Below are 140,988 nucleotides of genomic sequence, written 5' to 3' on the forward strand. Positions count from 1 at the left end.
CTAAGGGGAGGGACTCCGGCCGCATGGCAGACCGGCAGCTCTGAGAAGACCACACAAAGGGGGTCTCCGGCGGGAACCCCATTTACTGTCTGCTCAGATCTGGCTGCGGGCATTCCAGAAGCTTCTCTGCTCCCCTCCACAGAGTGTGGGCATTTGAGAAGCTTCTCTGGGCTGTGGGCATGCTTCGCCCCTCCTCTGCTAACGACCCTGCCCACCGACTCTGGGTCTCCACAAAGAGCCATTCGCTGCCCCATTGAAGGCCCCAGTTCTGAGAGGGGGATGGGCAGCTACCAGTGCAACTGCCACACCAGTTCTCAGGGCGTGGGGGGGAAAGCGCAACTGCCAACACAGCTAGTTAAATAACCAAATTATATCTTTGATTTCAATCAAATTCTTTTGTTGGGGTTTATAGCCAATGGGCAACCATCTTTTTCTAGACTTCTATAACTACATTTTATATGATCTAACTAATTAGTTTATGGAACATTGTCTACTGTCAAGTCTAATTGGTTGGCTTTGATATCAATTTAGTTTTGATTTGATCAATCATTATAATCCCTTTTACTTGAGTTATTATTGGTACCTGAGCTTAGGTAATAACTTTTCCTGATTTTATTTTTTGATGAAGTCTTTTAATTAAATATATTAAAATGCACTGACTCACGTGTGTCTGAATAAGCAGTGTGAGGGCAGAACCATTAAGGATCTGAATGGAATCAGGCCAATACATTTCTAAGATTGAATAGTTCCCTTTAACTACTCTCTATTCCTTGCCAGCTTTTGTTATATTTTAGTTCAGCTTCTTTCAAGGCTCTCTGCAAAATACACATACCACTCTGAGGGCAGCAGCCACTACTGAAATGTTTACGTGAGTGTATATGTTTATAACCAGACCTCTTCTCAACTAGCTCTCTATCAGCCCTAAACAGTAGAAAGTGTTTTAAATTTTCCTCGGGGTGACTTAGGTTTTGTACCACTGAAAATGGACCCACATTGGAGTGTTTTTATTAGCAAGTCTTTACTAAACGTTTTTGGGCAGTCTGCCCACAATCTCCCTTTTCTGGGCGAGTCAGAGCGTCTGCCTGTAGCGTCATCACGTGAAGCATGGGAAGATATGTGGATCTGCATGTAAACACGTCCTGAAGCACAGAAAAGTCACTACCACTTGTGGCATAACTCCCACAAGCAGTACTCCTGTCTTGTATTTCCCAAGCTACTCTGCCTCCCCTCCCCTTTCCTCCTCAAGTGAACTTGTACAGTCAGACCCCTCCTGCCCAAACATGGTTTGATTTCTCAGCAAAAATTGTGTACTTGTTTCTTCTCCCGTGGTTTCCTCATTTGGAGAAAGACCACCCACCCTCTCCATGAGTGGGGACAGCCCGCTCCTCACGTCTCCTGAGAAGTGTTGCTGTGCTGTAGAAATGCTGCTGGATCACATCCACATAGCTTAAGATCAGTGCTACTGTTGGAAATGCTAGAAGAAGGCCTTCTGTGTAGCCAAATGACTCTGAAGCACTTTCTCTTGAAAATTATTTTTGGAGAGCTCTTTGAATTTACCCAGGAAAATAACACCAGCCAGGGAGAGAGGGAGGTCATTTCAGCTGGATGGTGCAGTCATTCATTAGATCATTATCTGTGTTATTGCCTTCTCTGTCCTTCCCACCCCAAACTGCCTACTGCATATAGGCTGGGCTGACATTGTTCATGCTCCATCATTTCAAAGAACAAGTTAATGTCAATCGGTGGAAGGCAATCGTGCTAGTAGCAAGCTTAAACACCTCAGTATTCCCTTCTGAGCAGGAACAAATAGTTCAGGCTTCAGGATCATTCTCTCACTTTCCCAGGGATATTTGCATGCTGCTACCCATCAGCAAGAGGTAACCATGCATGTTGTTTTTTCAAGGAGCACCTCTTTCTAGTTTAAATGAAACTGGGAAGATGAACTAATTTAATATGTGCTATAGAGCTATTACCATCTAATGATACTTCCGTGACTTCATGGTTCTCATTTTTTTCCATGTGTGGAGCTCTCTGATTTTTCACCCATAAGGTAAGTGAAATTAGGCTCAGTTTTAGCTGTATTTGAATAAGTAAGTTCTTGAATACCTCTAATTTTAACAATTATGCAGATTTGCAATACTGCATTCCTGACCTCAAATCATCCTACCTCTATATGATCTGTTAATAATTTCTAATATCTCTCAACAATGTTTTGTCCAGAAGCCCCTAAAACTAATCTTTTGGTATTTCTCAAACCTCAGACTGATATCAGATTGACCTTAAAGGTGACTGTTACCAGAAGAACCTGTCATTCTCAGCTAAAATCTGATGTGATGTCAGCCCATGAAGATTAAAGTTTCCTCCCATTCGGTGTAGCCTAAGAGAACTTACAGAATGTCCTTACATGTTGTATGAAGCACTATGCTTTAAAATAATAAAAAAATGTAATGAAATTGCTTCCTGTCTTAAAATTGACAAACCCCCTCCATCTAAGCAAGTAATCCATGTCACTGTGCCAAAGGTTTATCACATTCAGTGTCAGCATTTTCACTCTTTTGGGATGCAATCTCTTAAGCTGCTCATGTAAGATGCTAGTAGAATTTCATCTGTCATATATCCATGGTGTCTTGGCCTCTGGAAGTTGTTCGTTCCATCTGATGTCCTGCCTTGCTGATTGTGAAGCCAGAACACAAAAAAAGAGGACAACATGACAGCCTGCCTCCCGTCAGCCACTGACAGCTCTATACTGTGTCACGTTGTTTGCTTTACTGCAGTTTGGAATGTAGAGTAATTTAACCCAGAGTGAAAACAAGAGGTTCAGCTCTATTCCAAATTGATCAACAGCCTTGTAGGGAACAAATACTGAATTGCACTATTCAGTTTATCTCCTGCATGCATGACTGTGTTATAGTCCAAATTGCTAGTTTCGCTATTATTATCTCTCAAGTCTGATGCTGATCTTAGTTCTAACAATGAAAAATGTCTTTCAGATGAGGAGCCCATATGCCGTATTGCCAGCTATAACAGTTGTAAAACAAACAGTGCTCAAAGGCACGACTGGGCAGTGGAACTCCATCACCTGCAGCTGAATTTGTTAGAACAGTCCCTGGAATGGTATTGGCTTAAGCCAATTAATATCTTCCTGAGAAATTTCTAGGCACAGTTTAGGAGTTAGCATGGACCCCAAATTATTCCCAGTAGATAGTTCTCATTTAGCTGTCCTATTTTGGGACTGAGAGACTTTCACAGTATGGGAACAGCCTCTCCAGTTGACCTTAGTGCCAGAGGCATGTTTAAGTTACTTGTCTAGATATTTGGTTATACACCAGTATCTGGACTGATGCTGAATTCAGAAATCAAAGTTTTATCTGAATTTCTTCTGTTCTTGTTCTAATGAAACAGTCTGTCCTGGTGACTGAAAGTGAAGGAACTACATGCTGCTTTTGGAATGGGGTTTATCAGAGCTAGAATCTTCCTTTCAAAAATTCCCTTTGAACATCATTTTTACTGTGTATCAAATAGAATTCTGTGTTAGATTAAAGCTGGTATGTCACAGATCTATCTTAGAAAGAAAATTTCATGTTTTCATGAATATATCAAATGTCAGAATCTTTCCTTGTCCATGAAAAGTAGGTATAAAATAGTTTCAAAAGATCACAGAGAAATCAACATGTTATTTGCTTGTCATAGATGCTTGAGTTCACTGAGCAGAGTGCTTCTACAGTTATTTCTTATGAGGTTTCACTTTTTTTTTTCATGCAAACAGTCTGAAAAGCAAACTCATGAGCAAAATCAGAAATGTGCTTTTGCTGACATCATAGAAAAAAGCTCCAGAGTGTAACAATGCTATAGTAAGTGTAACTAGCGATCAGTGCTGGAAATAAAGTAACAATAGAAGGGTAGCATCAATGAGGATTTCAGAATTTGCACATGTCGTTACTATGGAGCACATCTCTGTCCATCCAGCTGCCCATCTGCTGAAGGAGATGTGTTGTTATTGGGTGTCTTCTCCTGTCTCTGAAAAGGTTACAATATGTAAGCACAGTTACTGTGGTCAGCAATGAACGTGGCTTGTCACAGAGGATGCTGGTGGGTCACTCTGAGACTCTTCTGTCTCTCTTGTGCCTAGCTATGATACTGTTTGGGGTAGGGGACAGCATGCAAGGGAAATGCAGGTCAGGGTCCCCTGGAAATACAGTGAGGATATAATGATATATTGAAGGACAGCAAATGAGGCAAAAGCATAGGCTGAATAAAAGCCAAGGAATTCTGACTGACTTTTTTTGAGCTTTGACTTTTATGGGGAAACTTCTGAGCACCTGTGATAGTAAAATGCATATATGTACACACGTGATATAGCATAAGAAGGCAATTTCCAATGATTTATTTTAGCAACAGTAAAATTAATAATATCAGCTTTTCTTAAGAAATATCAAGTTATCAAATAATGCTAACTAGAGTGAAAATGTTAAAGGTTTGCAAAGAAGTCTGTTCCCCCCTCAAAAACAACATATAAAAAATACAGTGCCATATAAATTGCAATAGTGGTCTGTAGCAGGTGTAAATGAAACTGCCTCTTGAGAAAGAGGCCTCTTTTCTCATAAGGCTGGCTTCACATGAATTTTCTGTCGAAGTATTATAGTTTTCTTCTTTAATATATTTCTCCTGCTCAGGTCCTGATGGTATTTCCCTGACATCTGCAGAGCACAGGAAGCACTAGGTATATATAGTATGTATGTGTATTTATGTGTGCTTTGATGCGTACAGCTGCTGTAGGCCAATGGCAGCTGACTATCTTAGTCAATATCTTGTCTTCAAGTATCACAGTTATTTCTTTTTTTTTTTTTTCTTTTTTTTAATGTTGGATTTCTGAGAGAGAGAGTGATGCTAGAAAATCCAATAACTCAGTAATTACCAGGCCCTGCTGACAAGAGATTTAAGTAAGATTCCTGCTCATTTCAAGCTACTATTCTGAGCGCTAAGCTACTGGCTATTCCAGGTCTTTGGAAATTTTCTGATAAATGAAAATTTTTCTGCTGGAAATAACACTGAACTTCTGAAAAACTGGCTCTATTGCTGAGCCTATTCACTATTTATAATTACCAGTGTATATGAAAATATAACCTTTCTGAACCTCAGTTTGCTCTCCAACACTGATTTGCTTACTTTCATCTAAAATCAAACCCAAATTTACTTTGGAAGAAAGGTTAATGCAAAAGACTTTTTTAGCACAAAGTGTAATTGCAAATTTTGCTTCCAAAAAGTTTGTGTGGTGATTTTTTTGTTTGTTTGTTTTGTTTTTTTGAGGTATAGAAAAGGGTTGTAAACCTAATTGACTGAGACTTCAGTTTAGAAAACAAATTAGGAATAAGTGGGAGCCTATAAACAAGGGAGAAACGACTGATCAATACAGTAAGCTAGGTTTTAGAGGTCACAAAGTCCAAAAATGTGAGAGTAGCCATAAATCAAGTGAAGGAGGCCCTTGAGAAGGAAATTAAAACCTCTCCTCTCCATATAATATTATTGAATATTTTCATTAATATTTATTCTATCCTTTTTACAGCTAGCTTGGTAATTAACAGCTTATTTGCAAATATTGGTAACAAAAATCATAAAGACAATATAGAATCACAGAATGGTTTGAGTCAGAAGGGACCTTAAAGATCATCTAGTACAACCCCCATGCCATGGGCAGGGACATCTCTCACTAGACCAGATTGTGCAAAACCCCATCCAACTTGGCCTTGAACACTTCCAGCGATCAGGCATCCACAACCTCTCTGGACAACCTGTTCCAGTGTCTCACCACCCATCTAAGTCTCCTTCTTTTAGTTTAAAACTATTATCCCTCATCATATCACTACAATCCCTATTAAGAAGTCCCTTGCCGTCTTTCTTGTAGGCCCCCTTTAAGTACTGGAAGGCTGCTATAAGCTCTCTCCATAGCCTTCTCTTCTCCAGGCTGAACAATCCCAATCTCAGCCTTTCCTCATAGGAGAGGTGTTCTATCCCTCTGATCGTTTTTGTGGCCTCCTCTGGCCCCTCTCCAACCAGTCCGTGTCTTTCCTGTACTGAGGGCTCCAGAGCTGGACACAGCACTCCAGGTGGGGTCTCACCAGAGCGGAATAGAGGGGCAGAATCACCTCCCTTAACCTGCTGGCCACCCTTCTTTTGATGCAGCCTGGGATCCAGTTGGCTTTCTGGGCTGTGAGCACACATTGCATGTCCAGTTTTTCATCCACCAGTAACCCCAAGTCCTTCTCCACAGGGCTGCTCTCAATCCATTCATCACCCAACTGTCTGACCTTATTTGAAGCTGATTTGTTTTTTCTAGTTGTGGGAAAGTTAGACTAAGTGTTTAATTGTTTTTTAACTGTATTTGGAGAAGCGTGCCCTTTCAAAACAGATGTATTTTCAGCTATGACATAATTATTTGGTAAAGATTATTTTGAAATTAATATCTCTTCCTTTTGCATGCAGTAAGGCTTTTATTTATGTCATAAATCTTAATCCTAAAACATTTCATAGCTGTGTTTACAGTTAGTCACCACAATTTCAAAATGTTCTATGCATATTGAGGTCTAGTTATTCAGGTGTTCCAGAGACATAGTATCTTGTATAATATCGTCATGCAAAGTATCTTAAAGAGTAAGCTTCATTCTTTCACAGTTCGATATTATCAAGTTTTATCTGTTTTATTGTAAGTGCTGTAACAAAGTCCCTTATCTGGATTAGTAGATTATGGATTAATTGATCAGAATACTGATCAATGTGTTATTACTTTTTAAAGCAGTAGTCATTTTCAGTGCTATCAGTTGAGTCAGAGAAATCATCAAGTGTCTTGCAAAGTCAGCTGTAATAGTTCGTTTTTCCTTTCAAAAATACAAACCAACTCACAGATTATGTAGAAAGATGATATTGTGATATTTCTCCAGACTGATCAAAATAATTTCTTTTGCTTTACAAATTCCATTATATGTTCTTCCTTAAGTCAGAGGAATAAATTGCATTAGTTATAGCATGTCTTAAATATACCCAGTCAGAATTATGGGGTTTGCAGGCAAGAGCAGAACAGTATTGTAAATCAATTCTTCTCTTTGTCTTGAACTTCTTTCCCAGTCCCTAATTCCCCAAGTTCAATAAAGAGACACAAGACCAAAAGAATTCCTACAGGTTATGAATTTGAGCCCCATGAGTCTGAATATTTGGAAGGCTCGGGTAAAATCTGTCAAATTACGTGTCCTGGCTTCTAGTTGTAGTGCGTTTCAGATGGGTGGTTATATTCCTGTTTTCAGGGCAAGTTGTTTTGTCTTTATCTCTTCTCTGAACTATATTTATTCTGTATCAGGTGTATGGACTCTGTGGAAACTATAATTCCACTTCTGCTAAGTTTTGCACCATAAATCAGATATTTTCCTTAGTTCTCCTTGCACTGGTCTAGTGTACTGGACCTCTTATTTCTTTAGCTTCTTGTTCCTGCAGAGGAACTCAAAGCAAATAGAGACATCCTTACCTCTGCTGGCTACTCCTAGCTCTCACGGCGTGCCCATGTAAATCTGTCATATGCATACATTTACATGTGACAGCACAGTATCAGGTGTCATGCAATGCTGTCTATCTGTAGGTAAAATCAAAATAAATGTTTTATTTTTGTAAACATGCATGAACCATATTCTTTGATATATTTATCATCTTCCGGGAGTGTACTGTATCAGCAATGACTCTTACATTCTAATTGCGTTTAAACATAAATAAGTTTTGTCGTAACTAAAAATATATGGTTGATTATTTTCAGGAAGTGGTATGGGCAAGAGAAAGACTAGCAGAGGACAGCTATTTAGAAGAATGACAATGTGTGCTAAATGCATGTCTTCTGAAAGAGACAATCTAAGCTTAGATCTCATTTTCCCCATTTGAGAAGCATGAAAAGGTAAACACATGAGGTTCCAGCAAGTGTTTTCCTTAGGGCTTACAATGAAACAATAATAGACCTTCCTCAGGCTTATCATAAAAACAAAGAAAAAGAAAATGCCCAAACCATCCTAATGATTGAGATGAAGTGGAGCCACACATTTGGTGCAAACTACATTGTCATATCACCTCATGCTTGCCACAGGTTTAAGGAATACATACAGGTGAATGGTATACTGACTGATATGCTTTGACTGGGTAAGTTGCAAGAATTTGTTATATGTTTTGGTTTCCACGTTTTGCTGGTGATGTTACAAGTTCTATTGATAGAGACCATTTGTGCTTGTTTCAACATCATGTTTTAGTATGAGTTTTAACTAAATTGACATAAATTGCAAATATTAATTTGGTGCACTGTAGCCCAAAAGTACATTAATTTAATCTTTCTTTTCATGTTGCAGAGACAAAGTATTAGAATGGCATAAAATATGGCCCAGTTCTACTACAAAAGAAGTGTCAATGCTCCCTACAGAGATCGTATCCCTCTTCGTATTGTACGGGCAGAATCCGAACTGTCTCATTCAGAGAAAGCCTACCTGAATGCTGTGGAGAAAGGAGATTACGCCAGTGTAAAGAAAGCTTTGGAGGAAGCAGAAATTTATTTCAAGATCAATATTAATTGCATTGATCCCCTGGGAAGAACTGCACTCCTTATTGCAATTGAAAATGAGAACCTTGAGCTCATTGAGCTGCTCTTAAGTTTTAATGTATATGTGGGAGATGCTCTGTTGCATGCCATACGAAAAGAGGTGGTTGGTGCCGTGGAGCTGCTGTTAAACCACAAGAAGCCCAGTGGGGAGAAACAGGTATGTGCAGGATTTTCTCTAGGTTTCTAATCTGCTCTAATGAAAAGAGAAGAATTGTACAAAGGTAGTAAGCAAAAAGAAAGACAAAACCAACCAGAAAATCAATGATGTTGGTACTGTATGCATTGTAGTCATTTGTGTTTAGACATCACAGAATCATAGAATGGTTTGGATCAGAAGGGACCTTTAAAGATCATCTACTATAACCTCTTGCCATGGGCAAGGACATCTTTTACTACACCAGGTTGCACAAAGCCCCATCCAACCTGATCTTTAACAGTTCCAGAGATGGGGGATCCACAACTTCGTTGGACAACCTATTGCAGTGTCTGAACATCCTCAGCATAAGAAACGTCCTCCTTCTGTTCAATCTAAACCTATCCTCTTCCAGTTTAAAAAAGTTGCCCCTTCTCCTGTCACTACAAACCTTGGTAAAAAGTCTCTTTCCATCTTTCATCTCCATCTTTCCATAAGCCCCCTCTTTATGAGAGGCCACCATAAGGTGTCCCCAGAGGCTTCTCTTTCTCAGGTTGAACAACCCCAGCTCTCTCAACCTTTCTTCACAGGAGAGGTGTTCCATCCCTCTGATCATTTTTGTGGCTGCTCTAATAGGTCCATGACTTTCTTGTACTGAGGGGTCCAGAACTGGATGCAGTACTCCAGGTGGGGTCTCCTGAGAGCTGTGTGGAGAGGGAGCACCACCTTCTTCAGCCTTCTGGCCACGCTTCTTGTGCAGCCTAGGATGCAGTTGGCTTTGTGGGCTGTGAGCGCACATTTCTGGCTTATGTCTAAGTTTTCATTCACCAGTATCTTCAAGTCCTTCTCAGCAGAGCTGCACTCAACCCCTTTATCCCCCCAGTCTGTATTAAAATTGTGGATTGCCCCAACCCAGGTACAGGGCCTTTCACTTGGTCTTGTTGAACTTCATGAGGTTCACATGGTGCCCACTTCTAAAACTTGTCAAGGTCATCTCTGTCATTCAATCAAATCTGCCCAGGCCCACAAGGTTTATCAATTTAATGTAGTTAAGTCACAGGAGATCTAGTTGCCAATAAAAAAAGGGTTAAAACTTCCCGCATCCTTCTTATCCCCAGCCTGAATAACAAGGTTTTCCACTTAGAGCTGAGTGAATTTTTAACTGCCTTCTATATAAAGCCAGAATTGGTATCACATTTAAATGACAATGCACAAAACCCCCTTATTGGAAGACTGTGCAGTAAGAAAAGTTAAACTTTTTTGAGTCAGAGCTTTGTGTCCATTAAAAACTCACTCAGGAAAATCTAAAAGTTGATAAAACAGGTTTTGCTTGTGAGACTACTGACATGGTAACATTGTTCCTGCAGATATTAGTGGGAAACTTTCAATGATTGAAAGATACAAATCATTTCAAAGATAATAGCAGTGTTAAGATGTGGTCCATTTGAATTAATTATGAAACTCCCTTTGAAGTCAATGAAATTTTTAATCCCTCCATGTAGAGGTCACCATCTCCCAACTCACCAGAGCACCACTGGGGGACGTGCCCAATTGATCAGAACATCAGCCCTGTCTCCAATAGTCATCCGTCCTATCAGTACAGCTAAAAAGCTACAAACTCTTCTCCCTTTCTCCTGGTCTTCTCTCAGTGGAAAAAATCATTATATACAGTCTCAGTCATGATAAATGTCATACCTACTGTGCTTCCCCTTGAACTGCCTTGAGACATGCCTAGGAGGTAGCTGGCCTCTTGCATATCCTTCTCATTTTAAGAAACTGATGGAGACAAGATAACATGGCCCATAAATTCTGATATTCCTAGGACTCTTCCAGGAAGAAAAACCTTAAAAATAGTTATAATATTGTATTATATTATAGGTACTGTATTAATGTATTATGTATTTCAATGAATAGTATGTTGAAATTATTACCATTCTTTCACAGATAATGCATACAATATACTTTAATTACAGTATAATGTACTTCTATGGATAGAATTACAGATAATAGGTGAAGACTATAATTTTTGCTGATAAAATAACATGAATTCTATGCTTTTTTGTTATGGAAAGATAGAAATATATTAGGTCTTTGTACAGATGTGTGTTTCTGCCTTCTCTTTTATACAGTAAAAGCAGAGCTCCTTTCCAATAACAACAGTTTTATGTCAGAGAAAGGGAAGAAAAGTAGATTCGCTTTATGTTTGGCTCATTTCATTATTTCTCAACTGATAGTGCAGATGAGAATACAATGTATGGGAATTTTTCAACACAGTGTACCAGGATGCAGAAGGCTCAGTGCACAGCCCTGTGCCAAGCCAGTTTAAACCCCCATCTCTCCATTCTCCAGCCTCTATAGTGGAAGTTGCTACTTGCAGAGCGGAGTTCATCTCACTTGATGGTAGCCATCCAAAGCTGTGTCTCATCTCTGATCTAGCTGCCTGGGCTCCCCTTACCAATGGAGAAAAATGGAGATCCCTGGAGACCACCTCATGTTGTCTTTCTCAATTACTTAAGACAGTGTAAACCACTTTTTGGACTAGCTAAAGAGAAAGTCTACAAGTTTAGCTTACACCAGGTACCTAAATTTCATGCTGTTCTTTAGACTTCCAGGACTACTTTTTGGTGTGCGCCACAGCTACTGTAATGGAAATGCTTGAATACAAATGTTTAGATGAGCTTTGTGCTATAGCAGACAAAAGATAAGTTTACATTTGTGCGCATACTACAATGTTAAATTAGCCACAAACAGCTTTGCTCCAACGTAGAGGTTAGCTGTCTAGGCTGGAGATTAAGCACATTGTTTCAGTGCCAAACTCTGCTGCTGGTATGAAGAGTGCTGTTTCTCCTCCTCTTCTGTGTTTTCCCTGGTTGCACTTGCTAAGGGTCTTCCCATAACTGTAAAGCATGAAGAATAATAATGAATCATTTGAACAGAGACATCTTCTTTTGTGTCTATATGAGGCTAGACTTGCCCATTGCAAATGCAAATATTGCTTGCAAGCCAATGCTTGCAAAAAATGGCCTTTAAACAAATAGTTTGTTTACACACGTGTGCTGATATTTACTGTGGGAAGGGACCCCAATAACTATTAAGCTTCTCTCGATAATTATTTATGTTAGTTCTACAATGAAGCAGATACAACAGTGCATATTTAATATAATCCAAAGTACCTGCTTGCTAAAAAGTTGTTACAATAGGCTAAAGATATAAAATCTGGGTGCTACTATACAGTAGAATTTATATTTTCAGTGTTTAGACAGAAAGATAAGCTTTTCCCTTATGAAACTCTATTTCAAATTACAACTTGACCTTTTTTGGTTACTTTGACTTGTAAATATTTGCCATATTGTTTAGATGATGGTTCAGATTCTATGCTTTTAATAACATATCTTTGCCTGTTCAGTTTTCCTTCTTTGTGTAAAGCTGGTCATGTATGGTAAAATCCTGGCTCCTTGAAGTTAGTGGGAGTTTTTCCATTGAATCAGTGAGGTCAAGATTTTACCTTTTTGCTGGTTTTCTTTTTTTTTTTCCCCCCTGTGATGAAAAATTCTACAGAGGAGACAGATAATAAGGAATAAGAAAAATACATCTGCTAAATACTGCCAAGCTCAAGAAACAGTTTAGATTCCCAAATATTTCATTAGTGATGAAAGTTATGAACATTCCAATGCAGAAAAATAACCCTGATATGACTCATGATTTACAAGTAAATGAATTAGCTCTAACTATTTTTTCATATTAATTAGGTGATATACTATGTTTGATGCATAGGTAATTTCAGCTTCACCTCATACAATAATATGTTTGTAAAATGAAAGAATTTTTAAGCATAGAATTTCCTACATAATTCAAGAGCTCATTGACAGTGTCACAAAGCCAGAAAAAATATCCACTTGTATCAACAGAAAGCTACAATTCTTCAGGAGAGCTGAAACATATCTTTTGAAAGAACTGATTTTTCTTCAAAATTTATTTCTTTAAGCATTTAAAAGTTTAAAAAGAAAACAGGAAAAATGTAAAAAGATGTTAATTCTGACCAAGAATCAATGCATTTAGCCAAAATAATACATTTTTGCATTTTTTAAAAAGTTTTCCAACCAATATCTTCAAAATTACCAGATGCCACCAAATCTTATTCTTTAAGACTTCCTCGAAACAAAACAAAAACCAAACCAAACAACAACCAACCAACCAAACAAACAAACAAAAAATCAAGCCAAACCACACAAAACCAGCAGCAATTGGATCTTGTTAAAGTGATCTCTAAACTCTGTAGTCTACTGACCATTCAGCTTTTGGGCTTTACCTCATATCCATATGTGATACGCTTTGCATTTCAAAGACCATATGTGTTACAGTGGGTTTAAGCTGATGAATACATCTGGTGCCACCTGGTGACTACAGATGAGGCATGTATGTTTAACAGCTTTGAATTGTTTTTGACTCCGTTATTCAGTTTGTGAGTGAGGTTTTTGTGGTATACACTAATACAACTCTGGAAAAAAGTTATTTTGTCACTTGCATTATCTTTTATACACTTTTTTAGTGGTACCAGATGCTAGAACACATGTAAAAGAGAATACTACAAATTAAGGTGAATGGGTTGAGGAAACTTGTCCAAGTACTTTTAAATTACCAGTTCTTCAAAGCCATATGTCCTGAATTATCTCCCAAGTCACTTGTTGCTTACCCTCTGGATAGCTGAATGCCAAATTAAGAGAGAAAAAAAGCTATTCCTTAAAATTTAGTATCTGCAGAAAAGGTTTTTAGCTTGTTAAATTGCATGCAGCTTGCATGGATGGGTTGAGAGTTAGGTAGTATAAAAAAAAAAGTATAGAATGCCTTTATCTAAATCATAGCGTGCTCTACTGCTTGAGAAACTCAGGCGTTGATTGCTAGCTGAGTGGTTGACTGCCTTGATATGCATGTATATTCAGGGAAGACTGAAGCAGAGGTGTAGCTGTCTTCTAAGGATGATACAAAGCATGTAAGTGAAGCTGAAGTCTCAGTTATTAAACCTGAATCTGTGTAGCATTGTATTAGCTGACAGTCTAGATTTAGGGGATGGGAACCTGACTGCAATGTGTACAGGCATTGCCTAATTAGCAAAAACATGTGATAGTGCTTTTATGCCACCCTGTTCACTATTAGATGTCAATCTTTTGATACTGTGGGTATTTTTGTAGGTGGACACCCTAGGGACAGCTTTCTGCATATGTCTGGAAAAAATACCATGCTAATGCCAGACTGGCATTTGCAAGCATAAGGTAATTGATAGAGGAGAGAGAACTTGAGGACAGGGAGGGAAGTGATCACAGTGATATGTCCCTGGTTCACTTCTTCTGTGGTGTGCAAGTCAACTAATCTGAAAACACTGTTGGGCACAGAGCGAGGGTCCTGGTAAGAAGGTGGAAGCTGACAGACTCCAGCCACTGCAGCTTTTCTCCAGCCAGTTTGGAACCAAAAAGTTAGTAGTCATCAAGGCAGTTTGGGAATTACATGTCCTATATAGCAGATTACTTGATCTGTGTGTGCTTTGGATGCACAGATCAAATATAACCCTTGCATTGTCTTCCCCAGAGGTGCCGGTGTCCTCAGTGAGACTCCTATCTGTGCCGCCTGTCCGCTGTCCAGATGGGTTTCTCTATTAAAAGAAAGACCTTTCTGCCTGTAGTGCATCAGTTCCTTGTACATCACCTCTGCATTTCCAGGCTGTCCTGGCAGGGCACGTGACATCTAAATTTTTCTCATCTTTCGTTTGGCCAACATTAGTGGAACAGTCAATGCGTAAGAGTCAGTGCATACTTTCTGATGCCCTGGTTTAGGAAACCTTTGTAAGAATTGCATCGATTAACTCCACCTCTGCAAGAATGCTGTGAAATGTGTTTTCATTTCCTGAAGGGGAGACAGAAGATCTTTGGAATCAGCTTGACTCCTCTCTGTTTTTCTGTGCTACCATACCACATGCAGAGAAAGAGAGAAATTGTTGGCACAGGGCTGGAATTTAGAAGCTGAAAAGAAGCCATCCCTACCTTGTGTACCTTTCACAGCTTGTTTGCTCTCCTGGGACAGCCAGTAAGGTCACATCTTGAACTACTTTTTGAAAAATCTCCGTCTTCTACTTGTGCTAAGAAATGTAATACATGTTTAATTTCTCCATCTCATACTCCCAACCTCTGTTTCTGCTGCTTGCTCACACCCACAGACTCAGTCACGGTCCCTGCCAATCAAAGTCAAATCTGTAAGCCAGGTCTTAGCTTCTTCAATGTGGACAACAGACGTTGTTGGCCTCTTAAAATACAAGTCCATGGCACAAACAGTTTTATTTTATTGTTTTTCATGTATTTTTCTGGCAGTGTCTCAAAGGCCCAAGAAAGGATAAATATTAGGGGAAAAGAAAAAAATAAAGTATTCAGTATAACAGACAAAACCCAAACCTCTGAAACCTAAAAGGTACAGACAGACATTTCTGCAGGACTTAAAGACATGTAGTATATTCCTTGGTGAAGTCTGGCTTGTGGTTAGGAAGTGCTGGAAGATACTGATAAGTGAATTAGCATCTCAGCACCTTCATGAGTTTTTACTGCCTTTTCAAAGCTAGAAGTTAGTTAAGATGGGGTTGGTCTAGACGGTCTTTAAAGGTCCCTTCCAACCCAAACCATTCTATGATGCTTTGATGCTAAGATGGAGATGATCACAGGAGGGATTGCCGATGCCACCTGGTGACAGTGGACCTAGAAATGTCCACCCATCCCAAAGTAAGATATATTAACTTCGCAGAATACTCTTCCACCATGTCAATTCTCCCCATAATTTGTGTGCTTTTACAAACCTGGTTAGCTACCATTTGGGTTGCACTCAGAGCTATGGATTCAAGTTTTGGATTTTACTACCAGGTTCTGAGACTCCGTCATGAAGAGCATAAGGACGGTTGCTATTTTCTCCTCAGAGAGATGGTAAGCAACCTTCCTTTGTCAATATTTAAGGGCCTCTTTAGTAGCCTCTCTGGTCATGGTAGGCTTTACAGTTGTGATATTCCTGAGCAGATGGGTAAGAGGAATGGTATGTTTTAGCCTTTATCTCTGAGGCAAAGGATAAAAATGAAAGAGATCAAAAGCTTCATGTAGGGGGTAAGGACAGAAAGCTGTGATTATATGGTTTCATGTTATAAGGAAAATGGTATCTGGAAGAGATGGCTGAGGTGAGAAGTGGTATGTAAGAAGATGGCAGCTGTGATACTTTACACACCAGATGTGAATCCAGGAATCTAACCCAGCCAAACATATCATAAAGCTGCTGTGTGCCAGATGCACAATGCTTGCCATGGACGTGCCAGCTATGTGTGAACAAGAAGATCCAAGACATTTTGGGTCCCAGGTCATATGATGGCAGCATCTTCTCCCAGGGAGGCACTAGTCCATCGTACCATATCTGAGTGTTAAAAGAAGTAGCAGAAAGCTACAGAGAGGTCTGACCAGCTGCCCGATCTGGATGATGAGCAGACCAGCACCTCAGAGCTTGCTCTAGCATTTATGTGCACACAGTGTGTCAGCAGCCACTGTGAAGTCTTGGACAGGAAGAGTTATCCAGGTGGATCAGTAGGAAAGCTTGCTATCTTGGGACTTTTTGGGATGTGGGGAGAGAAGGGACATTATTTTGCTGTGACAAGCTGAAGTTTTATAAATCTTGAATCATTTAGCTGATTGATAATTATTTGGAGTGGAGAAAGGCATAAAAGGAGGTGTTGACAAGTTGTCTTTCACTTAAATCTACAGCATGCAGTTCTGATCAGAACAAACAATGATTGGTCTTATGCCAAAGTGTGTCTCAACATCTGAGTTTTTTAGCAGTGTTGCCATGTAGTTTTAGAGAGAATGAAAGGATGTAGGAGAAGAGCTAGGAGGAGGGAACAGTCCTGTGTGAGGATGTGTCAGGGATATTGTACAGTATAGTTTCTAGGCCACTGGGGCAGGCTGCTATGTGGATGTTCAGGCACTCACCTAAACTATCTGGGAAGGGACACAGGCAACAAGACTAGACAGCTGTGCAGGCAAAGTGCCTTCAGTCTGGCAGCATTCTCAGAAACAGATAAAAAATCTAAAGATGACAAGTCAGGAAACAGCACAAAAGCAGCATAGAGCCTAAAAAAAAAAAATCATTTTCCATTCCTGAGATGATGGCAGCCTAGTTTCTGCACTTTTGACAGAGCTCCTATCTCCTAGGAAATTCCCCACATGTGGCCTTATCATCCTTTCATGTCTCTTAGTATCTTTGTACTTCTTGAAATTGCCCTTTGAGAAGTCCCAGGGTCCTGAGACAAAACCAGTGCTCTTCTCTGGAGCTGCAGTCACAGCTCAACTTCAGTCTCAGTTAGGCTCCTCTTAGTTATGTGCAGAGCATTCAGTCAGCTTCGGTCCATTATCTTTCTTCCAAACTTCGTGGAATACCATCTTCCCGGCCCTGCATTGTCCCACAATCCAACAGTGTTCATGGGGAAGTTGCTATGTCAGGGTCGTACCTCATCCTGATAACAGTGTGGATCATCATGGAGAAGACTAGGGAATGTGTATGGGTTGTAGGCCCAGCACACCTACAATGGACCTAAACTACAAAGATATTGAACCTGTTGTTTTAAGATGTTATTTTGAATTTTCACCTAGTTACTGAACTGGGACTTACACTGGTGAAGCAGAGGCAGAAAGAAAGAGAAAGATTTTATGAGCACTGCGTGAAGCCTTGTACTTTTTCTTATCTGAAAATCTTTCTCCAGTAACTTTGGAAAATAGCAGTCACAACCATTTATGTAATTCTCATTGACTGTTGAGATTAAAGCATCATTTTTGTTTTGAAAATCTCTCCCACAGAAGTTCATGAACTAAGTGTCTTTTTTGAATGCTTTCATTAATGACGGTCTAGCTAATAATGAGTATGGAGGAGGCAATGCAAAGCTATTTTGTTGGGCTTGACGTATACAGTCTTGAAGTGAAATGTGAGGGCACTAAATTGGTTCTTCCCACTCCTAGCTGCCTGAGTGGGTAGCTGAGTAATTTTTTTCCCAGTAGCATATCATTAATTAGAATTTTCTGACAGGTTTTAAAATATTGGTAGACAGGGATGAATGGGACAGGCTGTGTAGGGGATATTTCCATTTATTGATGAAATAGATATAGTAGCCTATCCACGTGTTGAGTCTCTCATATAATCATATGGGCACATGAAAACAACAGATAGCTCTTAAGCTGAGGTGTACCATAAAGGTGGAGATGACCAGTTGCATATGAGGTAGAGATATAGATTTACAAAAGTATTGTTCTTTGATGTTTTAGAGAGATGCTGGCTGTTTCCAAGTTCAAAAAACACTGCATGTAAGTGCCATGTCTTGGCAATAAACCTGAATTATCTGTGTTTATATGCATCAAAGATAGGGTGGGTGGCTGTGTAGAAAAACCTGTGACAATTACTAAAGACTCCAGAAGCTGATATGCTGGTGCCATCAAATAGAGCTGCTAGCGATTCCAATATTGAGGTAGGCAGTGTGTTCTACAATATGCACCCATCACCTTGTAACAAATGCTAAATCATAGTATTCCAAAGTTGAAGCAGTAGCAAAAGAAGCATGCCAAAACATGGCAAAACATGATAGTTTCTTGACCTGTACAAAATGATGAGCCATTTTTTATTGGCAACATAAAAAAAAAAATCTGACTAGCAGGATCCTTACACACAGATTCCTGGCAGGTAGTGTTGTTGATGATGACTTACACTGGCTGTGAATCTAATCCTCTGTTTTTGCAGTTTGCAGAAGTTCAAAAAAATATTGAAGATGACAAATACAGATTTAGTTCAAAGCCAATTGGTGGACCTAAACTAACCTATTCTACCTAAACTTTAAGTGTTACAGATTCAAAAAGATTAAGTGCTTTTTGGTCATTATTTGCTAGCTTTTTCACGCTTCTTGTTTTCAGCTCATGCTAGAAATGAAAACATTTTTCTACCATGAAGAGATGAGTGTGGATTAGCAATAAACATTTTAAAATCCAAAATAAATTAAAAATTTAGAAAAATCTAAAATAATTCAAACTCTTTAGAAGGTTAATGCAAAAATGTGGAAAAGTCAGATTTCTCCTTAAGAAGTCACATTTTCAGTGCTGCTCTTTTCCCTCCTTTTTGTATTTGTTGAGCCCCACTTTACAGCACTCACCCAAGTTTACAATCAGAACTGGGACAGCATACAAATTAAAAAAAAAAAAAAAAAAAGTCCAAAATATCTGCCTTCTACAATTAGTGGTCCCATATTGTCATCTGCATATGTCTCCATGCCTGGAATCCTTTCTGCCAAACCTACCTGCCTTCACTTCCTGACCACTTAACTACTGGAAAGATAATTTCAACTAAAGATGTTAACAGCCTTTCAGTGCTTGAAAACAGGTTAAGAATCAGCTTGGAGCCCGGTAGTATAAATTTGTTAAAAAGACTGGCAGGTTTAACAAATAGAAGCTTTTATAATTGAGGCAGTCTTGTCTTCTGAAGTCTAGAAATCCCCATAGCCAATTATCTTTACATTTGGCTATGCAATTTAATTTCTGAAGTTAACAAATACATAAACATTAAAGGAGCAATATAAACAAACCAGTATCTTCTCTGCCTAGAACAGCTTCTCAGGGGACAATTAATGGCTTTGCCCTTGATAAAACAGATTGAGAAGATCTGCATTATATATAAATATATGTATACAGATATATTTATGTAAGGGGTGGGAGTCAGCTTCAGGCATTTGCATCGGGAACTGAATGCAATGTAGCAGTAGAGGCGGGGTTCTGTGCAGAGATGTCTTCTGCATCACAGAAGCCTTCCTGTCCTCCACCTGTGCTCAAAAAGAGTGAGACCCTCCAGTAGGTCTTGTGTCATATCTGTGTAGATCTCTCTGATTCTGGAGGGTATCTTAAATGGTACTATATGCCTATGTCTAGGTACCTGAATGTGTACTCCTTTAGTGTTCACAGTTAAGCCAGATAGCTGAGCTCCCAGTAAGGTCAGTGAAGAGCTGTTACAGATGGTCTTCTGTCCAACTACAAGTGTACCATAAGCTAAGAAAAATAGTTGTCTGGACTCTACTGACTACGTCACCTGGGAGCCCAGCTTGGAGGCTCACATGAAGTAGCAAAGTGAAATGTGAGGCATCCTAGTGGATCTATGAGATATGTGGGCCTGGAAGTTATGACGCAGGATCTGTGCAAGACCTGTGCCTGTGTGGAGTGGTGACTGGAGGTCACACAGGACACCTGGAAGTTTCTGAAATGGTACTAGACACCTACATGGGGGCAACTGAGATGAGCCCTAGTTTTGCACTGGGTGTAAACAGGAGTTTAAAAAACCTAGTTCACATATAGACCGTATAATTAGGTGTGTAAATCTAGAGATAAATCCCATCCTGTAGGTTCATCCACAATATATTCTCTCTGACAGCGTCCGATGCAGACACCCGGGAAAGATTTTAGTAACAGGACCACCAGAGCCTTATAGTTGAACAAAACTTTCAAAAGAAAAACACTTCTTGATGGACACAATCTTCCAGGCAATCCAATGCTGCAAAGTGATCCACTGAAAAATATTTTCAAAGAGCCATTCTAGAGTTCTTCCTTGTCAGTGAGCCACTGTGCTGCAATGCAGTTACATGGACCTTGCCTGTGGAGATACCTCTTAAATAAGTTGTATGCAAGGAAGAGTAGAATTTGAAAGACTTTTTCAAAGTGAACATTAGTCTTTGAGAGTCAAACATGCAATCATACCTATTAATCTTTAAAATGAATGGCTTTAAAAACCTTCAGCCATGGGAAAACCCTATGAAAATTTAAAAACCAGAAACATGCCACTGTCAAGAAGCTTGCTCATGCTTGGGCCTTAACAGTCCACCATCAACTTTGCTCTTGTCAAATGGCATCCCTTGTCAAATTGTTCTGTGAGCAGTGAAATTTATGAAAACTGATTTCTACACAGCTATGTGCATCATTATTGAATTTCCTCTGTTTTTAATGTTACGAATGTTCATCAAAGCTGATGAACTCGTACTATCCTCTGTATGAGTTCTCTGGTATCTAGTAATATTGCTGAGCTCACATGCCAGAATTTTCTTCTAGATTTCATTAGCTCGTCTCTTTTAGGAAACTTGAAGGAATTTAGTATCTCTATTATTCCTTCCTGTTAACATTCAGCTGCAACAAGCCCAACAAATTCAAAAGTCACAATGGTGTGACTGACAGAGTCCATTAAGGTGATTACAGAGGGTTACTCTTCTTAGAAGACTACCAATTTAGCCTGTCAATTTACCAACTCTTTTCTGGATGGAAGATACACGTCATATATTGTACTGACAGAAGTGTTTTAATTGTCCTATATGCCAGTGCCAAGATCCATTTCTTCCACATCTTCACCCCAGACTGGCAGGAGGCAAAATTATTTCCCCTTTCAATTCAGTTACTAAAACATTCCTGAGGGTTGGTAATAAAATATTATCTCAGTTTACAGGCTTGTCACAATGTATGAGGCTTTCTGGCAGAAAAAAAAGAAACCTGAAATATCCTCTATCAAAGCCTTATATTTCATGTTGTCTGCTGCCCAGATGCAGCTGGATATTTGCAGGAAAAACAAAAAAGTCCGCTACCATTTTATTTGCTACCAACTAGCTTTGTGACATTAACTGTAAGTACAAACAAGGTGGCTGACAAGATGAAATTTCTCTTCCCTGCTCATTTACACCTCTGCTTGTTAAGCCTCTCTTACTACCATGCTTGAGTAAAAATATGCTTACATAAGCTGAGCAAAATAAAATTTCCTTATCCTAAGGCACACTAGGAATACCTCTTTACCCATTCATTACTAGGATGCACCATCTGTATAAGATGTGTACAGATCAAGATCTGCAATCAATCAGTAAGCTCAGGTGGAGTACAACACTAAGATCAGGCTAACCTGAAACAAGAACAACTCACAGTATTAAAGGATTTGAACCAATCCATTCTTCTTGGCACCAGTTATAAAAACTTCTTTCTAGCGATCTACCCAAAACTACCTCTAACTGTTTTGCTCCTGGTCTTTCACTGCATAGGACAGGTTATAATAATGCATGTCTCTCCCATTTCTTCATTGGTCTCTCTGTAATGGGAATTCAAAAGGAAAATTTTTATTTCTAGCAATCTTCTATTCTTTACCACTACATTTTCCCAAAACCTCATAAGCAGTAGGATTGTTCTATTGATTCTTACATGCAGGAAGGAACTTAAAAGTGTCTGTTGTTTAGAAATTGAACACAGCTGAGATCATTAAGCTGTAATAATATTCAGTTGTCAATTCTTTGCCTCTCAAAGGAAGTTCCATTTTTCACTGTGAGTATAGTTGAATGAGCCTTGGTCTCCTCTATCTACTTTAGTCCTTGTTCTCATCTGTGAAAGCCGAAAAACTTATAGTGTGGTTCAAAAACTAGACCTGCTGCTAAATAACAAATCACTGAATAACATACCAGGAATAGCGTACTAATGAAACAGCTTACTATGACATTTCTCTGCATCCTCTGCAGATTTATTTGGTTTCTATGTCCCTACCATGCTCTTTTGTATTCCTTTCTCATAATAGTTTGAAAACATATTAAGCATTTTTCTTTAAGTGTTTTGCAAATTTGCCAGATTCCCACTTTTTTTTTTGAGAGTACAATCCTTTTAATTTTCTGAGAAACAAAATTTACTTCTCAGCCGTGAAGATATCTCAAATTACTTTACAATTCTAAATAATCACAATCATCTGTAAATATGTTTAGCTAATTCCCACCCTTCCCTCTGAGATGCTTGTATCTCTTAAACAGTTTGTTGATACGTAGAGAGGCCACCAATCTGTTATTGTTCTTTCTGCAAAAGCTTCTTTTCAGAAACTATCTTTCTCATTCATTAGCCATTGGGATGCCTTTTCTTGTTTCTAGATCCATGAAGCTGAGGGAAAAACAAAGGATCCAGCTCAGATTCTAAGAACTCTTTTTCTAACATTTCTCTCAAGACCTTACTGGAGAAGCAAGCCAATTTCCTCCTGCCTCCCCAGCTAAATATTGGAGCCATTTTGGAAGAAGTCAAAAAAAAGGGAAACACAAAAGCTTTTCCACATTTTTCTAATGAGGTCACAGTCATGGGTTCTCAGGAAATGGAATGTCAGATATAAACACCACGAAAATGATTTTGCCTTTATGGACCATTCTGTGTTTGAGAAAAGTATCTAAGCATCCATTTAAAAACATTCAGCTGGGAAGGACATCACTAGGTCTACTTTCAATATTCAGGAAGTTTCAATATTGGTTTCGCTCATCATGCAAACTATGAGAGAGGCATATATGAGCGTTATTATGATGCAACAGAAATAATTTGAGTTCTCCTTTAATCATTTTCATAATAAGGTCTTTTTTTTCTTTCTTAGCTCTCATTTTTTTTACAAACCATTTTTATTGTCTTCTTTCACTGTCCCTGAGTGAAAACAACACTGTTTACTTGTCATTTTTCATTGTGAGCACTCAAGCAATGCCCAGAATTCTTACTTGAAATACTCTGCCTACTTCCAAAAAGATATATGGTGAGAAAACAGGTATGAGTTTCAGAGCTGGAAAGAAATTCAAAATATCCTGACAGTCTTTTATTGAGTATCTACTTTTAGGTCATTTCCCACCCTTTCTTCAACTGTTGACATTGTCTGAAGGAAGGGCATATCCATCCACTAATAATGCTCACAGGAAAATATTAATTAAAAATGGCCACTTTTGTGTACAGCCTGTATTTTGGATCAGGCCCCAGAGATATAGGGAGGAGGTGGAAAAAAAAAAAAGGTTTTGAAGCCTTTTGTCATCAGTCACACCCAACAAATGCATGTCCCAAATCTATCAAATCAAATACATTTTCCTCTGATTCTATCTGGAAACTATTATCAACTCATTTTACAGCATTTCCTTTCCATTCTCTGTTCTCCTTTTTCAAATAAAAGAACTCTATACTTTTCACACCAGGGAGGATCCTAAAGAAAATAATCAAAAATTCTGCTTGTAAGCACCTAGAAGAAAACATAGACATGAATAGCAGCCTACCAGGATTTGTCAAGAACAAATCTTGTCATACCAATATAATTTTTATTCATGACCAGATAGCAAGCTCTGTATGTTGGGGAAAAGCAGTACATATCATATTGGTTGAGTTTTGTAAGATTTCAGAAACTGTCACTCAAAATAGTCTAAGAAAACCACACTCAGAGTAGTTGCCAACAGTACTCAGTGAAACAAGACAAATGAATGCAACAGAGGGATGAAATGAGCAATTCTGCAGGGGTCTATCCCAATCAGTATAATCATTCATGACATTTAAGATGAAATGGAGGGCGTATTAAATCTGTAGACAGCACAAAGCTGGAGGGATCACAAGGCTGTTGCAGGACACAATTAGAAATCAGGATTGTTTTGGAAAACGGGAGAAATCATTTGTGTAAAAAATAAAACAGTTCAGTAAGAAAAAGTTTAAGGCTTTAAGTAGAGCAGAAATAATCAACCAACTATATATTGAAATTGAAAATTATTAAGATAACAGTTCTGCAAGGGGGGTTAAAACAAGACTAACAGGAAAAGCCTGAACAATATTATATTACTGGGCAAAAGTCAATATCATATTAAGCCACATCAGAATGAGCACAGATGATAAGATATATGTGAATTTGTCCTCTATTATACTCAGAAGTGGTAAGGAATGCGCAGAAAGAAATAAGGTTCAGAAAATTAGGAAATATTACCGATAACAAAAGTCTGAAGCAATAAGCGTTTAAAAGAGAAAACTGAAGCTATACAAAAGAAATCATGTATTCTCTGTATCCATGTTTTATAGAACAATACATTGCAGGCTTAAACTTCACAAAAGTAAAACAAATTAAATATCGGGAACATTGTCTGGAAATGGTGCAACATCCATCCACCACTGCAGAGCTTCAAGAACAGATTGGTTAAATCTCTGTGGGGACTGATCTAGGTGAAGTTACTGTACTTTGGGTTCAAGAGGGGCAAACAAGTCCTTCTGACAAGTTTCTTCCTGCTGTCTCGTGCATATATTGCTGAATTATTTTAACACTCTTTGGCTCAAATGTTGTGCAGATGTGTTAAGTATATACTGTTACTTGTATCATGCAGTTATGCAAGTCATCCTCATTGTTTAGAAAAGTGATGTTGGTTTCAGTGAATTACTAAATGCTGTTGTAATTCTTTTTCTTAATATGTAACATTAATGCCATGTGTGCAATGCGGCTGACACAGAGACTGGAAGTCATCAGTCCATGCTGTGAATATTGTGACACACAAATTGATTCAGCTGTAACAGGATGAGCATGAAAAAGCATTGGAAAACCATAGGCTCACATCTTATGTTAAGTGTAAAGCATTAAAAAAAGACAAAACCGCTGAGGTTTTGAAAACTCAGCTTGTATTTGGAAATGAGAGAGAATAAAAATAACTCAAACTTTAAAATTTAACTTCGCAAAATTCTATAAACACAAAAAGGCAAGCACTGAAACTTCCTTAAATGTGGCAGGGATTTTGTATTAGCTATGGCAACATCCCTATTCCTAGTCATGTCACAGCCAAGCTGAAAGTAAATTTTCAGTAAAATAAATGGACATGATATTACATAAAACACTGTTCTAACTGGGGGAAGTTATCCTTTGCTAACAATAATGCAGTAGCATGATATAAGGACATTTAGGCCTGATCCTTTGAAATATTTATGACACATGGTATACACTGAGGAGGGCTGCCAAGGAGGCAAAAAATTACAGCTCCCTGCCCTAGAAACATGCGACAGACAAGAAGCAAGCTCAAAAAAGCGTATTCAACTGGGAAAAGAAGCAGAAAGAGTTGGTCTGCCTAGGCAACCTACAGTTAAGTGGCAAAACTGGTAACAAAAGCCATGTCTGAGGTCCATATAAGTTGTCCAGCTGTTAATGTCCCAAGTCAGATTTATGTGTTTTCTTCCCCTCAAGGAATTCTCCACTTTTTTCATTCATAACTTAATTTGGAATCTGACAAATGATATTTCCAACTAAAAGCCGGAGCCCAAAGAAACCTTCCCACCACAAAATCTCAACTTGTGGTTATGATTTCGTTTTGGCTAGTCAGTTCTTTCATTTTGATGTGAACCACATCCTATACTTTAGCACAAGAGGGAGGTTTTATGGCCTATTTGTCTAACATTTAGAATTTTAAATTGACTTCTTAATATATTTTATATGAGAACCAATATTTTAATTTTTAAGCATGCTTCATTTAAGAGTCAATATTTTATTTAAGACCCAAAAAGATAAACATCACTTAACCTCAAATATGTACTGACCCATTTTTATCATCTCTGTTGCTTGTGGTTAAACTCCAGAGAAAAGAAATCTGGAATATGAGCATTAAACACCTTGACAGGATTAAGCTGAACTGTGGGTGTGAAAATGTTAAAGGGCAAAATTTGTAATGAAATCTTATCTGATGGACTTAGCCAGCATTTCAGATGTTTGCTTACTATTCAGAGTGTTCATTCTTAAAAAGTTAGAGTATTTCTTAAAAATCTCATTACACGTTCATTCATTCACATTTAGTCATTAGACTGTTGTCAGTTAGCTTGCAGTGCCCTAAAGGGTGAGGTTTTGTGGATACATCTGTTTCCTACAAAAAAAAGTAGATGTGGAGGCAGAATATTATAAAAGGAAAGAAAATGCTTCAGTAGCACGTAAGAGTATGGTACTTACCTTTAGGAAATGTAATGAGTCCAAGGGCAATAACAAGTTGAACCCTTTGCAGGGAGGCCAGGGAAAGCTGCATATGGAAAGTAGAAAATGACAATATATGAGGTGGGTGTTGCATGGCTGGTATCACACACACTGCTCTGAAATGATGCTGTCCCTGAGTTCAGCTTAACAACTTGCATCCACTTGCCTGCCTTAAATACTCAATAACCAAACAACATGCCAGCTGTGCAACCTGGGACAGGGTAAAGGACTTTTGTCCAAATCTGGGGCCATCATTGCAGGTCTGCAGTTTGTGTCGTCTTGGGAGGCTAGTTTCAGCACAGCTTTCAGGATAGTCTGTACAGATCCCTTCAGTGGTGTGACAACTGGATTCAAGTTATCTTGAAGTTATATCTTCAAGGTATTCAAGTTATCTGGTAGTTTATCAGTGACTTCGTGCATGTGAAAGGAGTTGGGACGGGAGGATTTTTTTTAATCCTTCCTGATGGAACTGCTTCCATCATCATACTGAGGATGTATTTCAGCTGATATCATAATATGAAACCAAAGAAGAGAAAACTCAACAAACCAGAATATAAATCAGAAAACTGTATATACGTAGTGATAACTTGTATGTCATGAGCTGTACTGAAATGTAGAGTTCAGCATTTTCAAGGTGTTTGGCTGCTATAGAGCAATAGTACTGAAGCAACTGACGAGCTTGATGACACACTTTTATAATATTAATTTCCTCATGTAATGTGTTACTGCATGAGATTACACATGTATTCATCTTGTTATCCATCATATATCCTTTTTTTAATTTACTTTTAGTTTTTCCTCCAATCAGGCTGTCACGATTGACATGACTCAGAGATTTATTCACATAACTACTTGAAGCCATTGCAGGATTTGGTCTCCTTTACAAGCAAAAGGCAAAATAATTTTAAATAAATAAATAAAGACAAAAACTGTGCAAGCTTTCCGTTTGCCCAAGGAAATAGGTTGCTTTACATTGATTCTGAGCTCTCACACTTAAAAAGTATGTAAATGGGCACTGCAGTTTTCAGTCTCTCTGTTAAGACATTGCAGCACTGAGAGCCATTATGAGAAATCTAGATGCAGAAATGGATGCACATGGGGTTTCCGTTCCTCCTTTTCCAAACTGACTGTTTTCTTTTCTGCTTCCTGGATATCTAAGAGATCATCGGCAATTGGTCTCTCTACTTTGATGTCATAGGGACACAAAATGTCTCAGACCTAACTGTCATTAATTTAGCCTAGATTTCTCTTTCTGTCATAGCAAAGGGGCTTCTCTTCAAACAGAACATACAGGGAACTTATATTGAAGAGGGCTGATCCAATTGGTATCTGGAAAAAAATATTAGATATCTAAATTGGACTGACTCGTTCCCACTCACAGTAAGTGCAGGGGAAATGACTGCAACAGAAAATCTTATGTCCTTGAGCACTGAAGTGTACAGACTTCAAGCTATGTTTCCCTCTTTTCTGTTTTCTTTTTGGCTACTCATCCTCATACAGATATGCATACAAGTATACAAAATCACCAAACCCCTTTGCTCAGCCCTATAAATAGTGTTGAAGTAGAAAAAATTCAAGAAAGTGTAAGAAGGCAAAAATCATTTGACTTTTATAAGTTTAAGCAGCCTCACAGCTGACATATTGACTCAGAAGTGTATAACGTATTTACACCACTGCTAAGCTTTGGGAAGTCACAGTCAGTGACTGTAAGACTAGTAGCTTCCCATCCTCCCGGGATTTAAGGAAGATTCATGTGTTTTCTGTGAGTGTTCTATCAAAGATGTAGATTGTGTGGCTAGTATCAGTGTGTGCTGGTTATTTATTTTGGCTCCTTTAAAGAGAATTATTTTTTCAGTAGTTCAAAAGTAAAATTCATCATAAGTCTGGTGATTTCAGAGCAAGCTCTCTGGGTCAGCATTTAAATACTGAAATATTCTGAGTGCCATGAGAGCACTCAGAACTTCAGAAGATAAGTACTTCATTATGCTGCAGATGAGGGAATAATTTGACCTTATCGCTTTGGCATTCTGTATATCTTTGGTTTAAATGAGTAGGAAATCTTAAAATAGGAGGTAAAGGGTCAGGAGTTAAATTCATGAGGTAATTAAAGTTGCAGTCTTAGGGTTTGCCATTTAAGTTTAAATGTTTCCATGAGTTAAGGCTGAAACGATTTAATGCACACTTCTATATTCGAGTAAATTCTGATAGTATGAATTCCAAAACGTTGGCATTAGCTTTGTAGCTGAGTTACCTTAAGATGAATGGTTTTGATACACTATCAGAAAAACAGCTTTTGAGGTAATGGACCCCATGTACAAGTCAATCAGTGTAATGTCATGTTGTTTGAAGCTGTGTCTCTTAATTTTTCAGATAAGATTGTGGTTAAGATAGTCTTCAGTTCTGGCAGGGCTTGAAGCAAATATTAGTTTAGTACTGTCAGAAATTACAAAGATAATGGCATGCTAAATGACAAAGGAATACTCTGAGCAGTCAGTGAGTTTGGAGTTTTAGCTTTGTATCCTTTGTATCCTGAGTTTTCTGCCCTTCCAGCTCTCTGCCCCCTGGTACCCTGACCCTGGGGGTGAGGGGAGGTGAGGAGACTCTCACTAGTTGTGGCAGGCACTGTCAGAGAATGACACATTCCTCCATGTAAAACTTTTTCAGACCTATGATAGCCCAAAAGCTCACTTCTACTAATGCAAAGTTTGAGTCTCTACTGCCATTTTCTTCTCATTCTAACCTCAAAAGCATTAACCACAGTTGCAGTTTAGAGAGCAGGAAAAGTGTGTGTGTGCATGTGTGCTTTTTTTCTATATAATATGTAAGTAAAAGAGAAGATAAATCTAAGACTACAATAACCGGTGAGGTTCAGAGTTGGAAATGGGTCTCATTTTCCCCAGTGATATTACAGACATGTGAGAAAACAGGTACAGATTTCAAGTCCCAGTCCACACTGGACAGGAATAGCGGACCAAATATGGGCTTCCCCAGGAGGGCTCTGGACAGTGTTCAGCCTAGAGGTGAGGGATGACCAGAGGTGCCCTGGAGGCTTTCAGCATTGGGAGAGACCTGAGAGAGAGCACTGTGGACATAGCCGGAGAGTCCTCTGAGGAAATGTATGCCCAGTTGTTTTTTCTTGTCCTGACCACAGCTGAGACTGGGCACAGCCCACAGACCTTTTGCTTGTTCCTGCACCTGAGTGTCCACCACAGCCATATGTAACTTCAGTATATTCTCAGATGGGTTCCTTACCTCTTGAGTAATTTTAAAACCACGTCTCTGTATGCCTGCACACACTACATGAAGGCATTACTTTTTGTTTGTACCTCAGAATAAAGAAGAGAAAAGCAGAAGAGAACTTGCTCAGGAGCTGCTCAGCTCACAACCCCTGGCCGTAGGCATCTCCTGTAAGCCTGTGGGGAGGACTGTGAGGACGGCTGCTCCCTCTGCGTGGGGTGGTGAGGGTGGGTGGGCTGACTCAGGCATCCCACAGCCCCGCTCTGGCAGGGACTCTGTGCCAGCCTTACCCAGTGCCAAGCCAAGCGTCCATGTTTGAGTGCGTGGGAAGGGAGAGAAGGGATTTCCGCCTGTTGACTCCACATTCCTTCTCAGAATCCAGCACAGATTCTCGAGGTCAGAAATACGCTACGGCCAGGCAGGGATCGTTTCCCTAGGGATGTGTGATTACAATACCGAATGCTGGATCTCCAGTCTTGACTTTCCACCCTATTTTACATGAATAAGTGGCCACCTCCCAAAGTAATTCTCTTATGCAGCTAATTAGTGCTTCAGGCCCCTGTTTTACAGCCCACACACATAGCAGCTCTTATACATGGACACAGTCCAATTGAACAAACATGATTTGTTTTACATGCAGAACAGTTAAAAAATGTACAAAATACACAGTGTCTTCATTAGAAAGAGGGAAAAAAAATCCATGATCTAGGGATTTTATTTATGGCTTTAGATTCACTTTTCACTTAATGTCATTCTAGTTTTCTTTTCCACTGATTCTGTGCATTTAATTTTTTGCTCCACTTCTTTCCCTCCCAAGGCTCTAAATATAGCTCATTTCAACTTGTTCTTACACTGTTCTCACATGCTTTACCTGTTAGCTATTAGCTTCTCTTCTGAGCTATTTGTGTTTTTTCCACCTCGCACTGAGGTCACTCTGCTGTCGTAAGACTTCTATCAAACATCTTTTCCTCCCTCCAGTGGCCATCTATTTCTCTAACCTTCAGATAACTTGTAGTCAAATGTTTTCCCTTTTTCTTCCTCCTAAAGGACCATCACTCAAAACACACCACTGATGTGGATTGACTTCCTACTTGGTTATTGAGCTACAGACCAAAAGCAGTCTATAAGTGATGCTGCCACTGCCATTTTTTTTAATTGGCGTTGGTTAATTACACTTACATGGCTCCATCGTACTAGTCTAATGAGCTGTCTTGATCTGAAAAATGCTGTAGAGTCTGGTATTGTAAAGTAAAGAAACAATCTTAAAATGAAAGATCTTACAGTCTTCTGGTAAAATATAGAAACACATCAGGAGACTGAAAGTACAGACATGCACATCAGAAGAGGCTTTACAAATCCTCTTCTAGCGTTTCCTCTCGTGATGCCTGTGCTACCAGCTCTCCTATATTCCTCTAAAGAGAGTATGCTTGTTTGCACATGTGAATGTAGAACTGAGCCTTAAGACATTAAGCTCTTTGCAGCAGGTATCTTTGTTACTCTACACAGTCATATTTCCAGCTTTCTCTTTAAGAAAAAATATTTTCTTTCTCACTTGCTTGCCCAGTTTATCTTATAACTCTAACTTGTCCTATTCACTGCTTCCTTCAGAGAATCAGTTATGTCCCCGTGATTGTGTCTTCCCTGCAAACCTGAGATTAACCAGTGAGAGATGAAGCATTTCTGTCTTGCTCACAGCTGGCACTTCAAGGGACCCGACAGGAGTCTTTATGTCTGACTCTTCCTTGTTTATCTAATCATTTGCTCTAATGAATCGTTTGCCCATGGGCTGTTTATATACAAACAGGTTTTATGAAAAATCACACCCTTTTTATAGCATTGTATTTAGTTGAAAGAGGCTATCTTAGCTAATTGAGTTGTTAGGTTTAAAGTGTTTCCTTCAAGTCTGGCCAGAAGCAAAGATCCATGAGTAAGTGTACTACCTGGTAAAATAACACCCTCTTTATAGCAATTTATTAACTGGAGAGAGGTCATCTTGGCTAATTTAATTGTTGTGTTTAACGTGTTTCCTTCAAGTCTGGCCAGAAGCAAAGATCCATCAGTGAGTGTACTGCCTGGTTAACTATTCATAGCTTAATTTTCTGTAGCTCTTGTTCAATGAAGAGGCCTGTAAGGGTTTTTGCTTTTTTTTTTCTTTTGTTCCCAGGTGCCACCGGTGCTTCTGGACAAGCAGTTTTCAGAATTCACGCCGGATATCACACCCATTATTCTGGCTGCCCACACCAACAATTATGAAATCATAAAGCTCCTTGTGCAGAAAGGCGTCTCCGTGCCCAGGCCACATGAGGTCCGCTGTAACTGCGTGGAGTGTGTCTCCAGTTCGGATGTGGACAGCCTCCGCCACTCTCGATCCAGACTCAATATCTACAAGGCTCTGGCAAGCCCATCATTGATTGCTTTGTCCAGTGAGGATCCTTTCCTTACTGCTTTTCAGCTGAGCTGGGAGCTGCAGGAGCTGAGTAAAGTTGAAAATGAATTTAAGTCGGAGTATGAGGAACTGTCACGGCAATGCAAGCAATTTGCAAAAGATCTCCTGGATCAGACACGGAGTTCCAGGGAATTGGAAATTATTCTTAATTACAGAGATGATAATAGCTTGATAGAAGAACAAAGTGGTAATGATCTTGCAAGATTGAAACTGGCAATTAAGTACCGTCAAAAAGAGGTGAGTGTGCTGGAGAATATTTAAGCATATTTAGTAGTAGTAATGTGGTAGATAATAGCCTGAAACACATTCTTTTAACTGAGACAAATTGCTGCATGTCTTTTTTTGTTCTACAGAGTCTCCTCTTTTTTAAAATTTTTAATTAGGTGAATTTGGATAGCTGTTGTAGTTTGGTAGTATCAGAATTTAAAATGTTCTGTTATAGCACAGATCCAAAGAAACTTTTTTCCTTTTACACCTGAATAGATGTAGTCTCCAGTAGTTGTGTGCTGAGGAGCTCTTCAATAATAGGATGAGAAATATATACAGCATACTTCAAATGAGCTTTAATTACTTCTGACAGAGAAAGGCCACTATATATTTAAACACCTATAAAATACTACAGGTATCTCTATAGAGTGGCTTCTTCGAAAAATAGCTATTATAAATAGATAATGAAACATAAGATCAATTACAATGCATGACTCTCTGAAAATTTGACATTCAGATTCTTTTTCTTAAAGAATCCAAAATGGAGATACCTAGGCATTCATTTCCATGGTAGTTAAAAATTAATGAGTTTGCTTCACTGATACAAATGTTAAATTGTAATCAGAGGATATCTACATTTCTTTAAAAAATACTAGAGTTTGTATGCGCATGCAAAAGCAGAAGAATTGAGATGGAAAAATTAGTTAGGAAGACAGTTCCCCTGATATTTCCAAAATTTCACTTGATCCCTCCTCATCATCATGTCAGAATGTGTTTTATCATCTCGTTTGGAACCTTTGCATCCAAAATCAGCTGAACTGTGTGTATAGGCAAGACAAATGCTATATATAATTAAATGTTACTTGTTCATCTAAGATATAGCAAACTCTTAAGAAACCTCTGTGTTCTATTGAACTAGTCTATCTATCATTGCTAAACCTCTGTTCTGTGAAATATAATAGTAAATGCATTAATGTATTAAGTATGTGAGAAATGCTTGAAGGAACAATAACCAAACATGTAATGATTCTGTTGTCCATTTGAAATACAATTTAGTAATGCTAAGAAGTTATCATGAAGGTAGGGACCTACTGAAGTACTGCTGGAAAAAAAAAATCTCAATTGGTCTCTGAATTCATAAGTCTTCTAATAAGCAATTTTTCCTTCAGGAAAAATGTTGCATAATTTTATATTTGATAGTATAATGTTTTAGACAACATGTTATCTGCCGTCATCAATTATTTTCAGGTGGTACTGTTCCAGACTTTTCTTAACAACTACTTTTTCTCTTTCTTGAAATGTCAATCCTGTCCTGCAGTCATTGAAGAAATTCTAGCTTGGACTTCTGCTTTCCAAAGGATTAATGCATTGAAATAAAATTCTAACCTTTAAAAACAAAACCTAAATTCAAAGCCTTAATTTTCTTAATTTGAAACAGAGACAGTGACAGACATCTGTAGGGTGAAATGGTTTTTATAGTTGCATCATATTCGGATGCCTAATTAACCTGCAGTAATACAGCTGATTACACTTCATTGATTGTTCATAATAGCAAATGTTAAAGCAATACTGATTTAATGCAACAATTCAAAATCAGTGGATCTTTTATATTTTAAATATATTTTTCATTTCTGAAAATATTTCCCACTATCCCTATCATTTGAGTCTCCCTGAAATAAAATCAAGTTTTATCAGATTCTTTTGCTGCATTGACTCCACGCCTCAAGACTACCTCCGATAAAAAAGAAAGAAGGGTAATTGTGGTAGGCAATTCCCTTCTGAGAGGGACGGAGGGCCCGATATGCAGAGCTGACCCTCAGCATCGGGAAGTTTGTAGCCTACCTGGAGCTCGGATCAGGGACATCGCCAGGGCCCTCCCCAAACTGGTGCGCCCAACGGACTATTACCCCCTACTGATCTTCCAGACAGATGGGGAGGAAGCGGCATCCCGTAGTCTGAGGGGAATGAAGAAAGACTTCAAGGCCTTGGGACGAATGGTGAAAGAGTCTGGGGCTCAAGTTATCTTCTCTTCCCTCTTTCCATTTTTGGGTGATGATGTGGGATGGAATAGAAAAATTAAGTCCGTAAATGATTGGCTTCGGGACTGGTGCTACAGGCAGGGCTTTGGGTTCTTTGATAATGGCTGGTTTTATAAGACACCAGTCCGGACAGTGATATGTGGGAAAGGTTTATCCCACAGGGGTAAAAGGATGCTGGGACAGGAATTAGCAGGGCTCATTTGCAGGGCTTTAAACCAGATTCGAAGGGGGATGGGGTTGTAGCTGGGCTTGCATCAGTGGGGCAGCATGCTGGAATACATAAAGACCGGGAAGCCCCCCATACCCCTAGGGTGAAATCGGTGTACTCGGCTCGCTCCCTGAAGTGCCTGTACACCAATGCGCGCAGCATGGGGAATAAGCAGGAGTTAGAAACCTGCATTCAGTCAGGAGATTATGATCTGGTGGCAATTACAGAGACATGGTGGGACAGCTCACATGACTGGAATGTGGTCATGGATGGCTATGTCCTTTTCAGGAAAGACAGGCCGGCCAAGCGTGGTGGTGGAGTTGCTCTTTATGTGAGAGAGCAACTACAATGTACAGAGTACTGTCCAGGCACGGATGAGGAGCGAGTTGAGAGTCTGTGGGTGAGAATTAAGGGGCAGGCTGGCAGGGGTGACACTGTTGTGGGAGTCTATTACAGGCCACCAGATCAGAGTGAGGATGTTGATGAGGCCGTCTATGGGCAGCTGAGCGTGGCCTCACAGTCACAGGCTCTGGTTGTTATGGGGGATTTTAACTACCCTGATGTTTGCTGGAAGGACTACTCAGCCAGCCAGCCTCAGTCTAGGAGGTTCCTCCAGTGCATTGACGATAACTTTCTGATGCAAATGGTGGAGGAGCCGACTAGGAGAGGTGCGCTGCTGGTTCTCGTCCTCGCTAACAAGGAGGGTCTGGTTGAAGCAGTAAAGGTGGGGGGCTGCCTTGGTTGCAGTGACCATGAGATGGTGGAGTTCAGAATCTCCTGTGGTGGGAGCAGAATACCAAGCAGAATTGCAACCCTGCACTTCAGCAGGGCCAACTTTAGCCTGTTCAAACAATTGCTGGAGGAAATCCCGTGGGCAAGGCTGCTTGAAGGTAAAGGGGCCCAAGATAGTTGGTTAGCATTCAGGGACTGCTTCTACCAAGCTCAAGATCAGAGCATCCCGACGCGCAGGAAGTCAAGGAAGGGAGCCAGGAGACCTGCGTGGTTAAACAGGGAACTGCTGGGCAAACTCAAGTGGAAGAGGAGAGTTTACAAATCATGGAAGGAGGGGCTGGCCACTTGGGAAGAATATAAGGCTGTTGTCAGAGGATGTAGGGAGGCAAGTAGGAAAGCTAAGGCCTCCTTAGAGTTAAACCTGGCGAGAGGGGTCAAGGACAACAGGAAGAGCTTCTTCAAATACATGGCAGATAAAACTAACACCAGAGCCAATGTAGGCCCACTGATGAATGGGGTGGGTGCCCTGGTGACAGAAGATACAGAGAAGGCAGAATTACTGAATGCCTTCTTTGTCTCTGTCTACTCTGCCGGAGGCTGTCCTGAGGAGCCCCGTACCCTTGAGGCCCCAGAGGAAGGCAGGGCAATGGAGGAGTTTGCCTTAGTTGATGAGGACTGGGTTAGGGACCAGTTAAGCAATCTGGACATCCATAAATCCATGGGTCCAGATGGGATGCACCCGAGGGTGCTGAGGGAGCTGGCTGAAGTCATTGCTGGACCGCTCTCCATCATCTTTGCCAAGTCTTGGAAAACGGGAGAAGTGCCTGAGGACTGGAGGAAAGCAAATGTCACTCCGGTCTTCAAAAAGGGCAAGAAGGAGGACCCGGGCAACTATAGACCGGTCAGCCTCACCTCCATCCCTGGGAAAGTGATGGAACACCTTATCCTTGGTGCCATCTTAAGACATATCAAGGATAAGAGGGTCATCAGGGACAGTCAACATGGCTTCACCAAGGGGAAGTCGTGTTTGACCAACCTCATAGCCTTTTATAAAGACATAACAAGGTGGATTGACGATGGCAGAGCAGTGGATGTGGTCTACCTTGACTTCAGCAAAGCATTTGACACCGTCTTCCACAGCATCCTCACGGCAAAACTGAGGAAGTGTGGACTGGATGATCGGGTAGTGGGGTGGACTGCAAACTGGCTGAAGGAGAGAAGCCAGAGAGTCGTGGTCAATGGGGCAGAGTCTGGTTGGAGGCCTGTATCTAGTGGAGTGCCTCAAGGGTCAGTTCTGGGACCAATACTATTCAATATATTCATTAATGACTTGGATGAGGGAACTGAGTGTACTATCAGCAAGTTTGCTGATGACACCAAGCTGGGAGGAGTGGCTGACACGCCAGAGGGCTGTGCTGCCATCCAGCGAGATCTGGACAGGCTAGAGAGCTGGGCAGGGAAAAATTTAATGAAATGTAACAAGGGAAAATGTAGAGTCTTGCATCTGGGCAGGAACAAGCCCAGGTTCCAGTACAGGTTGGGGAATGACCTATTAGAGAGCAGTGTAGGGGAAAGGGACCTGGGGGTCCTGGTGGACAGCAGGATGACCATGAGCCAGCACTGTGCCCTTGTGGCCAAGAAGGCCAATGGCATCCTGGGGTGTATTAGAAGGGGGGTGGTTAGTAGGTCGAGAGAGGTTCTCCTTCCCCTCTACTCTGCCCTGGTGAGACCTCATCTGGAATATTGTGTCCAGTTCTGGGCCCCTCAGTTCAAGAAGGACAGGGAACTGCTGGAGAGAGTCCAGCGCAGGGCCACAAAGATGACGAAGGAAGTGGAGCATCTCCCTTATGAGGAAAGGCTGAGGGAGCTGGGTCTCTTTAGCTTGGAGAAGAGGAGACTGAGGGGTGACCTCATTAATGTTTATAAATATATAAAGGGTGGGTGTCACGAGGATGGAGCCAGGCTCTTCTCGGTGACAACCAACAATAAGACAAGGGGTAATGGGTTCAAGCTGGAACACAAGAGGTTCCACTTAAATTTGAGAAGAAACTTCTTCTCAGTGAGGGTGACGGAACACTGGAACAGGCTGCCCAGGGAGGTTGTGGATTCTCCTTCTCTGGAGACATTCAAAACCCGCCTGGACGCCTTCCTGTGTAGCCTCACCTAGGTGTTCCTGCCCTGGCAGGGGGATTGGACTAGATGATCTTTCGAGGTCCCTTCCAATCCCTAACATTCTGTGATTCTGTGATTCTGTGATTGCTAAATGTGTTCCATACTAGATGTTGGAGCAAATAATACCCCCCATAGCTGATCAGTCATTTTATTTCTAGTGATTACAAAAGTATTCTGGTAGGTAGAACTCCAAGATTAAGGAACTTACCTCAGGCATAAAAAAAAAAAAAATCCTTGGATGCTGGCTATTGCGGTGCATATAGATCTTAATGAAAATATATCAGATGGGTCTTTCTATTTCTTGTGTTAAGGGTATTACAGGAGACATTGAATCCAGCAGCCTCCAGGGTCTGGGGATTCTTTCAGCCTGTGGTCTCCATCCCAGGCACAAACATACTGACTGGCCTTGCTTACACAAGACCAACCCCTTGCCTGCCTTTTCTCTGTTTTGCCATGCTTGTTCCTCCCTGATCCTTTTCCACCATTTACCCTTCCCCTTATCATCCTAGAATAAATTTTACATAATCCCACATGACTCTTCAGGTATCCCATGATAACCTTGGATTTACATTCGTTTTACATTCAGGGTTTTTGGGGTGTTTTGGGGGGCTTTTTTACATGCAGTTGCAGCTGGTCCTTTAATAGCCCATTTGTCAGAAGCTGAAGAGTCTTGGTCATTGTCATTGCCTCTATTATATCCTGGTTTCTGTGTTGAATTTGTCACTTTCCTTGTTGTTTTCTATTTCTGTTATACTGATTAACGCTTAACCACATAACTAAATGAACAAATAATTCAATAAACCAGGTGCTCTCACATTCCATATACCCTTATACTGTAACTATCCAGGATAATCTCAATGGCAAGTAGAAAAGGCAACTCATAAATCTTATTTTTAAAATGGTAGGAAAAGATTCTATTCGTGTTCTTTTGGATTTAACCTGTATAAAATACTAATTTGAGGTGATGCATCTGCTTCCTCTGCCCTATCTGTCTCAACCACCAAGAGTCAGTTCTCCACCAAAGACTTTTCTATTATGACAGGAGCAAACATAGATTTGTGGTTTTTTGATGCAGTTAGTTCTAGTTTTTGTCTTTCTCTTAACTTGCCTGCTGTCCCTCAAAATATTAATAATTAATATTATTAATATTAATAATTAGCTTTATTAATATTAACATTAATAACAAAGAACACAACCCCAAACCCCACAACAAAACAGCAAAACAGGTAAGATATATTGTCTTTCCTTCCTCTCTTACCACCCATCCCTCACATCTCAACTTTTATTCATGCTATTACCAAAGGACATTGTAATGCTATAATGGGGCTGAAGTCAGAGCTCCATCAATAAGCAATCTGATCTGGTTGTTCAGAACATCCAGTCTAAGTCCAGAAATTGCAGCTAAAAGTAACAACATAATGAAGAAGGAGGACAAGTAAAATAAGAATGTGTATCATTTTCCATTGCTTTTATAATTAATTGCTCAGGAGTTAAAGATTACTCTTTTTTTTTCTTTCAAGTTGAAAATAACACAAAAAATTATTAACAATAATTCCTCTTGGCATTAATGAGCAAGTGAGCGTGAAACACATTAGAATTAAACCTTGTAAAGGACTGGAATAGGCTTTGGATAATATAACTTGGTTTAAACTCAAAGACACAAGATTGGGTAGGAACAGTGGATTGAGGGTACTTGTAGGAGAAGCCAACAAGTGGATGAAGAGGAATTTTCATTACATAAAGAAAGGAAAATTGACAAACATGAGAAAATATAATTATTAAACTGGGAGTTGTTGTGGAGCTTCAAAATGACATAGTGTTTGATCAAATGCAGCTCTAGAAATATCTTGTAACGAACAGAGAAAGGCTCTTAAAAGTGAAGTGATTAAGCAGGGCTTGGTGTAGTGGTTTGCAAGCCCCAGGTACCACCTCTGTATTGTCATCTGTGGAAATGAAGAAAGCACATTCATTCTCAGAGCTCTCTGCATTGTTCATGGTCACCAGATTGTCCCTGAAGTGGACCTTCTCCACAAGCCCGAAAGTTTATGTCAATTGGATTTGAGGTTCTCCACAGTGAAAGGTGTTTATTTTCTGCATTTCCATTCCTTTTGCCCTTGCCATAATACTGTGATGCTTATTCATGTACTGTCAAAAGGCATCCCAGTGGCATCAATTCTCAGTCCATGGAGTCACATCAGAGGGAACCTGCTATGTATTACCAAGGAAGAAACTTCCCTGATAAAACCATCTGTATTCTTTCATAACTAATGAGACTGAAAGAGATTTATAGTTTCAAGTTGACACTGCAGAACAATATCTGGCTAGACTGCGAATAATATCTGTTCTGAGTTAGGTGGCAGAACCAGACAGTTTCTGCCAGCAGGTATGTTTTGTGTGCTTACCCACAATTTGTTTTTTTAGCATAGCACATGTGACAGAATACCCAAGGTACCATTTTTTTCTGTTCATTTTGCACCACTGATGTTGTTTGATTATAAGCAGAGATGTTGCTGATGCTTACAGTACGTGTTTCTGACACCTCTTGTTGCCTGGGCTACAACTAGCAGCAGACAAGAGAGATTCCCTGAAGTCATGCAACCAGTTTGCACTGGACACAAACATTTCATTTTCTAATGATCTACTGCGTTATATTATCTCAACTAAGGGAGAGTTTGGATTTTATGAAGGCTGTCACAATTTCATTGTGCTAGATTCTAAGCATGCAATGAGCAATGAGAAATAGTTTCCTATTTTCCTGAACCAAATAAAAATGCTATCTGATTCAACTGCAGTTTCATTCAAGGATGTAGAAGGGAAATCCCTGATTCTCTGTGATTCACAAGCAGAAGTTATACCTGTACTAATTATAATACATCATTCTGAGCTTAAGTAATTTGAAAAACCCTGATGCAACAATGCAATTAAGTAACAGAGAATAGTAGCAATCTGTAATAATTAGTAGGCAGTCATCTTTGCCACTAACTGCAAAATGCATGTTCTGTCTCACATATATTGAGAGATTTTAAATAGAGAAATCACAGCAAAACCTCAGTGTGTCTCACACTTCAGTTAGCTTTGTTTTAGCTTTGGTTCCGTTTAGGTCTTATACATATATCTGCACATATGTGATAGAGTGCTTACTGATTTTTCCCATATATGTGAAATAAAGAAGGGAGGAGGGAGATTAATAGACTGAATAAATATCTTCTGGTTTCATATTAAGTTTAATTAGTGCAATTTAAGTAGTTATACTAGTAATTTATATGTCTCATCTTGCTGCATACTAACTGGCCCATGTCATTTGAGCTACAGTTGTATAAGCTCAAACATAGTAGCATGGTGAGGTTATAATTATTGGCAGTATTGTTTCATTTTGCTTTGTTATTAGACATTCTGATATCAACACAGAGGAAATATGAATTTTGAAGTATATAGCTCTTAACCTTTTCACTTTCAAATGAAAAAAGACTATCTGTTTTGTTTTGGTTTTCTTTTCCATTCCTAGTTTACTCTGGTCATCTTTCACTTCCTCTATAAGTACAAGATCATTAGAAAATGTGCCATACTTGATATTAGCAGGATGTAAAGTAGGTTAAATTCTGCAAATTTCACTTTGACAATCTCGAAACATTTTAATAAGCTTTTTTCTGCCTTCGTCTTTAAAATCTAAAGTAAATACATAGTTATAGCATCCATACATGATTAAGTATCATGTTGAGGTGTAGATAAAGACACAAGAACTAAATTTGTTAAAAGATGCATTTAAGAAGTACATTTTTCCTGATCCTGAATTAACTTTTTTAAAGGTTTGATTTAAAACATAGAACCATTTCTCCATTTTCATTTTTCTTTACATTTCTATACAGCTGAATAATCAATGTTTACCAAAATTTCAGCTGCTTAACTACTAAAACTCTCCCAAATTCCTCTAGTTGGTTTTCTAACAGTTCCCACTTCCCAGGCTGATTTTCTGAGTTGTTAGAACCTGCAGAGCCTCAACTGGCAAAGACGCAGAGAAAGAGTGAAAGAGGGAGTAGGTTTTAACATCTAGGTTTAACAGGAGTACATGCTTTATTAATAAGATTTTCAGGGAAATCAGCTTTGGAATAGTTTCCTCACTTATTTGCAGGTAGACAGGAAGCGAGACAGGACTCCCTCACATAGGAAACACATTGTGGGTCAACTGTTTTCAACTTAAACCTGTGTGTTTCCATAAAACACCCAGCAAAGATTACTGATGTGAGCAATATCACTAAATAATGTATTGGTTAATTAATCATTAAATACAATAATATGATATTCACGTTTCATAGATCAATTCTTTTCTAGGAAATTGGTGCTGCAGGATAAAAAAGTTGTCACTGATAGTAAAAGCCATCTGTTTGCTCTTGCTCAAAAGAGGACTTTTAAAAACGAAATAATCAGTTCTTCAGTAGTTTTCTATGCAAAATACAGCCTCAGTGAAATGGAAATGTTTCACAATTATGTCACAAATTCAGTGAAATTTTAAATGAAAACGTTTCAAATCTGTCGTTTCATGTTGATGTCTAAACACTTCATTTCAGTAAAGCGTTTTGTTTGAGTGCAGTTTCTTTTTACTTCACTTGGACTTTGACATTTTTAACAATGTGATGCTTACACCTAATATCCATATCATAGTATTATACAAAGTAGTAAAAATACGATAGAAAGCAAAAATTATTCCTTATCAAAACTGACTATCTCAATAATGCCTAAAGAAAATAATTCTGAAGTACTGAAATGAAAAGTTTCCGTTTTCTTAGTAACGCGCTTTAACATTTAAACTGCCATTCTATTGGGAACATTGGCTTTTTATTCAAGTATCAGATATAAAATATGTCAGGAAATGCTGGAAATTTCTGTAGAGCTCCTCTAGCAGCAATACAGTTTAGGAGTCTAAGTCAAGTTTTGTGACTGTCTCAGAGAGTAGAATTTTCCTTTGGAAACACATATTGATTTTGAGTAATTTTAGTAGCTGTTGTAATTAATGTCTTATTAAAATACTTTCGGACACAAAGGCCTGATTTATTGTCTCTTCAAGCAGGAATGGCTTTGGAAACACAACATCTAAGAATTATCCTATGTCTCAAAAAACCCACACACCTGAAAGATAAACAGAAACACAGCACTCGTGTTAGCAGGTCACTGTGTGGGGGGGTACTTGTCAAAAGACTGGGAAGGTGCAGTCAGAAATCTCCGTGTAAAAAATAACAAAACCCCACAAAAAAGAGACTCTGAAAATATTTGGACATTTTTAACACCAATGGAGGATGTGTTTAGTCTATGAATCCCATAACTGAGAGGAGTGATGTATGCACATTTGGGTCCATGTCTCCAAAAGACCCACTTCTGCAAACTCTCAGCCATAGTATTCAAAAAGTTTAATAAACATTTTTCCAAGCAAGAGCCAGGTACTCTTAAAACAGGTCATATGTTTGCTTTGTAAATCATGTAAAAGTCTCTGTGTTTATAGATAAAGACTCCACAGATTGTTAAATAGCATAAATTATGTGTCTTATCTGCTACACATACTTAAAGTCTTAGTGTAATTGGTTATCTATTGCCTCAGAAATGAATGAAGTGCAGGTGTCCCTGTGGAAGCTGTACTTATTGCTGCTAGAAAAAAATGTTCTTTAATCACAGGGTTGAAGCGCATCTGCTTAATACAACATTAAATTGTGTCTACATTTTTAATAACGTGGTGAAGTAATCCTCCTAAAGTATGTGAGCAAGTTCCTTATACAGTCAAAAGACAGAGGTATGCACAGAAGGAGATCGTGTCTGCTCAAGATAAGACATCTAAGTTCACTCCAGAGACATCTCTCTCTGTTCCCTTGGCTGAGTAAGGAAACAGGGCACTTCAATTAGAAGAATCACTTCAGTAGGCATTGAAAATGTAGATGCAAGTTAGACAACTTATTGCATCAACTGCAATTTCTACCCTGTGGTAACAGAGATTTCAGATTCTGAAGACTCAGAGCCCACGGTAAGGGAAAATGAATCTCAGGACCAACTTTTAATGATGTCTCAGAAGGCATCAATAACCTTTGAATGCTATATGCTGCACACAAGATGCAAACCTCTCATCACAGTTCTAGTTAAACTATTCATGAACTGACACCAACGTCTTTTTATTTTGAGTGCTTGCTAGAAGTAATTAATTCAAAGAGGAGGAGACTTGCTGTTAATGAAGTACAGTGGAAATCTCTCATTTCAGTTCCTTTTCTGCATCTTCCTTAAAATAAATGTTGCTGGGCTGTCTGCCTCAAGAAGGGAAAACCAGTAGTGCACAACCTTTCTGTTAGGATGTGACTGATGGCAATACAAGTTGGCTTTTGGTTTGAAGGAGTCACTACTAATGCACCTACAAGCTTTCCTACAATCTTGGGGTAGATTTAGCACTGTAAGTTTTTCTACTTGCACTAACAAAACATCCACTTAACAAATGAAATTTTAGAGAAAAAAAATCTTTAATGAGGCGAATAAAGAAGGTAGTGCACAGGATGTAATTTTGACTGTAGACGTATAAGAATTTTACAGCACTCTTTCCTCTCTCCATATACTTGCTGAGAATCTGGCTGTTCTTCCTCCCACCCCTGCAGGAGCACCTAATCCAGAGCTCAGGTTGGTTAGTTTCACTGAGTGATAAGCCCTAGACTGAGCTGTGGTGGGATTTGCATCTGCTGGTTGCCTCCACTCCTTCCATGGCCTCCATCAGCCATTCCTGAACTGCCCCTATCCCCTCCCTTGTGCAGCTCCTCCTTCCTGCTCCCCACACCTTCTGTTCTGGCTGCACCAGCAGCAGTGCTTCACTCCACTCCTCACTGCAAGTCATTTTGGCAAAGTCCAAGAGCATCAAAATATTTGCATTATGTCAATTCTAGTAATTGCCCTTGTGGCATGAAGAGCTCATACAGACCTCTAACTTATAGAGGAGTATTTAACTCCTTTCTATTTTTTCTGTTTCTTAGCTTCCACAACACTCTTAAGCAGACCCTCTTCTCTCATATCTATAGAATCGCAGAATCAGAATCATAGAATGGTTGGAATAGACCTTAAAGATCATCTAGTTCCAACCCCTTTGCCGTCGGCAGGGATACCTTCCATTAGACCAGGTTGTGCAAAGCCCCATCCAGCCTGGCCTTGAACACTTCCAGAGATGATGCGTCCACAGCTTCTCTGGGCAACCTGTTCCATTTTCTTGTATCTTATCTAAATCTGCCATCGTTCAGTTTAAAGAAAGCCATTACCCCTTGTCCTATCACTACATGCCCCTGTAAAAAGTCCCTTTCCAGCTTTCTTGCAGCCCCCCTTAAGGTACCGGGAGGCTGCTATAAGGTCTCCCCAGAGCCTTCTCCAGGCTGAACAACCCCAACTCTCTCAGCTTGTCTTCATAGGAGAGATGTTCCAGCATTCTGATAGTCTTTGTGGCCTCCTCTGGACTTGCTCCAACAAGTTCATGTCCTTTATGTTATGGGACCTAGAGCTGGCTGCAGTATTCCAGGTGGGGTGTCACCAGAGTGGATTCCCTTGTGATACGTTTAAACATACTTTATCCTTTTTATTGGCACACTCCAGGAATCTCAAGATCCATATTTATTTCTCCATCAGCCTTTGTCTCTGTTGCCCTATCCACAAGGCTGATATTACTGCAAGTTTTCCAAGACCCCATCCACTGCCACTGCTTTTGCCTCTCAAAAAGGGAGACTACAGACCCACAGCAGCAGGAGGTAGAAGGAGCTTGAGGCTTAGAGACAATATTTCCCTAGGCTGAACACCAGGAAAACAGTGTCTCAGACCCATGCAGTCTCATGCATTACTGTTGAATCTTGTTTTCCCTAATCTAAGGACTCTGTCTTGGGAGACAGAGCAGATGAATCAGGACTCATAGCACCAAAAACCATTGTAAAGAAACACAGGTCATTAAAGGAAACTTCTCTTGTTTTCCAGGTTCATTTAGGGAAGAAACAATATGGCTAAGTAGACAGGACAGTGACTTTTACTCCTTTCTTTGATACCAACTTGCTCAGTGCTTTTGGAAAGATGATTGCAAGTTAGAATCAAAAATAAAGTATAGGTATCTGCAACTTCTGTCTAACTTAGTAAGTATGTAAACTCCCTAATCATTTAAAGATTTAGTGGAATAACCACTTGGGTCGCTATCTCTGCCTGCTGGCTATTCATCCAGTCACTGAAATCCACATATGTTGAGTTTCCCTGTGCCTTATTCACGCCTCAGCTACAAAAGAATCCCCCAAGGGGTACATGAACTCCTTCCTCTGTCTGAAGGGGTGTTCCCTGAGAATGCCATAACCATGGAGAGTGCCCCAAATTACCCTGCTTTGGGATTGTATCAGTCCTTTCTGATGAAGTTGAGAAGTATACTTCAGGTCAGCTTGCAACGTGGACTCTGGAGCGCAGCTAACCCACGGTCTATACATACCTTCAACATCAGTTTCCATGTCAGTCCCACTGGGTGGATCTTTGGCCTCTTGTCTTTCCACAAGAACCCAGTGCTTTTATCTATATGCAGCAGTGCACCTTCAACCACTTATCACCCTCTATTATGTATTGGGATTATAGGACCTTCAGGATACATTTTGCCATGTTGTTTATGGCTTTTTTGCATTGTGCCCAGAATAATCAAGCCTTAGTTACAGACAGGGCCACTTTGTGCTATTGTAGCACCTTGAGAGCAGTAATTACGTTATAAGGCTGATTTCAGATTCTAATGATGAAGGGTAGAGTAAATATAGAGGGAATCACTTCCTTTTTTTTTCCTTCATTTCTTAAGGCTTTCATTTTACTTCTTTTGTGGATAATGCACTCATGACACTGACAAAATAAATAATCTAATGGTTCCTTTTTGCTTAATGAATGAAACTAATCCAATCTACTTCAGCAGAAAGAGAGTATGGATAGAGAAACCTATGTTACTCATTAGCTCAGCTTTTGCTTTTGTATTACTTGATAAAACTCCTGCTTAGACCTGCTACAGAACTGCTATATTTCTTATGCTTGACTGAAATTTTAAGGGCTTTTTAAAGTTTGTATCTGCCTAAGAGAATGTCTTATTGGGTCAGGAAAGGATACTTTTATTTGCCCTGTGAATACAGTATCATACATTTCTTCACCTTAAAATAAAATCTTAACTTTCTTTTAAAACATGGCAACAAAATAAAGATAATATCTTTTGAGTGCAAAAGTCCAGAAGAAATTGCTGTTGTTACTTACAGCTTCGGTTGTCTAGAAAACAGCATATCAATATCTGCTAAGTACTGTTGTAGGGACAGAAGGAAGGACTGAAGGGGGCGGGGGGCAAAGTAATGCTGAGTTTTTACTGAAAAATTGTGAAAAGATTCCTAGTTTTTTTGCTTAAATAAATCAGTTTTATTTAATTAATATCACCAGTGAATATAGAATATCACGAGTCTTTCTTCTATGTTGCTTGACTTTCCTTGTAATTTCACTTATGTTTATATGGTGCCAGATTTACAGGACCTGACCCAACTTAAAAGCAGTGCAAAGGCATTCTGGACTAGAATAAACAGAGGAGATAACTGAAAGCATGTTTTTTTTCTTGATGCTGTTTTACTTTTTACATTAAATTTGGTCTCACAGTAATGGAAGTAGACCATTTAGCCAACTATGTGTGCTGCAAGTTGTGCTTTGAAGATACACTCAGGTACTAATCTACTTATCTGATATATAACTGCTTTCAGTTTTCTCTTTTCGTGCTTAGACAAATGCTTATTGAGCCTGGGACAAAGAACTGAGATTGCAGACTCATTCTGGCTTGTACATTCCACACTAGAAAGCAGCTGAGGGATTTGAATGATCAGCAGTTTTCCTTTATACAACATGTAGACAGGCTGGAGAGGGTCCAGAGAAGGACCACAAAGATGATCAAAGGACTGGGAAGCTGCCATATGAGGAAAGGCTGAGACAAGAGGGCTTGTTCAGTCTTGAGAAAAGAAGGCTTAGGGGAGACCACATCACCATGTTCCAGTATTTAAAGGGTGGCTACAAAGCAGATGGAGACTCTCTTTTTACAGGGAGTCACATAGAAAAGACAGGAGGTAATGGGTACTAGTTACTCCTAGGGAGATTCTGACTGAACACGACAGAATTTTTTCACAATGAGAACAATGAGCTATTGGAATAATCTCCCCAGGGAAGTGGTGGACTTCCCAACATAGGACACTCTTAAGATTTAGCTGGTCTACTTGTCTAGACCGTGCTTTTGCCAAGAAAGGTTGGACCAGGTGATCCTTGTGGTCCTTTCCAAAATGGTATTCTATGACTCCATGATTTCCTGTGTCATATATCTCAGTCTTGCGCAGATGTCTTGGATATACTTAGGCATATCAAATGGTATGTGAAATGTAGGAATTTAAACCTTTTTAAGGTCTACTTGTAGTTTATAAGGGAGCTACATGTGTAAGCTCCTGTTATGCTCACTAATTTACAGTCAATGGGTCCTAGAATATGTTTCAGCTGAACAGGTACCGGGGATCAACTTAGTTTCCTAGGAACAAGAGTCTAGCATTATTTGAGATAACCAAAACTACCTGAGATGAATAAACAGAGCTGGTAGATATGGCACAATACCTACAAGGGATATGTGCCCTTCCAGACCAGGAACCAGAGGCCAGAATATTTCAGGATGTCTGAAACAGCACTAGATGTTTGTATGTAGGTAACGGAATTGTATCACCAGATGTAACAGAAATTTCTTCCTGGGATACATTAACTGTATTAACTAGATAGTCATTGATGACAGAAACTGAACTAACGCACGCTACTCACATATGCCTGAATTTAGGTGTTTCAACCTCAAACTGGATCCCTAGTCCATGGTAGTCACTCATGGAGTAGAATAGACACTTCCAGAATATTATTTTGTTCATCTAATCTAAAATGAGATTATTTGCCCTTTGGAGCTATCTTTGGCTGGTGAAGAGAGGTCCTGATGACTGTCTTAGACCACAATTTCTATAGCTAAAGTCATAATGGAATTTGTTTCAACTTGGCTGTCCAGTTTTGCAATATTCAGAGTTTCTATGGAATGCTGTCATGTTCTAGTGATAGCATAGGAAAGAAAATGCCTTCTGGCATCACTATTTTATACTGTCACTTGCTCCTCAATACCATCCACAACAACAACTGGCAATGGTTCTTAGAGAATAATAGTCATGCAGCTGTGTGATTTGGTAAGGACTGTTTCTTTTCTTTACTATCCGGTGACTTGCCACTATTCTTGACCAGCTCCATACAACTACATGTCCATTCTGGTGGGGTGAATTTCCCTGTCCTCTGCATATCTGATTGAATAGCATCTTGACAGTGCTAACTACTTAAATTGATGTGTTTCTTTGCCTCCTCTCTGTTCTTCCCTGACACAATGAATCCACTAATATTTCCACTCAGGTTTTAGTTTCATTTTTGGCTTAAATTCTGTAATGTCTGTGGAATCTTCAAATAGGGTGTTTTATTATTTTTTTATTATTGTTTTTCAGCTTTAATTCAGGTCCTGCCATTGTAATTTGATATTTTCTGTTCCATTATTGTACTCATATCAGATACTCCTCTAATGAAAGATGTAAAGTTTTAGCAAGGCAAAAGGCTAAAGGAATTGGTGTTGTGATACTTCACAAAAATAAGACATTTTGAGGAAAGATTTTAAGAAAGTGAAAACACTTTTGCTAGGCAGAGAATAGGCTCAGTTGCTGGTGAACACTTGCAAACAAGCAAGGACTTGATAAGGAAGAATTTTACAGAATGTTTTGAGAAACAAGGGAAAAACAAAGGTGAATGCATATGTATAAAACATAAAAAAAATCCAGAGCTGAACATCCTCTGGCATGTTCTTTATTATATCAAATCCTTGCTTTTATGTTTTGACTGCATTTCATTCCTGAATAACGATGTGAAAATGTGAGGTCCTGAACATTTGTGGGAAAGACCAATGCATGTCTTCAGCAAGTAGAAATTGCTAAAGATCTACAAAGCACAACATCCCTACACTCTATTGTCCAAATACACGATCTATCTCATTAATTTTTAGGTGGATGAAGAGGTAAAGGAAGTGTTTTACTCTGCCTGTTGTGCAGAAAAGATAATGATATTTAATTATCAGGGTAATGTAGTCATTTAAATTAGAGGTTTAAATTAGAGGTTCTAAATAGCTAACCTTAAGGGCTTCATTAGCAGCTCTGTTACGGTTCACAAAAAGACATGACTCAGTTATGCAGCATTTGACATAAAGACAAACTGAAACTGTAACAGAAGGTAAAAAAGGTTTGACACACTATTAATAAAATTAGTTCAAGGCTTAGATTTTTTTCTCTGCCCTCTTAACAGCATGCAGAAAGAAAGTAGAAGTAGCCATTCCTGTGGTCTGCTTGTGCTATCAATCCCTGACTCATTCCACATAACCTCAGGTATTTAACTGAGGTACCTATGTCAGCAGCCTAGCCTTGAGTGCCTTCATAATCTGTGGAAAGAGACAAACATCTCCAGACAGCAGCTCAGGCCATCTAAGAACAAAATCATTTTTTTCGCTACTTATCTTGCTTAAACTTATTGCAGAGGAGACATGGGATAACTAGATGTGTTGTACAGGCTAAAAAGAAGGCAGAATACTTGAAGAAGAGCATGTAATTTCTGGAGTTAGATAATAGTGGGAATAAGATAATTTTCAAAGTCTTGGTGTTCTGTTGTTCTGAGAACTGGAAAAGCCCCTTAAGCTGACAGAGATGAAGCTGTTCACGGGAATCCCTTTGGCAGTCTAAGATGCAGCTGCCCCACCATGGGATCTAAGGGTCTGCTTTAGCAGGTAAGTTCAGAGAGAAACCAAGTTTACCACAGGGACATTTTATGGATTCGTTGTGTCAGGAGAGAACATAGAGGAGGCAAAGAAACACAGCAACTTCAGCAGTTAGCCCTGTCAAGATGCTATTCAATCAGATATGCAGAGGACACTGAATAAATATTTCATTTCACTGCCTGTAGCCCTATTCTCAATACAAATGCATTAGTCAAGTCACATTAAAGGTGAGTGGCATAATCACACTTGAATGAAGAGAGGTCATTTTCATTCCAGTAAGTTAAAGTTAGGTCTTCCTAACCTGGCTGTGAAAATTTGCTCTTTGCTCTGTCCTAAACCTTGGCAAAAGTAGTCAGGAAGTAGGACCACTTTTAGTTTTCAGTGACCGATCTTTCCAGGAATAATCATTGCAAATTCCTGTGTGCAGATGATGAATAAACAGGACCTTTTCAATACTTAAGTCTATATTGGTTTGAAGTTGGCTGGCTTTTCAGTTGCAGCTTTTTCAGTTAGAGTAAACGCACCTGACCACAGAAACACCACTTGGACACTAACTAGATCTGTGGTGCAAGAGGTGTCATTTACCTTAAATTTAGAAAGGCTTTCAATGTTATTTCTCACTATATTGTTGTATCCAAGTTAGAACATTACAGTTGAGATGGAAGAACAAGATGGGTCAAAACTGTTTAGCTGATTGTATTCGGAGGGCTGTGGTTAATAGGTCACACTTACAGGTAAAAGCTGCAGTGCTGCAAGGATCTGTACTGGCCTGGATTTATCAGTGGCCTGGAGGAGATGAAGGAGTCCACTCTTTAAAAAGTTTGGAGAAGACACTAAGTTAGAGGGACCAGCTGATATGCCCAAGGCAGGGATGCCATCTAGAGAGACAAAGACAGGCTGGAGGAAGAGGATGACAGGAACCTAGTGAAATTCAACAACGACAAATGCAAAGTCTTGAACCTGGGAAGAAAGAAGCTCCTGCAGTGACACAGGCTGGGGACTGACTGCCTGGCAGCAATGCCGAAAAGGAGCTGGAGGTGTGAGCACCTCCAGCTCAACAAGGGCCAGCAGCAAAGATGGCTAACAATAACTTGGGCTGTATTAACAGGAACAAAGCTGAGGTAAGTGATTGTCACCCTCTAATCAGCACTCATTCAACCACATCCAGATACTGCATCCAGCTTTGGGTCCTTCAGTGCAAAGGATGCATAGATAAACTGGAGATGGTGTGGGGCTGGAGCACTTGCCCTCTGAGGAGGACCTGAGGGAGCAGGGCAGATTCAGACTGCAGCAGAGATGACTTCAGGAGGAACCATCATCACCCCCTCAGTGACTACAGGGAAGTCATTGAGGATGTGGAGCCAGAGTCTTCACATGGTGCACAGTAGAGTGACAATAAACAATGTGCATCAGTTGCAAGAATAAAAGTTTGGAGTGGATATAAAGAAAAAAAAAAGCTTTCCCCATCTGGACAATCAGGCAGTGGAACAGGTTTCCTAGACATGTTGTGCTGTCTCCATCCTTGGAGATTTTCAAGACTTAAGTGGATAAAGCCCTGAGCAGCCCAGTCTGGTCTTAGAGGTGACCCTGGTTTGAGCAAGTGATTGGACAAGAGACCTTCTGAGGTCACTTCCAGCCTGAATTATCCTATGATCTGATGACAGGAACTGAGGAGCCATATTCACTGTGTGCTTGGAAGTGTCTGTGAAGCTGTCAAGTGTACAGAGGATGACAGATACTTGCCTCTCTCCTGTGGTATTAAGAAATCTGACTATGTTAGTCTTTCTTATACATGTTTGCTGGTATATGCCGTGGCATTTAATCTGAAAGCATAACTAGTGCAACGTTTTTGTATTTTCTTAATTCTTAAACCTTTTTAAGGGTATAGAAAGAATATTGCTGTTGTTATTAATATCATAGAAATACTCCAGGGATATTTAACTTTACATATAGTTCAATGAGTTTGAAATAACCAAGAAGCATGAATTTTCAAATTATTAATGAAAGAAAGGGCTAGATCAGTAAAAGATAATTTATTAAGTCAGAAGATAAAATAGGAAAGTATTCAATTTATTTTTTCCCTATAATAAAACACAAATACTTAGTAATAGAAGTAAATATAATAACAACAACAAATTAAACCAATGGGCTATTAGCAATTGTGTATTATTCTTCCTTTACCAACTTGTCAACATATATGATATTGCTACCTCAAAACATTTAGGTGACAACTAATATTTTGTAATTTTCAAAAGGAAAATTAAATCAAAGAATTTCTCCGCTTTCTACTTTCCTTCCTTCGCAAATGCAATTAATGTAAATTGACCATAGTCGTAACACTGCCAATATAAATATTCTTCCAATACAAACATAAATATTATTATCTCAGCCTTGGGTCCTTTTGCTTCTATCTTCCCTCAATTTCCATGGAAAAGCTGGATTTTGGGACAAGTCCAGCAAAGTTAGTATTTTAGAAAAAGAAAAATGTTTCCCCAAAGCATTAGTGAGATATATCTGCCATCAAGTCTTCTTTTCTAAATGGGAGGTGAGTTTTTGCCTTTGTGAGGTTAGAGAATTAAGGATTTGCTGTGTCAGATCTCTTGTTGGGGTTTCTAAAATTCCCCACAAAAACCCCCCTGATGTTACATTATCTTTGAAGTTCTGAAATGAAACACTAAAGGAGCTCACAGTTAAAACTTACGGGTTCTGCCACTGTTTCCTCACGCAGTTACAATGTAATTTAGTTGACATTATAGTTCAGTTACCAAGTATAGATTATTTTGGCTGCCATTCTCTCTGCCTTTCACTGAGGTGTTTGGATGCTGAAGAAATCACAGTTGTGGTGGTGGAGGCTGGAGTCGGGACCACTACAGCCTCTGTCGGGGTTGGACCCGACTGGCACTGAGTGGGCAGCTGTAGTAATAGAGAGGAATGGGAGTCTCGACACCATTTCCTCAGCAAGGGTGTATTTCAGGAGTGAATTTGAGAGGAGCATTTGGTAAAGAAGAGGTCTTACTTCCCTGATTACAGTATTTGATGGTATTAGCATGAGACCTTTACAGCTGCAGGCTGGATATTGTGGAGAAAAACATACTCAACATGACTCTAGCTCAGGAGGCGTCACCCAGCCTGCCTGTGGGTCAAGGCAGAAGTCCTTAGCTGGCCAATTTTGTTAAAGGCTGTATGTTATGCATAAGTGCAGGGTATGCAAAAGGTACATGTGCAATTTAAATTTAAATTGCACATCACATAGGAACCTCTGCTTCTGTAGGTTTGCTTGAGTTTTTTTCTCTGTATTCACTTATCTTTGATGATACAATAAGTTTCTTTAATTATAACAAATGTCTGATTCTTGAATAAATTTCAGTTTAGGGAATCATGATTTTATGTATATGATCAAGATACATCTGCTTAATACCACAGAAGAGTGCAAAGGAAGCAGAAGAAAATATTCCTTCAGAGTATCAGTAAGCTATCTTTCACAAGGATTAAAGAGCAGCTTTTTCTTAGAAATGTACCCTTTCTGACTTGCTGGAGCAGAAGCTAGGGCATGCATGTCATGCAGGCAGCGACAACAGCCCATGGAGTATATCTCTCTGTCAGTGAACAAATTGTTTGTGATTTGTCAAGGAAGAATGTAGCCTCGAAGCTTCAGGGACTGAAACAGCCTTTGCTTGTATCATTCCACATATGCCTCTTCCACCTCTAGCTTTTTGCAAATGGTCATTTCCCTACACATTTTAAAATGAAATATATTCCTTGACCTGGAAGTATAAGCCAATGTGTTCTATGTCATCTGCATAAGAAATAACTATGGAAGTTGAGCAAACAAATACATCTCCTGAGTTATCCACTTTCTAGGAGCATGCAAGGAATTTTAGAAGCACCAGTTTAACATAGAAATGTATGACATAAATTGGTAAAATATTGTGCAAGGTCTTTGATACATTGTCTGCACTGATAAATGAAAGCAAACCATAGCCTGACCCTAGGGTTTAGAGATACTAAGGGATTTTTATGCACACAGGCTACAGCAAGTTGCAGATTTGTCTTGTGTAGAGGTGTCAGGAAACGTGAGAAATGGAACCAAGAAAGAACAAATAGGTAGTGGGGGTGACTGGGGCCCAGTGCTCAAATTCTGCCACTGTTTGATTTCTTCAGTGTAGGTGTAGCCTGAACATCCCTGAAGGTGATGCATATGTAAAACTAAAGTAAAACAGGCTCTTTATTTGTTCCTTCATTGCTCTGGTTCTTCACCATGAAAGAAACTGGCAGTGTTCACACATCTCTGTGTACAAGAACAGTGAGAATAGCTCCAGTTTTTCATTTGAGATATCAAACTCTAATGTTTTGCCACAAATGGCAGAGCTTTGTAAGGGGAAAGAACTACCCAAGGACTGTCATTATTTCTTCAGGCTGACAGATGCTGAGTACACAGAATTCCATTAACAGCTATTGTAGGTATCTTCCCATTATGGGAAAGAACAGTATTTCTTAGGTCTGTTCTTCAACCACAAACTATTCTGAAGTATAAAGGAGCTTTTGGAGAGCAGGGGTTTTGAACAAACAATTATACTCCCCGCAGTTCTTTCCAAGGTTCATATTCTGTGTTTAAACCACAGAAGCTGCCCATGGTGATTATCAGCCGGCCATTCAAGAGCAGTGCCTCTGAACTCGTTTAAGGCAAAAACTGGGAAGAAAAGTGAATTGTACATATAATGAAAAAATTGAAAAACATCATCTCTGAAGGCCTGGAGGAAGGCTCATAAAGGCCACACTTGTCTGTTATAATTGATGCATCTGCTACAGAGTCACATGCATTTCTTCTGCAAATGTTCTCAGAATAATGGTCAATGAGCATCACTGCCAAAGATCTATCATTTGAGCTTAGTCTTTATGCAGGAACTAGGTGATTAATCTGATTTCTCAGCCTTTAACATTCCCAGATAAACACACAGGCAAGTTAAACAAAGATGAAAAACACTCAAGTATTTGAAGAGAAAGAAAAGCAGATTGAGTTACTATATACATTCTGTTCCTAAGTATTAATGAAAGTGCAAGCCAGACCTCCCTACAACATGTTAATAGAGAACTTTCAAGAGAAAAATATGCAGTTTATTGCTTTATTTAGTCTGAATGCATTTGTAATCAGTCTGTGTTTTTATTTTTCCCTTATCCCTCTAATTCTGCGTTCAGTCAGCCTTCAAACGAGTGTTATGCTTTCCAAAAAACTGGATTCACACTGATTTTGGGGAACTTTGGCATCTTCAATTCCACACAAGCTCTGCATAATAAACAGCCAGTTCTAAAGAAAGTGGAAAACCTTGGAGATCAACATGAGTCCGTTGTTGGTTCTTTTATCACTTGGCTGGAACAGCATAAGCTTGGAGTCAAGAACAGTTGAGCTCATATCCATTTTTCACATCAGGATGCAGGATGGCACCTCGTAAAACTGAGCTAACAGAATAAAACCTAAATTTGCATGGTGCTAATGGAAGGGGATTACCATTGTTTTTAGAGAAAAAAATCAAATAACATGACAAAATATCACTGCTCCGGGAAGGTTTCTTTTCACAGAAATAGGCAAAGAGCCTGAAGATGGAGAAAAGAAGGAAGAAAAAAAAATGTAGTCATGTTTCTTCCAAACAGCTCAATACTCTGCTCAAATCCGAAAGGACATTCAAAAGGGAAAGATGAAGCTAAGAAGGCCTCACTACCTTGTTTCTTGTTTTGGCCTCTGCAACAAACTGCACAAAGGAGGAACAGGGTGGTCTCCAGTGATGCCAGCAGAAATTCTCAGACGAGCAAGCAATGCCCAGAGGAAGAATCTAGCTTTTATAGTCCCTTTCCTACCCATCCCTCACTCAGAGCTTTTCCTAGATAATTTTTCTCCAATTAAACTCACACTGCGTTCTGTGCTTCAGTTGCTTTAAACATATTTTCAACTCCCTCATGAATTTTGAAAGACCGCTCTATTAATTTGTAACTTTTCCTTCTGACAAAATGGTAGCTACAAAAAGTAGACAAAATGGTACAATGAGCTGGATGTGAGGGAAATTAATGATTCTGTCATATGGTGGCATTGTGACTAACTAAAATCCCAACCTCTTCTGGCTGACCAGTTAATGCTTAGAAGCCTTACCAATACGGGACACAAAACCAGCCTGGATGTAAAAAACATTCTACTGATAATTGCTGACTGCTTCAGAGGTGTGGAGTTGGTTTTGGTTTGGTTTTTTGTTTGTTTGTTTGTTTCTTTTTACAGCCCCTGGGGCTGACAACAGGCTATTCTTTATACAAGCGGCTATTTGTTTCCAAATCAGTTTGAGTCAATAGCATGATTTACAGGAACTGTATGCCATGAGCAGTGCATGTTATCACTACCTGTCTTAATATATGAAGCAGTTTAGAGTATTGTATTGATTTTGGCCACCTAAAAGCAACACAAACATTTGAGATTATAAATACAATGTGTTTATAGTCTTGATTTATTCAGGGTTAGAATGAATACTGGGAGATTGATCAACCACTATTTCTGTTCTGTTATCAGTTTATTTTGTAGAAACTATTGGTGCAGACAGCAAACTTGGTGTCAGAGGTATCTGAAGACTGCACTGGGAATAATAGGATTGAACTGACAGAGACCTAAGCAAATATTTTGGCTATTATGTCTTTTGCCCCACATGATGAACAGATTATCACAGCACAAATGTTTGAAACAATTGAAATGGTTTTATGTATTGTTTGGCAACAATATGGTTCAATGATATGAGAAAGACTCTGCCTCTTTTCAAGGGAAATAACCAATGGTGAAAAGGATCTTAGTAATACCTTGTATTGCTAGAAAAGTAATTAAAAGCTAAATAAATAAATTCAAACCTGTAAACACAAGTAATATGATTCTTACTAAGGATTTTATTGCCCCAGAAAACCCTGCTTGGCTTAATGCAGTCAGTATGTTGGATCATAAAAAATACTTGGTTGAAAGATCTCTCTCAAAATCATCTCATCTGACCTCCTGCTCAGAACTCGAACTTTAACTTTGAAGTTAAATGAGGTTCCTAAGGAACTTGCCCAGACAAGTTTTGAATATTTACAAGGATGGAGATTCTGCATCTTACTTGGAGTCTTGTAGGGAAGAATATTTTCCTGACGTCAAACCAGAATTTCCCTTGATGCAGCTTGAGACCATCCTCATCTTTTCACTGTGCTCCTGAGAAAAGCCTGCTTTTGTCCATAACCTCCCTTTCATTTGTGTGAGACAGCGAGTCCCCACCATGATTCATCTCTTTTTGAGGCTAAGCACATCCAGCTCTCTTCTTCTCTCCCTGTACATCATGGGATCCAGCCCAGTAACCTCTTGGAGGTGCCCAGTTGAACTTACCGAACTTCTGTTGTAGTAGGGGACCCAAAACAGGACACAGAACTCCCGATGTAGTCACACAAATGCCAAAGAGAGAAGAATTATGACCTTCCTTGACATGCTGGCTGTACTTTAACTACTGCTACCCAGACTCTTCTTTTGCACTGCATGGGACCAGGCATTTTCAGCTTCTTGTTTACTAGTGTTCCCAAGTCTTCTCTGCAAAACTACTTCCTAGACAGCGAATTCCAGCCTGTACTGTTGCAGAGGGCTATTCTCTTCCAAGTGTAGGATTTTTCATATAAATACTTATTTTTTTGTTTGCTATGCATGGAAATATGCCAGCTAGTTGTATAAAAACAGGGATCCGATATAACAGAAACAAGTTTGTATTGTATTAAATCCAAAAATACTTACAGGGGTTCTTTAGTTGTTTTTCTCTACAAAAATGTTTTGAATTGTGGTGAGTCTAATACCTGTCTGGAGTGGGAACTAGTAGTATTATACCAGCATCTCAGTTGTGAAGTTTGGAGCTATTTTACACACTCATCCCGAAGTCCAACAACTGATACACTTTTCTTTACCACTGGGAAGTTTAACAAGGCTATTCGTGCATAGCTGGTTCCTAAGAATTGCATTCTAGTTTCAGTTGCCATTGCCTTTTCTCTGTAATTAATCAGAAACACTGCAATTACAGATAAGTCTTGATTTATTTAATAGAAATTTAATAGTTTTTTCTGTGCTGATTCATTTTACTGAGAAGGAGCAGTGAATTGAATGAAGAGCTTCTGCTTTTGTTGATGAGGCAAAACAGAAACTTAAAATGTTAAAAATAAAAACTGCAATCTCATTGTTTGTATAATAACGTTCATTAATCCTTTTAATGAAGCATTTCAGACTTCGCTTTTGTGTTTTCCTTTCCTTTTGTTTTCTTCTTCCTCATATTTGAAGTTAAACAATAGAGTAATTACAATTTTTAAAAACCGCCGTTGTATTCTATTCTTGGTGACAGCAGTGTAAACTCCGGATTTTATGATGAAGTCATCTATGCTGTGAATTTGTTTCGCTGTAAGGACCTAATCTAAAGCAGGTTGCTCTTGTGATTTAAAAACTGGTGTGCTCTGGTGCTCTGATCCCAAATGCGCTGGCTCATTCCCCTAACGAAATAGCTGCAGGCAGAGCTGAGGAAAGTTGACCCAGTGGTTTGGGTCCAGCAAGAATCAAGATTTTAATTATAGTCTGCCCCAGTCGGCACTAGCCTTAGATGGGATGGACATGAGAAGATTCACAGTAGTTGGCAGAGGAATCAGGGCTTCTGGCCTGAGACAGAAAATAGACAGTACAACTGTACCCAAAGGAGTCCAGAACACGGTCCCTAGCTTTTAGAGAGGAAAATGTAGTGCTGATCCAGTCAATAACATTAAGGCATTCTAGTTGCAATTAAAGGTTATTTGTCTTAATGAACCAGTCCTCATAGAGTTAGTGCCGAAATCCACAAATATAATCTTTGGGGAAAGATATAGAAAGGAATATGCAGTGGTGTCTCTAGGGGGAGAAACAACCTACTAAATTTAGAAGTCTACTTAATGAGGCTGGGACTTGAATCTGTCATTAGTGCCAAGCACCAGTAGATAGAGAATTTTGACATCTAAATTTGAAGGTAAAATAACTAGAAAAGCTTGGGTTTTCATTAAATATCTGGGAAAATATGTAAAATACGAAAAGTAAAATGTTCTAGAGAAATAAAAAGTAATTGGTCTTCACTCTTGTTGAACTGCAGCACAATCATAGGAAAATGTGTGTGGGAAAGTAGGAGACCTCAGAGCTAATATTTCCTACCAGCTTGGCTGTAATGGCCTTACAAAACAGCACAACAGAGAATCTGACCATGAAAGTTTTACCAAGAAAGTTTATGATAACTGTTTTCTTTTGCTTCCTCCCCCCTAAAAGATCTTTAACATTCATCTCTTAGATAATGGAATCAGAGAGAGTTCTTTGTGTCACAGCATAACTCACTTGTATATAAGTCAAAAAGGAAATCACTTTCATTTGACAGCTTTCATGTCTAGATGACAAATCACATTATTTTTCTATGTAATATATACTAAACCACCTACTGATCTCAGAATGAGAATTTAATTTGGGCCTCATATTTTGTTATACTGCTTTGTAAGTGTAAAAATGAGCACTTTATTATACGTAGAGGGTTTTGATATCTTTGTATATTTCCTAATACAATGAAATAAATTCTTAAAGGTAGTATTGTGCCACTGTAAAGATATATTCTTTATAATAATTATTATTTTTATAAAAGTATTATTTCTATAAAGACAATATGTAGTTAATAGTATCACTTGTGTTATTTCTTCTGCATTTCCATTGACCGAAGAATATCTATTATAGCAAAACTAAAGATCAGATTTAATCAGCAGTGAAAATGAAATGCAGGGCTATGTATATGCTTGGATATCACTAGAGTCAAGCTCTGCTATTATTTATACCAGATTATTTTTGCTAGCACTGTGAATAATTTCTGATTTTTACCAGTCTCAGGAAAGAGCCAATTCACAGCATGATTACTAAGAGAATGAATACCAAAACATTTTCAGATGGGCAGAATCTGTGAAGGAGCTAAAGATGTGCAACCAGGATTAATCATTACAGCAAAATCTCTCACATAATTACAAACTGCTGGAAGCTATTGGAAGCCATTGTAATGTGAAAATATAAACTTGCTGATTGCTAATTATACGGAGACAATGTCAAAGTCAAATAACATACAACATAATACTGACAGTACAAAAGATACTTTGAATACCTCAGAATGTAATATCTCCAATTAAGGAAGAAAAATTATACTACAGGGAAAATATTTTGGCATAGGCAATGCAGAACTGGCAAATTAATGTCACAGAGTATTTCTATTTCTGCTGGTTGTAAAATATTTGTGTAAAACATTACAAAAAGCAGGTTTTTTAGCTGCCAGTTCAGCAGAGGACTTATACAGCTATTTTACTCTTTGATCATCCTAGATGTGATCTCATCCATTCATACAGGAATTGTCTTATTCCTTGGAGCATGTCTTTTTTCCATCTACTTCTACTCTTCCTTTCTAATAAAAAGGTTTACAATAGGCTATAAAAGTCATTTGACCAGAGAATTTTGCCATGAAGAATTTTTTTGTTTGTTTTTTTTGTTTTTAAATATATAGATGGGGCATTTTAGTGGATAAATCAAAAATTCCGGTGTAATAAGCATACAGGATCAGTGATAAAATATATTAATCACAGATAAACTTACTTGACCTGTATAACCATGTATGTCCAATGAATAATGTCTGAATCAGCCTATATGTGTGGCATTTACACTGTGGGTCCCAGGATGACTTTCCTGCCCCCAGTTCCTGCATGCACTCAAATACTTATTACACATGAGGACAAGGTGTTCGTACACATCTTCCCCTCATTTCTTCTGGACAAGAAGGGAGATGCAGTGTGCAATAACAAGCTCCTCCTCTCTGGGCAGCTGAGGAACAAGTCTGTAGAGTTCACCACTGAGTGCATTTTTCTTGCCATCAGGGTTCCCCAACTGTTCCCCATTCAAGAACTTCCCTCATTATTCAGCTAATATAATAAATAATGTAATATCACTACTGAATATATTTCACAGCATATGATGGTGGTCTCTCAACCACAAAAATTGAGCAAGTAGTCAAATTTGTGAAAATTAATTTGTACATTTTTAATAATGTCATACAATTTCTTGATAAGTGAAGCAGGGAAGCATAACTGTAAAAGAAGTGTCAGCAGGAGATTTAGGGTAATTTTCCGCTTGTCTGAAGAAGACGCTTTGGAGTGTTTCATAGTGCATGTTATATGGCCAATAGAGCTCAGAACCATAAAGGAAAGGCTTCGGCGAAGAGATAGATTGTTTTGTTGCTTCAGGACATTGTTAACTAACCTTGCCAACAGTATTATTAGATAAAAATGTCAGCGTGAAGCTGGATAGCTGGACCTCTCAGAAATGCAGTATATCACCTGTAGACACTGTTGTGTTTTCTGCTATAGACCTTTACCTATATTACTAGAACTGCTTTCCTATACATGCAACTCTTAAAATGCTGACAAAGTGTTTTATATACTTGCTCCATACTGCATTATTAATTTCTTCTTATATGTTTTATGTCTAGTAAGCCATTGAAAGTACATTACTGATGGTGCTCTCCCTAACTCTAGCCACATAAAATGTATCTTCTGTGCTAATTTTCTCCTACAGTCAGGGGATTCAACCAGTACTAAAACTGTCCTGTCACAGTCATAATTTGAATAAAAGTATGGGAGCTAATTTATTTAAAAATTAAAATTTAAAAAATTGACTCTTCAGTGTCCAGGATTTGAAATTTTCTGCACTTTCGGATAAATTTTCTGTGCCGTAGAAAGCAATCCTTGTCCTTAAGACATAGTACCTTACCAACACAGTCATAACATGACTAAATCTAGTATGGGTATTAGGAGACAACAAACGATTTTTCAAGCCCTCTCAGAAATTATTTTCGTATTAACATTGATTGTTTTGCGTATTAATCTGTTTAAGGATTAGAACTAAGCAGCTACTGCCCATCAAGTGCGGAGCACCCTCCAGATGATGCCATCAGCAAGCATCTCTTCATGGCATGAGGTACCTCTGCATCTGTTCTGGTCTTCGCTACCCCAGGGCAGCCCAGTACTTGTTGAACACTGGAAAAAACCCTCCTTTTACTTAATTTCCTCCACATTACAGCAAGGGAAGTGCATTCCTTTTTAGCCACACTTGGCAAGGAGCAGGCCCCTTAATCTACCACCACTGCTAACCACTGGAAGTTGTTCCTTCACTGGGGTCTCCAACACAATGGGAGTGGCCGAAAGGTCTTGAGAAAGGGGACATGGGCAAGACTTCGGAAGTGATTACTTTCAAGTGAGATGGTATGCAATGGGAAGATATTATGAAGAAGGAGAAACAAACGTGGATCTGGCACACTCCAGGGGAAAAAAAGAAAAAAAAGGAAAATATTTTACTCAGGAATTAGTTTTTCACTAGTCAGGCATATTTTTTCACTAGTCAGGCAAAACACTAATCTGTACCTACGCAAGCAAACTGAGGTGAAAAATTTTATAGGGACACCCTTGTTAAAAACTTGACAAAAACATAAGTTAGAAACCGTCTTCTCTGATTGCGTGCAGTATTGTTGCATGCATTCGTATCCTGAAACAAGCAGCCTGAAACCTTGCAAATGCACTTTTCCTAATAGGAGAGAACACTCTGTTACTCTTCGTTAAGGCTATTTGCAAGATGCTTATGATATGAGTAAATTATCTTGTCTTTCACAACAGTCAGGGGTAGCTTCTGTTCTGGTGTCTGGTAGGCAAATATGTCTCTGCTAAGGCCTTTGGAATTTCATTAACATACACCAGGTTTGAATTTGTCGCAGGTTAACATTTCTGACACAATCCAGACATATATAGAAAGATACTTGCTGACTCTTGTTTCATTCCACACAATGATATTTTCTCCCAGTAGTAATCCCAGTGATTTCAGAAACTGTTTAAGAAGTTACCTATTATCCATCCACAAAAGAACCTGGCTCCTGTGGTTATAAGTATTATCAAAATGATGTAAAATCTAAAACTAGGTGCATTTGATTAGAATTCAAATCTGAAATTATTTGGTGTAAATTAGCAATTTTGTTACTTAATAAGATAAAGAAGTTTCTGCATAGATTTATTAAGTCTTCAGCTAATTATTTAATCCAATGTATGTATATATGCATGTGTGTGACACAAGGAAAACCTTTCATTTATTTTTTTTTCCTTTTAAATAAAATGCAACGACTGTCTCTCTTTAATGCATATATTTCTTCAATTGTATATCTCCTATGTCTAGCATACTGCTACTCTTATATCCCTTTATAAAAGAAAACATTAGGGAAAATAGGAACTAGTGATGAAATGAAAATCCGAATTAAGACCCTGGAATATAGTTAAAACTTCTTTGAAAAGATATCTGAAAAATATGAAATATTTACTGGGTTTGGGTTTTTTTTGGTGAAAATCAGTTTTAAGGATCATATTTTAAAAACCAAAATCACACCATGGAAACAGACAGACCATAAAATATTGTACGGGATAGGAATATATATTATGACAAGGATTAATGAAACCATGAGGAATGCTGGTGCTTAGTTCATATTGTGCAAGCTTTATGTAATGTATCTGTAATAGTTTTGTCAGTGTAAAAGCATGTAAGCCTGATTTTGAGAGAATTAGCAGGGAACATACTGAGAATAGTTTGTTCATGAATGTGGAGTTCGATTTCACTGTTTACAGATCTCAGGCATGCTTTTCATTATCATAGTGACTTCCACCTCACATTCTGTGAATTCTTTACAAATGTTGATTGTTGAATAATGGAAGTATTTGTGAACTTTTTTTGCAGTTTGAAATCAGCTTTCGAGGTGCATGTGTTTACCAGTCTGTTGGGTCTTGGTAGTACTCAATTGACAGAGGAGTCAAGCTATATTGCGAAAAGTGAATTTTGATAGCTTTGTACTGTATTTTTTTTTTTTTTTTTTGCATTGAAGGCGGGGCAGGCTAACCCAGCCCTGTCATACTGGTGTTAGTATGAGTGGGGTTGCACAGACTTTGTTTTGGTTTTTAATCTCTATCCAAAAGTTACTGATTGCAACATACATAGCATGGAAATAACTTCACAGAGGTAACAAGGAACTAACCATCTTCCTTTCTTCTCTCTGTAGTTTGTTGCTCAGCCCAACTGCCAGCAGCTGCTCGCATCCCGCTGGTACGACGAGTTCCCTGGATGGAGGAGGCGACACTGGGCTGTGAAGATGTTGACCTGTGTTGTGATAGGACTGCTTTTCCCAGTCTTCTCTGTGTGCTACCTGATAGCTCCCAAAAGCCCATTAGGGCTGTTCATCAGAAAGCCATTTATCAAATTTATCTGCCATACTGCATCCTACTTGACTTTTCTGTTCCTGCTGTTGCTTGCCTCGCAGCACATTGACAGGTCAGACTTGAGCATGCAGGGACCGCCACCAACCATCGTCGAGTGGATGATATTACCGTGGGTCCTGGGTAAATGTATTACTAAGAAAATACAGTGAAAAGTATTTTGATCCTTGTGGTTTTGCCAAGCATTCCTAAGGCAGAAAGATACAGTAGAGAGTTCTGTCATAAATTCTTGAGCTACTAAAACAGGCAAATGGTCCATCTCCTCCAACACCTAGAAAGAGCAGTAGACAAAATAGGAAGAATTTAAAAAGTCAGTGTGTCACCGCCTGATATATAACAGTGAGGGAAAACAAAAGATATCAGGGGTTCCTTCCTGGGATTAAGCAGTGCCCTGAAACATACCTATTGATATTCTTCTTAATATCTATTTTCTCCAGGCCAGAAATTGATCTGATTCTTCTAAGTGTCGATTTTTTTGTTTTGTTTTGTTAGGCTACTTTTACAAAAGGGTCTATTTGCCACAGTCATTATTTTTCATGCATTAGAATGAGGCACAGTGTCATTTCTGGAGTGTTATCACTAGCCTTAGTTACCAAAAGTATGCATCTTGCTAACATGACAGACCCATCTATTGCAAATATTGCCGGCCAGCATTGTCAAGTGAGTATTTTCATTAAAATATGCATGCAGAATACTTTTTCTGTGATAAGAACTTATCACTCAACTTCAAACAAAATATTTTACATCAGAAGGAGTAAGAAAATCCCCTAGCATTTTTAAAATGAGGAAAAGGTTACCACTCTGTCCTGATAGATAAAAATAAAAATTTCAGTCTGGGATTATTGAAAGTCTATTTTGTGTGGGTGACGTCAGCCTCGAATAACTTCCTGTGTGATAGCTCAATCCTATTGTATTGGACATTTTAGGTCCTCCATACCTTTTCCTGCCTCCCCTGTTAGATGGTATCTCTCTTGTTGTGCTGTTTCTCTTCCCTGTTTCTTATTTTTAGGAACCAACACAAGTTGGACCAGGTCATGCCAAATATACTTGATCTTGACCCAACTGAAATTGTAGAAAGAGAGAATTAGTAGCCTTAACTTCAAGAATTTAAGTTTGATATCTTCATTTAAATTGACATCACATGGACAAGTTTATGCACAAATATTTCCAAAATCTTTTGGTGGGGGTTTGATACTGTCACCTCTCCCAGAGTTTCCCATTAAGGTGCTGTTTCTATTAACTTTTGCAACTTTTCCCAAACACCTGCCTTTTTTTTTTTTAGAGCAACAAAACTGACAAGGTTTTTGGCATCATCAATCATATATAATTTACAATGCAGTGTTGAAATTACAATACACCAATTCGCAGTGCCTGATGTTACAGAGAATAATGAGTCAGTGGCTATTCCTCTATATGTTCCTTGGAAGAGTGCTGTGGGAAGCAGGAGGCAGGACTTTATCTGTCTTTAAGCAAACAAGCATGCATGACTGAAAATCCTGTGTACACTTACTTGTCAGGAACCTCTCAGAAGGACCTGCCTTCCACAGATGAACTGCTTTCTGAGGTTTCCCCACGATAGTACAGGATAACACACCACCAGCCTTCACTATAAGGTGTGTTGTCCTTCACTGGTTAAATATTGTTACTAACATTAAAAAGCCAATATCTAGAATTATTGCAAATGAATTAATCAATCTGACAGATGGCTTCAAATGACATTTCCTACAGACAAGTTAAACTGACTTCAGTGGGTGAGTCACATTTAATGATTAAAAAAAAATCCTCCAGTAAGTTTTCCCAGTTTTGTATCATCAAAAAATAACTAACCAATATAAAAATAATTAGTTTGATACATTACTTCCTTAGAAATAGATGCTACAATGCTGAGGAGGAGCAGGGGGCTCTTCTGTGCTATCCCATGCCCAAAGGAGATATTAGTATAATAGCTTTTCTATCCAGCCTTCCAAAGTAGTAAGTGGTCAGTATCTATCCAGATTTCACAGTATTCTGAGGCTGAAGAGTAATAGAAGCAAATGTGTGGCTGACAAATAGACCTTCACACACCAAAGTGGGTTTTATCATTAACCCTTCTCTTTAAAAAAAGAAATTAGAGGCTGGAGAAAAATGCACAATTTTAGAAGGGCAAGGGCTAGTTACAGCTAAACGCAGTTCTAAAATTTTGGTGACTTAGTCCTCTCCAGAAAATGTGCAGTGGGAAAAGGAAGAACCTCCATCGTCCTCAACCTCCGACACTGTTGTTCACTTATGAAAGGGTTTAACTAACTTAGCATCCCAAAGCACTTTTTTGAAGAAGCTATTAACCATGAGAATTATGACTATCAAGATGACTATCATTCCTAAAAGCAGCATTAATATTTGCAGTATAGACTCATATAGCCAGATTACACCAGTACTGCCTGTGCTGAATAAGCCCTTCCTCTGCAAGCAGGACAGGTCAAGTCAAGGGAACTGCTTGAATAAACAGATTCTTATGAGAAGGAATGAAGATCAAGAGATACCATGTGGTCAAATAGCTTCTGGTTAACGTAGACTGTAATCTTCAGAGAAACTGTACCTTCCAAAATGTCTTGCATCCAAAACAATGTATTTTACACACTGATCTCTAGTGGTTCATAACTAGTGGTTTCCTGTAGTTCCAGTTTCATGTTTTCTGGGTTCAGCTTTCAGACTTTGGTTGCTGCAGTGCCTTAGCCCATCCATGGTAATCTCAGGCAGTACATAAGGTACCTAAATTCTCTCTGTCATTGAAGGAGACAGACACATCTTCACAGGACATTTCAGCTCACAGCGTGTGATAAGCGTTTCTATTTCAGCTTTTTTGTTGTTTGTTAGGAATGAATCTCAGCCAAAATATGCTGTTTTCATATTCACACACATATGAACTTTGGTCTACTCATCTTTTGATAAACTAAATAGTTTTTTCAAGTCTTTATCAATAAGCTAAGATTTGTTTCCAGGCCACAATTTAGTCTATCATCCCATTTCTTCAAACTGTACAGTTATGCAGTATCCTTACAAAGAGTAAACACAGGACTCTTGAATTATTCAAGGGTGCATAAATCTGAGGTACATAGATATATATCTTTGCATTTTCTGCACGTAGATGAAAAATGTTGAAGTCTGAGACAAAACTAATGTGGCTCTAGGGTTACAGTTTTTCTCTGAAATTAGAAACATGACCAAATAAATCCTTTTCCTAAAGCAAAGGTTATCCTGGAGCAGCTACAGCATGTCAAAACTATTAACTTTTTAAACAATAGATTTCTTTGTTTGTCTTTTTCTTAATTCAAATAGCTCTGTCTGTAATTTGCATTTTAATAGCTACCTCCCTTAAAATTAAGAAAGAGGAACTCTACTCTCCAGGCTTCTCATCAACATGAATTTCAGCATGAGTATATTTCATAGAACTTAAGAAGTTTCATGATTGTCCACAACAATCTAACATTTCCAACAATCAAACAGTAATAAGCATTTACCAGCTACTATGTAATAAAAGGCTGTGCATAATTAGCACATATTAAAAGTGTCACTAGAGTAGGAGGCTCAGAGGAAAAAACCTGTATTGGACTGCATTTCCATGGAGACTATTGATTTTACATTTCTAAAGTCTCTTAAGGAAACTTCTGCATTAATTTTGTCTTTTACATGATTAGATGATTACACAAGTGGTGTTACAGTATGTGGTGATTATTCATAGAACAATAAGTCAGTTTAACAATGCTAATGTTATAGCTTTAAAAAGCAGTTGTGGAAAAATTGCTTGGGAAAAAGAATCAGAATCTCCTGTTCTTGCACTGGAACAAATAGGAAACAAGTTTTTGCTGGTAAGGAAAATTAATTTGTTCTTCTTATTAGCCATTGATTCAGATCTCCCAAACATGCCAGATGCTTCACACTACAGAAATATAGGCCTGTTTCCTATATTTGGGAATCCATCACCACTGATAAGGGGACAGGAAAAACAAGAACCCAATCTTGTGGAAAAAAAAGTGAGGAAGAACAATATTTTCCAGCATCAAATTCTCCATTCAGTTGCCCAGTCATCATGCTCTGAGCGTGACAACAGCGATGCAAAGAGGAAATCACATAAGACCTGACCTCACCCTTTGTGTGCCTTGACTGCAGCCCATGTAAGGATCATTTTGATGCCTATAGACTTCCCATACCTGTTCTTCTGCCCTAAACCCTAGCCTCAAACCTAGCAGTGACCATGCTACATGTCCTCACAGTGGGCATTTGGCTCAGCAGTGAATGCTACAAAATTCAGAGGAGAAAACCAACAGCCAGACAAACTTGGTACTTAGTAGATATGGTCAAAAAACTCCTTGTCAGCTGTTGGGGGTGGCTGCAGCAAAAAGAACATTTTTTAGCCAAATGTGTTTTGATGAGTTCTTTGCTCTTTTATGGGCATCTTTAAATGTTCATTGTAATTATGTTGTTCAGAATAGTGCCTGGAGCAGGAATGCAGCCTTACTGGACCTCTGTAACAATGTGTTTCTCATCCCTTCTCTCAGAGGGGTTTATACTGGTGGAGTATGTGAATCTATAGAAAATGTGGATGCTTGGGAACTGTGCAAACTGCAAACATTTGTGGTCAGCAAACTGCTGGTGGGATGTATGGGAGTCTACAGTCTTGTCAGTACTTAGCACAATGTACATCCTTACTGATGGTACAGCAAGATGCTTCAGATGAAGTGACATAGAGGTGGCAGTACACTGTGCATCCTCTTCTAAATTTGGTCACAAAAGTGTTGTATAAAAATTAAATGGTTAGTACAAATTGACATGTAAAAAGGATGGTACGGACAGCAAGATGATATAGTGCATAACCAGTAGTGACAAATAAAGTGCACAAGAGGAAAATAGTCCTAGGCAATGCTGGAACACACCTTCAGCTGGAAAAAAGGCTAATGCACATAATGACCACTCAAGGCCATTTAGTCCAAACTACTGCTTAACACAGGCTAACCACAAAGGCAGATCAGATTGCTCAGATCCTTGTCCAGTCAAATCTTCAGTTCTCCAGGGATGGATATTCCACCACCACTCACAGCAACCTGTGTCTAGCCACTCGTGAGCTTTTTTCCTGGTATCAGCTGGAATATCTCACACAACAATGTGCAACCATTACCTCATGTCCTTCAAATGTGCATCTCTAGGACAAGCCTGAGTCAAATTATTCGTAAGCAGCGATTTCATTAGTGGATGACAGCAGTAATATCCCCCATTAGTGTACTCTTCTCTAGGCTGAACAAACCCGGCTCCCTCAGCCTCTTCTTGTACACTATGTGGTCCAGACCCCAGGCACCTTGATGGCCTTCACTAGGTCCACTTCAGTCAGTTAGTATCTTTTTTGTTGAGGATCTCAAAACTGAATTGAATAATAAAATTATTTATTTAAACATCAGGAGAGTCACTTCTTGTCAGGACTGCCTGACTCTTGATGTAACAGGGCCTTTTACTTAGTTACTTGTAGGTTTACTAGGTTTTAAATATTTAACATTTTCCGTGTAGGTGATTTTATTTTATTATTTGGTTGTTTGTGGTGTTGGCTCATATGTGTCTTTGTATGTAATATATATAATATATATATAATCTAGAATAGTGTTGCCATTTCCAAAACTGGGGCCAAAGAAAAATGTCTTGTTTTGATTATGATAAAAAAATTCAGGAGACTTTTTCTTTGGGAAAACACTTTCAATGGTGCCATGACCTCCAGTTAAATATGGGTAGCCATATGGTTTTTTTGCTATTCTAGCAAAAATCTATCCTAAATTTTAAAAAACCTTTGTAAATGTGTCTTCCATCTAAAGTGGAGCTACAGAGTGTGCTTTGGTTCCTGGTTTCTATCCATAGGTCACAACCAGCCATAATCAGTGACTTCTAGTCACACCGGCAGAGATGTGATCACTGGACAAGGACACCCCTGCACTTAGCAAACCAGGAAGCTTTTACTTTACCCTGTCTTCAAAATCTTTGCCATACCGTTTAGGATCAGCAACAATTCAGGCTAGATGGAACAGTGCTCTGCCTGTATTTAATGGCCTTTTACAGTGTTTAGACAGAGTACAGAAAATAAAGGGAGTTCTCTTCCTTAATGATGGCTGCCTGAATGTTCATTTTACATACACTTTTATTAGCTATGGGAAACTTCCATAGGGAACACCTTAGAGCTGCAAACAAAGTCTCCGCTTTTACAGAATACTATAAAATAATCATATATAGACAAGTATTCAGTGCAGTCAGATGTTTTCTTGCAATCATAATATTTTGCTGATGGAAGCAAGTTTTGGCAAGATCCTGAGATACTCTTCAGACTTTAGCCCTGTTTTCAATTGAGTACCATTGTGCTTGCTCCTCTAGCATTCAGGTGTTTCACATTTTAAAATTACAATCACATCGCTTGAGCATAAAGAAAACAGAAAACACCTGTGGTGTGTGTGCAAAGCTTGGCTTTAACGTCTTTGCTTCCCAGTAGAAGCCTAGGCTAAAGACATCTGTTGTTTTTGTTTTATTTTGGTTTTTGGGTTTTTGTTGTTGTTTGTTTGTTTTGTTTATGGTCTTGTTTGTTTTTTGTTTGTTTGTTTTGTTTATTGTTGTCTTCTCTCTCTTTTATCTTTCTCCCATTTTTAGCAGGAGTGGTGAATGTTTCACCCCTACACCCTTATTCCTGCCCCAGTGGTCTTCTGGGTTAGAGGTTTTCAGTCTTCCCTCAGGCTGAAAAAAGGCAGGTTTTGTATTTCCTGTGCAAGAATTTTAGTTGTAAAGCTGCAGTGCTAAACATTCACACGGCTCTTGGGGGACAGAGTTTAAGCATTTCAGGAAAGAAAGGTGTTTTTGATGCTGAAATTCAGTCTCATGTAGAAACCTAACAGAAGCCCTGAGATAGGCTTCTAAGTGCTTGTAAGACACCGTGTTTGAGACTCACTCCTTATTCCATTCCTGCTGTTCCTCTTGTCCAGGCTCCATATGCACAGGATGTGGAACTCAGCTAGTTGCTTGAAACTCAAAGTGAGCATAAAATGCAATTTATGGAGAATTTAGGTTTCTTGCATGGTGAATGTGGGCTCCCAAATATGAAGTTTAGATCCTCAGTATTGAAATATTCAAATATTTACATGCCTGTTAATAGGAGAGAAAGGGATAAATAATTTCCTGCTTCCCTAAATATCTACTTCTGGCTTTGCCTAGAGCTGCACATACAATGACAAGCTTGTCTGTGCAGGACTCAGAGTTTCGAGCAACACTGTAAAGGCCTTTCTGTGTTTCATAGACAAGTTATACATCCATTTATTCTGCCTGCAGGTCTTGTATCTCTTTGTGGATCTAAGCCTTATGCACACTTGAAAACTGTATTTCTTACTGTTAACTACCTGATACATATATATATACTAATGTAATATATTATACTAATAACACTGAGAGAATGTAGTAAGTGCTGACAAAGATAAGGAACATGCAGATGTTTGGAGATACAACACTTCAATGAATATTAGATTGCAGTACTGTACACATTGGATACATATTACTTTATTAATTAAAGCTGTCTGTAGGAATAGTTAGGATATAAGCCTTGCTCCTTATCCTCTCCACAATATTTTTGTGAAAGCAAGAAACTATTTTCTGTATTAAATCAATTTTGATAAATACATACCATAAACAGTTTCAGTGAGGACATCGAGATTAAAGGATAATGAGTAAAATTGTGCATGCTCCAGTCTTCATGTAAACCTGTTGAGATTAATAGAGATTTACAAACAGTAAACGAGGATGTAATTTTTCTTTGAAGAGATTTAAAGACTCCTGTGCAAAAGTACCTGAGAGAATGGACCAATGCTTTTGGCTGGCTAAATTTCTCTTACTACACTATGGTAGAGCAGAGTTCAAAAGCAGAAATGTGCAGAATTTCTGTACTCTATCTCCTTATTTAGGTACCTTTCCATAGCCCCTTACTCTGAACTGGGACATTTAGCACATTTAGTTGTCATGATTTGGAGATTAAATCAAAGTAAACATAAAGAAAGCAACTGAGGTGCCTACAAAGAGGCACCTGACCCTATTTTTGAAGTCTGATACTTACAGAAAGGTTGTACCTAAATAAATACCCTACAGGAAACCTGTACCTCTTTTTTCAATGCAATGGGGTGGCCAGCTTGGATACATAAGGCATCTAAAATGGGGCTAGATGCTTCTGTTTAAGCACTTGATATATTCTGAAAACACATTATCTTTCATAGAATGAATCATAGGATGAATTCATAGAATGTCCTGAGTTGGAAGGGACCCACAAGGCTCATCAAGTCCAACTCCTGTCCATGCATATGACAGCCCGAAAATTCACACCACGTTTTTCTAGATCGTGACAACTACACCATCACCATCTACAGTCCACTGATATGGACAGCTTAGGTGCACAAACCTGAAGTGGTTTGGATGAGCATCTTTGATTAATTTGAACTTTATTCACCCCACTAGCCAACTCATATTGAAGATAAGAGTCAATCCAGGGTTACAATTTATTTTTGCATACAGTCCAGGCTATTTTTTTTTTCTTCGTTTATACTCCTTTATCAAACCCCTGTTTTACAGAGGCAAAAAAAAGAAGAAAAATAACCAATAGTGTTAAGATAGTTGTAGCAAGTTAAATCTCCTTTAATCTTCTACTATGATAATGAACTACAATTCATTTGCATCTCTGAACATTTTGCAAAGGAAATTCAAAAGACTGCTTAAAAAAGTTTAACGGCTAATTACATATATTTGGACTTTATAGAAGTACTGTGAAAGTCAGGCTTCTTGCTATTCAAGTTATGAAAGAAAGTGTGTGGTCTAAAGATACTAGCTACTGTCCCTTTTGAACACACTGCATTAAGGGAACAGCTATCCTACTTATATGGATGCCTCACTGCATAAATACTCAAGCAACTGAACAGTCTGATGCTATCGAACTGGGTGGTGAAACAAAGCCATTAATATTTGAGGGGCTGTTCAATGCTGATTGTCCAAACCATTTGCACCTGCCGTTCCATAGTGGGTGAATTACATATGTATAACACCATAATTCATAATGACATGCCTAGACTCAGTTTTGTTTGCAGCTGATCACTGTTTCTTAGAAATTATACTTTTTCTTGAACCCAAGAGTAATTGCACTGGTGACACATAATCAGCACTGAATACTCTCAGGTCTGATAGATTATAGTTCATCCAAAAGGTTGGAATGCTCCATAATCCTTGTATTGTTCATTACCTTCTCACTGCATTCCAGAGGCATTACTAAACTCATCTTCGCTGCTTCTGTGGGGGAAGGAATTAAGTTTAATTGTGCAGATGAGAAAGTGAAGACAAAGGGTGAATTGAGGTTAGATATTAAGTATTCTCAGTGTTGAGTTGTGTGCACAGATAGGTTAAACCAGCAATTCCCAGACTCAGCTTGCTTGAGTATAACTGTCCTGGGAAGAGAGCTGGGACATGAATGGCACCTCTGGCCATGTCAGTCCCAGCTCTTTGCCTGACCTGGCACAGGACCCAGACACTGTGCATAGTTTTTCCCTTCCCAAACACCCATTTCCCTGTCCACAGGGGAAGGCAGGGGGTGTGCTTTTGATTTTGTGCATGTTCCTTTGAAATATCTGTATTCTATTAGCAAAATATGCTCCAGAGATTGGAAGCCTCTGAATTATGCCAGGATGCCTCTCTGTTCCTTTTGTTAGCTTCATGTTCCTTCAGCAGAGATCAGTTGATCAGCCTAGGTGTAAAACAGAAGAGATATTTCAAGCCTTATCAATGCTTACTGATTTCCCTGGGAATTATTTTGCTTCAGAGAGCTTTTGATCACTAGCAGCTTGTCTCACTTCTCATTGTGTCTGTGAAAAACTGTAGATTGAACAGTAGAGCAATGTTGAGTTTGTCAGTTTAATGGCTTCACAGTCCAGTGAAAATATGTTCTCTAAGAAACATACTAAAAGGTTGTTGTTGAATTTGGCATGCAGAGGCTGACCCTGAGGAACCTCTTGCATCACTTAATGGTAAGGAACAAAAATAGCACAGAGCAACCAACCTTTTGTGGGAAAGGTAAGGACAAAATTAGCTAGGGATTCACGAATGTTTTTAAAACCAAATATAGTTCAGGATACTGCCTTTCATGTCTTTCTTTGACAAATCTTGATGCTATTATTTACAGTGAGACTTAAACAATAATTGTATTTATAAACAACAAAAGATGTTGTGGAGATGGTGGAACATTTTTGTGGAGTTTCACAGTTGCTGGAAAATGTATTTGATTTTTGCAGTTGCTCAAGATTCAGGACAAGAAAGGAATTTAGACAAGATGTATCTAGGATTTTTTGTCTTAGAACTTAATACACTTGTGAATGCATTTCGTAGGGGAGTTATTTTTTTGTTGTTTGTCTCTTTTGCATGGGAATGAGAGACGTGTCCCTTACTAGGTAGCTGTGACTTGATAATGAGATCAGTCAGGATAGATCCAGAATTTTTACCATCTGAAAATTATTTGTGAGCCTTCTCAAAAAGATATGGTGTCTAACCCAAGGCTTTATCCAAAGGGACAGAGAACATTTGTAAGGGTACTGAGCTCCTGCTCTGCCCAAAGTTGCAAGGTGTGAATGTGCAAGTTGAGTCTTACTTTATGAACAGAAAAGTAGGTCCACATTTTTAAAAGGCCTTTCAGTGTCTAATATTCAAAGATTTTAAGATGGAAATATAGTTTCAAAATCTAAGTCTATAGATAAGTATATATATACAAAGCTAGTCATGTCAGTTTATATGTATTAATGTATCTACATACACAAAAATCTACAGATTGATCATATGTAGTATATGATATCCGTTACTGAGTTATTAAGGCTTTTTAAAGTCTGATGAGGTAATTATAATGAAAGCTGGTGTTTTTTCTAAAAAAGTTTGTATTTTATTTCAATGCATTTTGTTCTTCAGTAAGAAGCATTTTAATTTTTCTCTATTTTGTTTGGTTGGATAAAATTTATTTTTACAGTATGTAGGGTTTATTTTAGAAGAAACAACTTTTTTTGGTCAATGTTCAGAAATGTTTACTGCAAAAAGAAAATATATTTAGCACAAAGATTCTAATTTTTTTAAAAATCCAAATTTATTTTTTCTGATTTATTTTAGTTTTTTTCTTGCATTAGGCAAACTGGACTTCAGTCAAATGGTTGCATTGATCAGCTTGCATTTATAATGCTTCACAATGCTATATAAAACCTCCCCATGGTGTCTGTCATTCTTAGGGCCTCATGTGGTTTCTGGGATTCTCGCCCTGAATTTATGTCTGTTTTATTCTTTTAAAACCATGGGGTGTTTAATGAAATTTGTTTCTATCATCTCAGCCTGTTTCAAAATATCTATGCTGTTATTTCTCTTTTACTGCTCCAGTATCTAGTAATAAACAATGCAACAAATGCTTGAAAGACTCACCTTCAAGTTTTCAATTTAAGTACTCGATTAATGAGGTGAAAGATCTGCATAATGTTGATAATTTCCTTTCAAGTGGCAATAAATGACGGGGAATGGATAAGTGAGGATATAAGAGGCAGGTGTGAAATCTAGCTATTGTGAGGAGATAGGAAGGGCACAGTTGGAGCAAAGAGACAACCAGAATATCACAAAGATTATCCAGCTAAAACAGTGAAATCTGCTGTGGGTGGAATTACTTAAGCTAAATACAGGCACCTGGAAGTTAGGCATCTGTTTTAATTCAGCCTGATCCTCCATGGTTCCTTTTTCAGTCAATGAGAAGATAGAGCCTCCTAGAGATGACAGGATTATTGTCTTGGAGAAGCTTGCTTCCTCCCAGGGAAGTAAAGAGACCTTTGGCCAATGAACTTGACCCTAATCTGACTGTCTAAAGGCTCTTCCTTTTAGATCTACTTCTTGTATTTGTCTGGTTCCTCTTAGCAGTTTTTCCCCAGTACCTGTGTGCAGGCTGGTGATGTCCCCTCTGCTTTGTTGAGATGTCTTTCTTGCTGCTGGACATAACATTGCTGCTTTGGCACATTAATAAGCAGACAATGCCTGGACTAGACGTCTCTTTTCTACCTGTAACAATACACATTAGACAGTCTTGTCACTGCATGTCTTCTGCCCTTCTGTCATGTCAGGTCATATTTTGGAATTGCCCAAAAGTCTCCTTAGATAATAAAGTCAGGTTGTGTCCAGCTATTCATAAGCCTTCTAAGTAGGGTAGGGAGGTGTGCAAGGTCACAGAGATAATGTTGCACTTATCTCTGGGTGTCTTTTTCTTTCTTTTTTTAAATGACAAATTTTCCTAGCCTTTTCCTGATTTTCCCAATTAATGTAACAGAAAAAAATTGGCATATTATATCAGACCCAGTGAAGGTAAGAGCTGACTGACTTCCCCCTCCCTGCCCCCTGACCCTTCCTTCTTGCGAAAAGATACACTTATGATCTACAACAAGATTTCAAGACCTCTGGCTATATGGCCATAAATTAATCCTAAACAGCATAACTTGGAATCCCTGAGGTTCGTTCATAGAATAACTCAATCATGTAAGCTCACCAGGCTTTAGAGAAGCCTTCAGTTTTGCAGAAAGGCTCTGGAATTTCAGAGTATGCTTTTCTGGGATAACTCTTCAGGCACACTTGGGAGGATTTACAGAACTCCAGAGATCCCAGTTCTTCCAGCATTCATTGCTCTAATTGAGCACCCCTCAGGATACCTAGCCTTAGAGGGCTGATACCCCCAAAGACTGGTCTCAGCTTTCATGGTGAGATTGCTTTGGAGTTGTGGATTTTGGCAATCAGCCTTAGGATTTTGAACCTTCAAAGATTTGCCTTCAAAAAGACATATCTGGAAGGCTCTACTGTGCATGCATCGATTGTGCGTCTCATCAACACATCATCCATCAGTCAGCCTAGCTTCAATTTCTCTGGAGTCCTGTAAGATCTCAGTAACTGTATTTATATATGGACTTTGCACTTCGATGCTTTGGCTGGCAAGAAAGACTAAACTATCACATTTCCAGTACAACCAACAAAAATGTAGGATGTCCAGTCTTCCGTAACTATTTGCTTAAAAAGAACAAGCCTGCATCAGGATGAGCATAAAAGTTGTATTGAATGAAGACATAAATTTAGAACCACCGCCATTACAATGTCAAAGTAATCTCAGAACCTTCAGCTGCTGAACGACTTCAGCATTACTGGTAGTTTGGATTATTTGTATTTCTAATTCATAATGATCAAATTTACAATAGCCGTATACTCTCTTCCTCTGTTTATAGTAAGGCAGTATTTCTCTGTTAATGTCAACTTTACAATTACATTTTGTTTTCTGAAGCCGAGGAAGTGTTTGGAAGAACAGTCTGGCTTTTCACTCGCCAAAGAAATCAAATGCAGCAGCATTAGTTAGTGTTTCTTTTTCAAACTGTACATAATTATATTATATTTTAGGAAATGCTATCAAAGCATAAGATGCTGAGCAACAATCTTACAGAGAACAGCCTTGTTGCATTTGTGTCAGTTCATGTCTTTGGCTGGTTATGAATCATGGAATATCTCAGCAGAAGACATTACAGTCTCTTGCTTAAGCATTCATCCTATTAATGTCCCAACCTATTTCTGCTCTGTTTTTAAAACAGATTTTAAAGATAATGCATAAGTGTGTTGGATTACAGAAGAGTTTATTTAATTCTATTAATATGTGTATTGATTTGTGAAAAGCCTTTTTATTTGGGGATTTTCTATCAATGCAACTGTCTGCTTTCTGTGCCATAGCAGTCTTCCCAATGTCAAGATCCTAGGGTGATGTCTGTATTATTAAATAAAAAAGACCAAGGAACTGTTCTCTAACACTGAGGCTTAGGGGCCATACCTGTATTACACAGCCTTTGGCTCCAGGTCTCCTCTGAGCCTGGAGCCAGGTATTCTCAGGCTTCTATGGCACAGTGGTTATTTTTATGTTCTGCAGTTGGAGTAGGGGTGATTCAGAGCAGTGTCTGAAATGTGAGGGGGATATTGCTGCCCTCAAAACAGCTGCTTTTATGGCCTGATGGTGCTTAACATTATGTCTAGAGGGCAGTGGAGGAGCAAGCAGAGATATTTGCAAGTACGTGGACTGTGTGTTGGAGGTTGGAGGGGATTGTGGAGGGAAGGGGGAGCCAGACCTGCTGTCATCGTCTTCATTCTGTGTGTCAGGGGTGCCCAGCTCTTCGAAGAGTGGTTATATCATTTCACAGGCTGAAATGGATAGGCATTTAGGAGCCTGCCTAGTAGCCCTGTGAAGGGATGTTCCCTTTGTGATGGCACTTGGGCAGTTAACAGCAGCAGTGGATGCTGTTAGTAGACATTGATACCTGCCATGCAATAATATGCAACGGTTTTCTCACTGTGACTCACAACAATTGGTTGCAGCTAGAAAATTAATATTAGCTTTCTAACAGTGCTGTGTTTTGTGTATTAGTTTTATCTGGTATCCTGAAGTTAGTGTTGAAATCAGCCTGTCTAGGCTGTTGTAGACACTAAAATGGGCATGTCCCACTTTCATGTCTACATGTTTCTACCATGGTCTTTTCTGAGAATATGTTTCCCCAGCTCTGCAGAATGCTGAAATACTGATGGTGGTGTGGCTGAAAATGAACCCTATGGAAATAAAAGTTGCTGGACTAATCAGATGATTCAGATATTCCCAAGGCTCATGATTACAGATGATGACACAACGAAACAAAATGGGAACATGCAGCTGAGATTTGAGGGGAGAAGGTAGGGAGGAAGGGAACCTTTCCTTTTGAAAGCAACCAGGAGACAGAAAGACTCAAGCCAAAATACTATGAAATGGCATCATGTTTGAGAGAAGACACAAGTTTTCCACGCACTCAACTAGAAGATCTTTGAGACAGAATATTAAGGTTAAAGCTGAACCAAGCCCAAACTAGACTGAGGCAGGACTGTACAGGTGCTTGCATGAAATCTGTTCAACTTTTTCTAAAGCAAAATGTGATAAGCAGGTGGAGAAAAACTGCGTTGAATTAGCTGTATTTCAACATCTAAATGTGAGAGACTGTTCTCTTTTGTCATGAATTTTGTCACTTTAATGAGCAAAACAGTAACAAATTCCTTTCAGAAAATAATTAACTGTGAAAAATTAAAAGCTCTATTCTTGTTATCAAAAAAATCTCTGTAGATAACAATACGAAATATGCATCTAATGTTCCATGTTGGTTTATCATACCATATTATACAATAATGTGGAGGTTTTAATGTTTATGGCATTAAGAGTCTTCACATAGTTGTCTCTGGAGCTGTTAAATCAAGTTCATCTCAGACAGCTTGCACTATTTCTCACTGGGATTGAATATTTCTGTATCACTTCATGTACAGTGCAATGTGTGTTCTGCACACCTGAAAACAGTTTCTATTCCTTCATGTGACAGGACAAGAGGAAATGGCCGCAAGTTGCACCAGGGAAGGTTCAGATCGGATATTAGGAAACATTTATTCATGAAAAGGATTGTCAGGCACTGGAACAGGCTGCCCAGGGAAGTGGTGGAGTCACCATCCCTGGAGGTGTTTAAAAGATGTGTAGATGAGGTTCTTAGGGACATGGTTTAGTGTCAGTGTTAGGTTACAGTTGGACTTGATGATCTTAAGGGTCTCTTCCAACCAAAATGATTCTATGATTCTATGTCTCAAAGGAAGGAATCAACAAAAAATATTCTGCTGGAGACACTACTCTTTCCTGTGGAAAAGGGACACTTTACCTCAGGATTGACAACAGCATTAGAAATTCTCTTCCATATTGTGTGGGTTCCAATTGAAATAAATTAATGTGTTGGATTGACTCCTGCAGTCATAAATTTTCCAGTTTGAATTATATTGCAGCAGATACCAAGGACAGAGTTGGCAGTTGTGACTGGTTTTAAGACACTTTTTATAATTATTAGGAGACTATAGGAAGAGAGATTAAAGCAAGCCAAAGAAATTGCCCTTGTACAAGCAGATGATTTTTTTCTGTTTTTGCCTGACAAATTAATTCCAGAAACATTAATGGAAAGATATAATTTCACCTAACTAAATGTGTAATTTAGAGCACTTATCCACTTTCATGTTATAATTAATGTAAGGAGAATCAATCCATTGTGAGATATATGTCTAGAATAGTGACAGCCTTTTTATTTAATATTCATGCTTAATAAATTATGTTCTATTTACAGGTTTTATCTGGGGTGAAATTAAACAGATGTGGGATGGTGGACTACAGGACTACATTCATGACTGGTGGAACCTCATGGATTTTGTAATGAACTCCTTGTACTTAGCAACAATCTCTTTGAAAATTGTTGCATTTTCAAAGGTAAACTTGTTTTAAAAAATTCAACAAAAATATTTAAGATAAAATAAATTAGGCTTCTTTAAACATTTTTCTGTATTTGGAGGTTTTCAGACATAGGGATGCAAGAGATGTATGATATGCTCATCGAATCTTCTGCAGCTATAACCAGAAGCTAGACCAGGATAAGAGTAAACAAAACATTGTGATATATACTTTTTTCTTCTTGATTCAGGCAATCTTTTAGTATTTGATCATGAACAATTATACTGTAATTTTCTTGGAAAAGTAAAATCATTGCTAATATATACTAATGCTTGCACAAAATTTGTTTTGTGTTAGTGTTTGCCTGTTTTTCACTAAGAAACTATTGTGCCTAAGATAATTTTATGCACCATGCAAAACTTTCAGACAGCACTGCAAGAAAAATATTTACTCAAAATTAGGGGAAAAATAAAAAGCTGCAGAGCAAGATTTTAATTTTGTTTAGAAAATGTATGATAAATGCAACATTAAAAAGTAAAGCTGAAAGGGATAAAATGGTCACTTGAAGCTGGATATGTTCATTTTCTCACCCTTTTCATGGACTTTTATGAAGAGTTTTATATTCCCGTTCTTTGAAGTATCTTCCAGCAAAACAGCCCTTCTTTCCAAAGCCATGGAACATGTTGCATTTTGTATGTATTCAACATGAATCAATAATATGATTGAAATTCCTCAAAAAATGAAATATTTTAGTCAAAAAATGGTCTCAAAAGCAAGGAAACCACATCTGCAAGGAAATGAAAGCATTTCTTAGCATCTGTTATGGAACTCTTATAACATCCAAGTAAAAATAGAAACCCCTTTCTACTGGCCACTGTGACCAACTTTATATTTCAGCTGTTTCACGTTCCCTGCCACCAGCCACCCTGTATGCATGGAAAGAGAGTATCTCCTATGCCAAGACCCTTTTGGCTGGTAAAAGAAGAGGAGAGAGATGACGAGTAGCTGGTTACAGCTCCCTATCCTCAAACAGCAGCTGTTCCTGATGCAGCCCTGCCATAAGTATAGAGGAACACAGAAACTTCTAATTTATATCATCTTGTGTCTGTTCACAAGAGTCAGTCTATCGGGGTAGGGATGAGCAAAGACCTGGGATCTGTTCACACATCAGCCTCCTCCTGTGACAAAAGGTTTTCTGGCTCTCTGGCTGCTATCTTTTGGAAGTTTTCTCACTCAAAGAAATTTGGAGCTGTTGCCTGAAAGAGCAAGATGCTTGGAAGTGTGAGGAGAGTTGTCATTTAAAGGCCATGAAATGTCTTCTTACACACAATGACGCCTTATAATAAAGTGACTGGAAAATAAGTAGTTATTTCACTGTCCCTTGTAGTAAAGCAAGAAGTCCATTGAAAATGCATTGCAGATGGCCAGTTATTCTTTTTAGAATAATATTAATTGGAAGACATTATAATCCTTTCATTGCTTCTGCTTTACAGTAATCAGATTCCAAGGTGACAGTATCTAGGATAATGTGCATCCATTAATCTGCAAATTAGTGCTTGCATGCCAGCCATAATCAACACAGTGCATAAAGCAATATCTTTGGTTCTGCGGCTATTATTTTTTAACTGCACATGCAATGTTGTATCCAAATAACTCTTTCTTCCTTAAAAGGCCCTCAGTTGTGGTAGACAATTGAAACACATGATGATGTAATGAACAGAGTAATGCAAATGTAATTTAATACCCAGCTGTATTTTCGTCAAATACCTACAACAGGTGAGATTGAAGGGATGCCAAATGTAACCAGTACGTTTTGATGTAAAGCTTTTATTTTCATTTGCAAGACAGGTTTTTCTAAAATACAGCTTTTCTGTATTTATTGAATCAAATAGATAAGCTTATTTCTTAGGTGTGTTCTACCTTCCCTGAATCAACTCAAGCCAGCTTCAACTAAGTCCCTTGAATAAAATTATGAGAGTGCCTTCATACTACTCTCATGTGTGACAGATGTTCCTAGAGAAAAAGGTAGCGTTTATTGCCCATTTGAGGCTCTCTGATTGACATAGTAATTAAGCAGATGTATATTATTTACAGCAGCTGATGGGATAGTGTAAAATACACCTGAGTGTAATTTCAGGATGAGACGACTGCTAAAATACCTCAGTTATCTGTTCCATTGCCAGTCTTCAAATAAAATGAGTGCATCTCATATCTTTCAAAGGTCTATGCTTTTTGTCTTTGATTGTGTATCAACATGTGAGTTCTTTTAAAATTATGCAATATATCCACTGAAAATACTCTCTCCCCAGTAAATAATGTGAATATAAGTAGTACATTGTCACATGTCCTATGAGAGTACAAGATGATTGATTTTAAGCAACCCATCTGTTTTGATAGAGGGTTACAAATATAAATAGAAGTGGTTGTGCTCTAAAAAAATATATGCTTTTCACTTTTTTTGGAAGATAATTTATTTTGTACTGATGCATAAAGTTAGGTGCAGTGCCAAGTTATGTGCAGACCATGTTTGCTTTATCTTAAAAGTGTGTTAAACCTGAGCATTGTACCTCGTGCTGCCTGTTTCCAGTTCCGTGAGAGATCACATTAAGTTCCTATTGCTGATTATGTGTCTCAGCCACTGACATGAAAAGATGGTAGGGAAACAGGTTCCTATTCAAGGCAAGAACTCTGAAAAGTAACTAAAAATACATTATTTATCTCAGTATTTACTAGCTTGATGATCACTGTGTCAGATGTACTCTGTTCAATTGTAAATAGGCTAATATTTCTCGTCTGCCACCAGTTCTGTAGAAGCTAACTACTTCTTCTTCTTATGTGTTTGCATTGGAAAGTGGTTTTGATTGATGTTTCACCATATTCACAGACCAAATGTCCATTTACATAGTTTTAACCCCTTCCTCCCTGAAAAATTGTAGACTTGATTCCTCAGTGTAATTAATGTTTTAAAGCTCTTTGCCAGACCATCCCCCATCCTCTTCCTACTGCTGCTCTGAAATTCATCATAATGAATTCAAAGATTGGGACATAGTTTTAAAATAGGAAGAGTTCGCATTCACATGTGACCTTCCAGAAAATGACTTAAAGTTCTTTTCCTGAAATGGGTATTATTTAACCTTTCTTCTTGTTATCAGAAGCAAGGACTCACATTTGACCAAGGTCCAACAGCCCATTAAATATTCAGATAGCCTGATCTCCAAGTCTATTTGATCTCTCTTGGTGATTTCATGAGACCTACAGTTCATGACACTTGTTTTCATGGGAAAACAGTGATTGCTCAGCTTTTTTCTCACAAATGATTCTGATATTAGATCTGCATTTGAATTCTTTTGAGTAAGTATCAAGAATTATTATGGTGTATTCCCTAGCTGACATCACACAACCATCATATATTTGCTTTGAAACTCCACTGTTTATATCCCACTCAATTTGTTTTCTACTCTTCTTAATTTTCATTGGTGTGCCATGTACATTTCTTTCAACAAACAGGCCAATGATAGGTATTATTGAATCATGTTAAAACATGGTTGGCTTTGTTACATGTCAAAAGGTTGTATTTGCATTTGAACTGGGGACAGAAGTTCAGCAGGGTCACAGAATAACCAAAGAAAGACTGCAAATTATCAACATCATGATTTACAACAAGCTCAGCATTGTTATATTCAGTCTTACTATTTTCCGTTCCCTAGAACAATAACCATTTATTTATTCTATATAAAATGGAAGAATATCAACAGGCATGAGTGAGAGAACAAACATTTCAATTCTGGATGTTTTGGGCTGTTTGGTGCTAAAATACAGTTTTTCTTTTTTCATATTTTCACTGTTTCTGGTTTTAATATGCCTAGTCTTTTTGCTCCTCTGCTTTCTTTACCCTTTTGCATATGAGCTTCTTTGTTCTCCTGGCTCTTTGATATTTCTAGATTTCTTTTCAGCATCCTCTAGTGAGTGGAATCAATAGAGTTTTGTTGTCAGAGCTCTCTTACGTTTTTCTTTATATTATTTGCTGTCTCATTTCGACTAGCATATTTCACAGGTCATTTCCAAACTTACTTCTGAGGCCTTCACCTTTCTCACCAAGTATTTCCACATCTCTTCGAAACTGGAATAGCAGCCCTCACTCTCTGCCCACAACCATGAGACCTTTTGCATCGTACCCACACATGCAGGAAGCACTGAGGCTTGAGAAAGGTGGAGTCAGTTAAGCTTATAAAACACAGTTGTGCCTTTGGTTTCCCTTTTACAAGAGGTTGTTTGATCTTTTCTTTCTGTTTTAACAGACCAGTTTTTTGTCTCAATCCAGAACATCATAAATAAAGTCCTTTCTTCTCATCTTTCTCCTTAACCTCATCTCTTCTGGAAAAGGTGATATTGGATACATTTTGTCAGGTGATAACTATAAGGTAGCCTCTCCCCTACCCCAATAGTCAATGAGGAGAAACAGAGGAAATTAAAGAGCAACTCATCTGACCTGTTTGGGATATCTGCTTTCCTACTAGTCTAGAAAGGCTCATTTTTCTTTGCTGACAGTAAAACGAGGTGACAGGGAGCACAGATGTGGCCGTTCACACCTCATTGGTTTAAGCTGGTCCTTTCTCTCTTACTGTACTAAATGGCATCCTTATTCAGTGTCCTGTAGTTCCATGTTTTTCTCAGATGAGTATTTCCTTAGATTTCCTCTCACCCCCCGGCTTGTTTAAATTCCTCGGAATCTGCCAGTACTTGCCTTCAATTAAAATATGTCTGCAGTTGGATTCTTTTGATTCTCTACCAAAAACTCCATCTCTTCCTAGTTTCAAATATCTTCTTTAAACATTTTCATTAATATATTTTACCTTATTGCCCCAACACACCTTGTGTACTTTCGCTAATGTGAACATCTACTGCACTGTTCAGCATCTAATCTTTGCTTGTACTGACACTTGTTCTTAGTTACTTAATAGATGCAAGTTTTCACATACAAGTATTGTAAAGTGCCATCAGAATACACAATAATATACTGTATAATATTATTCAGAGAAAGGCATTGTAGCCAACATGTTGAGGAGGTATCATCCCTCTTAATAAATATTGACATTTTTTTCTCCTTCATTTTCTTCTCGCTTTTGCCTATTAGTCTCTGGTAGCTCAGTTCTGTTTTCTACTCCCTGCTACTCCATCACCAATCTTGAATCAATCAGAATTAGACAGAAGGGTAATAGTGGATGAGGCAGAATAGCAGCTGTCTTGGAGCTATGATGTCAAATGCAGTAAGACTTGATTTTATGGCATGATCATTCTGGGAGAGGCTAGTCTAGTGAAGAGAGTACTGACCTATGACTCCAGCAGGTCTGGATTTAATTCCGTACCCTGTAAAGAACAAATATCACTGTGGTTGAAGTGTAAGGCTGAGCTATTCTTAACTCTTCAATGGCCTGCTATTCTCCAGTTTTGCAGTTCTCATTCTCAGATCACCAAAACGGTCAGATAGTATGTTTGCTTCTACATGAATAAATAAAACTATGCCAGGGATCGCTGTCGGGTACTGGGACTGTCTCATCTGCACTAGCAGTTGGTTAGAGCAACTGCAGCATGGTGGGGTCCTGTGCCAACTATCACTGTCCAAAATAATGCCCAGTTCCTATCTGCAATTTGAATCATAGAATCACAGAATCATAGAATGGTTTGGGCTGGAAGAGACCTTTAAAGGTCACCTACTCCAATCCTCCTGCAATAAACAAGGGCGTCTTCAACCAGATCAGCTTGCTCAGAGCCCCATCCATCCTGATCTTGAATGTTTCCAGGAAACCTGTTGCAGTGTTATACCACCCTCATTGTAAAAAAATACTTCTTTATATCTAGTCTGAATCTACCCTGTTTCCATTTAAAACCATTACCCCTTGTCCTGTTGCTACAGGCCATATTAAAAAGTCTGTCCTCATCTTTCTTATAACCCCCCTTTAGGTATTGAGAAGCCTCAATAAGGTCTCCCTGAACTTGTCCAGGTTGAACAACCCTGAGTCTCTCAACCTGTCCTCACAAGAGAGGTGTTCCAGCCCTCTGATCATCTTGGTGGCCTCCTCTGGACAATCTCCACCAGGTCCGTGTCTTTCCAGTATTGCGGGCTCCAGAGCTGAACACAGGACTCTAGGTGGGGCCCCACCAGACCAGAGTAGAGGGGCAGAATGACCTCCCTCAACCTGATGTCCATGCTCCTTTTGATGCAGCCCAATATGCGATTGGCCTTCTGGGTTGCAAGTACACACTGCTGACTCATGTCCAGATTTTGTCTAACAGTACCTCCAAGTCTTTCTCCACAGAGCTTCTCTCAATCCCTTCATCCCCCACCCTGTATTGATAGTGGGGGTGTCCCTGACCCATGTGCAGGACCTTGCACTTGGCCATGTTGAACCTCATGAGGTTCACATAGACCCACTTCTCAAGCTTGTCCAGGTCCCTCTGGATGGTAGCCTGTCACTCAAGTGTGTCAGCCACATCACTCAGCTTGGTGTCATCTGCAAATTTGCTGTGGGTGCACTCTATCCCACTGAGTCATTGATGAAGATACTAAACAGCACTGGTCCAGTACAGAGCCCTGAGGGAAACCAGTTGTCACTGATGTCCATCCAGACATTGAGCCATTGACCACTACTGTCTGGATGTGACCATCCAGCCAGTTCCTCATCCACCAAACAGTCTACCCATCAAATCCGTATTTCTCCAATTTAGATAGAAGGATGTTGTGGAGGACTGTGTCAAAGGCTTTACAGAAGTCCAGAGAGATGACATCCATTGCCCTTCCTTTGTCCACTGATGTAGTTATTCCATCAGAGAAGGCCACTAGGTTGGTCAGGCAGGACCTTGATGAAACCGTGCTGACTGTCTTGAATGACCTTCCTGCCCTTCATGTGCCTTAGCGTAGCTTCTAGGAGGATCTGTTCCACGATCTTCCCAGGCACAGAGGTGAGGCTGACAGCTCGGTAGTTCCCAGGGTCCTCCATTCTACCCTTTTTAAAAATGAGTGCAATGTTTCCCTTTTTCTAGTCACCAGGGACTTCACTTGACTGCCATGACTTCTCAAATATCATGGAAAGTGCCTTGGGAACTATAATACAGCAGCCAGTTACTTCTGGACTCTGGGATGTATCTTGTCAGGTCTTGTAGACTTATATATGTTCATCTTTCTCAGATGGTCTTGAACCACCTTGAGAGCAGTCACCTTCTTTGGAGGGTGAGTTTGATGTGGAAATGTTGTGATGCCTGGCTATGTTGTTTCATGTGGCCCCAGTGACATGGAAGAGTCCACTTACTACTGAGGTCATGCTCAGCAGGCCTGCAGGATGCATCTGCATGGCCTAGAGCAGGTAAATACAGACCATACCATAGTTCCTCTTTGAAATCTGCTTCATATTATATTATTCCATGGTTTTAGAATGCTTCATAGCACAGATTCTCTCCTTTGATATGTTCTGTAAAACAGATTAATGAGACCAAATAAATAATAATGAGTTTGCCACAGTACTTAACCCTAGTTGAAAATAGCATCTTTCATCTTCAAGAATTTTTTTGGTGGAGTATGAACAGTAAAGAGTCAGAGTTCCAGGGATCGGACTCTTTGATAATGAGACACACAAGCAGTTTGCCACAGTTCGTTAATAAACAGCTTTTTCATCATTGGTCCAGTGTTTATGATTAAGCTATATACTCATTCCTTGATTAAATGTTTTGTTCCAACTTGCCAAAGTTCTTGCAGGTTTCTATCCATCATTTTATATCTGCACTGTTCTCCGAAGACCTAATTTACCCAATTTTACAGCTGAAAGTTTCTGTAATTCTAAAAACCCCATGTATTCGAAAACTGTTCCTTTTATTCTCAGTCAGAATTGTTAGATTTGCTTTTGCTACTGTGAAAATTATAACCAAAACCAAAACACAGGCAAAAAAATAGAAAACATAGACCACCCTGCACATAAAAATGAAGGACAAGTACATGGGTACAGCCCTTTTTTTTCTCTTTCTTTTTCTTGTTCTTTTTCTTTTTCTTTTTCTTTTTTTCTTTTTCTTTTTCTTTTTCTTTCTTTTTCTCTTTCTCTTTTTCTTTCTCTTTCTCTTTCTCTTTCTCTTTTTCTTTTTCTTTTTCTTTTTCCTAAAATAAAAAACTCTCCTGAAGACATACTGCTTTCCAAAAGATGTTTAGTTTTATTGTGGTATCTGCAAATTAATTGAACAGTTTACAAAGAAGCTGACGTTCTTGTTTATGCATAAAAATAGAGGAATAATTTCTTCCCTTCTGCTTGTTTTCAGTATAGTGGGTTAGTTCCACGGGAGAGCTGGGACATGTGGCATCCAACCCTGGTGGCTGAGGCCCTGTTTGCAATCGCAAACATCTTTAGCTCCCTTCGCTTGATCTCATTATTCACTGCAAATTCTCACCTGGGACCTCTGCAGATATCTCTAGGAAGAATGTTGCTGGACATTTTGAAGTTTCTCTTCATATACTGCCTTGTGCTGTTAGCTTTTGCAAATGGATTGAACCAGCTATACTTCTACTACGAGACAAATGAACCCGGCAATTGCAAAGGAATAAGATGTGAAAAGCAGAATAATGCATTTTCAACGTAAGTGGATGATCTGTTTCTATCCTTCCGCTCTGTCCCCAATATTTTAATCGCTTAGATGTTGCTCACAGGAAAGAGGCTGTTTTCTATTGGGTTTTCAGTGGTTTCCTGACAGACACATCTAAAGTTACCCTAATAAAACAAATATTAACATTACATCACTCTGTAATAATGCTCATCCCATACCACAGTGAAATCTGTGCAATTCAAGATATCTCAAAAGATAAAGAGGAGGGGGAGATAACCTGAGATTAGAAAGTACATATTTAGAATTAAGGGAAAAAAGATCACAAGATCAGAGCTTGCTCATCAAGGCAGCTGTTGCTCTGCACTTCTTACATATCTGCTTGTGGGCATTAAATAAGTTTGGTGTTCTAAGGCATGAAAATTCCTTGTAAACGTGATAAATTGAGGCAGGAAAAAACATTCAGTCCAGGCTTTTATTGACCCTGTGTCTACTCCATGCAATCAAATACAGTATTCTAATTTCTGTTTGAAATGATATTTCTATTTCTTTCACTTAAAAATAGATTTTACTTTGTTCTGTAGTTCGTCTATAGTACCAAAACTACCAAATAAATGATCTCTATCTCATCTTTCAACTTCCAATCTGAATCAAACTACTGCTATGAACACCGGTTCCCTATTACCTTCTATGAATCATATCTAAGCTGTTTTAAATATATATTTATTATCAATGGCTTCCTTCTCAAAGTAAATGATTTTATTAAAATAGCACCTTTTATATACTCTTAATCAAGAAACTTTGCTGAGATGCAACATGTTTATTTCGCATATTGATAACATCTAAACTTTGTGTGATCTGAACAGAAAAGCACAGAGAAGTTTTCCAGAGCTGAACATTGAGGGAAGCAATATTATTCCTCTAGGAAGTAGTGGGAGCTACTCATACTAGTGCCAGAAGATGGTGTCAAGGCAAACTGCAATGCCTTATGAGCCTTTTCTGCCACTGTGAGCAGGGGAGAATAGTGGTTGTTTGATTTGTGCTGAGACAAGAGACTCCAGAGCCATACATTACCGCTAATACACACTGCTTTACAAGAGCAGAGATTCAGGACTGATAGTTTCTATCAGTAAAAGCATAATGCCCTCTTAGGTACCTCTGCAGGATGACACTGTACTGGGTTGCATGACAAAGTTATGTTTCACAGATGACACCACATGGTGGGAAAGGGGCTGGAGGGTTAATTTTTGCCTAATTTTGGACAGCGTGCAGGACTGCCCAGGGTGGTACAAGTCCCCGCAGTTCAGCAGCCTCCCTGCTCTGGGTGCAGTGGGGACAGTGCTGATGGCCCACACATCCCATCGAGTCCGGGTAACCTGCATTTGGCATCAGGGTAAAGGAACAGGAAAGAGGCCATGACAAAAACTCACTCCAATTAATCTCAAGATATGGTACCAGAGAAGCAGAAAATTTAGCTCCAAACTTTTTGGAAGCAACAGGGCTAACCAGAGCCCATGCTTCTGACCTATAGCATAGCTGAACATTGTACAAAAGTGAAATTATGTCAAGCTACCTAGTTACGGAGGATTTTTTTTAAAGTTAGTTATTGTTGTTTAGCTTCCTAGCTGTTGTCCCAAGTTTCTTTAATGGAATATCATATCATTTATTTATAAAAACACGAGTTTCATTTCAGAGCTGCATTTTTGTGTTTTTAATGTCTCTGTTATTTGGAAAACAAAACATAGACTAAAGATAATAATGTTCTTCTCATTATACAACTCCTTTTATCTCAATGGCTCCCAACACAAACTAGAAATTGCATAAGCTGACAACACCAAGTAGGTGTGAGAATACCATAATTGTTTTAACATCTTGGTATAACACAATCATTTGAGTTACCACCCTCTATGGTCAAGGCAAAGGTCAAAATACTTCAAAGGCAGGTGTTCAAAATAAGGTCTCTAAAACTATATTTATCCCTCAGAAGTTTGAACAAAATCAGCCTTTTACTCACAAGCTTATTTATAGATTCAGTAATGTATATCTACATATTCAGATTTGAAACATTAAGTCATTGTTTCCCTAGAAAGATATTCCGTATGTGTTGCATATAGTGTGTTAAGTATCATTTGTCTCAATCAAGTCAAGGACTTTTGTGTGTTTGAGGAAAAACTGTATTGTTACTATATATGTATTCCTTTCGGGTTTTGTTTTTCAGATTATTTGAAACGCTGCAGTCATTATTCTGGTCTATATTTGGACTCATCAATCTCTATGTGACCAATGTGAAAGCAAGGCATGAATTCACTGAATTTGTTGGAGCCACCATGTTTGGTACCTATAATGTAATCTCTCTGGTTGTTCTACTCAACATGCTAATAGCCATGATGAATAATTCTTACCAGCTTATTGCTGTAAGTTGTTCCTTATCCTTAGATCATTTATAATAAATAGCTGCTCTCTGTTCCTACATCCCATTTTTCTGACAGTAAATCTTTTTTACAGACAGAATATTGGGACAAATTCTCTGATCTGTTCTAATTCTTTTGCACTGTTCTGGAAGGACACAAAAACCAGACACCAGCTGGATTGGGCAGAGGGGAATTTCCCCACAACTCTGAATGGTGGCCCTGCTACAGAAGCTAGCTCATGGGTTGAGAAGGGTCTCCTGAAGCTTCTGGCGAGTGGCAAAGATTGTCTGTCCCTACTTTATTTTCAATACATTATATTTATTAACCTTTAAAAGTCTTTTCTATTTGGATTTTTATATACCGTCGATATATAGTTAATAGAAATTGAATGCCCATGTTTCAAGGACAATTTTGGACACATTAGCCATTCAAACAAAAGGTCATGACTTCTTATTCAGCAGTGTCCTTATTCAGCAATTTATCAGAGCTATTGGCTTATTTTTATTTCTCAGCTGTCTATTAAGGTTAATGAGGTTTAATGAAAGGTTTAATGAAAATAAACACTGATTCATCACGATATTTCAAATATGATCATGCATAAAGCAAACAAATAAAAGAAAGCTTCTCAGTGTTAAGATTTTAAAATGTGCCTTTTTTTCTAATCTGGAAATTAGAAGTTTTCCACAAAAGAAATATTGACTACCTGTGTTTATATAATGCTAGCTGGCAAAATCTGGTACACTATATCACAATATACTAGCATTCATCAGAATTCAGACTGCAGGTAGAAAACTTTAGTACTACACCTAAATCAGTGGTTTGATTACTGTATATCTGGCTTAATATTAAAGGCTAAGGCCAGACCTGTAGTTTAAGTTCTTGGCTACTATGTTTGTTGTCCACATCTAACAATAGTGATTTAAACTTCTTGTTCAGCTGCTAGGATTTAGTAATCTTTTCATGGATTTTAGTTTGTTTGTTTGTTTTTTTCCAAACTTTTCGATATTTTTCAATATTGTATAGAATCCAAAATAATAAAATTTCAAATAAAAATAATTTAAAAATCAACAACCTATTCCAAATATATAATTCTGAAGTAAGATGAAAAAAATGTACTCAACAGTTCTAAGTAGCCTCATGATTTGTTAGATAACCTATTTGTGAAATTTTGTGGCTGGCAGTTACTAGGAGAGTACATGAGACTTACAGACTTGTGAAGCTGCTACACAGCAGAGTAATTAGAGTGACCTATGTGGAATAATGATGAGCTGCTATTATAACAAAACATCTTTTTCCAGAAATGTAGCATTTTTCTGCTTGTAATTATCCTTTGTTGTTTGAGAGACTTTTAATTATTTAAAAGCCTGTAGCAAGGAAAGAAAGGCTGAAAGTGGATATATACTGTACATATCTAACATCTCTCCTCTTAAGTAAAGCAGCTTAGCTTTGCTTTGTATTAAAGACCTTCTGTCAAAAGAAGATGTCAGTATTTTAAACAAGAAAATTCATTAGTATTTCAGAGTCGTTCCAGTTTTAGGCTTTCAGATTTTTGTAGAGGTTTATTTCAGCTCCATAATTACAGCAACATCTGTGCTGGTGTTGTGTTTCTCGTGTGCAGGATCATGCAGATATTGAGTGGAAGTTTGCTCGAACAAAACTCTGGATGAGTTACTTTGAAGAAGGAGGAACTCTGCCCACGCCTTTCAATGTCATACCAAGCCCAAAGTCTCTCTGGTATCTGATCAGATGGTTATGGAGACATCTTTGCAAGAAAAAAATTAGAAGAAAGCCTGAAAGTTTTGGAACAATAGGGGTAAGTCCTGTTATACTCTGCCTGCAGTCCTCCTCTTTGCTATACAGATGAGTCTTTCTCAGCCTTACAGAGCATACAAACTTTCAAATAATGTACATATGAGATAGACAATAATTCTACCAGAGCATGTTTATTTTTTGCATTAATGTAAATGTGTGTGACTAAAGAGAAAGCATCATTGTATTCCTGAGCAATGACAATATGAACCATGATTGTGCCTCATCTACGGATAATGCAAGAAAGATTAAAAGCAATACAAATATGAGACATCAAATGTGTATACTTGTCTACCAGTCCCAGAGGTCTGCTTGATGATCTCTAGATCAAGTGCTCTGGTTCAAGTATCATTGACATATCGTGAACCACAGACTCGTGTATAAAATATTTGTTGTGGGATATTATCTGACTCTCTGTCTCTCTCTTGCTCTTTACATGCAATTAAATGGGTTTACCATAAAAGCATTCTTACCAAAAGCTGCTCCCATTAAAGAAAATATTTTGACGTATAACAGCATTTACTTGGAATTGCTTACTTGAATTTACAGGCAGAATTATTTCAGAATCACATTGGTACCCTATTCTAATAGTGCTGATTAGCAGTGAAATTTCTAGAGAAAAAACAGGGGAAAAGACACACAAGGGGAGCGAGAATAGTCCTGCACCTGGATTCAGTAGGTACATGTGTAATATCTCAGCCACAGACTTTCTCTGGTAGCTGCAGTGGGTAAAGCAAATTTGAATTTGTCCCTCCTAGCTCTATTCAGTTGAGATACCTCAGTCAGCAGCACAGTTTTTCTATATTGTCAGAGGAAATATCTGGGCAGCAACCTAACCCATCAACAACTAAATCTTTCTAGTTATGTTTTTTGCATTTCCCATAGCGAGCAAGTCAGTACGTCAGTAACTAGACTGCATTTAGCCAACTCCAACATGAAGAAAACTATTGTAGGCAAAATGTGGATAATGGCACTTTCCCTATACCATAGGTATTTGGTGAATATAAATGTTTTCAAGTATGTTAGGAACTCAGATAATAAAGCATTAAGTGATAGTACGAGAGTGTCATGTCTGGGTAAGGGGAAGGAGAAAGGGCTATAGTCCTTATGCTGCTGACCCTGATAGAAAAACATCCATTCAATTCAAAGAAGCCAGGGGATGAGACAATTCTTTGCTGGACCATTACTCTATCAATCTTTTCTTTGTATTTCCTACCAGTTTGTCGAGAAGTGAGTAATAAAGATAGGGGTTTTTTACAAATTTTGCAGTCATATCCTGGCATTCAGTTTTATCACCAGATACACTCAGAGGAACGAGTTCAGAGGGGTGTACAGATACATGATAAAGAGGAAGAGTGACATATAAAACTAATTCACAATTCCTTAGCTGATTTTGTCCTCTTTGTGGAAAGCTTCTAATCAGGCTTATTGCAATATCCTGATCTTGTTGGAAATATGCTTTACTTGGCTGTCATACTTGTAACTAGGAAAGGAACAGCCAGAAAAGGAAGCTTATAAACATGAGGATGGCATTGAAACAAATCAGTAATAGACTGCAAGAAAGAAACATTGAAAAAACTAGTATTGGAAAAGCAGTGAAGAGAGAGAAACAGTGGTTCAGATAGAAATAAAAATAAAAGACAGGAACTGAGCATGAATGGTGAAGAACTTCAAGAATAAAACATCACTGTATAACCTGGCAAGGAAAAGAAGTAAATGCAGAGACCAACTGAAGGGAAAACTGAGATTTTGTTAGAAAGAGAAAATCAAGAGAGTGATGTATTTGTGTGGGGGGAGGGGAGAGTGGGCAATGCTTCTAGGCATTTGCTAAACATTTGGTAGGAATGATTAGCTAGTGTAAACTGATAGAGTGATATTAAAATCAATGGAGCGAGGCCAGTGTATAGCAGCTGAGGATGTAAGGTTGGTTAACACAATATCGCTGTTTGACTGGGACAGATCCGGATTACCCTTATACATCCCAGCAAAATCTTCAGAACAATATTTTCTGTCAGAATTTCCATCCAGGATAAGGTTTGTTTTGTTTCATTTTGTTTTGTATTGTTTTTTCCTTTGTTTCCTTCTCCAACTGCAGCTCTTGGAGTACACTCGTTCCTGGGTCTGTGGAATAATAACAAAAGAGACAACATGCTCTCAGCCCCATGCTGAATGGCAGGGTGAGGAAGGGGGTTCAGAAATATTACCCCCTGGTTCCTGCGGCTACTTCCTGCTGGGGTACATAAATACTAGCTTCTAGAAATTAGCAGCTTGGGTTTTGGAAAACTTGTGCAACAAAGGGTCAAAAGGCAGAGAGTCTATACACAGAGATGGTTAGGAATTTTTACAAATAGATTTTTTTTTTTTAATGAAAAAAATCGTTAAACCCAACTTTTTCATTAGTATATACCAGTTTCAAAAAAAGCTTTTGTTGGGAAAGACTTTTCAGCTTCAGGATGAAATTTCTGTTTGGAGAGAGAAGGAGCAGGTGCTAAGTAAAGCAAATAGCTTGGGCTATGGGGGACCCAGGTTCACTTCTGTTCTCTGGTGGATATCTAATTATTTACTCTAAGAAGAACAGCTGTGACAGGAGAGATTTCCATCTTAAAATCATTAAGACTCTAGTGGGGGAAAGGTGCTCTCTTGAGAGAACAGAAGGAGCTGAACCTAGGTTCTCTATGACTGGAATGTGAACCACCAATTACTGAACTGTTTGGTAGTGGAGCACATAGGTGAGGGAAAGGTATAGGAACTTTTTGGTACTTAGCTTCAAGTATAGCTGAAACCCCTCTGAAGCAGAGGGCTCACCAGCCAAGCCATCATGGCAACAAGACTTTCAGCTGCCTGGAAAAAGTGAGTGGCTGTGACTGATGAGGCAGATTCAGCCAGCCCATCTGAGCATATCATAAAACTACAAAGTTCCTCAGCTATAACAGAAGCCCAATTTGGGCTATCTGAATTTGGAACATTTTGCAATTTCTAGGCCCAGTTATGCACCCAAGCTCCAAAATGGGATAAGATGTGGGTATGCCTATGTGCTTGGATTTCCACATTAGGAAAATCTGTCTGTACTCATCAGAGTGTGGGAACCACTATTCACTCCAGTGGTCAGGTCTACACACAGTTTAGGTAGATGTAAACCAGATGCTGCTAGCTGGATTTTCCCCAAGAGGTTAAGTCATCAGAGAATGAATGGGCGCACCATGGTGATCTCACAGTTTGTCCTGGGGGAATGTGCTGCTTTCTGGTTTTGAAAAAGTTATTCCCATCACCTACAGTTCATCCTTGGGTTCTCGGAACTTCTTCAGTTGTTCCAACCAACTGCATCACAAATTAAATTTAGAACCTCTATGACTTTACAACTGAAGGGAAATGAAGAGGAGTTTTCTCTGCCTTTTGTCTGGGGATCTCAGCTGACAGCTCTCTGACTCCAGCTCACTGGAATCTCCCCTGTAATAACTCTGACCTCAGAGCTACAAGATAAGCTTTGTCAGGACTGCCTTGTTTTCATTGGGTTCTGCATTATGAACTCTTATTCCTTCCCGGTGAGCAGTACTGGGGAAAAAACATTATAGACTCATTTTTCAGGCTCATTTTCATATATTGACTATATGGATGTATGGATGCCATGTTGCCTGTAAGGCAGAACTCACATTTCAAAGCATTTTGTTGCAAAACCTCTAAATGCTAACTCTCCCATTAGGAAGCGCTAATCAGCAGTGACGTACTATGGTATTTTCCACTAGAAAAAGCAATAGTGTGCATCCAAAGGCTGAGTCAGTGCTAGGGGATACAAAACAGAATGCAGCTGGCTTGTTAAAGCCAGCATTTTTCAAGGATCAGACATGATAGCTGCATAAGAAACCTTAGTACCAAAAAGCCAGGAATCATGAGCTAGGAATGAATCGAGGTTGTACTAAATGTGTCATCAACAATCCACTGTAAAAATATATATATGTGCACAATTGAAAGTTCTTTATATGCAGGCAGAAATCATAAAGAAAGGGTTCAATGTCATGATAGTTTACAGCAGAGATGCTAGTGGAAGGATTTATCTGGCTGATATGAAGAAGAGAAATGTCAGTAGAAATAAGTATGGCATAGTTTCTTGGGAGAACCATCTACAGTGCTGCTTGTAACAAAGCTATCATGGGAATGAACAGGGCCTGCAGGGAAGTGAGATGCCTCTGAAGAGAGCTGATTAACTGGCTTCTCCTTGGATGTCAGTCCTGTGGTTCTGCCATCCTTTGTTGTACTGGGACAGCTGAAACAGTGGATGGTGGAGATGAGGGGAGCTATTTCAAGGGACAGAATTTTTCTCCGAAGCAACACAGTGACCAGCCATGCTGATGGCAGCTTCTCTAGCCACAGCTACAGCTGAAGGAAGGCCAGGATGCTTACATCTGATTTACTAGTACTTCAGCTCTGCTATTAATCAGACAGAGATCTACCCTTCAGATTTCAGCACATTTTTATTTTCTGTCATTTTGACATATCCCAGATATGCAAGCATTCTCTTTAGCTATTATAACAAAGTGTCTCCTACACCCAAACCTCTGAAATAACAGTGTGTGATGCTCTTTACATATATATATATATAGGAGTTCTGTTAGCTTTGTCAGCTGACCTTAGCAAAAGCCAGATTAGTAATGTAACTCTATTGATTAGGCTGAAATTTTCCTGACTGCGGAAGGCCTTGGGGTATCCCAAGGACACTCCTGTTGGCCACCTGAAATCCATTGCTCTTTCAAAATAGATTAAAGAAAAGAAACCGGAATAAACTGTACTATTTTCCTCAAATTACATTCCATTTTATGTCTGGTAAGTTGCCAAAAAGTGGTTTACCTATAGTTTTAAGTATTTCAGAGGAGAAAATGGAGAAGATTGTTAGGGCTATTTTCAGGTGGTTTTGTTTGTTTTTATCTGAAGTGTTTATATAAAGTTACCTCTTTTCTAGCTATCTAGATTTTTTATGCCATTTTTCCAAGCAATGTACATGTTAGTTATTATAATTTGCCAGAGAAAGTCTCCTTTTACCTTCTCCTAGTCTTTGTTCTCCAAGTGGAAAATTATGCAACTCCTAAATTAATATAAGTATTTTGTATTTCCTCTCTAATATGTGTTATTGAAAGTTGAACAAATAAATAACACCTTCCATCTAGAATGGAAATCAGTAATCTGAAGTGTTTGTATAACCAAGGACCATCTCATGCCGAAACCTCTTTGTCAACACAGATAAGTTCTTTACCCTTTTTATGGGAAGCTTCTATTCAAGATGAGGAATATATCTCATATACTTCAGACAATCTTTATGTTTTCTGGAGCTTTATCACTGAGCAAATTTGAATTCCCACTTTATAAAAGACATCATTTTGATAAAACAATTCACAAAAGTAATTTAACATTATCAAATTTTTGACTGCTAAAGAGATTTCTCTTCCAAACAATGCAAATTACTAGGACTGGCATAAGCAGGAAGACCAAAAATTTATCACTACTAGTAAAACTACTGCTAAAGCTTCCTTGAGGATATTAGTGCGCCCCCCCTATAGAAAGGGATAAAAGTATCCCCTTCAATTTCATGATCTCATACAATACGATCATCAGAAGAGTGTTTCTTCCCCTGTTGCTATTTTTTGTCAGATTTAACTTTTATCCCTTTGCTAGCCAGTTACTTGAAACAAACTTTCAACAACAACAAGTTAGACTATGACCAGGTAGAGAAAAGCAGGCTGACTAATAAATAATAAATAAGAATAATATGAATATTAATGCCATTGTATTTGTAGTGAATAGCTTGATTTTCAGATATATTTAAGCAAAGATTTATTCTGCTTTCAGTAGGAATCAAAAGGCAATTATGAACTGGAAACTCAATCTGAACAGTTAAAACAGGAGACAGAGAACTGAAAACTTCACTGAAAGAATTATCAAGCAGTGGAACAGGCTGCCCAGGGAAGTGGTGGAGTCACCATCCCTGGAGGTGTTTAAAAGACATGTAGATGCTGTGCTTAGGGACATGGTTTAGTGGTGGACTTGGCAGTGTTAGGTTAAGGGCTGGACTTGATGATCTTAAAGGTCTTTTCCAACCAAAATGATTCTATGGCTTGATGGTGGCAGTAATAACTTCGATAGGTTATGTGTATGCATAATTCCCTGTGCAGTATGCATGTGTTTGTGTATGAAAACACACCATTAAATGCATTTACTTTAGCTTCTCAGTAGTATGGATTGAAAACAATTGTGAAGTGCAGTAGAACTGTTCTGGACACATTACTACACAAAAAAATTTGTTTAGATAGTCATCCTAAATTGCACTTTTTGACATAGCATTGAGTGGAAAAGCCACAGCCTCTGTTTCTGGAAGTTTCAGAATTGCTTGCTAAAAAAAGGATAAACTTGATTTAGCTATTTCTTGTTATGGGTACAGAATTAAACCTACGTATTTCTTTCACATTTCACTGTAAAATAAAGCAGAGAAGACAGCAACTGAAGAAAGTAGTCTGCAAGACAAGGGGCAGAATTTGTTTTAATTATAGGAGTTATTAGCTTTACCTGAACTGAAGTGCTTTTCAGCTACACCTTACAGTGGTTTTGCTTGTCACTCAGATTTGTTGCTGAGAGATCTCTTAGACGCCGATTCCCTTAGTGCTCTCTCAGCAGGAATGAAACATCTCCATCGTGTGGTCAGCTGAGAAAAAGCAGAAAATTGAACCTGGATAAAGACAAATGGTAGGAGAGTATTGGCCTTCCCAGGACTGCCTTAACCCCCGCTCCCTGGCGGTGGGCAGGGTCGCCCCCCTCTCACCCTTAAACACAACGAATTCCCGTCTTCGGATGACGCATCGATGCACAAACACGATCTGGAAAAATACTGAAGAAAGGATGTTTATGTATAAAGCCCTACCACACAGTGTCAGTTTAGAGCAATTACAAAATAATTATTTTACTCCATTAGTTTTTGCCAAGCCCAGCCACAGAGCTACTGCATCCTTCAAATTAATTTCAAACAAGAAATGCAAACTCATTCCAAGTGCAGGGAAATTGTTAAGCATAAATTGCCAATCAGTTTCAAGTAAAAGAAGATGACAAAATACGTTATTGTGCCTGTCTCATTATGAAACTGAGGTCAATTTTAACAAGTCCCTTGGATGTCCTTTTATCCTATTTTAAGATTCTCTAAGTGTTCTGTTTTGTGGAAATAGAATCAGTGGACAGACACCTTCTTTACTCACCAGCAGCAGATGTAAGAACCCAAGATAAAATTGTAAGTCTTTCCTCAGTCTGGGATAATTAAGATAGAGAATAGGGAAATGTGACTCAGTATGCTACTGAGGACAATAGTAATTCAAGGACTAAGTAATTCAGGGCTTTTCCTCCCCCCTCTTTTTCTGGACAGCCCTTAGTTATGGTAGTATAATCTAATCCAACACTTTCTTGAAGCCTGTGCCATGCATTCATCCTGTCATACTTCTTTTTGCTGTTCCTATTCAGAGTTACTATCCCTCTTCCCCTCCCTCTTTATCAACACCAAACTCTGCATTGCAGGCTAAGTTTCTGTCTTCATACCCCTCTCTGTGATCAAGTGTTTCTAGCAGGGAACTAAGAATGAAATTTTCTCTTTAATACAGTTTTATAGTGCAGGTTTTGATTAGCTCTAACTTAAATGAGACATCAGGACCCATAGCAAGTGTCTTGCTAACATCATGTTTATGTCAAGCACTTCCCAATTCAGTAAATTATGCTTCAGTCTGTGCAAGTGACATGATCACACTGTTCCCCTTCTGTCTCAGATCCGTAACTTAAGGGTTCTGTGAGCAGAGACCTGGCTGCCCCACCACATCCATGACAATGCTGGAATAGCAGCACATTGATGAAAACGTAAAAAATCTACTTTACCTTCCCAATGAAAACATTGCCTCTTCTGTAAAGCTAATGACAGGCTTTGCTCCAACAATGCCATTTTTCAACAGACTTTGAATCATCTCTCTCATCTTTCTCGATACCACATACTGCACAGACCTGTTGTTTTCCTATGCTGTAAGTATTTTACTACCAGACAGGGATTCATGGCTTTTTGTTATTTTCTTTTTTTTCAGAGGCGTGCAGCTGACAATCTAAGAAGACATCATCAATACCAGGTACAGGCTCATGTTTGGTTTGGGGGCAATTATTTTCTTTACCTTGAAAAGGTCTTCTTGAAGAAGGGGAAAACAAAACAAAACAGCAACAACAACAAAAGAACCGAACAACACACAATATGCATACTTATTTCATCCTCAGCAAACAAGCAATTGTTTTTTGGTGTTTCAACAACAGCATTTGAGAAGTAGAAAATATTTCCTGGAGCAATAACATACTAACCAGTATTTTGCTCACTGTAACATGAATAGCCTTTGAAAAAGCAAACACATAGCCCCACCTCCCTGCTGGGATTTGTCAGGATCACATGTGCAGCTCTCTGACATGCTCCATCAGAACCTGCACTCCATCTCTCTGGCTCTGGTCCCCCATAGGCAACTTCCTGTCCCTTAATAAACTCTCTGCCTAGATCCTCTGTAAGCTGCTCTTCTCCATTCTTCCTGCTTCAGCCTCTGATTTTTTGAGGTTATTGCAGCACAAGGAATAATTTCAAGATTTATTTTCAATTTTTGTTGTGCTAAAAGGGCTGCAAGTTAAACAAGATGTGGGCTGTGCACTTCTAAGTTTGGTAATTAATGGATTCCATGTGGGTGCTGATTAGGTAATCTAGGACTTTTCCAACCTGAAAAAGAGGGAAATACAACTGGGATCTATAAAATCATGGAGAGGATGAACACGGAGCAGTTGTTTACCATGTATCCTCAAACTGAATACCAGATACCTACTATACTGCATTAGTAAGGCTGTAGGCAGCACTTTGAGGGAAGTGATTATTCTCCTTTGGCCCACACTTGTAAGGCTGTGCCTGGAGCAGTGTGTCCTGTTTTGGACCCCCCACTACAAGAGAGATGTTAACAAACTGGAAGGAATCCAGGAAAGGGCCACCAAGATGTTTAGAGAGCTGACATAAAAGGAGAAGCTCAGATTTCAGCCTAGAGTAGGTTAAGGGGGATCTAATTGCTGTCTTCACTAACATAGTGGGTGGCTAGAGAGAAGACGAAGCCAGATTTTCTTGGAGGTGCACAGAAAAAGAACAGGAGTCAATGGACACAAGATGCTGGAAGGGCAATTCCATAAGGAAAATCATCATCACAGTCAGGGTAGTAAAGAATTGGAAAAAGTTGCTCAGAGAGGCTGCAGCATATTCACCCTTGGAGATATTCAGCACTTTACTGGACATGGCCCTGAGCTGGATCAGAGAGCCTCCAGGCAGACGTCTCTTCCAACCTAAGTAATTTTAGGATTCTTAGAAGTAGAAGACAACAATGGAAACCATCAGAGAGCAGGTTAAAAATAAGCAAATCCCCAAATGGAATCTTATTCCAGCTATACTATGGAATTCACTGGCAGAGGATTTGTGAATGCTGAAAGTTTACATGCATTCAAAACACATACCTGTCACAGCCCATTGAAACAAGAGCTATCATTTCTGATTCAGAAAGTCACTGAATTTCACATCGCAGGAGGCTTGGGAGTGTATAGCTGCAAAATAACATTATACAGCTGCTCTAGACTTACACTGCTTGTGAAGCATCAGCAATTTCTCACTGTCAGACTGCACATTACTGGCATGAGATGTACCTTTGGTGAAAACTAATACAGCCATTCTCAGGATAGTTAATATCAGCACTTCCACTGAAAAGCAGAACAAATTTTGAACCAGATCTAAGGTTTATAATTTTTTGTCATGTTTCTAAAGCACAAAGAAATCAAAGCATTCCCAGTAAGTGCAGATATTTTATATTTTTAGGAAGTCATGAGAAATCTGGTTAAGAGATATGTTGCAGCAATGATAAGAGATGCCAAAACTGAGGAAGGACTGACAGAAGAAAATTTTAAGGTATGTGGTAATTCAAATGTTTATAGGTGTTATAGTAAGATATTATAAGACTGCGAAACATATTCTTCAAACTACCCAGTTATTCAGGTGGCATATATCTTGCTTTGTAGCGCAGTGTCTGCATCCTGATGGACCACACACAGATAGCATTGTATTATACATGGACTCCAGCAAGTCTCCTTCTTTGTTTAGCTGAAACAATAATCAGTTTTATCAGCTAATTTGAATTATGCCCATGTAAGGGAACACCTAAGAGGGGCTAAGTGTGTGTAACAACACAAAAAGCAAGACACAAATAGTTTCAGCACCTTAGGAAAGAGAGATTTTCTCCTACAGAGAGCTGTTGTGCATTTATTTGTAAACAGGACACCTTTTATATGACTTAAAAGATGGCAAACTTAAATAAGCATTGAAATATTAAAATCCTTTGACACAGACAAGGTGAACAGGTCCACATAAATCACAACACTTAACGTCCATCACTGTGTATTTCTTGCATTAAAACGTTTTTGTTACTATTGGCACCTTAATTCCAGATGTTCAAAATTATATTAATCTGCCTCAGCTTAGCCATGCAGAAGATACAGCCAGAGCCTGAGCTTCATTACCCCTTTAGAGAAAATGAATAGGGACCTCCTGAAGGCAAGGTGCCTTCTCCTGAGGCAGCCCTTTAAGAGACAGAGGTTGCACTGGCAGAAAGCAGCCTGGAGTGATTAGTTTTGGCTTAGCTGCCAGCTGGCAAAGATATCATGGAAATGCACCAAGTCCTGCCTGTGCATGCATGCATGTGTCCCCATGTGTGTGTGCATAGGGGATGGTGTTAAGAGCTGATCAAAATGCTGTCGTCGTGATGGGATAACACTGTCTAGCAGATTGGCTGTAAGTCTTCAAGTTGTCCATGTTCCTTCCTCCACCACTGTCGGTGATTTCTATGAGTAGTCTGGGTTAAGGCACGTTTCCTTTGAAGTTTCCTCTTGATAAAATTGTCAATCACTTTTCTGTCTCACCTGAAAGGTGCAATAGATTGAGTCTGAAAACCACCTTGAAGATGCCAGATATTATCCAGATGGTGAAGTTTATTACTGATCCCTAGAAAACCCTATCATAAGCTTTTTTTTTCCTTTTTTTTTTTTTTTTGATTCCAAGAGAAAAAGTCAAATTAGCTTTCATTCTCTGATATTTAATCTTTCTTCCTAATTTTTAGGAGTTAAAACAAGATATTTCCAGCTTTCGTTTTGAAGTCCTGGGTTTATTAAAAGGAAGCAAGCTGTCTAATTTGCAGACTGCAAAGAATAACAAAGACACTGCCTCTCTGTCAGAAAATGAAGAAAATGGTGAGAGTGAAGGAAACAAGAAAGGAAAAAAGAACACCTTCAGCCTTTTTGACATAACAACAATGATTCATCCAAGATCTGCCACTATTGCCTCTGAAGCACATAATGTAAGCAATGGCTCAGCAATGATGGTGTCAGAGTCCACGAAGGAGAAACAAAAGCGTGTGAATTTTGTAACAGACATAAAAAATTTTGGGTTATTTCACAGACGATCAAAAACAAACTCTGTGGAGCAGAGTACAAATAAAATATACACCGTTTCTGAAGAAGTTTCCCGTCAACAGGCAGAAGAACAATGTGAGAAAAGTGCTGAACTGGAAGAGGGAGAACTGAGCATGGACTGTGAATTGAACATCCAAAGTCCTGATGAAAAATGCATTTTAGCTGAATCACAAAATAACAGCAACTCTTTGGATTCACAGGAAGAGGGGAGTATTTGTGCTTCAGAAACAGAGAAAATGGAGTTACAGAACTCAGAACCAGCCACACCACAGGATCAGCTGGACAAGGAGTTGGACATTTGCATTGACTGTGATGGGAACCAGGAAACAATTGATCAGGGTGATTACGTGATAACAAGGTTGTGATGCTTACAGGAGGAAGCATTTACAAATATATATATTTTGCATAGTGCTTTTGGGGTGGGAGGAGTGTTTTAAGAATTATATTAGCAAATGCAGAATTACACTTTATAGTACTCGACTGTGGCACATGATCTTGTAACATAGTCAAGAGAAAGATAATACGGGGACCTTCTGTTTTGTAGCCTGCTTTAGCTTTCACGATTTGTTTTACATTTTTTAATAAATGGAAGCATCTTGTATTCTTGTACTGTTGCAATAACCCACAGAAACTTTTTAGCTATCTTTTTCAATTACAACAAATGCAATTTCTCTCATATGATAGTTGACTCCTATGATAAATATTTTTCTATGCAAATAAAAAGTAGCTTAAGAGACTTGGAAGCCTTTATTTAACTTTGTAGATTCTTAAAACATTCTGGGCACCATAATACTCATAAGCAGCTCCTGTCAGCATAATTCATGTCGAGCTATTAGAATCATTTATTTAAATTGATAGAAACTTGAGTTGTTTCAAAAGCTATACAGAATCAAAAGATAAAGTATATTCTTTTATTTATTGAAGGAATATGAATACCTGTAAATTAAGAAAGATCAGACTATTAGATTATTTAATTACAGCTTCTTCCTCCCAGCAAGAGGCTTATCACCATCCTGATACCATTGTTAGAAATGCATTTGTAGGATTTGAAGACTGTAAAAAATGGGTTTTTTATAGTAAAAGAAATATCTGTGGCTTGCTAAAAACTGATGACAGATTACTTCCTAGAAATCCATAATCACAACAGCTACTGCTTCTTCAACCATTTATTTTTCTAAACGTGGACAACCTATGCACTTTAATATTCAACTGCTTATTAGCTTTTGCCTTCATGAGACACTCGTATTTGCTGAGAGAAAGATACTTCAGGAATAAGCAAACATACAATGATCCCCTGAGTACTTGGAAATATATGGCAATTTGTTGAGAAGTTTTTGAAGGCAAGCCTTATAGTTTCTTTGATAATTTCAGAGTTTGGGGGAACCTGACTGGAGGTTTTATAAAAATACTTAGACATTTAAATGTATAAAGAAAACCTAATAGTATTTTTCATTACTGATGAGTGACTTATTGTCTTAGTCAAAAGCAGTATTTTTAAAATTAAACAGTCTGTTTCTTTTTGATTGGTGGCTGGTGTCCTACATTATTAAAAAATTAATTTTATAATTGACTTAAGAATGACCACCCTCAAACTCTCAGCACCATCCTTCTCCCTTGGAAACACATGAATATACCACACCAGTGTGGTCATTTCATTCTTAACTTCCCTAGCCCTGTCATGGTAGATTTTGTAGTTCATATTAGCCTATGTTAAGGATCCTGCAGATGCATCGAGTACACTTACATTCCAGATGGAATCCATCACATGTAACTCCTGACCTAAAGCCATACCATTCTGGATCTAAACTACCCTGGTACTGAACTGAGTTTTGAAAATCCAGATGAACCCCTCTCATCTCTATAATTTTAGGTGAGTTTTCCAGTTCTACTTTATGCATCTGCTACTCTCGCTGATCTCACATATTGAAAGCTTCCTTCCCAAACATCTCTTTGTGCCATGGCATCTAGGAGTGAATTCGTTGAATCAAAATGGAAAATATCAGCAGTAATTGGAAAATAGTTTGTATAGCTTTGCAACAATGTGTTCAAACCTCATTTGGTTGCGAAGATATGGTTGATTTCTACCTTGGCCTCTTGACTTCTCTGTGGAACCCCCTCCTTCATGTCTCTCTCCTTGTCCACCTTTAGATTGTGAGCTCCTTGGGGCAGGACCTGTAGCTTTTCTGTCTGGAAAGCACCTGAAATATTACAAGCATAACAAGAAATAAATAATAATAATAATGGTGGAATACCTTCATATCATTTTTACTAAATCAACTCTTTTAGAGAGTTCTCTTTTCTATTGTAACATTTGTGCTAAGAATGACATAAAGCAAATGTATCACATGTTGTCACAAAGTTCTCTATATCCCAGGTAACACTCCTTTCCCACCACTGACTTCACTGTCTCATTCATCATCATGATTGGTAACACCTTGAAGTACTAAGCTTACTACCCTCTCACTAGCCAAATTCAAAACAAGCAATCCTTGCTCCAAAGAGCTTCCAATGTATTCCAGATGTGCTTTCATTCCAGACATGGAATGTGGATGAAGTTTACTACAGGGCAAGAACACAGGACAGTTAACCTGAAACATCAGCCACACCATCACATCATGACCCCACTGTGCTGGGAGTCGGTCTAAGTTTTGGAGTAGATACAAGACAGGAGAGCAAAGACAGCACAAGTGAGCAGATACTTAAGCATAGGGCCATGACATGGTATTGCATAGCAAGAAGTGGTCAGTATTTCCTGTCTTTTTTCTTTCTTTTACAACCAAATATTGAAATGAAGGTTTATTAAATAAAGCATACTTCAACATTTTCCCTATTTTTATGTGATTCTTAGGCATCAAAGCCTGACACCAATAAGGACCCAAAAGCAGTATCATATAAATTTAATGGCAAACAAGCACCTCATTTGGTGAAAACAGATGAGCCCAAAATATGTCCAAATTTAAATGCTGATGGGCTTTTATTGCTTTGCAGACAGCCAAAAAACCCTTTCATTGGATGATGCCAAGTGGGCATCTGTGTCAAGAAAGATTTAGAGGTACACAGAGCAAGGTTTGTAACGCCATGGCAGAGGCATTATTAAGCTTTGCAAAGCTGAGCATACTTTCCCTTCTTCAGAAATAAGAGGTTTCAAACCTACCCATCACTGCCTGCAGCCTCTGCTAGCAAAAATATAGGAGGAACACCAAAAGGTAGCATGTAAACCCCTAAAAAAGACAGTCCTTTGAAGAAGAGCTTAAAATCATGGAATGTTTCTACAAGTTAGAAAATTGTCTAATTGCAAAGGGATTTAATCCCATTATTAGGTTGTTCAGGATGTTCAGAAAACAGTTTTAAATTATTTTTTATTTTATTTTATTTTATTTGGACAAAACTTGACTGCCCTTTGCATTTTCATCAGCTCCTGGAGAAACAGAGAGCGCACAAACAGCACAGAGAGACTCTTCTACCCTGGCATAACTGGGAAGGAGCTAGCTCGAATTCTTGCTACCCAGTCCTCCCAAGCACAGCAGGTCTGAGCCAAAACTGGTGGAAATGGGTATCTTTATCAAGGTTGGTTTGATTTCCGTGCTCCCAGAGGTCAGTGGTGCGAGGACTGTATGCCGTACCCTCAAAACAAGTTGCAAAAGCTGCTTCAGACTCTGCATGCCTCGCTGGCCTTCAAGGGTGCTGCAGAGGTGAGAGTCGTGCATCAGAGGGTTTGGACTGGGACCCTGTCAGCTGGCTGCAGGTCACTATGCCACCTGCATGTGGTACAACACCACCAGAGAGCACCCAGGTAGATGCCTCTCAGGGAGGAATCATGGCTCTGCAGCTGGTTTTACTTGGGGTTTTTTGGTCCATAGATTGAGACAACTACATTTTGATTGGTGTGAGCCATTTTGACTGGTGTGGGCAAACACCTCACACATTTGGATGAGGCACTTGTCACACAGCACTGCCTTTTTTTTTTTCTTTTCCATAGGTCAGGATTTAATGAGAAATTCTACAACTTTCCTAACCTGAGCTTTTCTGTGAATAAGCAGCGTCTAGTTCCAGGAGAATGTGTACCTTCATCATAGCTATAACTGTTGAGAACTGTAAAAGGTGAAGAAATTCTGGTATTTAGGCACCCAAAAGTTCTTCAACAGAATGTTTGAAACAAGAATGTCATCCTTAACTACACCCTTGGACTGATCTCTCAGGAGGAAAATTTTTGCACATCTTCCTCACAGGAATAAAGCATAGACAAAGGACACAAAGAAATTATTATATGTCCGTCTGAAATTCTACTATATATTGACTGCAGGCTATAACATTCCATTTCCTCTCTAAACCTCAGACAAACGTTTAATCAGGTTCTAGGAAGTAGCATGAAAGAGAAAAGAAGCCAATCATGCTTAAAGATTGTGATGAAGCAATGAACTTTTGAATAGAGTTCAAAACATTTGGTATAAAGTTTTCTTCTGGGAATACAGAGGTACGAGTTGGCCAACAACATAATCCATCTTAATTTTAAAGTTTCTTAAGAGATATCAACAGCTTCAGTGAGCAGGACAACCTCACAAAAACAATAGTGCTCATAATGCTAATAGTTGTGGTAAAGATTGCAGTAGTAGCAGTACTAATAGTACTAGTAATACTAATAGCACTAGTAGTTACAGTAGTAAACATGAGTGTAATAGTAGCAATCCTATGCATTTACCCCTGGGAAGTGGAAATCCTCACTTCTAATCCCTATTCTGAAGTTGGCCTGTTTCCATGTTGAGCAACCATTCGATAACACCAGTAAACTGTCCCTGGGGACAGCTGTCCTCCAACATAAGTACTCTAATCTCTAGACTAAAAATCTTATTTCTCTGTGTTTCAACTCTTTGACTAGCTGAAGCTTTAATTATGGACCCTTCATTTACTGCAGCAGGAGAAGATTAGAGAACCTTTGAGTGAGCTTATGATTAAGTAATTGGACCTACTCCAAAATAAAATGCTGTGGTTGATTTTGAACACTCTGGATATGAAAAGGAATTGAACCCATGGAACTACATCAAAATAAGTTCACTAACCACTTATTTACTACATGACAAGTTACCTTATTTGTGTAAGTGTAAAAGAATGGAGCAGAGATGGCTCCTCCTTAACATTAAAAAAAAAATTTGCAGCCTTCAGCCTTCATGAATATGAGAGACCTCAGTTTTACAATACACTTTGGTTTTTTTCGCAGGTTCCTCTATCACATAATTTCCTTCCTAAATGCATCAAATCATCTGCTGTCATTAAAGATAGTTATGAAATATTTATATGCATGAATAATTTCAACTGTTTGTATGCATACACTTTGGACTTGTCTAATTTTTGTTCTTCTGACTGTACTCTTCCACCTTCAACCCTGGGCTTCTTCAGGTGTATTCTAAACCAATTATGCTATTTTCATCTTAACTAAAACTTCCTGCTCTCTTTAGTTGACTGTCATAGTTACAGTCAAGTGCTGAGCAGCATTAGGTGTTTCAGAGTTCAGTACTGCTGCAACCTTTTCAGTCTGGCATTCAGCTCTTCGAAATCCAATGTCCTTCTACTACGGAATGAATCATAGAATCACAGAATCATTTTGGTTGGAAAAGGCCCTCAGGATCATCAAGTCCAAACACAGCCTAACTGTAACACTAAACCATGTCCCTAAGAAACTCATCTATATGTCTTTTAAACATATCCAAAGATGGTGACTCAACCACTTCCCTGGGCAGTACCTTCAGAGGCCAATGCATTTTTCCATTTCAAACACTGTCCTTAGCATCAGATTAATTGTCTTTGACAGAGACCCTTGCCTCCTTCATACATTGTAGGGGGAGTTTACATAGCTGTGACTAGAAAACCTAGCTTTCCAATACCTAATATATTAAATGAATACCAGTTCCACATGGTGCTTTTTCAGTATCTTTTCTCTCACCTCTCTTCTTTGATAATGCAATTGATGATGAGCTTTTTGATAATCAAGTCTCTTTAAGGCAATAAACTCACTACTGCAGTTTAAGAGTATCGAAGATGTGCTTGCAATTGGGACAGAGGGAGTGTTCAAGGTGTAAAATTGGAGCTTCTAGAAAGATTGAGCCTCTAAGGAGGCTAATGCTTTCTAATTATGAATTACTAATTACCATTATTAATGCTTTCTAGTCTGGAAATTAGTAATAGAACTTCACACATGCAGAACTTATTGGAAACTCTTCCACTGCATGAAATCAAGAGCTAATTCATAAAAGCTTGCATACTTTTTATTCAATGAAACGGATAAAGCAAGGATAGCCCCATCTAAATTTGTTTCATATGCTCAATTTAAAAAAAAAAAACAAAAAAAAACCACCAAAGCATTCACAATCAGATTATCCCATGAATGTTTAAACAAGCAAGAAAAGTCCATAGTTAGTAAGGAAAATAAAATAACCTTCTATAAATGGCCACAAGTTGCACCACAGGAGGTTTGGATTGGATATTAGGAAAAATTTCTTCATCAAAAGGGTTGCGAGGCATTGGAACAGGCTGCCCGGGGAAGTGGTTGAGTCACCATCTCTGAAGGTGGTTAAAAGATGTGTAGATGAGGTTCTTAGGGACATGGTTTAGTGCCAGAGTTGGGCTAACAGTTGGACTCGATCATGAGAGTGTCTCCCAACCAAAATGACTCTATGATTCTGTGAAATCCGTGTTTCAATTTAGCAGGTTAGTGAAAAGATCTTTTCTCCTGTAATAGAAAATCTTTACAGATCGAAGTAGAATACTCAAAACTCCAGACATCAGCCCACAAAGACAGCCCAAACAAAAATACACAGATTTTCCAGGCTTTGGAGATTTAAGGGTTTTCTTAGGATAATTAATACCCTAAAAATATCCAAAAGCATTGAGCTAACCTTTCATAAATTTCATGAACAACATAGACTGCTCCTTAAATGTGGCCATGTGAGAACATTAACTGCAAAACAACTCATTCTGGTTAATGAGTAATGTTTTTAGTATAAAAAAATCCAATTTACGAGATGGGAGATGTATACATCACTATTTTCTGAAAGTGCCAAGTATGTCTTAGAATAAATATAGTAAGTACTCATACACATTTAGAGAAACTCATTAAGTCTTACACAAATTCTCATTTCTGCAATAATTTTCATTCCTTTTTCTTCCTCCCATCTTCCCTATCTGATGTTTTGTTTGTACAGAGAATGTGTTGCTTCCCCAACTAAGATTGATATCTTGCACTTTTCTGCTACATAGTTCCAAAAGTAGACAGTAAGACCCAATAGTGCAATATTTTATGTTGCATCATCTGGAGTATAACCTGGGTCCTTGTATCCACAGGATTACAGGATAGTTTACAGGGAATACTAAAAATAGTTTTGTTTGGAGAAATTACATGTGGTACTGAGAGAGATTATTCAGCCATATCACAAACGTGAATGCCCATAACCAGATACCAAAGCATGGAAATAACTTTTCTTCATGACTAATATAACTGAATCCAGTTCTACTCCAAAAAAAAAGAAGTTTGCAGGAAAAAAAAGAAATTGAAAGAGATACTTTTTTGAAAATTATATTTAGTGCAGTCTTTATTAATATCCTTATTTCCCACCACTTAAGTAAAATTAAGGTTTTAATTTTCAGTATCCATTTTATTAAATTATGCAGTCAATTCCTTGGTTTGTATCTAATAATTAATAAGAATTAATAAGAATTAATTAATGAGAATTTTAATAAGAATTAATTAATTAAGAATTTCATTAACTGAGAGATTGTAAATCAGGAGACCAGTAAGAGAGACCTCATCCGAGAACTGGTTCTACTGATTTTATTTTCACCGGATCGTAACTTCCCCAGATACAGAACTCCCTGACCATTTCCCAGATGAATTTACAGTCCTTGAATTATGTGGCTCTGATCTGAAATCAGATCCACATGGAGGAAGCATCAGAATTTCAGCCTTGGAGAGCTATGCTATGCTTGTTTTAAGAGTCTGAACTGATGATTTGCTTTCAGAAGAGAGGCCAGTTGGGTAGGATTTATAATCATTTAACAGTCATGTCTAAAGAATAATAACAATAATACAAAAAATAAAATTCACAATATATGTTAGAAAAACAGAGAGAATAATCCATGTTTCAGTATTTAAGCAACAGACTTCTGTCTAAAACAGGCCAACCCAAAACATCAGTCCAAATATCCAGACTTTCAGAGAGACCCACTCAAACTGAAATCTGGCACAAATTTCCCCAGATAAATTAATACTGAAAAAGTTTTTTCATTAAGGACCATGTATGGTGGGGAAAGAGCACTTTATTTTGGGACCTACTTCTTTGTTTGTTTGTTTGTTTTCTATTTCTGCTGAACAAGAAAAACCTCTGAAACCTGAAATATTCCCACACACTCACACCCTGGAGTTGATGAAGAGAGAACCAGATGTATGACACTGAGCCAAGATTTATCCAGTGTGGTCAGGATAAGTAAGTGATGAAAGACCAAGTGAAAACAATTGTAAACCTGAAACTGGCTGCTAGTATTGCAAAATACAAAAGTTTTTATAAGAAACTAGGAAAAACACAATTTTTCTGGGAAAACAATTTTCCAGATAAAGACGTTATTAAAATGTCATTTGAAGTATTCACATTAGTCAGCTTCTGAAATCTCACCTGGGATTTCTTTACCGATCTTCTGTGGCACTGTCATCAGTGTCAAAGAAAGCACAATAACATTGACTTATGTTATCTCCCAATTGTGTCAAAGTGATTCTTCAAACTAGGGACAGCACTTCAGGCTTTATTTTGGCTTATTTTCCTCCTGGTCTATGTCTTTCTCAGTTTGAAAAACAGAGAAGGAATACAATTGGAAAAAAAGACTTTATTTAGTTCATATCCCTATATTTCAAATCAGAGTAACTATCCCATTTAACAGAGGTAATAATTCATCCCAGAGATAGGTACATTGCAGAGCAAGGTAGAATAACTCCTCTCTCTACATCTGGTGAAGATAATAGGTGTGCTGGAAACTTTAGAAGTAAGTTACAACAATATTACTATGTATTGTTGCTGCATCTACAGACTAATGCCTGTCGTAAATATTTATACCTGCAGCTGCTGCAGTTTGATGCAAGGTATGAATAGGAGGGCTATATCAGTTCCCATGACAATCTGAGTGGGAACAGTCATAGTGAACAGAATTATGAGAAAAACACAGCATGCTAAGTCATGTCCTCAGCACCTGCTTTGTTAATCACACAAAATCATTCGGTGTGTGGTTCTTTGAGATCAATTCAATCAGTAAATTACATAGATGAACAATATACATACCTCTATGTTCACTTTGGTTCTTTCTTTTCCAGGCTTCTCTCTGGTATTCCAAATGCTCCTCCTTTCTCTTTCTATCTGTATTTATTGTTGACTCTCCACCCTTCTAAATTCAGTCCTTCAGTACCTCTTCGTCTTCCAATGTTATTTTTCCTGTTCTCACATCTCCTAGTCTTTTTTTTCATACTTTCTTTCCATCCTCTGCCCTTGATGTTCACTCAGTAAAGTCATTCAATAACACTGAAACTCTGAACTAGTATATTCACACTTCGTATATAACAAAAAAATGTAACCAGTCTTTCAACCTCATTAATCTATTCTTCCTCTCACATGTTGTGTGACCCAAAACAATGTTTTTCATTCTTTGTCAGTATTAAGCATGAGGCAGAACACCAAAGAACATTTCTTTTGTCAGAAGGTTATCATAATACATGACATTTTTCAGTTGGCTTTGGATCATGATGCATTAAACAGATGTTACAAATACTGAAGAGTACCCTAAAAGCTTAAAATGATAGTGAGGAAAACCATATCCAGCTGAAACTGAAGCTGAAATTTACCTCCAATACAGTTTGGTTAAGGCATGTAGTCTAATACACCTACTCACACAGTAGAGACATCTGTTTTTTTAATGATAATAAGCAATAAGGATTTAGGATTATATTTCATCATTCTAATTTCCAGCTTGGGGCCTATTTTGTGTTTTACACCTTCTTATCTGAGATTCATACTGGTGCTTTCAGACAGAGTCATTTCAGTTAATGGAAGGAGAAAGTGAACATGAAGATGGATAAAGCATTCCCACAATTTGCAGGAAAATATAGTAGCTGCTCTTTTTTTTTTTTCTTTTTTAACTCTTTAAAATACAAATTAATTTTAAAAAAATGAATCAAAATAAATCTTTTTTTTTTGTTACATACTTTGTTTATTGGTAATGAAACAAAGTTTTTGCTTTTCAGCTCTTTCCCAGAAATGTTCTATCCTTCAACTCCCTGGGAATATCTTGTATGTTAGTAGTGTATTTTCTGCTCTTGATCATGTTTTGTTTGCTAATCATGACCTTGTGATCTTTCTATTTTTCCAGTAAGTGACTTGGACATGTTTAGGATGTGCTTTTGATTTGGCATCAAGGCATGTATTTTTAATATCCAAGCATGCTTCCTAATGCCTAGACTATCTCTTTTCACAGAGATCCTTGAAACGATCACATCGGAGGGGAAGATAACATTTGTTTTATTGCACTATGACCTTGTTATCTAAATATTTAAAATTAAATACTTCACTTCTGTACCTGGAAGCAGACTTCTGCATTTCTTTTTAAAGAGTGCATGCTTTGCTGTCTCTTTGTTTAGCACTCAGGCTTCCTTCACAATTTTTGAGGATTAGAAAGAAAACCTCTGAGTATCAAGTCACTTCAGCTACTCTGGGGAAAACTGAAGAGAGAAAAGGAAAGGAGGTGTTTCCCTCTGGCTTAGACTCCTAGGTGAAGAGACAACTGGTCTTCTTTCCAAAATATTGGTAGACCTAACATAAAGGACACTTTGCTAAGAAGAACAGGTTCTAGTTCTTGCTTTCTCTGAGGTGCACATCTACAAAAAAGATCTTAGGTAGCCTGGAGGAAGCTTCCCACTCTCAGGTGAAATATACACTCTAAAAGAACCCTAGATGTCCCAAACCCTAGCTAAGCACACTGAACTGTTTCTCCATTTCTTCCTATAAAAATAAAGTTAGTTATAAAGTAGAACAAGTCTAACAGGAGAACCTAAGAAAGATGCTTATTAGTATAAAATAGTCTGGTGGATTTGGTATTTGTCCCAGCTACAACACACTGTCTCTGATGGGACTGTATCATGGTATCATCATCAGCAGGCAGCTAGGTCTCCCCGAAGACTACTGGAGTTTTCTCAGCATTAATCTATTCTAGTACGAAAGGCTAAGCATAACCCAGACCTTGCTGGGAAAATGAGCTTATGTTCCTCTGGCACGATGGACTTGAAGCTGCACCTTAGCCCAGGCTGCAGAGGGTTCTTCACTGGCAAAGAGAGGCAGCCACTGAGCAGCTGTGGTGACTTTGTCAGCAGCAACTCCACCATGAACTTGAGTCCACAAGTATTTCTGGAAGCCTCCCAGGCCCACTCACTAAATCCCTAGGAACACAAATGTATCAGAAACTGAGCATTGGTTTCAATCTCATAGCAAAAAAGCTAAGAGGTGGCTTAAAATCATTTCTCCCTTGTCCTTGTTTCTGCCTTGAACAAATCTGGGGGATTGATGTCTAATATTCTATGAGACAGAAGGAACTGGTGTTTGCAGTATTATATTATTGGTTTGACCTTGCCTCTGAAAAAACAAATCTAGGAAGAGATTTTGGTGACTAGTTATTGCTGCATTCATTTTTTAATCGTCCATTAGTTTTTGATGGCTTAGTCTTGATGATTATCAAGAACTACTTCCTATTTATTTTTATCACTTCAGTGTTGTAAAACCTCAAATTGTATTTTCAGACCTTTGTGGAGAGTGTACAGAACCTAGGTAGCATTACGGTAAAACAGGAAACCTTTCAGAACATCTAAAAGTCTTGAATATGTTCACAATACAGAAAATTTTAAAAATTAGACAGGATAAAAAAGATTATAAAATAAATGTTTTATACATACCTAAAATGGCAGATTCAGGAACAAAAAAATAAACAACTACAAGGATTGGAGTAATAGCCTTATAGGTCTGAGGCCAACACAATTGGAAGACTAAGATCTATTTCCAAAACAGTTTTAGGACAGAAGTAGAAAAATAAAGCTGACTTTCCATACATGGAATAGCTTAACCTGAAAAAATTTTTTTTTAAAAAAATCTACTCTTACTGACTCAGATTTATTTCAGAGAACTCCATTATTTCATAATACTTTTGGCAAAAAAGCTTTTTTTCTTCTCTTGGAAGGAGCTTTCTCTTACCAAGAGTAAACACTTCTTAATCAACAAACACCACTGTGCTTAGCTTTGCACACACAAGGACTCCTACTGAAATTGAAGCTGGATTGAACTATGGATTGAACATACACGTGCAGCTTTCCTTTGCAAAACAACTGACCTTCTTTCATTTTTATATTGCTATGTTGACACTAACAAGGCAATGAAGCAGTAGAAGTCTCTCTGCACTCTAATGGAGGGTGCTACCAGCTCCACAGCTGATTGGGTTGAAAATACCAGAACCTTCAGGAAAAGGGCAGTACATTATTATTAATTTCTCATGTCAAAAGACCAACACGATTCAGCCTCATGTAATTGAACACAGAACACTTCAAGTCTCAGAAATACTTTGCTGTATGAAACTCAGCAGGAATATTTCCCCTCAAAAATTGCCCAGAGTTTTGATAGAAAGCTGCAGGCTTCAGCTCTGACACTCAGAGGTAGTCATGCATTTGTGCTAAATAGCTTATTGTGACATTTCTGATTTTTTTCCTTCAGCACAAAGAGTTCCTCAAGCCTCTGAGGAAAGCCCAGAATGTGAAATATAGCTAATCTTTACAGAAAAGGCTCCAGAAATTTCTGAATACAGTTTTATTTGTACTTTCTGACTGACAGGACTTAATTTTACCTTTTTAATGAAATTCTTCTCAAGGTATTAGATGTCACATCCCTAAGGACATAGAGCAGTCTAGAACAATGGTGGCTGGGCGTCTTTTTTGTTTATGTTGCATTGCACAGAACTCTGCTCCTTCCTCAGGGCATACTTTTAGGTAGCTATTAAAGTAAAACAAGACCCATCCACTGCTCAGAATTCGTCTTTGGATCCAATATGCTGTGCATCAAAAATAATTTCAACGGTATGAATGTCCTGTATTGTTCTACATTGCAAATACATAGACACAATATTTCAGCTTTTAACAACACTATTTTTTTAAATCCATTTCCTTCTTCTCTATTTATACTTTCCTCTGAGCTTACAAGCAAATTATCTGAGACACCAGTATTGGGATAATATTAAGGATGACTCCAGATTTGAACTCACCATATAGCTCTTCTTCTGGAATTAGTACTTTGGTGAAATTTCCCAGTTCAGGCTTTTGTTTGGTTGGTTTTTTGCTTTCTTCTGCTTGCTCATTTAGTTTCATATAAGAGATTGCAGAGGAAACTACACTGTACTGTACACACTGAACAATCACCCTTGCGTATTTTAATTCTATCTGGTTCCCATTGTGAGTAAAGGCATGAGTACACCTCTGTAACTGGCAAATAGAGGGCTTATCACAGACTGATCCTACTGGTAAAATGGAGAGGAGAACAAGAAATCATTATTGAAATAATGTCTCCATGACATTCATTACATGTCATAGGTGTGGAAAAAATCATTACAATTGGAAAAATTATTTCAGGGAATTTTTATAGAAATCGTATTATCAGTTCCCCTGTATGACAGTTGTAAGGAAAAAAAAATAAATTTAAAAAAAAAAAAAGAGTCTGTAGTGTTTTTGAGTGATATAATTTAAATATCATTCTCTCTTCATCAGGCGCTGTCTGAACTGTTACAAGTTTTTGAGACAGCCATGCCCTAGAAAGCCAGAGCAGGTGATGTCATAGTTTAAATATGTACCTTCTAAAAGTATTGAATTGAAAAGAAAGACAGGTATAGATGACTCCAACTGAACATTTACTAGTTTACATGCATCTTTTTAAATGGACGTATTAATTTACCTCGTAATTATAATTCATAACACATACTTACATACTATTTCCCTTTTTGCTCAGGCCATAGATTTCCTGTTAGCTTATTTAATTTTTATTTTTTTTAAAAAACTAACCAGGTTACTAAATTGGGTGAACCCAATTTGGGCTGTAGACTGTATATAGGCAGTTTCTTCTGTGTACTCCATATCCAAACCTGAGCTGTCTGATCTTGATTAGCTCTGATGAGTCACACAGAATTCATAGTGGCTGATCCTTATTAAGCTCTCACCTATCTAGGGCAAAGTCAAAGTGTTCCAAGTAGCTTTTAAAGTGTGTTCACATCTAATACATACTTCAGTGAGTCTGTTTTAAATAGTTAATTGGACACAAATTTATTTTTAGTTTGTGGGTTTGATTTTTTTAAGCATTTAGATAAGCCTAGTACTTATTTATTGGAATGTATTTGGGTTTAGAAAAAGATTGAGTAGAAGTTACGCTAAAGTAAGCCATGCCAAATTAAAGTTGCTTAAAACATACTGTAATTATCATCGACCCTGTATGTAAGAAGCTGGAGTCTACAACAATAAAATGCCCATTTAAAACACTTGAAATTGAACCATTATAGGAGCAATTATCCTAGGTGAAGGTTTCTGGTTTTGTATCCAGAGTTCAAAGGGCATGTAATGTGAAGCACCCTTTGCTACATTTGTAAGGTGGAATAAAAGATCCATTACATGCCTTATAGCAATATGGCATTGGGCTTAAAGCTGCCAAGCACCAAGAACAATTGTTGAAATGCTTTCATGCAGGTAAATTTTCATGCTCAAATCTCCTGGGTTCTGTTGCCATTTGTTTAATAATAAAATGATCGCTGAACTTTTACATCCCTAGTTCATCATTTCACAGAAATAAGAAGAATCACATTCTGCTTTACACAAGTCAGCTGACTCTCTATAGGTATTTTTGGAAAGAGCTTAGATACCTGTTTCTTAAAAAATCCATATATCTAATGAGAGCGTGTAAAGACGACAGATACCCAGCCGTATCCAGTGAATGGACAAAAGGCAATGAGCAAAAACTGAAATACAGGAAATTCCATTTAAACATAAGAAAAAACATTTCACTGTAAGCAGGGTCAAACACTAGAACAGGTTTCTCAGAGAGCTTGTGGAGGAATATCCCTGGAGATATTAAGAACCTGACTGGGCACAGCTCTGTGAAATCTCCTCTAGCTGACTCTGCTCTGAGCAGAGGACTGGATGAGGCAATCTACAGAGGTGCCTGCCTGCCTCGTCCTTTTCGAGCTCTATTTTAGATCTGAAGAGCTTGAAATTCCAACAGTACAGCTGGAAGAACTGCCACGTGAACATATCCTCTGCACTGACAATTTCATTCCTGATTGTTGAGATTTGCAACGCAGTGACTTCCTGGAAGCCTCCAGGAAGGAAAACCTAAAAAATTGCAGAGTTTGCTGCTAGACAGCCCGGGAGTTAAGTTCTCACTTCATTTGTCCACCTACTGTGGACTGAGAACTGTATGGGGCCTGGCGATTCAGGCTACTTTGAGGTAAGCAACAGCAGGGGGTGAAGACTGCAATGTATCGGTGAACAGGCTACACAGAACCTACCTCTGAGACCAAGGAAGCCGCATGACCACTCCTAAGCTTCTCCACATGCCAAAACCCACCCATCCGTGAGAGGTCTGTGTTCAGTATAATCAACTCTCCCTCCCTGAGAACAAGCCCTCCATACAGGAGATGGAGGGGGTGGTAGCAAAGCACCTGATTCCTCCTGCCTGTGAGATCCTCTTGTAGACTGACATGTTGTTGTTGTGGGTTTTTTTATAGGGAGAGTAGGCAGAGAAAGAATTTTGTGCATCTGAGAACGTTAAGACACGTACAAGGGTTTTAAACTCCATGGTATTTCTGTTGCAGCAGACTATAGTTTCCAGATAGTCTGTAATCATTGCCATGGTCAATTATATAGTAACGCTTTTGTTAAAGTAATTTTTATTTACTTTATAAGCTGTAATGACTCATTTAAAACCTTTGCTATTTATTATACTATGTCAGGGGATACTTATTCAATACCTAGATGACCCCTACCACAATTAACCGTAGCTTTTCTTTGGGTTATTACTCTCATTCCAGCATCTGCAGTCCTCAGAAAAATGTTTACTTCACCAATAAGTAACTTGATAAGGCTATAATGTATGAAACAAATGAAGGAAAACTCTCTGTTCTGGAACATAACCTTCTTTAGTAGAGTAGGTGCCTTTGAAATTCCTTTTAAATGTTTATATGCGGTCACTTATTTTTAATCTGAACCAACTACGACTCAGCTCTAAAGCTGAAGAGCAAAATAAGTTAGCTTATTTTTAAAAAGACTTTTTGCTAAATTTAGGGGTGTTTGTCTGAAAATAATATTAAAATACTCAAGTACAAAATATTTAACCATGAGGCTTCCTTTTTTTCCATCCAACTCATATCAAACTGCCACTAGACTTAATTTTTTGGTAATGACAAAAGGAACTCCTCTCACTTTTCTTTGATTTGTGTATTAGGTTAATTTTCAGATTTGTATCCTCCTCCCCATGACACTTATCCATGCTTATGAACTACAGCAGTTCAATGAAGGGTAAATACAAGCCATCTGATTGAAGTGAACTGCAGTTTCCATTTATAATTTCCTGATCCCAAGCCACAGAGTTGGCCCACACTCAAGGAAGGGCAGCTTTATCAGTTCTCAGTAGTCGCAAAGGGCCAAGCAGCATAACCTGAATACAGCCCTCCCCAGACAGAGCTCCTCAGCCACAGCTGTTACTCTGGGGGCAGTAAGAGATCTTTCTGGTTGCTGTTCTTTGCAGTCCTTTGATGCTTCCTGGGACAGGAATGTTTTGCCTTCCCTGGAAACACTGACTTTGAATGCAGAAAGTGAGCTCCATTTAGCACCTCCAATTCTAATATGTCTAGTATTAGACAAAAAGGTTTTAGTCATACAGGCAGGTGAACATGTTATTGCAACCAGATCAACACTTCTTATTGAATAGAACTCATTAGCTTTATGTCATGTTTTCTTTTGAAGCTGGTCAGATTGTTGTTACTCTTGAATAGTAAGAATACCACAAATAATCTTCCATCTTTTATATGCTTTACTGTCAACCCTCTTTGCATTGCAGGGGTCGTTCACTTAGAACAGGAATTATTTACTTATCCAATAGCCTTTCTAAGCTTAATATTTCCACAGTCTCTTAAAGATTTTCAAGCATGACATTTGTTCAGCACCGGAAGGCAGCAGCTGGAGAAAGCTTCTTTGTGGTCTGCACATCAACATGGACACACACAACACACACTGACCCACACATCACACCTCTGCAACAGGTACCAGCAATATCATTACAACTCAAGACCAGCCAAGTTCCTTGCCTCAGCTGTGTTTACAGGATTTGTTCTACCAAATTTATTTTCCATAATCATTCTCTGGAATAAACCAAATTAATATCTATTGTTTACAGAAGCTGTTTCTGCAAAGGAACCTTGCCTACACAAATAATCACAGCTGGAAAACAAATCTTATGTCTTTAGGTATTAAGGACCTATAAAGATTGGCAAATGTTAGCCCTCAGTTGAATAGAAAAATAAATAAAACAATGTTTGGGAGCTAAATATGCACCATAACTTGATTGATTTATTTACTGAAATTCATGCACATATTTTAATTTTTCATTTCATAAACCATACAGCCCCAGACTAGCTGCTGAAAAGATACCTAGTGAGAATCTCTGTACGGAGAAAATCAAATGAATCAAAGTCTCACCGAGAAGAAAAGCCCTCAAGACATCTTGTGATTTAAATCCGGACAAACCCACTCTTCTCTTCAAACACAAATAATTAAAGACTAAAAATTTCATCAGTAGAATCAGATCTTTCTTATGATGATAAACATCATTACTTAAGACAGGTGATACTATACACATCTTGGGAGGGAGAATTCAAGTGGCTGTTGTTATTTAATGATATCTGCTCAAGATGCTCCCAAACTGTCCTTCTGGAGATGAAGAGCAGACATGGGCTGCATAAGAACTCGGTTCTCCAACGTCCTTTTATTCTAAATCTCTATCTGAACCCTTAGATGTGGACGAGGCGGGGTTCTGCAGACAGAAATTAGACATTTCAAGAGCCTTTGTGTTTGGACTTCTAAGAACCAGACCCAAGCCAGGTGCCATTTCTGATGACACTTTCAGCAAAGAGGACTTTCCTGAATTCGATATACACATGGTTACCTAGTACAAAGGGCTTTGGAGGCTGGGTCATGCCCTCTGTGACGTATCTCATGTCTATACTCACTTCAAAAGTCCAAGGCTTCAAAGTTTTTTTTTCTCTGTCTTTAATGGTAACAGTCAGAGCTTTAAGGCAAGTCTGAGTAAGGCATCAGCATAAATGTGCAGTTGCTCTGTAATGACACAAACCCCACATGCTGTCACAGCTCTTGTTAAACGTTTGCAGTATGTTTAAAAGTCTGGTGTGAACTTTATATACAGGTTGGACTAATTGTAATCTATTTTGACAGCCTCATTCTCATTTATACGTCTTCCATTTTACTTTACTCTGGAAGTCTCAAGGGCTTCCTCAATGTGCGTGCAGGTTTATTTCCTTTCCACTTTGGCCGTGCTTACCTTGCCAGAGGGACCTGTATGAAATAGGATGCCTTAAGTGTTTTTAATCAGTGGTGGAACAAAGGGCAAAACATTTGGAAGAACTGCTAAAAATGAGAAAGCAAAGCATGTTTTCCACTAATGTCTGTACCTACCCCATCTTTTAGAAATGAAGACCAATTTTGTGTCCCCAGGACTGCTTTTCTCACATTTTTAGTTCTTCATCCTCTTTAACTCCAGGTTTTAATTACAGATAGGAAGATTATTTTATCCAAACTAAGGCCTGTGTGATCAGAACATATGCAGAAACTCTAAATTAATTTAAACACAACCTCAAATTAAAAAGGAAACCTTGGAACTGATAATGACTCATGCTAGAATTATCTAGTATTACTCAAGCTTGAACTGGAGATTATTATTCAGTTAGAAGTAACATAAGACATAATATCGACCACATATTGTTCCATACAACTTTGACGACATGTTCACATCAAGTACAGTTTGTGTCAAACTGGGAAAATATCAAAATCTGGAAAAAAACCATCCAGACTCACTCCCAGGAGCTCTGAGTGCTCAGCTCAGGAGAAATCGCTTTGTGTGGAAGCATCTGTGCACAATGTTATTATTCTCTAGTCAACTTTCTATAATATAGTTCTACAGAAATAACCATGATACATGTCTGCCAACCACAGTATGCTTCACATGTGATGAATATTATAGAAAATCATGTTATACCTTGAATGAATGGAACTATGTTCTTTGTAACTTGCAGTGCACTGCAGAAGTGACTTTAATTAAGCTTAGTGGCTTAAATTTTGCTTCTCGCTTCTTTCTCCCATAAATCGTCATGGTAATTTCTTGCATGGGTTGCCTGATTCATGTAAGTAGCAAGAATCATTACAGCAGAATTTGATAAATATTTGTATATTCACTTCTAACAAACAGATGTATGTGGCAAACACATTGGATTCTGAAAACTGATAACAGTAAAAAACAGCTGCAGAAGAAAGACCATCAAACAAGGTAACCAGGGCTCATTCATGACCTACTTCCTTCTCCTTCTCTCTCAATGAAAGAGTGTCTGCTGTAGCTGTACAATTTAAGCAAAAAGTATTGTTAAAGTTTGAGTGAACAATCCAGTACTTCCTGGAAGGTAGATCATTCCCATTATTTTGGATAAGAAATGAAGCAGGCATTAAATACACAAATGTTATTTTCTGCTAATTTAAAAACGAACAAACAAACGGACAAGCAAACAAAAAAACCTGTTCTCCTGTAGTTTTACAGCTCACATGAAGTAATTGTCAGGGTGCATTTTGCACTACATACCTTACATGTTATTACTATAAAATTCATTGCTCGATAGTTCAAAACAATCTGAATTTTTATTGGGGTGTATAATTGACCTGTTAATGGAACGCAAAGAGCAGGAGCATAGTACCATTTATTCTTTATTATTTCAACAAAGAGTTCAAGATTACAAAAAAAAAAAAAAATTAAAAAATCAAGTTTTCTTCTCATGGTATTTCTTTCTTCTTAATTCCAAAATCTTAGTTCTGGATTTCCTATTAACACATTTTCTCATGCTTTATAATATCAGTTTTCCATTCAGTGTTCCACCATTGTTTATTGTACTGTATTCAAACTATATGTCCATCCACCATAACTTAATTGATTAAAAGTTAAATGCTACCTTAGGCTTATTTTGTACTCAGTGAAAAAAAAAAAAAAAGAGGTATTATTAGAGCATCATCCTTCCCAAGCTAAATTAGGACCTCTGGAGAGGCTCATTTCACTCCATTAAATGTAAAAAACCCAGGGGATTTAGGTATCTAACTTTAAATATCTAAAGCTAGATGAGATTAATGCTACTTTTTTTTTTTCTTTCTCTAAAACCTGTGATTATCTTTTTTCCATATCAGACACTGAAGTAATCAAAATTATCTAAATTTTCATGCTTTCAAAAAAGTATATTTTCTTGTCCTGTATCTACTTTTTACCCATACCTGTCATAACAGTCCATCAATATAGCTCTAAACAGCAATTATTTTATGTCCTTGTCTTATCTACTCATCATTAGCTTGTCTTTGCCAATAATGCATTTTTCCATTTGAAATTTTCAATATATTTTTGACAGACAAAATCAGCAAACTCAGATTAGGACCTTTTGCATGCTGATTCAGATGTAATAGACTTAAAAATCCTTGGATTTTCCTACTTGTGTTTGAAGAAGAAAAACCACAAGGCTATTTTAATTGTGCAATAATTATTTAAGTATCTAACTTGCCCAGTAAGGAATCCAGACTGTTTGTATCATTACTGCTGAAGGGTTATTTGTATCTCTTCAGACAAAATCAGTGCTTCTTCAAAACTAGGCATCTTTCCCTGATGCTGATTCACCCACCCTGCTGAAAACAAAAATACTCGAGTACAAAAGGGTCAAAATCCATCTAAAGAACAAAACATACAGGCACACAGAAAGAAGCCAAAATCAGTTAGTAGGGGGAAACATTTATCTTTGCAATCAAAGCTATGAAAGTGCTATCTGTATTACTGTTAATCAGTCGATAGCCATTTCCTTCACTGTCTATGCATATAAAGCAGCTATGATCTTAGTTACCAGCTGAGTAAATGGAAAAAATGCAGAAGCTCACTGGTTAGAAAAAGCCACAAAAGTAGTCTCACAAATTGCCTGTAATTGGCCAAGCCAGAAAATGATTATCAGCTGAAAAATATCAGCTGCAGATAGGCAGAATACCTATATTCTGTGTCACATACAGCTCCTGAAGGCACTCCTGTTTCATTCAGAGAGGAAAATGGGAAAATTGTGCTTCAATTATGTAATTGTTTACAATACTTGCTGTCCATTCTTAGGTAATACTTGGTGGCAAACATGCAATCCATTATCAGTTTTCCAACTGTTTCTGTTAGGATTGGTTTGGGCTGGAATGAGAGAGGCCCTTTCACCAACTCTTTCAAATGGACATGAGATATGTAGCTTAGACAGTTCTGACTGGGTGAAACAACTCCTTGTTGTGTGTCTGGATCAGATGCTGATGGGACCCCAGGAGATGCCCTTCAAGTAAGGCTGGTAGGACGGGGATGATACTGATCCAAGGGACAGGTGTTATTCCCTAACCTCCGGGGAAGCCCTGCAGCCACCAGCAGCCACATGATCCTCTTGCCCCCAAAGTCTACTCCTCTTCCAGTTATGTCTACATCCAAAAGGTGTCAGAGTTGCAGTTCTCCTCCTGCTTAATATGCAGAGGCTGACATGTTGGTTTAGCTGGCATTTTATGGCAGGAATCCACCATATTTGAAAATGTTAAATCCCATGTGTTTTCAGGCTGCTTCATGATTTAATGGTTGATCTTCTTTTTAGCTGTCAGACCTGCAGGATCTCAGAGCACCTTCTGATTGGCTGCCAATTTTCTTTGAATCTCATATATAAAAAATATACACTTTTATATTATTTTCTTTCTCCAGATAGAAAGACATATATATTAATATCTCATATATAGCAGTCATATATAGCATACATATACACACTTGTATAAAACATATATATATTGATAAAAGTGTTAGTATAAAATGTAGGAAGCATTCTTTAATAAAAACAAATTAAATTAATAATTGAAGTTTAAATGTGAATAGAAAGTAATTAAACAAAAGTAACACTGAACACAAGTATAAACTGGGAGAGGAGTGGCTGGAGAGCAGCCCCGCAGAAAGCGATCGGGGGGTGCTGGTTGGTGGAAAGCTCAAGAGGAGTCAGCAGTGGGCCTTGGCAGCAAAGAGGGCAAATTCCATCCTGGGATGCATCAAGTTCGGTGCAACCAGCTGGTCAACAGAGGTGATTATCCCACTGTATTCAGCATTGGTGTAGCTTCACCTTGAGTACTAGGTGCAGTTCTGGGCCCCACAATTTAAGAAGGTTGTGAATGTCCTTGAATGCATCCAGAGGAGGGCAACAAAGCTGGTGAAAGGGCTGGAAGGCATGTCTTCTGAGGAACAGCTAAGGACTTTGGGCTCGTCTAGTTTGGAGAAAAGGAGGCTGAGGGGTGACCTCATTGCTCTCTACAGCTTTCTGAGGAGGGGAAGTGGAGAGGGAGATGCTGATCTTTTCTCCCTGAGACTGAGTGACAGGATGCGTGGGAATGGTTCAAAGCTGCTCCAGGGGAGGTTTAGACAGGACATTAGGAAGCATTTCTTTACCAAGACAGTGTTCAAACACTGGAACAGTCTTCCTTAGAGAGGTGGTTGATGCCCCAAGTCTGTCAGTCTTTAAGAGGCATTTGGACAATGACCTTAACAACATGCTTTGACTTTTGGTCAGTCTTGAATTGATCAGCCAGTTGAACTAGATGATTGTGTAGGTCCTTTATAACTCAAAATGTTCATTCTATTCTATTCTATTCTATTCTGTTCTGTTCTGTTCTGTTCTGTTCTGTTCTGTTCTATTCTGTTCTGTTCTGTTCTGTTCTGTTCTGTTCTGTTCTGTTCTAAATGAAGGTTTGAACCCCCCAACTTTACAAGGTTACTTAACAAGCCCTCACATGTCTGGGGTGAGTAAGTTCACAGGGATGGAAAAGAAGGTTCCAAACCAGACTAGGGTGAATGGGCACAAGCAAGTTAGAATATGCCAGAGGGCCAGTTATCCATCCTAGAAGTCTACCAAGAGTTTCTGTGCAACCCCTGCTACATGCAAAGCACAGGCCAGTATTCCCCTGCCATGGGGAATCTTCTGGAGTATTTGAAATTCCCACCTAGTAAGCTCATGTGAAAATGAGTCAATGACAAATTGCAGGATGATACTACCTGGCTGGTAGTGCTGGGGCCAGCTGGCCCAGCTCAAAGAAGAGTGACTGGTTCAGCTCTGGGAACTAGTAACTCCCATCACCCCACTTTTTACTTTGCCGGCTGAGGTCCCAGGGCCTTGAGCAACCCTGCATGGTGGTCCCTATCCTCTTCTCCTCCTGGTATCCCCTTTTGATGAAGACAGAGCTTCAGAATAGAGCCACAGGAGAGGCTGTGGGGCCTTCCATTTATTCTACAAGTCTAACATCTTTTCACAGTACCCAACTAGAGTCACGCTCAAGGGGGTTTTATTCCCTGCTGATTCCACCAAGAGTGATCCCTTGGCTGAGGTTTCAATAGATAGTAGGTAGAGACAGTGGGAATCTTGTTCATCTATTCATGCATATTAGTAGGCATTTGGCTATTGAATACATAATTTACATATTCCTTTTTTAGGTTAAGTAAGATGGACTGTCTGCCTAGCTAAAGCCAGTTGATTTTGTCAGCAGGTAAGATGATGTGTCGAGTTTGTTTTAGGCTCTATCTACTGTTCCTCTTACACCCCTTGCTTCTGATGAGCATTGGTTTCCCTGGGTCATGACAACCTGCAAATGTAATTTATTTACAGTTAAATTAGTTTTACAGTTGGTGCATGACTTGCAAAGACATGTACAATATCCACAGATATGAATAAAGCCCTTATTGAGAGGAGTTGAGCCACCTTTTCCTACCAGGTTTTCAAGAGTGCAAGTTTGGAGCCCCTTACCCAGGGACTGGTTGGTTCATCACTCCTGTGCCTTTCTTGTGTCCTCTGGGCACAGTGGAAGGGCAGAAGAAAGTCACTCTGCTGGAGACTGGAATCCACATGGAAGATATTTCTGGCAGGAATATCTCCCCATCTTTGTGCTGCATTAGGAGCACAACAACCCTGCATGGAGTGCCTATCATTGCAAGAGAAACACAACTCGTGTCAGCATGGCACTGCTGCCACCGTGCTTGTACCTGCATGCAGGCTCAGTGGTATGACACATGCCCACAGATGGGGAGCACCATCATGTTTTATGACAGCTTTTATGCCATGAGCTCCAGAAAAATAATGCAGGAAGCTTCCCCATCGTGGTGTGCCTGCTGTGTTTGTGCTGGGCCATGCATCTTTTCATTAAAATTCAGCATACTCAGTGGAGTTAAAATTTATTTAATGATTAGCCAAATTTTTGCCATCTGTAGCATATTCTTTAGCAATATAATAGCATCATCTGTACTGCAAAATGTGTAAATTTACCCAACCACTCAAACAAAATAGTATAAACTTTTATGCATGATTGAAAGGAAAACGCTATCTCTCAAACAATAAATGCATCCTTTTGCAACAATTATCTCCAAGGAAGATATTTCTGGCATCTATGATTTACAGTACAGTGTTTGGGATTACACTTCATTATTTTAGGTGATGGGAGAAATTATAAAACTTGCTTTTCCACTCCGGTCTTCAAAAAGGGCAAGAAGGAGGACCCGGGCAACTATAGACCAGTCAGCCTCACCTCCATCCCTGGGAAAGTGATGGAACACCTTATCCTTGGTGCCATCTTAAGACATATCAAGGATAAGAGGGTCATCAGGGACAGTCAACATGGTTTCACCAAGGGGAAGTCGTGTTTGACCAACCTCATAGCCTTTTATGAAGATGTAACAAGGTGGATTGACGATGGCAGAGCAGTAGATGTGGTCTACCTTGACTTCAGCAAAGCATTTGACACTGTCTCCCACAGCATCCTCACGGCAAAACTGAGGAAGTGTGGACTGGATGATCGGGTAGTGAGGTGGACTGCAAACTGGCTGAAGGAGAGAAGCCAGAGAGTCGTGGTCAATGGGGCAGAGTCTGGTTGGAGGCCTGTATCTAGTGGAGTGCCTCAAGGGTCAGTTCTGGGACCAATACTGTTCAATATATTCATCAATGACTTGGATGAGGGAATTGAGTGTACTATCAGCAAGTTTGCTGATGACACCAAGCTGGGAGGAGTGGCTGACACGCCAGAAGGCTGTGCTGCCATCCAGCGAGATCTGGACAGGCTAGAGAGTTGGGCGGGGAAAAAATTAATGAAATATAACAAGGGGAAATGTAGAGTCTTGCATCTGGGCAGGAACAAGCCCAGGTTCCAGTATAGGTTGGGGAATGACCTATTAGAGAGCAGTGTAGGGGAAAGAGACCTGGGGGTCCTGGTGGACAGCAGGATGACCATGAGCCAGCACTGTGCCCTTGTGGCCAAGAAGGCCAATGGCATCCTGGGGTGTATTAGAAGGGGGGTGGTTAGTAGGTCCAGAGAGGTTCTCCTTCCCCTCTACTCTGCCCTGGTGAGACCTCATCTGGAATATTGTGTCCAGTTCTGGGCCCCTCAGTTCAAGAAGGACAGGGAACTGCTGGAGAGAGTCCAGCGCAGGGCAGCAAAGATGATTAAGGAAGTGGAGCATCTCCCTTATGAGGAAAGGCGGAGGGAGCTGGGTCTCTTTAGCTTGGAGAAGAGGAGACTGAGGGGTGACCTCATCAATGTTTATAAATATATAAAAGGTGGGTGTCACGAGGATGGAGCCAGGCTCTTCTCGGTGACAACCAACAGTAAGACAAGGGGTAATGGGTTCAAGCTGGAACACAAGAGGTTCCACTTAAATGTGAGAAGAAACTTCTTCTCAGTGAGGGTGACGGAACACTGGAACAGGCTGCCCAGGGCGGTTGTGGATTCTCCTTCTCTGGAGACATTCAAAACCCGCCTGGACGCCTTCCTGTGTAACATCACCTAGGTGTTCCTGCTCTGGCAGGGGGATTGGACTAGATGATCTTTCGAGGTCCCTTCCAATCCCTAACATTCTGTGATTCTGTGATTCTGTGATTCAAGGCCAGGCTGGACGGGGCTCTGAGAAACCTGATCTAGTTGAAGATGTCCCTGCTTGTTGCAGAGGGGTTGGACTAGATGACCTTTGAAGGTCCTTTCCTATCTAAACTATTCTATGATTCTGTGATTCTATGGTTAAGTAATAAAGCAAATGTGGTTTCAAAATACAGATCTGTAAGTAAGCAATAAGCATATTTTGTGAAGCTATGGGCTGTTCACTGTAGTTATGGGAAAAAAATGATTCTGTCATTTTGATTAAGCTGGATTCTGAATACAATAACCCCTCCCCACAGTGATTAATCTAAATAAAGTATTTTTAAAGCCACTGGGTTGTATTGCTATGGTAACCCACTGAACTACTGAAATAGTAATTGTGTGCCTGATATTATACATAAAGATTTCATTTTCCCTCCAAAATACAACACTTATATATTTAATATTTTCCTCAACCCTTTTTCCACATCAAGGAGAAAATCAGTTTTCTCTGACCTTGCAGCATTAAATCTACTGATTTGTCAAGATAGATTATACTCTGCATGGTTTTGTCTGTGTAATTTTGCCCTAGAAGTCATGACCTTAAAACTGAATAAGGTTTCAGTTTAATAATAATAGATACAGTAGATGTCACCTCCCATGAAAAGTCCCATGTTCTAGAAAGGACTGAAGATAAAACTGATGTGCAAATGTTGAATTGCATCTGGACACATATAGTACAGATCAAGTCTGACTATGCATGCTTTCAAAAGTCTAAAATGCAATAAATATGTTCATATGACTTTCTGAGTTGAAATCTAAATCTGAAACTCATTATCATCTATCAGAACAATACTCTTATTATGTAAATGTGTTTACTGAATCTATATGGAACCCAGTTAAGATGGAAGTTTGATTTCCTTCAAGATGGTTTATATGACCTGCTTTAGAAAGGTGACATTACTCGTAGTTTAATACCATCTTAGCTTTTCAGAAGACAACGTGTGTATTTCAAGGTATTCATGGTGGAGACAGTCTTACGATTTTTATCAAAAAAGTATTTATATTTTGACCCACGTATCGCATTGTATAGGAGAACTACAGTCTGGCCACAAATTTTGCCTTGTTTTACATGCAAAGGTAAAGCCAGTGAAGGGTCTCACTGGTATGTGACAGTGCCTCTGCACCTAGTTCTTATTAGCAGGACTGTCTATTCTCCTTATTGGGTAAACCCATAATTTTTAAAAGTTAAAAACCTAAATACTTACTTCAGTTCCTAGAAGACGTAGTTTGTTTCCTTGAAAAGCTTACACATCTTAAGCTTCTTCAAGGCTCAGACAAACTACTTACTTTCTGGAATGAATGTTTATAAGAAGAAACTCTGATTCAGAATCCATATAGGTTTGTTTATTCTGCACTTACAGTAGCCTAAATACATACTGAGAAATCCCTAAAATTTGTGCCACATACTACAGCTGATTTTAGGGAAGGGACACCAGACAGTTGCCCTGTCTCATAAATTATAGAACCCCAACAGGTTAGATAGGAATGAAAAACGGAAAGAAGGAAGGGAGTGTATTTTGTCATGTCCGGAATTGGTTTTCTGAATTTAATTTTAGCTCTGGGCAGTGAACACAAACTTCAGTGTCAGACAAATAAAGATGCCTGATATTTCACGCTGTGTTGGGAATCCAGAGTCCAGTCCCTCCTTGCTCAGTTTCAGTGGAAACTGTGGGTATCTAGTACCTCTTGAAAGTAAAGGTTTTAATCTGTGTTTTATAATCAGTTTTCAACCTTGTAAATAAAATTCTATTTTCATTAATTTTTGGGATATCTTGTTCACTGGCAAATATTTTAATGTATTTTTAGTATTATTGATGCATTATTAGTGATCGATCTTCCATTCGGCTTGTACAATGACTTCTGAAACCAAGCCACATTGCTTCCAGTCCAAAAAATAATCTGGACTGAAAGTACTTCAAGATATTATTAATATTTACAGTTCTATTTCCTGAAATCATTGAGAATCTGACAGATAATTCTCAAAAAATTGCATCTGGATGTGTAGACCACTTTTCTTTTTCCACATTAAGTTGACAACACTACATCCTTTACTTAGCAGGAACGCCAACTTTATTTTGCTATGGCATGTGCACTTGGACCTTGAGGAAAAATAATTTTTAATGAACCTGCATTTTAATGTCAAATTCATTCCTCTTCTATACGTTTTACCACTAGCAGTTCGACTTCAGCAAGTGAATATTTTAAGTTTCAGTCCACGTCACTTTTGGCAATCCTTATTTTCACATTTTCTAGAATGTCACTTTTCCCTGTGTTAACATCGCTACCTCATAAAAGCTGAAAATATTTGTTTTGTTTGGAGCCGCTCATTAGTCTCTCTGCATTATACACTGTGCAAAGCAATACCAGCTCTTTCATTATTATAGTCTTATTGATGTAATCAAAGGCCTAACTTGAAAGACCTATTTCAGCTTAAATGCTGATTTTCCCCATTCTTTTCTTGATTTCTTATGCAAAGCTTTCTCAGTGACCACACCCCCCACACCAAATAAATTCAAGTATCTTTCTTACAGTTTTGATTCATGCCCTAGATATTGTATTAATATATTCTAGGTCGCAAAACCAGGCTGTAAGAGAAAGCATTCACATCAGTAAGGATTGTACAGTCTGTAAGTAACAAGAAGCTTAGAATTTTACCTTAAATTGACAGAAACCATCATAAAAATTCAAATCAGTGAAACAACTAGTTTTTTTGTAACACATATCCTGAGGACCTGTCCTTAGCATTCCTGACAAATGCAGGCACTACAACAAATGGTCTTTCTGTAACTAGAAGTATGGTAACTTTTACCTGCACTGCAGTGGATTAAATGACCTTTAAAATCCGTAAAGCTTTCCAGCAGAGTAAATAAGCATTTAATTGAGCCATTTAGAATGCATATTACTAACAATTTGCTGTCATTTCAACCTTGACCAAAAAAAAAAAAATTATTTCCAAGATGTGTTATCTAACTAAAATTGGATGGTACTGGCTGACTCATAGGATTTTTGTTTATTTGTCTGGGGTTTTGTTTGTTTGTTTGTTTTTGGTTTTGCTTTGTTTTTGTTTTTTTCCTTTAAGCAGTAAAGAAGAGAAATTGTGGGCATGCAGTGTAGTTCACTATCATGCTGTCTAATACCAGGGCAACCTTGAAATAGTGCGAGAGAGCACAAGCACCCTTGATTTAGGCTTTTGCTGATTCCTTGAAACCATGTACTACGTTCCACTGCTGACTGAATTGCTTATTAACTCCTATTGATTGGTTCACTCAGCTCTTAGTGTTACAGTGATGCTTTCCATGTGCTGTATAAGCACAAGAACTTGGCAATATTGTGAATGATATCTCAGGGTGCATCAGGTGATGTTTTCATCCGCTAAGGAAGAGGAGAACTGTTTGCCTGTGGCAACAGCACCACCTGCTGTTGGGTGAGGAATCAACAATCCCATTTCCTGACCAATTTTCCTAATGCTTATTTTATTTTTCCAGGTAACTCAGACGAATATGCAGATCCGGACTGAGGAAGAAGACCATATAACTCCTGCTGAGCTGTCATTTTCTGTGAAATATATTAATATGCACATAAATTTGTCAGTAAATAACAATTCATATGTTGGGATCTCTAGTGTCACTTTGACACAGAGAATGAAGACTATTGTAATGTTTAGGACTGTAGATTTTCCCAAAATACATAAGAGGTCTCAGTCCATACTAGAAAATCTTTTGAGGCATTTATTAGAAATAATGCTTCTTTAGGCTTGTAAATCATCATTAATGTTTGTTTCCAAAGGGGAAAGAAAAATATGGCATATTATATACTATAAGTCTTAGTTTAGAAATGTGTCTAGGAACATTACTTTTTATATTTAATCATTATGCCTAAACATTATAGAATAATTTCATAATAAACAAAACCTGTAGCATGTTCCATGACATCTTAAAATTTAACAAAATCCCTTCGTCCATCAAAATATTTATATAAAATAACACTTTCTAAGACATCAGATTGATTTTACAACTTCTGTTGACTTGCCTAAAAATTAGACACCCATAGCTTCAAAGGGTGTGTACGGATGGATGTTTCCTTACATATTACAGGAGCCAAAGTATTGATTGGTATCTCCAACTCTGAGTCACAATAATGACAACTTTGAGTCTTTCTTTCCCCTTCCCTTCTCACCCAAATTCAGATGTCTTTGTGTTTCTTCATCTAGTAATGTGTTCTGCGATTTAATTCCCATATACATACACGTTATGTCATGCAGTCATCGGAGTATGCCATCAGGAAGAATAATATGAAATTACTTTGCTAAACACCTTACTTAATATGTTGATTAAGCTTGTGAAGACAGAGTAATATATAGAATAAGCTTAGTTAGTGAAAAACAAGGGAAATAATGGGAGGAAAAAAATGCAGAGTTGTATCAAATGAAATCTAGATTTAAAACCAAAAATCATTTGTATATAGGAGCAGAATCCTTTGTCTAAGTCCTGCAGCAAATGAGCAGAGAGAAATGAGTCCAGAATTAGTACTGGCTTCTTTTGAATCATAATGCAATCATGAGATTTTGTTTTCACTTTTGTATACCTTGTTGGTTAAGAGATTTTTGACAAAGGAGGCTAAGTTCAGAGAAGAGCGACATAATGACTGGAGGAATTGGGTAAGGGGGAAACATTAGAAGATTCAAATTATATAGATGGACAATGAGAAATCTAGTGAGATTTATGAATAGAGTCTAAAAGCTTTTGAATAAATAAACTCAACACTAGTAGGAAAATTAATTAACTCCTGCAGGTGTGGTGTAGCCATGCTTAATAGGATGATCTTAATAAATGTGAAAATGTAGGCAGAATACCAGCAAAAGGCCCTGTGGGGCTAGTCATTAGGTTGGAAAATAGCAGAGGAAAAAGGTAATAACTCAGCTGATTTCCAGAAAACATACAGCACTGTAAAGTAATCATTATTCAACATAGTATATTTCTAAGTATCTGTCCTCTGAAAAACACAATACCCAAGAGAGGAAACAAAGGGTGGGATTCTTCTCATATGACATCGGGCTGTCTAAATGTTAGGAGTCTAGTTCAAACCGATCACCCTTATCTGCTCTGTTGTTATTGGAGAGAGGCAGTTACAGAAGATCAATCATCCACACCTAAAAGCTGAATTGTTGTCTCTCCATTTGGGATAAAAGGGGAGCTGAGATGAATAGCTTTGACTTTGAGGTGGCTAAATCTAGGTGATATGAACCCTAGTTTGAAAAGTCGTCACATCAAAAATCATCAGTTGAGCAGGGTCATGGTGTTTCAGAAGCGAGTTAGGATGCCTTAAATTAAAACCGTGATGTGACAGAAAATAACCTTGTAACTTAAGAAGGCGTGTTAGCATCTGGTGGTAGTGGAGTTAAAAATTAGAAGCCTTCTTGGATTATTTTATTTTAACTTCCCAAAAAGCCTGATTATGACTATCAACCCATGCTCTTATGATCATCCTCTTCACTGGATGCTTACTACACTTCTGTAAGGCAAACATGCAGCTAAGCCACATACCCCAGCTGTGACTGGAGCAGAACTATTTTACAACTAAACCGTTCACTTCTAAGGTGTTTCACCTTAGGCTTATAAACACTTAATTTCTTATACACCTGTTACAGTCAACCTCTTAGTTCATCAAAAAGGACAATAGGTTACTTGGGCTCTTCTAGTACATACCAATGGCACCCCTAAAAACAAACTAGTCTTTAAGAATCATAGAATCATTTAGGTTGGAAAAGAGCTGTAAGATAATCAAGTCCAACTGTTAACCTAGCACTGCCAAGCCCACCTCTAAACCATGTCCCTAAATGCCACATCTATACATCTTTTAAACAACTCCAGGGAGGTTGGCAACCACTTCCCTGGGCAGCCTGTTCCAGGGCTTGATAACTCTTTCGGTGAACAAATATTTTCCTAATATCCAATCTAAACTTTCTCTGGTGCAACTCGAGGCCATTTCCTCTTGTCCTATTGTTTGTTATTTGGGAGAAGGGACACTGAAGGTCACTCTAGATGCAAACTGCTGATCTAAGTGAAGGTAATGACAAAAATCCCAAATTTGACGAATACGGGTTTCTCAGGAAACCTAAGGATTCAAGCAGTAACTGCAGCATAGAGGGAGCCTCTCTTTTAATCTTAAAAATTGTTTTGCTCATTTGCTCTTTTCACTGAGCACACACACACATACAACAAAAAGTAAACACATAAAATAGTTACAAAACAAAGAAGCAGAATAAGTATAATACATGACACACATTGAAAATGATCTGAAACATCTGCAGATTTTAAGTGAGAAGAGATTGAAAAGCGTTTAATTCCCATCCATTCTTATTTGCTAAATTTCTGCACATTGTCAGTAGAATTAGCCACACATGACTAATAGATAGATGCTTCTGTTACCTCAATTTCATGTAAAGGCACTTATTCAACCCCCTAAATATTTGAATGCAAAGATTTTTGCATCATATAATTAAACTAATCCTCTTTAGGAGTAGTAAAATAGATTGTGTTATCATTCATTAAATTCTTAGTGTAAACACAATGCAGTTTTGAGAAAACAAATTTTACACAGTTCTCTCCACTAGAGGTCTCTAGAGAAATACAAAAAACAATTCAGAACAGCAGATAACTGAGATTTTTCTTCTTTACATTTCCTGGAAGATGAAAATCAGCACTTGTTCTGTAGTTGTTCCAGGTATTTCTTTGGATAGGCTTCTTCTGCTGTGGATAACAAAAAGTCCTATTACTACAATAATAATTCACATCCATCGAGTATTTTAAGAAATTTTATAATTAGATTTACAACATTTATAATTAGAATTTCGACATCATGCCCCTTAGGAACTATAAACTTGCACAAAGTATTTAGCTAAAGGAAGAAAAAACTTATGGTGGCTGCTTGGTGGGTTAGCCACCTTGCTAAATAAAGAACAAATTAAAATAAATAAAGTAGAAATGAGCACAAATGAATAAAGTCTTGACTAATCAGAACAGTGTTTAGTTGGCAAATTAGAAAATTATTACCCTGGTGTGCTGTTCACCACACCATTATATCACAGGCAAAACAGAGCCTGGCTTCATTATTTCTTTTTATGTCCAGGCTTTCAGACAGTTGGACTTTTTTTTCTTCTTGATGCTATTTGTTGTTTGGTTTTGTCTGGTTTGCTCGGTTTTGTTTTTGTTTGTTTGTTTGCTTTTGTTGTTTAGTTGTGTTTTGGTTTTGTTTGTTTCCTTGTGGTTTTGTTTCTTTATCCATGTTTTGGGGTTTTTTACTGGAAGTTTTTAAATTATAAATTTGTACAATTTCAATTGGGTTGATTTTTTTTTGAAAAAAAAGTCAATTCCAGTTAAAGATGAGCTTTATCCATTTTAGGACCTGTGCATTTTTACACCACTCACCAGAACAACTCATTCAATGCTTTAGAGATTTTTTAGAAAGTCGAGTTTATGACCTTCATGCTAATTTATTTCAGTGAACTTTATATCTGCATTGACTGTTTTTTACTAATATTTGCCTCAGTAAATATAACGATCTCACCAGAGTTGCTATAGGCTTTAATGTTGATTATACTTTATTTGGTTAATTAATATGACTTTATATTTAATCTTTCTTCATCACCATTTTCTGTGCTGCCCTATTACCTCTGACACCATGTTTGATATTAAGTTTGACATACAACAATCCTTCAGACCTTTTCTTCTGTACCTCTGAAGTGGAAAGGGGAGATTTGTAACATGCAAAGGGTACTCAGCTGAGGCAAATTAGCAGCTCGAAATGTCATAGCTAGGCATTTAAGAGGTCATATTTCTCATTGTATTTCTTGCTGCAAAGAACAGAAAGACATAAAAAGCTCTAAGACAAATAGAAGCAGGGCAATAGTGACATTCTCTTAAAATCTGTAATATTGTACTACAGGGTTGACCCGTCACCTCCATCAGTTGATCTGATGGTGATGATTTCAGACATGGAGTTTTACTGAATTCACACACAGTGAGGCTTCCGATGCTGATACTTCCATGAGCTATCTCAAATCATTTGCAGGTAGGGTGGGTCCAGAAGGCAGTAGAAAAAAATGCCTCCCTACTATTTAAGCAAATGTCCCCACTCTTAACCTTAGAAACCATGAAGAGCTATGGTTATGTACGATGTGACCTTAATCATCAAATGTCTGTATACCTATGCCTAGTTATAACTTTTATGTATAACAATACATACGAAATAGTCATTGTCTCTGCCTGCTGCTCTTTGCCTCATTTGTCTGTGTTCTATAGTAAGAGGTTGGTTCTACATGTGTCAGTTCAATACTGCATCCATTTCCAGTTATTCACATCACTACTCACTCTGGTTTGGAGGAAGAAACTACAACTAAGTACTGTCATTAGAACTGACCTTATTTTCATAAAGATCTGAAGTGATCTATAGACTATACCCTGAAATTGTATTCATATGCAAACACTTCTGTATAAATGGCAGAATTTTTTTCCTTGACATGAAAATTGCAAACTCCTGGATTGCAGTGCAAAGAGTAACTGTCCCTGAAGCCTTAAAACTGTCACTTCACTGGAGGGTTGAGCCTCTCACTTCACCTTTCTGCCTCAGTTTCTGCATTTACAGCTCAGAATTACATTTTCCATTAACTTCACAAGAGGCTCCCAAGGACTGAGCGATAAGTATAAAAAGGTATGTATTCAAGTTTTCAGATACTCAGTGAGCTTTACATGATTACATAAAGCTCTGAATAAAAGCATTATGTAATAGCAATGGCTATTATTAGAATGCAAATGAATATTTAACCTAATACTGCATTTGATTGTGTAACTACTTCATAATCAGTGTAAGTGTTAATGCAGCTATTTTTTCTTAAGAGAAAAATGGTATTCCAGGTTATTTACAACAGTGTTGTTTGGAACTTTCATCAACTTCACTATTTAAACAGCTGATAGCTGATAACGGTGAAGGCATGGAAAACAAAGAAAAGTAGTTCTGATGGGAACAGACAACATCTTCCTCTGGGTTTGAAGAAAGCCACATGCAATGATCACGATCTCTGGATGCTGAAGTGCTATAAATACCAAATCATTAGTCAAAGTCTAAACTTCTCAAACTTTCTCTG

The 140,988-nt window shown here is 38.4% G+C and overlaps 1 protein-coding gene across 6 annotated transcripts; it reads left to right on the forward strand.

Moving 5' to 3' along the window:
• Window positions 1-8,379: 8,379 nt before the first annotated feature.
• TRPC4 (transient receptor potential cation channel subfamily C member 4) lies at window positions 8,380-105,858 on the forward strand. Of its 6 annotated transcripts, none has more exons than XM_065627999.1 (11): window positions 8,380-8,777; window positions 31,972-32,490; window positions 64,615-64,951; window positions 81,058-81,197; window positions 89,460-89,773; window positions 91,957-92,152; window positions 93,768-93,966; window positions 100,471-100,481; window positions 102,055-102,096; window positions 103,848-103,937; window positions 105,142-105,858. In XM_065627999.1, the coding sequence occupies exons 1-11, from the start codon at window positions 8,400-8,402 to the stop codon at window positions 105,856-105,858; spliced, it is 2,943 nt and encodes a 980-aa protein (XP_065484071.1). In that variant the 5' UTR covers window positions 8,380-8,399. The 6 variants fall into 6 exon arrangements, with proteins under 6 accessions (XP_065484071.1, XP_065484080.1, XP_065484063.1 ...); XM_065628008.1 differs by lacking the exon at window positions 100,471-100,481 and having other exon boundaries at window positions 93,768-93,962; window positions 105,142-105,282; window positions 105,535-105,858; XM_065627991.1 differs by lacking the exon at window positions 100,471-100,481 and having other exon boundaries at window positions 93,768-93,962.
• The last annotated feature ends 35,130 nt before the right edge of the window (window positions 105,859-140,988 follow it).

The sequence above is a fragment of the Caloenas nicobarica genome, chromosome 1 (assembly GCF_036013445.1).
Source record: "Caloenas nicobarica isolate bCalNic1 chromosome 1, bCalNic1.hap1, whole genome shotgun sequence".
Taxonomy (NCBI): domain Eukaryota; kingdom Metazoa; phylum Chordata; class Aves; order Columbiformes; family Columbidae; genus Caloenas; species Caloenas nicobarica.

Coding starts and splice junctions, on each gene's coding strand:
- TRPC4 (XM_065627999.1), top strand. CDS start 8,400: ATGGCCCAGTTCTACTACAAAAGAAGTGTCAATGCTCCCTACAGAGAT. Junction 8,778..31,971: donor AGCCCAGTGGGGAGAAACAG/GTATGTGCAGGA, acceptor TTTTGTTCCCAG/GTGCCACCGGTGCTTCTGGA. Junction 102,097..103,847: donor GAAGACATCATCAATACCAG/GTACAGGCTCAT, acceptor TTATATTTTTAG/GAAGTCATGAGAAATCTGGT.